Source organism: Bufo bufo, chromosome 2 (genome assembly GCF_905171765.1).
Source record: "Bufo bufo chromosome 2, aBufBuf1.1, whole genome shotgun sequence".
Lineage (NCBI taxonomy): Eukaryota > Metazoa > Chordata > Amphibia > Anura > Bufonidae > Bufo > Bufo bufo.
In genome coordinates, this window is record NC_053390.1 from 551,661,151 (window position 1) to 551,805,329 (window position 144,179).

A 144,179-nucleotide genomic window follows, 5' to 3' on the forward strand; every position below is an offset into this window, starting at 1 on the left:
AAAGGGGTTATGCCATGATTAATGTAAAAAACTATAATCTGACATCATATAGTACCTGACAAATTCTTTCTAACAGAGCTAGAACCAGCCCTGTACCTCACATGGATCCAGAGATCTCCCCATTCAATGCTCTGCTAGATTGATATGGAGGGCACTCAAATATCCGGTTGTTTGCATAGAAACTACGCCTAAAAATAGTTATATAATCTTGGGAATTTATTCATATAGTACCAATAAAAACTACTTATCCTACCTAACATACGGTATATATCATAACGTGTCAATCAAATAAAAAATTCATTACATATGCAAATATATTTAAAAAATATAAGAATCGATGAAGATAAAGATAAAAATAGTCATAAGATGGGCTTCAAATTCCAATCCCAATGAGTTCTTATTTATAATTGTGTATGCGTACACTGGAGTATATTATACCCCCTGAATGATAATATCAAATTTACATTTGCAGATATTTAGCAATGGGGAATGAGGTCAAACTTTCCAGTGTCTATATATTCGCATTCTGTATTTCACAGCAAGCTGATATTTATATCCGTATTTTTGTTACTTATGTGGTACAGAATATTTTCTTTGCTGGTATCATAAGAATGCTTAACAATTCCACATGAAGATGCCTAGTAATTCCACACCCGTCATTGTATATAAGTTGCTGGATGCTGGCATGTGATGTCGAAGTGCCAACAGTGTTGATTTAAAACGGTAACTAAGATGAGCATTTTACGTTACCAGTCCTGGAGCGCGAAGATGCTTGTGAGGCAAACTCTGCAGGCTCTATGCTCGCGGTTTGGAACGCTTATACGGCGTCCCACGTGTCACGGGACTGCCGGCACTTCCTGGATGTGTTGGATCAGCTGATCGTTATCTGTTCCGATGCTCTTCTATTTCTTTCTGGTAGAGATAGGATAAAAATTATTCCCTAATTGATGTAGAAGTCATCCCTCACTCTGTCTCTTTACACCAAACGTGTTTCGGAACAAACTCGTTCCTTCATCAGTGGTAGACAGTGCAGTATCTTGGCTTCCTTTTTATAAGTAGTCCTTTAATTGAAGGTGGGGTTCCTCCGGGAGACTGATAACATATGGGGTGGATTTTTTGATGTTCTTCTCAGATTGTAATATGTATCATATAATGGCCAATATATAACTCCATGAAGATATATGCATGCGGTATATAAGACATTCAAAAGCGCAATTGCGCAATAGTGCGGCACTAGCTCACAAAATATGCCCCCTTATTAGATGTGATCACAGAAACATTCTGTATAACAATTTATTATAAGGGATTGCCTTTGAACTAGATACGCTGTGAGGTTCTTCTGTTGTGCAACCTAGGGGTGATCACAGTACTCAACAACAATCTGGCTGTTGTGGGTGCTCGTCTGGATATGTTCCTAGCTCCACCTCAGGAACAACACTTTTAGACAGTATAATCAGCACTCCAATTGATACGGTGAAGTAATTTGTGAGTTTTATTCAGCCGGACATGATGCACAACAGATTATGGCAACGTTTCGGGCTAAGCAGTAGCCCCTCATCAGGCCTAGTTGTGCCCACGTGAAAAAAAAAACGGTTGGCGCCGGCGTTTTTCCCACGTGGGCACAACTAGACCTGATGAAGGGCCACTGTTTAGCCCGAAACGTTGCCTTAATCTGTTGTGCATCATGTCCGGCTGAATAAAACTCACAAATTACTTCACCGTATCAATTGGAGTGCTGTCTGATTATACTAAATCATGAGGTTTGTAGTTTGTAGCACATACTATAAACCTGTGATGAAAAATAGCTATATCCTCTTTACCAGCTGTCACCTCCCCCGATGGTTACTAAATATAACAACTAGTCAATTTAGGAGGATTAAGAGAAACTGCACCTCCAATGAAAAAGAGGCTATTCAATATAAACAACAATTTACGACTAAACAATACTCAGATAATGTGATAAATATAACATGGCAATGCATTTCTTAGATAGTGACCAGATATCCATCAACATGCATGAACAAAGGACCCTTTACTGGTGGCCTAACAGACAAATATTGGGAAAGGGCAAGTACATGCACCCCTACCAAACTGGTCCGTCTTAGATTTATTGATGCAGAGATTCATGCCAAAGTCCACAAACATAATGCAATGATAAGCCAGAGGGAGAACTCTGATTACTAGACACTAGCTCTGAAATACGAAGATCGACGAAAAAGGCCAATAAGAATTTAAACAAACAGGCCTCAAAGGGGGAGAAACATACCTTGGCTAGAACCGGTAACAGCTGAATGAGCAACTCAATAGTATTCGGACAACACATATCCGGGACACGGGACTTGCGCTGGAAACCTTTGAGGACCTGTTTAACTTGAAAAAAGCTATTGATAGGTCTAACATCATAAAGCTTTTGAAAGTAGGAGATACCAGCTAATATACTATAAACTGATGAATAAGAGTTACCTTCTTGAATCATCACTATATTCAATCCACAAGGTAACAACACCTTCACCTGACAGGAATACTCAATTATACTACTAAACCAACAACATATGAGTAATACTCTGTTCCTTTAAAATTCACTTTTTATTAAACATGATTAAAAAATACTAATTACCATTTCATAATTACAGTAGGGATTCAGTACATATTTAATCACAGAACCATAACGGTATGATAGTATAAAGATACAAAAAATCTTGTGATGCCCCGCATCTATCTCATTATAGTAAGGTATGGCCGACTACCTCTTTTTAGTTAGTTACTGACAGCAATGATATATGGGGTTAGCGTAAGACATCCTAGGCAGTTCAATACCGCCTCTGAACTAACCCCTAGATCATTATAAGTCTTTCCTTACTGTGCAATGGATGATAAAGATATAATATCATATAGTTAGACTTCGCCATGTCGAGGGGAAGTCGCCATTTTACACTTAATCTAAGGTACGTTACAGATAGTAAGGCCCATTTGCAGTCTAACCATATGATATTATATCTTTATCATCCATTGCACAGTAAGGAAAGACTTATAATGATCTAGGGGTTAGTTCAGAGGCGGTATTGAACTGCCTAGGATGTCTTACGCTAACCCCATATATCATTGCTGTCAGTAACTAACTAAAAAGAGGTAGTCGGCCATACCTTACTTTAATGAGATAGATGCGGGGCATCACAAGATTTTTTGTATCTTTATACTATCATACCGTTATGGTTCTGTGATTAAATATGTACTGAATCCCTACTGTAATTATGAAATGGTAATTAGTATTTTTTAATCATGTTTAAACCCTTAGTGACCACGCACATTTTTTTTTAATCGCAATACATGAGCTACAACTTTTTGTTTTTTTCATCAATGTACTCGTATGAGGTCTTATTTTTTGCAGAATAAGTTATCGTTTTTAATGCACCATTTTGGGAACATGTAATGATTGATTAAAGCCAGCTGTTTAGTACCAGACTGGACAGGAAAGACAAGGCAATAGAGACATCACTAAAAAGGCTAGCCACACCCATTTGTCAAAATAAAAAGATCCATCAAATTGAAAACCCAAAAATGAAAACCCAGCTGGGTGAACTGGAAGAAGGCGACTTAATGTCCTCCTTGGCCAAAAGGACACCAGGGGCTGAATTTGCGAAGCTAAACAACGGCATACTCAGAGGATGCATACTTCACTGTGGACAGTTCAGGGTTAATGCTGTCATTCAAGGAGGAACCTTTAGGAAAGGAAAGGTGATGGATCATATGAAAAGTGTTAGGTTCCTTTTTGAGAACTATGACTAGTGGGGAAAGTCTAAAATTCAAAAAGGGTAAGTTGGCAAAAGGGCCAGCAATACGCCCTTCTTGCAATTCAAGAAGGAGCTTATCCCTTACAATTGGAATATAAGCTTTGAGAGATGACAGCTTGTCAACCCATTGAGAACCCTTACCACAAAAATAACCACTGAGGATATCACCTTGTTTGGAAATGCTTCTAGCAATGGTAGCATTCTTTGCCATTTTACTGAGGCCAATGCTTTTGTGAATGTACTCTTTGGTACCTGGCTGAGGAGGTACGGCTTGGTTGGCTTTTTTAAAACCGCGAAAAGGAGGGTGAGAACCAACGCAAACGGCTCCTTCATGCTTGTAGCGACAGCTATGCTGCCATTTGCAAGTAGCTTTGTTATACGCAAAAAAAAGACTCTTGCGAATGGTGGAATTGGACACAGTGTTTTTGTGTTTTCGTTTAGCGCTCCCTGCCTTCCCATGTCTGTTCACATAGCCATACGAGGGCTTGTTTTTTTCCGGATAAGTTGTACTTTCCAACACCACCATTTAATATTGCATATGATGTAGTGGGAAGCGGGGGGGGGGGGAATTCCAAATGGGGGGAAATTGCAAAAAAAAAAAACTATTCTCTCTAATTATTCTCCATAATTTACATGATTATATATGACTATAGGGACGAACGAATATAAAGGTGGTGTAATATAGATGAATTGATTAAAATAGAGCCCAATTTGAATATGTTTTTTTTAGGCATGCCCAGCTATTAATAAAGTAGAGCTAAATTCCAAAATCTTGAGGATGCGCAGAAACGCTAAAGTCAGAGCAGACATCTAAGTTTCTGAGCATGCGCTGTAATGGGGAAAGCTAGAGCTGCGGATCTAAGTTCTGGAGTGTGCGCAGAGAGCGCACTGCAATGTCCATTGCTCTAAGTGCGCGGACATGTGCGGGAATTGGTGGAGCTAACACGAGAAGTAGGGACGATATTGGAAAGGAGGAGGAGAAGTAAGGTATTGGCACCAATAGAAGCGTAAATAAGAAATAATAGTTTTGTATAAACCGATTAGATAGAACAATAGCGATGACATCATAGTAGCTATAAAAGATCCGTGCCATGGCCATCAGACCCTCCCTGCCCGATCCCCTGAAGATGCCAGAGTAGCTGGCGAAACATGTCGGGGGGCAGTGTCTGAGGGACACCTGAACGTTAGGGAGAAAATGATTTAACCTATGTGGTAGAAAGAAGGTAAATTAGGATTGAGAGCCTGGAGACAGCGCGCGGCTACCAGACTCTCACCACATCTCTACAGCACTAAGGATAAGGCCTCATGCACACGGCCGTTGTGGTCCATTCACCTCAATCGGGCCGCAAAAGATGCGGACAGCACTCCGTGTGCCGTCCGCATCTGTTGCTCCGTTCCGTGGCCCCGCAAAAAAAAATAACCTGTCCTATTCTTGTCCGCGCTTTGCAGACAAGAATAGGCAGTTATATTAAAGGCTGTCCGTGCCGCTCCGCAAATTACGAAGCGCACACGGACGCCATCCGTGTTTTGCGAATCCGCGATTTGCGGACCGCAAAACACACAACAGACGTGTGCATGTAGCCTTATAGTGCTAGAATAGAAGATGAAGAATAACGAGGCGACACACTGATCATTTTAATGGGAACAGTTAAATGGTTTAGGAAGAGATTTAACAATCAGCACAATAAAAGTAGAGTTTTATAAAAGTAAATGTTGGCACACATTAAAATAAGGCAAATAGTAGTCAGAAGACTAACTGAAAGAATAGTGTAACGTGCCTTTATATGTTTCTGGGTCTAAACTATGTAGAAACGGAGCTGTGTGGAGGCTCATTCTTTGCAGGGGCGATCTGAACTTTTCATTGATACCATTCTCGGGTGTGTATGATTTTTTGATCACTTGTTATGAATTTTTTTTGTAGAAAATGAAGAGACCAAAAACAGCGAATTGGCCAATTGGACGCTTTTTTCCGTTTTGCTGTTTTCCGTATGGGGAATATATGTTTATATTTTTATACTATGGGCGTTTTCGCACATGGCGACACCCATGATGTGTATTTTTTTTTTTGTTCTTTCATATTTATTTGGGGGAAAAGGGGGGTGATTAGAATTTTTATGTTTTTTTTTAAACCTTTTTTTTCTACACGTTTTTATAGTTCCCATAGGGAACTATAACATGCAATCATTAGATTGCTATTCTCATAGACTCCAATGCACTAGCACTGGAGTCTATGAGAGAATTGCTTGTTTCCTATGGAGCCCTATTACAGTCAAGGGCTCCATAGGAAATTCTATGCAGCAGACCCCCTATCATTCATAAAGACAGGGGCTGCTGCATATAATATCCGGCTCCTCCGATCGCCGCAAGGGGGAGCCGGAGCATAACCGGAAGAGCGCTCTTCTGGTGTTTCATGAGCTCAGATGCCGTGGTCAGGATTGACCACAGCATCTGAAGGGTTAAATGTCCACGATCGGCATTCCTGTCGGTTGCGAACATTAGCCACAGGTGTCTGCTATAAGAAACAGCAGGCCACCCGCGGCTATGGCACCCGCTCCCTTCAGAAGGGGGGGCCATCTTTAAAGACCCAGCCAGGGAAAGGGTTAAAGCCCCTCTTTAATTGCTTATGGCAGGGGTGGCCAACCTGTGGCTCTTGAGCCACATGCGGCTCTTTGCTTCTTCAAGTGAGGCTCTAGCTGTGGAGCCTGGGAGCAGTCAGGCCGGCTCACTCTCCACCACATGCTCAGATCTCTTCTCCTGATCGGGCACTGTTACTACTTTGCCGCTCCAGCTCACTCTCCACTACGTCCTGATGCACACAGTGTGAGAATGTAGTAAGTGGAGACACGCACTATGACCTGACGTTGTGCTCATCAGGTCACAGTGGAGAGAGTGTCAGACCTGCAGAGTAGCAGGTGCCCAAGCAGGAGCCCAGTGCCTGATCAGGAGAGGGAAGAGATTTTTTTTTTAATTATAGAACTGAGCATGGGAGGTTCTAATCTAAGCATGGAGGGGTTCTGATCTGAGCAATGGGGGTCTGATCTAAGCATGAGTGGGAAGATCTGAGCATGAGGGTTCATATTTGAGCATGGGGGTCTTGTCTGAGCATGGGTTCGTCAGGTCTGAGCATGGGGGGTCAGATCTAATAAGGGGGGGAGATCTGAGCATGGGGGGGATCTGAGCACTGAGGGTCTGACACTGGGAGTCTGATTTGTGTTGTCTGATCCGAGCATTGGGGGTCTTATTTTGAGGGTCTGATTTGGAGGTCTAATGAGGTTTGGGGATCTTATTGTAGATCAGATTAGGATTGGGGATCTGAGTCTGATCTGAGGTCTTTTTTTTCTTTTTTTTCTCTGCTAATGAAAAACAAGAAAAATATATTTTTAGCAGACCTCAGATCGGATTAAATATTTTTTTTCTTCTTATTTTTCTTTGTTAAAACCTAGGTGCATCTTGTAGGGGTAAGGTTGGCCACCTCTGGCTTATGGACTGATAGCTTTTGGTGAAACTGTCATAAGTGAACCAGTCCATACCTCTGAAATTTTTATATGGTTCCAAAATAATATCTAAGTGCTAGAATAAACTTCTACACTTTTCAGGAAAAATCTCACCCAGCACCAAAAGGATTTTAGGATTTTATTATCTTCCCTCTCACCAGACCATCAATCAGTTCTCTAGAGGAAGGAAGCAATGATAAAGTATCGATAAATTCATTGCTCCAGAGGGGAAGGTGATAACCCAAGAGGGACAACCCACAAGAAAGAGCTCCCTTCAGACAAGTCTCACTGACACTAGAGGGTGTAAAGGAAGCATGGACATAAACCCTTTCTGCTAACACTGAACTGGTGCTGGTGTCAGGGACAGATCTAAATAAAGGGTTAAATAAAGTAGAAGGTGCGCCAGGGGACCACGTCACCATGTTCCTGGATGGGTTGTCCAAGACGGCTGGCAGCAGTGGACTCCTAAGCTCCGTGTGGGTCAGCCTGATGTTCACTGCTGACAGGGTAAGGCCTCTTTCACACGACCGAATGGCTTTTTCAGTGTTTTGCGGTCCGTTTTTCACTGATCCATTGTTCCGTTTTTTGTTTTCATTGTGTTTCCGTTTCTGTTCCGTCTTTCCGTTCCATTTTTGCATATGGCATATACAGTAATTACATAGAAAAAAATTGGGCTGGGCATAACATTTTCAATAGATGGTTCTGCAAAAATGGAACGAATACAGAAGACATACGGATGCATTTCTGTATGTGTTCCGTTTTTTTTTTTGCGGACCCATTGACTTGAGTGGAGCCACGGGACGTGATTTGCGGGCAATAATAGGACATGTTCTATCTTTCAACGGAACGGAAAAACTGAAACAGAATGCATACGGAGTACATTCAGTTTTTTTTTTTGCGGAACCATTTAAATGAATGGTTCCGTATACGGAACGCAAAAAACGGCCCGTAAACGGGGGGTGGGGGGGGGAAACGGTCGTGTGAAAGAGGCCTGAATGCAAAGCTGCACAGGAGAGGTGTAGGGTAGTTCAGGAGAAGACCTCAACTGGCAGGGTCCTCTCCGATATCTCCAGACGGAAGTCTCTTTGCCTCAGCTCTTTCTCTCGTGCCCTCGGCTTCCTGACAGGAGGACACCTGGCATCTGGATGAATGGCACACATCTGTGTAGAGGAGAAACAGGGATGGCAGTGCTGGTGACTAGTCGCTCTTTCTCGGAGGAACGCTGGTGACTTCAGGAGGAGGATTGGGCTCTTCATCTTGGCAGTACCACAACCTCTGGTGAAGTTCTTCCATGATGAAACACTAGTCGTAGGGAGGGAGACAGCTCTTGTGCAAGTGATTCTAGCTCTCAGGTATATAGCTCTGTCATCTTCAGTGTCCGGCAGCCATCAGGGAAGGGTTCAGCGCAGGGACACTCTTCCAGTCCAAACCCTTGTGGTGAGCTCCTGCCAGCCAGGCATGCACACGACCGTATGTGTTTTGCAGTCCGCAAATTGCGGATCCGGAAAAAAAAACAAAAAAACGGATGACATCCGTATGCCATCCGTTTTTTTTTTGCGGATCCATTGTAACAATGCCTAAAACGTACAGGAATAGGACATGTTCTATTTTTTTTGCAGGGCTATGGAACGGACATACTGATGCGGACAGCATGCGGTGTGCTGTCCGCATTTTTTGTGGACCCATTGAAAGGAATGGGTCCGCATCCTATCCGAAAAAAAAAAAATGGAACGGACACGGAAACAAAATACGTTCGTGTGCATGTAGCCGAACCCTTAAAACTCACAGAAGAGAGAAAGTGCTTAATAAAATACCATACGTCTGGCGCCCCTATCTATCTCAGGGGCCCAAGGCTGCAGGGGCCCCTCATCTATGGTATTGTAATTATCATAACCCTCCCTACACGGGGAACTCTAGGAAGCGTGTGCTGTCCAGTAGAGGGCGCTGTGGGCCTGTCACCCGCTGTACACAGTGACTCCTCAGGGCTGATGCTGCAGGCCCGTGTCCAGTAGAGGGCGCTGTGGGCCTGTCACCCGCTGTACACAGTGACTCCTCAGGGCTGTGGGAGAGAGAGGCGTGGGAAGGTGCGGGCGGGTCTGCTATAGACGGGGGAAGGAAGCATGGACAGCAGATGAGAGGTCGCTCCCGGATCGTCGGCACCTGCTCCTCATGTAGCGCACACACTGGCTGGCTGCTTCAGCACCACTGCTGATCCCTGAGAGCATCGCCCGATCTCCTCTCAACGATCTCTGAGCCCCTGCATATTCCTTCAGGATGGATGGGAAGCTTGTGTGCACGACACTGCTGGCATGTCTGCTGCTCCTAACAGGTAATGTGACCGCTGACCACCATCAGGCTGGGAGTGACGGGAACAGGTGGTCACTGGGGGCTTACAGTTGTAGCAGAGCTGACCGTGTTCTTTCATGGTTGTCCTAGAAGATAGTTCAGTTCTGCTACACGTGTAAAAAGTTTTCTCTCTAGAGATTGATGTTTAGAGTTTGTCATCAACCATCTGTATGGAGCCCATCAGTCTTCTGTCATAGATACAAACAGCATGCAGATCCAAAGGTGGCCCCCGAAAGAGCCCATTGACTATAATGAGTCAGTCTGGTGTCCATCAGGGGGACCATCATTCTACCGGAGGAAATATCTGCGTTTTAGAAAGAATATGCTCCACACACAGGTGTGAACATGTGTCAGATAAACTGTGAGGATGTAGCAGAGCCAAAAGGTCTTGTAAGTTTCATACCACTTCATTTTGGAAAGGGGTCACGGATGGGATCTTCTGATGCATAGCTATGGCATAGAGGGTCAATGTCACTGAGGTATTCATGGTTCATGATGAGTTTGTCATTTGATAAGATGAAAACTTTGGGGGGAATTTAGAAAGACTGATGTTTGAAATGTTCGTCTTAATCAGGAGTAGGGTGCCTTCGCATCAGGTTTTTGCCACCCGTTTCACGTACACGTTAGGACAGAAAGGGATACAAAAGTGTATCACACCACTCTTTTCCACTCTGCTGAGTCCTGTAAAATAAAGTATATGTTAACGTATAGATTTTGTTTACAATGGCGCTCTATGGTGAACGGATGGCACTGTATGGCATCAGGAGGAGCCATCCGTTTCTTATATGCTTTTTGTATTAGTTAAACGGATGGCAAAAATGTGATGTGTGAACCCAGCCTAAGATGTGGCAAATTTATTAAAGGGGTCGTCTCACTTCAGCAAATGGCATCAGATAGAGAAACTTACTAATGTATTGTGATTGTCCATATTGCCTCCTTTGCTGGCTTAATTCCGGTCTTAATAAATGACCCCCTCTATATCTATTGTAAGCTATTCACACGAGGACTACGGTATATATCTATATCTAAGGCGCTGCGCTGGTGGTGGATCCGCCGGAGTTACATGAAGAGGCACAGACCTCTTCATGGCTTACATTTAGACCGTTTTCTATGCCAGCCTTTCCCTCCGACGCCACCCCCCCCCCACACATTTTTTAGACCTAGGGGATAAGTCGCAGATTGCGTCGCAAAGGACCTTTGCGACACAATCTGCGCCAGAAATACACCTAAGTTAGGCATATTTCTGTGTAATAAATGACCCCCTATATATCTATTCTAAGCTATTGACAGGGGGACTATGGGGGTCATTTATTAAGAACGGTGTTTTAGACGTAGTTGTACCCTATGTGACACGTCGTCGTGTAGCCCTAGCCTTAGGCTCCACAGTTGTTACTTAGGCTGTATTCATTTCTGCCTCTATAATTCAAGCCACAACGCAGTGCCAGATGCTTCGTATGGCAGATGCCACCAGTGTCTTATATTGACTCACTTTTGGGTTCCTTTGGAGTTCTGTTCATCAGTGTTCATCGTTTTGATGGGAAGATAAGTGCTACATTTTGGGCCTTTCCTTTCATTGAAGCTGAAGGAATTTACAACAGAGCTTCCAGTGCAAATATGAACAGAGCCTAATTTATTGTATGCCATGGTTTTTAAGGGGATTGGGGAAAACGGTGGAATAAAAAAGTAAAGGTGGCACCCTCACTGATCCTTCGCACACTCCAATGCTTACCTGTTCCCTGCTAATATCTACTTTATGGTCCTATCTGACCAGTCTGGTCACCATCGAGGCCAGTGATTGGCTTAGAAGGCCATTATCTGGGTGTCGAGATGGGAACCAGGAAGCAGAGACCAGCAGAGATATGCTTCAGAACAGGAGTGAGGGATCGGTGAAGATTATTTCAGCTTTTTCCTCCCACTCTGAGGCTTTTCCCAATAATCTGTACCCTCCGTACAACCCCTTTAAGGTTTAATTGGAGTAACACGGCAGTAACCTGAAAATATCTGAGCCAGGAGAGATCACTGTGTGCCTCATCTTATAGTGTTGTGAGGTAGTGACGGGCCTCATAGCTGCTAGGGGAGATTCATGGCAGGAGTTTCCATGTCTTCCCCGTCAGTCATCAGGTCTGAGGCAGCACCAGGTGCCACAATCAGTCTGGGATAGGAGCCCAGCACAGACTGTCAGTGAGAGGGAGAGAGTCTTTGTGAAACAGAGTCCTGCTGTAGGCTCTGTACGAGTGGTCTCAGCCGGGCTGGCTGAGGGGCCACGGGGCTAGGTGCTAGCCAGGATGTTGGGGGATGCCGTGACGCCTGGGAACAAGGATCAAGAGGCCAGAGTCGGGAGGACTACTGGGCCACAATCCCCCAAAAGGTGTTGAAGGATCACCTGGACTGTATGGCTGGAGAAAGCCGCATTTATGTTCCACATGTGAACAGCGATCGATCTAGGTGAGTCAGGGCTTGTGTTTTTGTATTAGCAAGTGCCCGGACGGGCAGGTGTTTGTTTTGTTTAATTTATGTTTTGTTGCTGTGAAAATAAACCTCACGTTTGGAGCTGCAATTCGGCTGTTGTGAAGATAATTGGGAGGATGACCCCCCAAAAAAGAGCTAATCCCTCACAGTGTCCTCTCGCTTTTCCTGATAAAGTATTATTTGGAGACTTCTGGAAAGTAAATGTCCCTGAGAAATAGTCTGGGGTTTTCCCACCATCCTGGGAATTGCCTTTTTTTTTTAGATTATGCAGCAGTTCTCACGGTAACATTAGATGGGAACACTCATTAATCATGTACGTGTGGGATATTAAATACCAAAAGCAGCATATTGTGATAATGGTCTTCTAGAGAATAGCCCCCCCTGCCGCCTGCATGTGCCGTCCTCTGACTCTTTGTGAGGTGGTTGGTGAGGCTGTAACGTTAGATGTACTGTGGTGACAATAATGATGAGGAATTTACACTTAATTATTGAATAAAGTGTATTTCTGAGGTCTACTGAGTCTGCCCGGAGTACAGAAAGTGATAGAACTGCACATAGTCACTGGGAACCTTGGAAATGGATAGGTCATCAGTGAAAAAAAAAAATATCTTGCTGTGTACTTCTAGCCTTAAAAGGGGTTTTAACACTTTTTTATACTGATTTCTGATCATGGGGGTCCGACACCCGCTGATCATCTGTTTGAGGAGGCTATAGCCTTCTCGCAGCTTACCCTAGGCTGGTGACATAACGTTCCTCCGTCACGTGGCCTATGCACAGCCCAGTCTTCTTCAAGTGAATGGGGCTGATCTGCGATTCTAAGCACACCGCTATACAATGTACGGCGCTGTGCTTGGTGAGCACGGAGAAGGCCGTGGTGCTCACAGGAGCATCCTGGTCTACGCAAATAGATGATCGACAGGGGTCCTGGGTGTCAGACCACTACCAGACACATAATGGTATAAAAAGGTTGGTAAACCTCTCTAAGCATCTGGTTAGTCCATTCTTTTAAATGTTTTTATAGCCCTAGCTGAATGACAGCAGTTTTTCAAATGGTTTACAGCTTCAGTCTTGAACTATTGACTACCCATTCCCTTTTTTATTTTTTTATTCCAATTTAAATCTAGTAGGAGTCGGTTCATTTTTTGCCGACTCTGACTCCGACTCCAGGTACCTTAAATTGCCTCTGACTCCGATTCCTCGACTCCGACTCCACAGCCCTGGTGCATATGCATGGCCACCTCATATTCTCCTCTTTGGAGTGTGACGCAGGGGTCAGGACTAGTTCTCCATCGCGTCGATATATGGAGTTTTCAGAGATGGACACACAGTGAACCATCAATACTTGCATCATTACTACTGCTCCCATGCTGTGTGCCACAGCTCATCGCTAATATTTGAGCAGCCCCCATACATAGACAACCATGTCAGTGACCAGATGGTTGGGGGGCCTCACAGAACAGCATCGTGGGCTGCACGTGGCCCCCTGACCACAGTCCGTGCACCCCTGTTCTAAATGGACAAGAGAATAAAGATCAGCGGGAACCAAATGAGCTGCAGAATGGGAACTGATCTGATTAGTGAGTATCATTTTTTAAAACTTTGTTATTCTGACTCTTTAAAAAAAAAAAAGTATCTCATACAACCCATATCATACATACTGTATACAACCCATTGACCATACAGCACCCTAATTTACAGTTTGGAGGTTATTAACGATGAGGGCATAAAATAAATTCCCTAAGGGATACAGTATATGTAGCTACGGAGTTACTCTAAGCAGGGCTGTGGAGTCGGTAGATAAATGTTCCGACTCCGACTCCTCAGTTTTATGTACTTCCGACTCCGACTCCCCGACTCCGACTCCTCTGTATTAATATGCAAATGTATTTTATACATTCCTTGAGGGAAAGAAACGCAACCTACCACAGGACTACTGGCTGGGAAGTTGCTTTCTCCTTTGTGTGCTGATCTTCTGCTGAAGATAGGGCAGTGGGAGGATCCAGGAAGGGGCATTTATTCTAAAACATGATTTTCCTAGGAGAATCCCATAGTCATGTTTAAAGTTTAAGCTAACAATCAGAGTTTCCAAGTTTTTATAGCTTTAGCTAAATGACAGCAGTTTTTCCAATGGTTTACAGCTTCAGTCTTGAGCTATTGGCCCTCCATTCCCTTCACTTACACAAGTGTCTCACTCTCTAGTCCTGCAAAAAACATATTTTTTTAATCCCTTATCAGTGAGAGGCTAGGTTACACATGGACGCTGCGTTCCCTGTAAAAGCAGAACACAACACTATGGAAAGTATAGGTATTGGCGCTCCTAACTGTGCGTTGCGTGCCATATAGTGAAGCACATGAAAAGCATGCTTCTTCACGGTCACTTAACGTGTTCGTTTTGCGGTTACGTGAGGCATTGCATGCATTGGTCTTTATTCTTACAGTAGAGAAGTCATTAATTATAACTTTTTGTGAATTGGGACATTTAAACTTGCTTTTTTTTTTTTTATTCCAATCTAAATTTAGTAGGAGTAGGAGTCGGAGTCGGTGCATTGTTTGCCGACTACTACTCCAGGTACCCAAAATTTCCCCCGACTCCGACTCCTCGACTCCGACTCCGACTCCACAGCCCTGACTCTAAGGTAACATTTTATGCACAGATGTAGTAGATCCCAGCCCAGCATAGTTGCTACTGACAAGACATTGGGGCACATTTACTAAGCTCGCCTTCTTTCCATCATTTTCTGGCATTTTTTCCCCCCATCATGTACACGCATTTAAAGTTTGATTTATTATTTGGCACACAGTTGTTCTTAAATGAGCTGTATTTTTTCTGCAATGCAGGTTTTTTGTGCCTGATAGTCCTAAGTAAGGATGAGCGAATCGCATAAAACTTTGTTCTAATACTGTACGGAGCAGGAGCTCCGTACAGTATTAGGATGTTTTGGCTCCGATGAGCTGAAGTTATTGCTTCACGAATTCTCACGAGACTTGGTTCCAAGGTACAGGTTGTTTTTGGCGCATCCATTCCCCAGATAAAGGCAGCCTCTGTCTTTAGATCCCAGGTCGGCTTCGGTACCGAGGTACCAGTCGGTACCGAAGCCAACTTTGGATCCATGTTTTAAAGTGGTTTTAAAGTTTAAAAATCAATGGCTGAAGTTATTCCCCAAAGTCCTGCGAGACTTCGATGATAACTCTGTTCACCTCCGAAAAGGCCATACATTTTAATGCTGGACGGAGACGGATGGTGGTGCAGCCAATAGCAGGCCACGACAGAAACGAGCCTCCCTAGCGTCACCTGCGATGCAAGGGAGGCTTGTCCCTGTCGCGGCCTGCTATTGGCTGCCCATACCCCCTCCCCCCACGCGGATGTTTTTATCTGCACGACAGGTCCGCAATCCTGAAGATACAAAGTGGAGGCACGGAGCGGAAGGCCATGGAAGCACTCCGCACCAGTAAAAAAATTGAGGATGCTCTACTTTTTTTGCGGTGCGGACAGATCGCTGACCCTTTCAAAATGAATGGGTCTGCATCGGTCAGCGCAGCCGACACGGACTGTGCCCAATTTGTGGTCCCCAATGCACGGCATGGGCGGCATGTGATGTGTGCATGAGCCCTTACTGTTTTGTTCTCTGCTCTTCTGACGGATCAGAAAACAGAAAATGAAACTGAACTCTCCTCAGGCGGATATAATTGAAAGGACAAGTAACGAGATGTGATTGGTATATTCTTTCAAGGATTGCACTCTTTAAATTTACCCCACCCCCCAAACACCTGAGGCAAAAAACTCTCTACTGTGTAGCCAGTAGCCTCATCCCCGTCATGGTGACGTCGTTCACTTTCAGCGGCAGCCATTCTGAGAAATGCCATGTCACCGGTGTCAACTCAATAGCTGGATCTCCTCAGCAGGTGCTTGATAGGTTGCGTGTTGTGGACATTTGTGTGGGAGACAATGCAAAAGAGCAGGTTTTACTCTGGTTTCTGTTGACATTTAACCTCCTAATGACCACCTGCTGTCTGCTTTCCACAGAAACCATTTATTACATTGTCAATCACCCCCGAAGGAAGGTAGAAACACTAATGACCTACTTTTACCTGGTCAAACCCAGGCCCTTCCACAGCTCCAGTCTGGTTCTGTAGGGGTCTCACCAGCCTGGGCCTCAGCATTGGTTGTAGTTTGTGCCCAAAAATGTGATTTATTGTCATATTTTTTCCACTGAACTAAGCAATAATCACTATGCCGCATCTGTTTCTATAGCCATTTTGGGGGACATTTACTAAGACGACTTTTTACGCTGGTCTTAGTTGTCCCCCCTGCGCTGCCATAATATATGACTAATTTATGACAAGGTGTGTGCCTGTCTGAAAAACTATGCGAGCCCCTGGCTAGTGTCGTTTTTTGTCTACTTTTTCACCTGTTTCCAGACAAAAAAGTAGTAAATTTGCTGGGGCTGGAGTTCCAGCGCACCCCTGCTCCACCCCCACCTGTTGTACTTGGCGTAAAAATATTGTCGCACAGATGTTAAAATAGTCGCAAAAATGTCCTTTTCGATTATTTATATGCTTTAATAAATGACCCCCCATTACATATTCAAATAAAGGTGAGGAATTATTTTAGGGTCATATTGCGTATATAAAAATCATGGGCACCTTAATGGGAAAAGACAAACATTTTATTACTATTTTTGCTGTGATATCACAAGAAGAAGGGTGAGATTTATGGTGTAAAGTAGAACTGGCTTAGTTGCCCATAGCAACCAATCAGAATTCACATTTTTGACATCTCCTTTGGAAAATGAAAGGTGGAATCAGATTGGTTGCTATGGGCAACTACGGTAAGGCCTCTTGCACACAACCGTATGCGGGCCATATGTCCCGGAGCGGCATTGATCGTTCACGGACCGTATGTCTCGGAGGGCATACGGTCGTGTGCAAGAGGCCTAAGTTGATAAATCTCCCCCTGGATTGTTAAAAGTTGTTATAGATGCTGTCTAAAATTCTGTATCTGTTCATTAAAGGGCTTTCTAACCCCAAGGGTAAATTATGGTTCGGTGTGGCAGATTTGTTGCTGACATTTCTGCAACTGAAAATCAGTTCCATACGTGTGAATGGGGTTGTTTCTGCAGCATGTGAATTGACTTCTGCAAAACTGTTTAAACAGGCACAACATTTGAACATGCTGTTCTTGCTAATCTGCAGGTCCCCATCGTATCCTCTTAACATCAGCGTGCAGTCATTCACTGTCTGCTATCTCAGTTACTGCTTTCCATAGTCACGTGACGCATGTGTCACAATAGAGTTCGTGTTTCCTGGCCGTGGTGGTCCAGAATAAGGCTCCATTCACACCTCCGCAAAATGGGTCTGCATCCGTTCCGCAATTTTGCGGAACGGGTGCGGACCCATTCATTCTCTATGGGGACGGAATGGATGCGGACAGCACACAGTGTGCTGTCCGCATCCGCTTTTGCGGTGCGCGGCCCCGATCTTTGGGTCTGCAGCTCCGCAAAAAGATAGAGCATGTCCTATTCTTGTCCACAGCTTGCGGACAAGAATAGGCATTTCTATGGGGCTGCCAGGCGGGTGTGTTGCGGATCCGCAATTTGCGGGTCCGCAACACACCACGGACGTGTGAATGCAGCCTTAGAAGGGTAAAAATACTATAATGTTTTTAAAATGGCATTTTTAGGGGGTCAGAAAAGCCCTTTATGCTCCACACTGAATATGTTTTATTACTTTAAAAAAAATGTCTTTATGTCACTAAATCTTAACATATATATATATATATATATATATAAAAAAACGAGGCAGCACTCCAGAGTAAAGTGAAGATGGTGGACCCTTTATTGACCCCTCTGCAACGTTTCAACCGCTCAATGCAGTCTTTATCAAGTATATATATATATATATATATATATATATATATATATATATATAGAGAGAGAGAGAGCGAGAGAGAGACTTTATAATATAGCTTTTTAGATTCCTGTCTATGGAGCTGCGTGAGGGCTCTTTTTGAGGTACGACTTTTTATTACATTTTTGTAAAAGGTAAAGTGACCAGTACACAGTGATTCGGACATTTTGATTTTTTTCCCGTTACAGTGTTCATCGTACGGGATAAAAACTTTTATATTTTGGGAAGTGAAGATACCAATTATGATTTTTTATTTTTGAAAAATGGGAGAAAGGGGTGTCATTAAAGTTTTTATTTAATTTCTTGTTTAACTTTTTATTTTTTTTTAACATTTTTATTTTGAATCCCCCCTTGGTGACTTGACCATGCAATCGTTTGATATATGCAGACCGATTCTCCAGCAATACCCATTACACACTACTATAAAAGGGATAGTGATCCATCTGAAGCCGCCGCCTCCGTTTCCAGGTATACCCGGACGGCATCAGCACATGTCAGCGCTGCTCAGGTGGCAGCAGCACATCCTCTGTGCTTGTGCTGATACTTGGAGTAACGGCACAGGAATGAGATTGACAGGGCCTTGCAAAATGTCCTTGTCCATTAATGGGGGAGCAAGGAGTTTTTTGAGCAGTGAGTTCCAAGAGATGAATTGTAAATGAATTTGATTTGTTAGAATCGTTTTGATCATCTGTATGTGTGGTATACAGTAGTGTGCTAAAGAGAGCACCCTCAATGGAGTTAAAAATCTTAACCCAGATCAAGTGTGTTCCTTGCTGGACCTTTCCCTGACCACCACCTATTTTAAGTACAAGCATAAGTTCTAAAGTCAAAACATAATCACGCCTGGTCCTGTCAATCAAAGTGCAGAGGGAGCGGCAGTTGCAAAAAAACCGGAGCCTCTAGGTGTAATGGCACCACCCCTGTTGCTCCTAGAGGCCCTATTTGCGTATATAAAAACATCATTTTTCTCAGCGATGCGGGCACATATGTACATGGGACCAACACAGATGCCTTCAGCCTCCACCACACATCCAACAGGTCAGCCAGCTTCATAGGTACAAATCTGCTGACAGATGCCCTTTAAGTCTGCTCCAACAGCTTATGTATTAATTAACTAACCAACTTCAGCAATCAAGCAATGCCTGAGTTAATATTGTCCAGCAGTTCACGCTGAGCTAATTTGTACTGTATTCTAGTGTCCCTTTGTAATTATTTATTAGAAATTGCTTTGCAGTGGACACCTCTGCCATCTGGTTACCCATGGGCATCAGCCTAATGCAGGAAAAAGCTCCATTTGCAATTCTGGACCATGACAGCCTGGAAAGCAAGATGACCATCCCTCTGCCAGTTGGGTTATGTTGTCCTCCTGCAGTTTTAGTTATAATTCATGGTCTCCTGATTCAGGTCTTCTGACTCATTGAAAAATCATTAGCTGACTGTAACAGGTTGTGGTCTTGTTGAGTAATTTCATTCACTTTTACCTGGGATATCAGAAGCTGTGCTCGTAATGAGCGGTATTACATCTTGAAGATAAGCGTCCTTCTATTTTGACTGCTACTCCCAAGAGTATTGAGAAACGTCATATTGCAATGTGCAAACACATTTCCATAGTTATGATGAGTCATTTTATCAATTTATTTAATTTATGTTCTGCAATGATAAGTTAAAAACGCTATCACCTTGGCTTTGTGGTCTGCAATTTATGCCACACAACTTCCTTAAAGGGTTTTTACATGTTTAATATTGATGACTTATCTTCAAGATAGGTCATCAATATCTAAACGATGGGGGTCGGACTCCTGGCACCCCTGACGATCACCTGTTTGAAGGAGATGTGGTGCTCCGGTGAGCGTCACAACCTCTTCCTAGGCCTGTGACATCACATTCATCAGTCACAACTCCTCTCCTCGGCGCACCATAGTCCCATTTAAGTGAACAGGACTCATTGCAGTACCAAGCACAGCCACTATCCAATGTATGTCTCTGCACTTGGTAAGCTGCGAGGAAGCTACAGCGCTCACCAGGCCCTCTTCATGTATGTTCCTACAGTATATATTCATTTATAATATCCTTAGACCCATTTAAGTAATCATAGTACTTGCCCCTTCTTTCTCCTTTGTATGGTGTCACTACAATTGGTTGTCATTGTCAGGTGACATGCCATTAGTAATGATGGCATGTCATCACATAAAGTAGGAAGCAGGTTATGGTGGACATTGGTACTACAATTATGGTGAACATCGGCACTAACAGGACCTGAGCCTGTCATGGGAATGCAGGGGAAAATGGTCATAAAAAAACAAATTTATGGGAAAAGTTTTCTTTTATTTCCACAGTTCTTCCCGTGTGACAAAAACCTAAATCTTATATGGAAGGTAAATGAGGATGAGGTGTTGAACGGTCATGGAAAAGGTGGCCATGTGTAATGTTTGACAAAATATTTGTTCACTGCTAGAGGTTAAACATGAACATGTCATCTACATCATTCAGATAGGATTAGAGGATCACACATGTACTAAGACTCGGGACAGATGTTGACCTCTGTCACGCAATGTGATGCTATATTGTGCCATCACGTTCCATAGTAAGTATAGCAAATATTGATCATCCCATCACCACACTAGACATTTTATATTACCCCATAAAAAGTCTTAACTAGGTCACTTTAAAGGCAATCTACAGCATCCAAGTTATGGTCAACATTATAGTCCATTTTGTTTTTGCAGTAAAAAAAAAAGACCAAGTAAAAATTTTTACAAAAAGTTGTGAAAAGTAATCTATATGTCTCTTGTTATTTGCCAGTCATGTGAAAAATTAAACTTTAAGGGGTATTGCTATCAGCGCGGTCAGCACTGACTGCGGCATGTGCGAGGTGTGTGGAGGGACGGAGCTTCCTTCCCGTCCACATAGGGTCCCCGTGCTGCTGTGACGGGGACCCAATGGCTGGGACGGCAGCCCGATGCCTTCATTAGGCATCGTGGCTGCCTTCCCTGTTAGCCTGTGAGATCCAGCCCCCTGGATCTCACAGGCAGGAAGGCTGTAAGTGTATTACAGTGTGTAAAACACTTACAGCCAATGCATTACAATACAGATGTATTGTAATGCATTGTACAGGGGATCAGACCCCCAAAAATTCTTAAAAAAAAAAAAAGGTAAAATAAAGCTTTGCATAATAAAAAAAAAAAAGTTTCAAATAAAAAAAAAGCGTTCTTTTCCCATAATTAAGTAATAAAAAAATAGGGAAAATAATAAAGTATACATAATATGTATTTCTGCGTCCGTATTGACCGTCTCTATACAAATATCACATGATCCACCCTGTCAGGTGAATGCAGTAAAAAAAAATGGCAACAAACAAACAAGATTTCATTCTGTTCAAAAATGCATTTACTGTGTAAAACTTAAAAAAAAAATAATAATAGACATATTTGGTATCGCCGCGTCCGTAATAACATGCTCTATAAAAATATCACATTATATGTCCCCTCAGGTGAATACTTTAATTTTTTTGTAAAAGAACTACTCCAAAACAGCCTTTTTTTCACCTTGCCTCACAAAAACGGTAATACCAAGCGATCAAAAAGTCTTATGTACCCTAAATGGTACCAATGAAAAGGTCACCTCATCCCGCAAAAAATGAGCCCCCCACATAAGACAATGGTGCCCATAAACCAATCCATCAAAATCTGCTCTGCAAAAGCCACATAGCGCTCCTTCCATTCTGAATCCTGCCATGTGCCCTCCCCCTCAGCAGTTTACTACCACATATGGGGCGTTGCCTTATTCAGGAGAAATTGGGTAGCACATTTTTTGTTCTTTTTCTCCTGTTACGCCTTGTGAAAATGAAAAATTCGGGGCTAAAGAAACATTTTATTGGAAGAAATGAAACTTTTCATTTTCACAGCCAAATGTTTTCAAATTCCGTAAAACACTTAGTGGATCAAAGTGCTCAGTACCCCCCTTAACATATTATTTGAAGGGTGTAGTTTCCAAAATAGGATCACTTTTTGAGGGTTTCCACTTTAGGAGTACGTCAAGGTCTCTTCAAATACAAAATGGTGTCCAAAAACCATTCTAGCAAAATCTGCCTCCAAAAACAATATGGTGCTCCTTTCCTTCTGCCACGTGCCCCGACAGCAGTTTACTACCACATATAGGGTATTTCTGTACACTGCAGAATCAGAGTAATATATATTGAGGTTTAGTTTGCTGTTGACCCTTGCTGTGTTGCAAGAAAAAATTTATTAACATGAAAAATCTGCATAAAAAATTAAATGTTGACATTTCTCCTCCATTTTCCTTTAATTCTTGTGGAACAACTAAAGGGTTAACAAAGGTTGTAACCTCAGTTTTTAGGGGTGTAGTTTCTAAAATGGGGTCATTTATGGGTTGTTTCCATTATGTAAGCCCCTCAAAATCACTTTATATCTGAATTGGTGCTTAAAAAAATGGTTTGTGAAATTTTGTTGAAAATGTAAAAAATTGCTTCTAAACTTCAAAGCCTTCTAAAGTCCTAAAAAATTTAATGACATTTACAAAATGATGCCAACATAAAGCAGACATATGGGGAATGATGACTGATAACAATTTTATGAGGCATTACTATCTGTCTTAACAGCAGAGAAATTAAAATTTAGAAAATTGTGAATTTTTCCAAATTTTTGGTAAATTTTGGATTTTTTTTAATAAATATTGACTGTAATTTACCTCTGCCATTAAGTACAATGTGTCACGAGAAAACAGTCTCAGAATGGCCTGGATAAGTAAAAGTGTTCCAGAGTTATTACCACATAAAGTGACACGTTAGATTTGCAAAAAATGGCCTGAAAGGTGAAAACTGGCCTGGGTTAGAAAGGGTTAAAGAACCCAAAGCCTGAATTTGTTTACCCAAATTCCACATAAAAACAGTATCTGACATGATATGGCTTCTGGTGTGGACCGTCTATAATGTAACAATGCCAGTTGTTTCCAGGACTGCAGAACTTGACCTATAGCAGTCCCTTCAGTGGCTCTGGGTACAGACACCCAAGAACTTACGTAGAAACAGAATAATATAACAACCAGACGGTCACAAGAAGAGATATATGAAGTGTGTCAGATTGACAACAAATACAGAAACATACATTTCCCAAAAGATGACAGCAAACTGGTTGAGGATGGCAACAGATGAGGGAGATGGAGTTCCGAAATGGACTAGACAGCAGACAGCAAAGGCATACAGATGGAGAGTGATAAATGTAGGTCCTAAACCTAGCAGAAACTTATCCTGAACTTCTTAGGGCTCTTTCACACTTGCGTTGTTTTCTTCCGGCATAGAGTTCCGTCGTCGGGGCTCTATGCCGGAAGAATCCTGATCAGGATTATCCCCATGCATTCTGAATGGAGAGAAATCCGTTCAGGATGCATCAGGATGTCTTCAGTTCCGGACCGGAACGTTTTTTGGCTGGAGAAAATACCGCAGCATGCTGCGCTTTTTGCTCCGGCCAAAAATCCTGAACACTTGCCGCAAGGCCGGATCCGGAATTAATGCCCATTGAAAGGCATTAATCCGGATCCGGCCTTAAGCTAAACGTAGTTTCGGCGCATTACCGGATCCGACGTTTAGCTTTTTCTGAATGGTTACCATGGCTGCCGGGACGCTAAAGTCCTGTTTGCCATGGTAAAGTGTAGTGGGGAGCGGGGGAGCAGTATACTTACCGTCCGTGCGGCTCCCGGGGCGCTTCAGAGTGACGTCAGGGCGCCCCATGCGCATGGATGACGTGATCGCATGGATCACGTCATCCATGCGCATGGGGCACTCTGACGTCATTCTGGAGCGCCCCGGGAGCCGCACGGACTGTAAGTATACTGCTCCCCCGCTCCCCACTACTACTATCGCAACCAGGACTTTAATAGCGTCCTGGCTGCCATAGTAACACTGAACGCATTTTGAAGACGGATCCGTCTTCAAATGCTTTCAGTTCACTTGAGGTGTTACGGATCCGGCAGGCACCTCCGGCAAATGGAGTACACGCCGGATCCGGACAACGCAAGTGTGAAAGAGGCCAGTCCAACTAGACAGCAAGCCAAACAACAAATAGAAAGGTGAGCCCACAACAAACACAACTGCGGTACTGACAACAATAGGAACCACAAATCTCAGGATGCACTCAAACAAAGCCAATGGAATAGGATTCAGTACACAGGAAACAACTACACATAGCATATAAGAACCACAAAAACTAAAGAGATTTAAAGGCATAACAATCAAAAAGCCCCTCCCAGCAAACACCAGACTTAGCAGGTTGATAACAGAACCAGATTCTGGCGCAAGGCAGTTTCATAACTGATTCAGTCAAAGTTAATGAGAAGTAGGGCAAGAGGTCCCTGCTGCTCGTAACACACTGTTTATAGGGTGAGCTATTTCTTATGGTTATGAAAGGGCTAGTCATGAGAACACTTTGTTGTTCTGTTATCGGGGATGCTGGCTACGGGAGTGTGTTATTTGTGTGCGGTATAGCAGCATTTTTTATTGTACAGTGTGGCAGCTTTATTTATGTTAACTGTTACAGGGTAAATAGGGTTTTATCATAGTGATTTGTGACAAATTAATTCGTAACGAATCAAAGTTCTTGTCAAACTTTGGGGAAGTTGTGTGTACATGTCAGAATCCAGTATGTGTGCATCTATCTTTATGTGTGTGTGTTTACGGCACATTCTTAAAGGATAACTGTCACATTTAGACCCTAATTTCAATTTTCATATATGTAGTTACTAATAACATGATATTCCAGAATCAGTTACTATTAGACTGACTTACCCTATATTTAATAAGATTCAGCCCTTAGCAACCAGTCTGCATAAAACTGCAATTTCACTATTCAGTTAAGATGGCCGCCACTGCCCTCACCCTGAGGCTAATCCCGCCTGCCCTCACTAGCCAGTAACAATAACCCCCCAAAAGTGTCAGTAACCAGAGCCCTCCCCCCTAAAGGGTTAATCTCCTGCAGCACAAAGGGGTCCTCTTACCACATGTTGCTTTCATTCATACACTGAGCAGATGGCAGATCTCCTTTCCCTGATGTGTGCTGCTTCAACTCTGCATTCTCCAGCTCTGCTGAGTGAGGGAGCGTCTGCCAAGTGCAGGGACAGGGAGAAGTGCACACAGCCCAGGCACTGTTATCAGCTGCTGGGGAGGACCTGGCTTTAATCATTTACTTACAGTCCCTGGCTGTCAGTAATCTGACCTTGCACGCAGCCTGCTTCTGCTCCTCCTAAAGGACGGACCATGCCTAGCAACCCTATTTTAAGCACAGGTAAAAGTAGGCAGTACAGGGGACAAAAATGTGGAATTAAGGGGTAATTGAATACACAGTGAAAAGTTGAAATAGGGCCACCAAGGTGATATTAATCACCACAATCCAATACTCCAAAAAATAATAATATGACAGTTATCCTTTAAATATATTGTACCAGTCATGACCTCCTTGACAGAATCCTGCATACATAACAGTTTTTATACATATCACATTAATCTTTGTCATTTTGACTTATCCGAGTTGTGTAGAGCCTGGGTCAAGATAAAATTAAAGGGTAAAAGGGTCTTTTATAATTCAGACGGGAGAGAGAGAAGATTCTGCGGCCCCATTCCAGGCTGTATGAAGGTTAGCAGGTACAGGACTTTTGTTGTGGTCGATCACAACACGTTGCATGCCCCACGCACATCCTGTTAGTTGCACTGCACCGAAAGCTATCAGACAATTACATTAGCAATGTGCTGACGTGTGATATGAACAGACTGTTATGTGCTAGGTCTGACCTACATACAAGGAACGTTTTCTGTCTCCTCTTTTAGTTCAGATATGATCATTTTACATTGATATCTGTTTAAATGGCCCATGACATACTCTCCAAATACTTTCCAAAGGTAGAAAACATTGTAACATAAAACTTTCCTATATCTGACATAATTGGAAAGTTAGATGGATAAGATCAATTTTACAGTGTATCTCCATCCTTCATGGCCTTGATGATAGATGAGCAAGCCATGGGTATGCACTTTCATATGCTTCACGTGGGCTTGTCTCACTCATAGCAGTGCCTATACTGTACTTGGTATGGCACTGTACAGGCTTTTCTTACTAATAGCAAGTTAGGAATTGTTTCTTGAATATGTTATAATCGCCACCGATTTATAAAAGGAGAGAGAAAGCATCTGACTTGCGGTACCTAAACTGCGTTGGTGTGGTACTGTACAGGATGAGATCTGAAGTGGGCACCGCTCTGTAATAGCCGCAGAGACACTGTGTTCATGATCCTTGATTCAGTTAGAAGGTAACTTTAGAGCTAATAGATAATGCCTAGAATCTGATGATGTATTAAAATCATGTCTACTTTCCACTACTTTGGTTAAAGGGGTTATCCCATGAATAATGTAAAAAATTCTAATCAGACATCATATAGTACATGACAATCTCTAACAAAGCTAGAACCAGCCCTGCACCTCACATGGATCCAGAGATCTCCCCATTCATTGCTCCAATTGCTCTTCAGCCTGGCAGCACTAGGGGCATGTCCTTTCTGCTGAAGTTCTCTCCCTTTAACTACCACAGCTTCTAACAGAACACATGGCTGTGGCACATTTAAACTGAGCACGTGCGACCAGCTGCTGGTTTGATAACTATAGAATATGTTGCGACACAATGCTTTCAAGTTCGGCACCATCTTTGTCTTCACGAAGACCCCGAATGGACAAGTCATTTAGATATATGGTGAACTGCTTGGTTGAGTGCTGAACATGTATTTTGAGTATTGATTTTGATGACTATACAATGGAATAAAATATGCTTCTAGTGGTTCAAGGCATTGGCTGAGTGCAATCAACCAGAAACCATACTGTGCTGTTTCAGGAGCAGTTTGCTTTATTGTAGGTTAATATGTTCTGCCAAATCTGTCAGATGTGTAAATGTGCGTGTATACGTACCTCTTCCACCTGTCCTTATGCTTTATTCCCCTGAATGTACCATACTGGGCTTAATACATTTCCTTGCTAGGCTTCCATGTACATATGGGATTCATGTGGTTGGATACCAGGAAGGGCAGTGGCGCCTGCACCTGTTCCGTGGATGGGGACGTTAGAATGAGCTGCTACCAGCGTTTTCACGTACATAGTAAAAGCAATGTGATATGATGACATTGTGTCATTATCATACATAAGGGATCCTATTAGATCTAGTATTATATATAAATGAAGGAGAATATTAATGTGACTAAATGAGACCACAACCCCAGTTCTCGCCAAGTGTGAACATGGCCTTATTGGTGATGAAACAGAAGGCTGGTGCTGTTACATAGCTGCCTGGCTGTACAGTCGAGGCCAAAAGTTTTGGGATTCAACTTTTTTTTTTTTCCACTGATTCACCTAGTTACAGTATCACTGTTGCTTTGTGACATGGTGCACCATCATGCTGGAAAAAGCACGGTTCATCACCAAATTGCTCCTGGATCGCTGGGAGAAGTTGCTCTTGGAGAATGCTTTGATACCATTCTTTATTCTTAGGCAAAATTAGGCTCACCTTTTCTTCTCCAGAAAATATATTTTTTTAGATATCCCAAAAATAACTTTACCCAGTCCTCTGCACTCTAAAAACCCTGTTGCTGCAGAATATCAGTCTGTCCTTAATGTTTTTCTGATGCCCTTTTTGACACCAGGCCATCCTCCAAAAGCCATCGCCTAACTGTGTGTGCCAACCCCTTTAGGTACCAAACTGGGCTCTGTCCTTAAGGGGTTAACCGATTTCCAAATTCTTCTGCCTTGTATAACCTTCACATCCATGTGATATTATGGGGGACATTTATTAAGACCGGCATCTTGTACTCCCGTCTCAAGTTGCTGCCGGAGGAAGAACCAAAGTTCTGTAGAGGCACTATGCCGGCTCTCTTGCTGGTGTAGATGCAAGCCATTTTCCAGACCATAAACCAGCATGGAAAATAATAAGTGAGCCAGGCCTGCCGGTCAGCCTGACTCCGAGCCCACACCATGCTCCCTTTTCTCACCACTTTGGAAAAGTGGCATGAGCGGGGAAAAGTCGAAAATGTTGGCATACAAATGGCTTGCGACATAATTTACGGTCTATTTATGCCACAAAAGTGGCGTATATACATTGGTTGATGTCCCCTATATCTTTATCTCATGTGTTTGTCAACTAAGCATTTATAATGTGGTGTCACAATAAATCACCAGAATTCTGAGTTTAGCTTTGTCATTGGACAAAAATATGGATAGATGAATAAGTCAGTCTGCAAAATTCTGTAAAGCTGATTTGAATTGTTTTTGAGCATTTTTTAACCTACACTGAATACATGATATTTTATATTCAAAGGAAATCTGTCACCCCGATTTTGGACTATTATCTACAGTATTACATACGTAGTACTACAGATAAGGAGTCCAGATCATTATCTTTTATTTTCTTACTGCTCCTGGTTCCCCCGCAGTCAGCGCTCAAAGTTGCACTGAAATACACACTCTGGACTGCTGTTCTAATATAATGGAGAGGACTCATGGTTGCATGCATGGCTGTCCTGAAAACGTATTTCAACTCGGCTTTGAGATCTGAGTGCTGACAGCGGGGGAACCAGGGGCAGTAAGAAAATAAAAAACTGTGATCTGGACTCCTTATCTGCAGTACTACTCATGTATTACTGTAGATAATAGTCCAAAATTAGGGTGACAGATTCTCTTTAAAGGGTACTGGTTGTTTGTACTGGTCTAGCTGTCAAGATTTAGAAAATGGTTTTGTTGAAATGCCCAATAATGTTTTTGCTTGAGGCGAGTCGCTTAGACTAGTTTCCCACTAGGCCTAAAATCTTTGGCAGGCTGTTCCAGCCTGCCGGTGTTCATCATATCTGGAATAACCGGTAAAGTCCAGCTTCCGACTTTAGTGCCGGGATTTGGCTGGACAAAACCTAGTGCTTTCAGCGTGTCTGGCTAAATCCTGGCACTAATGCCAGAAACAGGCTGGATCCCCATTGGGTCCCATTATAGTCAATGGGTCCTGGTGGTGCTCCAGCCCTTTCTGGTTATGACAGGTAAGATGAACCCTGGCAGGCCGTTCTTCTGCTGGAATACTAAGTTCTACCTACCTCCCTTACTTAAAACAACAGAATAAATCTCAAAATGAGGTTCTGCCACTGGGACAAGAGACAAATAACTATTGCCAAATGTTAGGCAGTAGATTTGTTTTTGGTTTATGATTCCTCCAGTGGGTAATTTATGACTTGTTGAAGTTAATATGTAAACTCAGTTGAATACGTCAGACTTGGGTGTGTCAGAATTGACAGGATGAGGAAGGAGAATATCAAAGTACACAAACACGTCTGAAATATTTCTGTGTACCTTGGCACTTTACAGGACTTATAAAAGTTAATATTCATCAAAAAGGTCAAGGGATTGATGGACTTACTGCATGGTAGCTGCTTCTGAGAAATGTAATGTAATTATATGGTCTTGTAACAGAGAGCTAAATATCTGCTTCACAGGCATGAATCTTTTTGGCTTGGGCATCTGATACTGAATGATTCCTTCACCTCATCTGCCCAAATTTAAGAAATTTGGCAGCTGATGGCCACCACTAGGGGGAGAAATATTTGTGCAGTCCTGTAGACATCAGAACTCAGCAGAAGGACAATGATACTAGCGCATTATTCACCTATCGAAAAAGTATCGCTATTTCAATACCTGGTGAAACCCAACCCCCAACTGGAAACACCCAGTTTCAGTTTTTACATAAGTTTTCTATGAGGAATTAACTGAGAATGGGTGTTTATAGTTGGGACGTGTGTCCAAACAGTGGTGACAATGCGAGACTATGTAGGAACATGCCCCTTGAAAAGGGGAATGACAATGCCCAGTTCAAAATGTATTCATACACTCTCAGGAGGGACAGCAGAGGAACTGCACAATACAGAGTTAAGATAAAACATGCCATAAAATTGTTATTTCATGAACAATGCAAGTATTTATTAAAATAGGTATATCACCTTTAGTGTGAATGTGCTACTTTGACCATTTTACAGTTTTATATATGTAAATTAGATCTCCTCCAGAAGGAAGAAAAATACTTCATACCAGCCTAACAGAGACTCCTAAAAAGGAAGAGATGTTCATCTGTAGACAACTGTGCCTACAGAAGGGTGTCTCGTCTTTTTGGAGCACTTCATGGATTGGCAGGTATAAAGTAGTTGTCTTCCTTCTGGATGAGAACTAATTTACATACTTTTCCGTAAAGTACTGGATCTCTACAATGAGTACCAGTACCCGCCTGCCAAACTGTTTTATATAGAAATAATTCACTTAACAGTTTAGGTAACTTTGTGAGTAGATTATATTACTACATTCCATTTTATACTGCTCGTCAGGAACAGCTTGCACTATAGACCAGAGTTACATTTATAGTTAAGCTGTTTGATATTGGTAGCAGTAGATACCTCCTTTCAGCTTATCTGAGCACTAATAATAGTGGACACCTTTTAATAATGCTTATTGGACTTCTTCAGTCTAAGTGGCTTGGCTGCTATTTAGCTGTGTGCGATCAAGGCAAAACTACAGTGGTGGCTAGAGGTTTTGAGACACAAATTTTGGTTTTCAAGTTTGCTCCTTCAGATTTTATGGTGGAAATCTGCATTAACTCTAAATTGTTATGAAGAGTGATCAGATGAATTGCAAAGGAATTCCTTGCCATGGAAATTAACTTAAAGGGGTTATCCCATCTTAGACAATGGGTGCATATCGCTAGGATATGCCCCCATTGTCTGATAGGTGCGGGTCCCACCTCTGGGACCCGCACCTACAACGAGAACGGAGCCGGGGAGAGTTGTGGCTGGAGGACCCCGAGTTTCCCAGGGTCCGTCCACCACCAGGCACAGCTCCCCGCCTCTCCCATTGAAGTGAATGAGAGCGCACCGCGCATGCGCGGCCAACGCTCCTATTCATTTCTATGGGGCCGACGGAAATAGCCGAGCCAGCGCTCGGCTATTTTCAGTGGCTCCACAGAAATGAACGGAGGGCGGCTGCGCATGCGCGGTGCGCCCTCCTCCACTTTTCCTGCTCTGTTCTCCTTGTAGTTGCGGGTCCCAGAGGTGGGACTCGCACCTATCAGACAATGGGGGCATATCCTAGCGATATGCCCCCATTGTCTAAGATGGGATAACCCCTTTAATCACAAAAACCCCATTTCCACTGCATTTCAGCCCTGCCACAAAATTACCTGCAAACATAATTTCAATGATTGTCCTGTTATCCCAGGAAAAAGTGTTAACGAGGACAAGGCAGCTAATATCAATCTGTCATGCTGATTGCATTAGAAGAGCAGATTTTACCTCCAAGGAAACATGTGCAGCCATCATTGCTTTACATGTAAAGGGCACTGCTGCTTGTAAGATTAAGATTGGACCTAAATCAACCATTGATCATTAAAAAGTTCAAGGAGCGAGGTTTAATTGCTGTGAAGAAGGCTTCAGGGCACTCAAGGAAGTCCAGCAAGTGTTAAGACCGTCTCCTAAAGCTATGGGATCAGGTCGCCACCAGTGGAAAGGATGGCAGCAGTCTGGTGTGAGAGCATCTGCATGCACTGTGAAGTAAAGCCTTCTGGAGGGTGGCCTGATGTCAAGAAGGGCAGCAAAGAAGTCACTTCTCTCCAGGAAGGGCAGACTGATATTCTGCAGGATGTACAGGAATTGGACTACAGAGGATTGGGGTAAAGTTATTTTCTCTGATGAAGCTCCCTTCAGACTATTTGAGCCATCTGGAAACATGCCTGGAGAAGAAAAGATGAGCGCTACCATGAGTCCTTTGTCATAACAACAGTATAGAATCCTGAGACCATTCATGTGTGGGGTTGCTTCTCGTGCAAGGGAGTGGGGTCACTCACTATTTTGCCTAAGAACATTGCCACAAATCAAGGATGCTTTTAAAACATCCTCCAACTTATGAAATGCTTATCATTGTACTTAAAGGGTTTCTATCACTTCGTTTCACCTATTTAGCTTTCAGACACTAGCGATCCGCTAGTGTCTGCTTTATCTAACCATCCTAATATAAGAGCTTATTGTCCTGCCGTTTAGCTAAAAAAATAACTTATATAGATATGCAAATGAGCCTCTAGGTGCTATGGGGGCGTGATTAGCACCTAGAGGCTCCGTCTACCTTAACAAACTGCCGCCGCCCAGCGCGTCCCTCCAGCCCGCCCATCTCCTCCGGAATGCGATGCTCCTCGTATTCGGCGCATGCGCAGTGAATGTCTGATCGCTTCCCTGCTCAGACATCTCCACTGCGCCTGCGCCGATGACGTCATAGTGCTCCGAGGAACAGGCGCAGTGGAGATGTCTGAGCAGGGAAGCGATCAGACATTCACTGCGCATGCGCAGAACAGAGACGCGCACGGAGAGGATCGCTTCAGCTGGAGATGGGCGGGCTGGAGGGACGCGCTGGGCGGCGGCAGTTTGTTAAGGTAGACGGAGCCTCTAGGTGCTAATCACGCCCCCATAGCACCTAGAGGCTCATTTGCATATCTATATAAGTTATTTTTTTAGCTAAACGGCAGGACAATAAGCTCTTATATTAGGATGGTTAGATAAAGCAGACACTAGCGGATCGCTAGTGTCTGAAAGCTAAATAGGTGAAACAAAGTGATAGAAACCCTTTAAAGGGCTTCTACCACCAGAAATACTGTTATGTAGCTGACTGACATTAGCGATGCGCTAATCTCAGCACTACATAACTGTATGTTTCTAACATTAGTCCCTGCAGCCGTTTTTGTAAAAAAAAGCACTTTTATTATATGCTAATGAGCCTCTAGGTGCTATGTGGGCGTAAAATCAGCACCTAGAGGCTCCGTCTGCTCACCCTTTATCCCGCCCAGGTCCTCTGTTCTGCCCGCCCAGCTCCTCTTGATTGATGCCACGGTCCACCGCATCCTTGACGAAATCCCGCGCCTGCGCCGTTCACTTCTGTCTTCGGCGCACGTGCAGTGAGTGAATGATGCGCTCCTGGTGCCGGATTCCTCACTGCGCCTGCGCGGACTACGTCACAGTGAGGAAGCCAGCATCAGAAGAGCGGCCTTCACTCACTGCGCCGAAGACAGAAGTGAACAGCGCGGGATTTCGTCAAGGATGCGGTGGACCGTGGCATCAATCAAGAGGAGCGGGGCGGGCAGAACAGAGGACCTGGACGGGATAATGGGTGAGTAGACGGAGCCTCTAGGTGCTGATTTTACGCCCACATAGCACCTAGAGGCTCATTAGCATATTATAAAAGTGCATTTTTTTACAAAAACGGCTGCAGGGACTAACGTTAGAAACATACAGTTATGTAGTGCTGACATTAGCGCATCGCTATATCAGTCAGCTACATAACAGTATTTCTGGTGGTAGAAGCCCTTTAACTATACCATAGAAACATCTGACAAAAAGACCAGAAAAACTGGTCCAGCAGACTTTGTGAAAACCAAAATTTGTGTCAGTCTCAAAATATTTGGCCACAACTGCACAGTATGATCAGTGGGTGCATCCTGGTGGCATTGTCTACAAGTAGTGTGATGTCTGAAATCCATATCCTTTCTCATTGGAGCTAAGAGAACTTCCCAGAGAAGCCATTGCCTCTACCATCTCGAGGAACCCTTTAAACAATAAAAATATGAATTCCATCCATCATCAGTAAATTCTTTTCTAGCCAATCATTCCTTCGTTTTTAATGTTCCTGTAAATACAGTATGATACAAAGCAAATGTGACAAACTGAATTGCCCATTTCGGTCATACATTTCACATTCTTCAGCTATGTAATTTGATGAAGTGCTTTTTTAGAAGTTGTTTAGTCTACACAGAAACACCCCACTAAGGCACTTGTATGGCCTGGCCCCCTGTGCTGCAGTGGATCTGAGAAATAATATGATCTGCGTCTCAGTCTTAGTCTACTGGCTTAGTTTCTAAGTCTTGGTTTGAAGTCACATGGACATTCATTTCCAGCTCTTTTCTCTGCTGGTGTCTGCACTTGTAAGTGTATACGGCTAACAAATGTCAGCAATTAGTCCTGCATATCACATTTATACATCTTTGAAATCCCACATTTATTTCTTTTTAATCTTAGCAGCAGCTGTCAACTCCTCAGAGAACCTTGGAGACTATAAATCTGTGCAGTCCTCCTGCCCCTTAACAGTTATCGTACTGGATTTCATTTTGTGTGGAGAAAGAAATGTCATTGCATGTCTCTTGATATTGTCTACAGATATGTCCTCTTACAGTCCATACAGTCCAAGCATTTACAGAACTGTACACCCTAGTGACCTCTCAAGCCTGCAGGACAACCAGTCTCAACAGTCTGTCAGTAGACTCTCTGATCCCACCTGGACTCCATCTATAGTCTCCCCTGGGTTTGAACACTAGGGGGCAGTGCCTAATATAAGTACTAGATGGCAGACCTTGTTAGGCGCTCCCCCCCCCCCCAACTACCATGATGTCATCAGTGAGGTGAAAGAGCCCCCTGTCTAATCACTTACATGTAGTTGACCCCAGCATGTGAGGTGTTAGACAGCAGGATGACAGCTGTATAATACAGCTGGTATGCATAAGATCCAAGTGATAGTGCAAACATACAGTTGCTACAGTGTCTGCGCCATCACTAAGACTTACCATCTGTGAATACACAGAAACTGTATAGTTCAGTTCCCATAATCTAATAACTCCAGCAGTGGTGCGTCTGAAGTCCCTAGTTGGACCTTGTTTGATTTCCCTACTAGAATGTGACTGCAGCAGCCAATTACTGGCCTCAGTGGTCACATGACATATGTAATTGCATCTGTGATAAGGTAAGTGATTGGCTGCAGCAGTCACATGCCACAGTGGAAAGTAAACAAACACTGGTGGGGTACCACAGGGGTATTGGTACTAAAACAGAAGGGGATTTAACAGATCTGTGCTGATTTTTGTGTTTCTTTTTTTTATTTATTTATAACATTTGCTTCTGATTGTTTAACTCTGGGACAGCAGAGAATCTTAGACTATTAATTCCCCGACATGTATATTTCCAGTGGAAGGAACAGGTAGCCTGAAGTCCTACATTCTGTTTTGTGACCGGACACATTTCCACATGTCATCCGGAAAAACAGATCCAATATTTATCTTTTTCACATTTTTAAAGGTCTGCGCATGCGCAGACCGCAAAACCAGATCTGTTTTTCCGGAACACTTGGGGCCGGATCCGGCATTAATGCATTTCAATGGAAAATTAATGCCAGATCCTACATTCCGGCAAGTGTTCCGGAATTTTGGATGGAGAAAATACCGCAGCATGCTGTGGTATTTTCTCCGTCCAAAAACCGAACAGTGACTGAACTGATGCATACTGAACGGATTGCTCTCCATTCAGAATGCATTAAGATGAAACTAATCACTGGTGTAAAGGAAAACTGGCTTAGTTGCCCATAGCGGCCAATCAGATTCCAGCTTTCCTTTTTAAGAGCACCTTTAAAAAAATGAAAGGGGGACTCTGATTGGTTGCTATAAGCAACTCCAGTTTTGATAAATCCCCCCATATATGCACAAACAATTATTAGTTGTATGCGTAGAGAGTGACTGTTATAATCACGTACAACGAGAGAGACCGGAAAATGGAGACCTGCCAGTTTCAAGCATTACGTGCGGCTCCATACTGTTTTACCTGCCTTGACCTTTGCTCTGGTTTTACTGGAAAAAACGATTCTTCATCAGAAGTATTTTATGAGCATATTTTTTTTACAAACAAAGCTTAATGGGGAGAAAATACTTTTCTTCTAAATCCTTCCTACGTCATGACACAAAAGCATTTATAATAAGCATAGTGATCACGCTGTGAGGGAACATTTCGTACAAGGCTGGTGATGAGAAGATCACACTGTATGTAGTATCACATATTTGATCATGTACTTCTATTTCACTATGTATATTCATGCTTTTGGTGCATTTGGTAAATATCAAATATCAAATTCTTTTGTGTTAATCTTCATATTCACTACAGGGTTCACATGTATAGGTGCAGAATTCTTGATGGCTTAGCCTATAACGCGAAAATTTCTTAAAAGGGTTGTTTCACTTCAGAAAATGGCATTTATCATGTAGAGAAAGTTAATGCAAGGCATTTACTAATGTATTGTGATTGTCCATATTGCTTCCTTTGCTACCCGGATTCATTTTTCCATCACATTATATATTGCTCGTTTCCATGGTTACGACCACCCTACAATACAGCAGTCGTGGCCGTGCTTGCACACTATAGCTTTTTCCTCGGGACCGAGGGAGCACACATAGGCCAGCGTTTTTTCCTTTAGTGTGCAAGCACGGCCACCACTGATGGATTGCAGGGTGGTCTGTAACCATGGAAACGAGTAGTGTATAATGTGAAATGTGGAAAAATGAGTCCAGCCAAACAAAGCAATATGGATAATGACAATAAATTAGTAAGTGCCTTGTATTAACTTTCTCCACATAATAAATGCCATTTGCTGAAGTGAGACAACCCCTTTAAGACTATTTTGGATAATGCAAAAACAAATAAATGAATCAATCAAGAGGAATATGATTTTCGGCTACATTTTACTGTCTCCCGAAAGTGCATAAGGGGACGGGGTATAACCCCATAAAGGGTAGACCTATAGTTTTGGGAGTAGGTAACTTATGCCAGAATGTAGGGATTTATATAGACAAAATATCAGCACCCTTTGTGACTGCTCTGACCTCCTGTGTTCGTGACACAGGGGACCTTCTGAAACAATTGGAGGGTATCCATCTGGATACTGACTCTATTTTGGGGAGCATAGATGTTGAGGCATTATACTTATCCATCCCATACGAATTGGGCCTGCAGTCAGTTGAATATTTTTTATCTACCCGTGGACGCCAGTATTCACAGCACAATATATTTGTTCTTCAGCTTCTTGAATTCTCAATAACTAGAAACTTCCTCTTTAATAACAAATTTTACCACCAGCTCAGGGGCACCGCGATGGGGAGTTCATGTGCCCCATTGTATGCAAATCTGTTCATGGGCTGGTGGGAAAATACTTGCATCTTTGGAGATGAAGCATCAGTGGACACACACTGCATAAACATGTTGGCACGCTTCATAGATGACGTTTTTGTAATATGGAGTGGTACCACAGAGGCATTCACTACATGGGCTAGTAGCCTTAATACCAACGAGGTTGAACTTAGGTTTACATCTGAATGCCACCAGACCAGGTTACCGTTTCTCGATATATGCATAATAAAAAATGCAAATGGTGAACTGGACACTTCCATTTTTAGAAAACCCACCTCCACCAATTACCTTTTACGATAGGAGAGTAGCCACAGTTATCGCCTTAACAATAGGGAGTCCTTGTGGTCAGTACTTGCGTATTAGAAGAAATTGCTCACAACAAAGCGACTTTTTGAAACAACCAGCTGATCTAAAATATAGATTTCTTGACCGAGGGTACCCATAGAGCTGGAAACCTGCGTTTCAATCTGCACTCCATGAAGATCGCACTTCCCTGTTAACACCCAAGACTAGAAGTAGTGATGCAAGAAACAATAAAAGTGAAAAAAAAGAGAGATCCTCCTCATCAGTACATTTGATGAGGAGGCCTCAAATGTTAGAGAAGTCATTTCCAAACATTGGAACATCTTATTGATGGACCCAGATATTCGTAAAGGGATTAGAGAATGTCCCAGTATCACTTACAGAAGAGTGAGAAGTATAAGAGATAGATTAGTACAGAGTCACTATGTGGCACCTCTGGCTCCTAGAACTTGGCTCAACACACCTGTCTCTGGCTGTTACAGATGTAGCGGATGCATCGCCTGTAAATACATTCAAAGTGGGAAGACATTTAGGAGTAATGTTACCAATAAAGAGTATGAAATCAGAGATATGATCAACTGTAAATCGAGAGGTGTTATCTACAAGATGACATTCACCTGCGGAAAGGAATACATTGGCAAAACCACAAGAGAATTCAGGCGCAGAATTGGAGAACATATTGGGGATGTAATAAATCTAAGACACACATCCATTGCGCGCCATATAAGAAATGACCATGAAGGCAGAGTGGAATGTCTCAGCTTCATGGGCACTGAAATGGTAAAACAAACTGGGAGGAGGGTGAATTGGGATTTTAAAAAAAGTTCTACAATGTGAGGCCAAATAGATTTTTTATTTAAATCCATGGTCTCAATGAGCAGCAAAACTTCAGCTGCTTTATTTCAATTATCAATGGGACCTATATCCCCATAAGATTTTTATTTTATTTTTTTTAAACAATTTTTTAAATGTCCCCCCCCCCCCCGGATTACTGGGGTGGACCCTTTATGTACATATTTCCTTTCAAATATTCATTTTTTACATATACTTTTTTATTTACCAGACATATTCATTAATTTATCCTTACAGATGTATAGAAGCTATACGTCCCGTGCTGAGCCCGCCTAAATCCTGGTTGAGTATTTTACTCATGTACATGTGAACAAGTTGCTCCACATTAGTAGTGACTGCCAATAGGATGCTGCGCCGAGCGTTTGCTTGGCAGCTGATGACGTTGAGGCACCACGTCATGTTTCCTCCGGCCGCCCCACAGATCAGGTGACTTCCCTCCTCCATGTGTTCATAGGAAGTGCGCGCGCTCCACAGCACGGAGCGAGGAGGCGTGGACGCACCTGGGCGAGTTAACTGGTAGCATTTAGAAAGGAGCATGGACGCAGTACAGAGCGCCACCTCCTGAACCTGCAGTGAGATAGGGCTAGTTGGCGACACTTCCCCAATAATCTTAGGGTAAAGACCACTGTCTTCCATGTGTTCTCTTTGAGATAGGAGACCGGGGCTCTTAGGGTCATCTTTTGAGGGTGATTTAGTTTTTGTCCAGAAAAATAACTGCATATTCAAGGAGTTCTCGCTGCACTATTAAGATGATGTTACCTAGAAGGACGAAAACGTAAATGATCAGTAGATACACGCCATCTCTTACATGTCTGATCTGGTAAGAACATTTCAATTTGCTGTCTAGATGTCTATATCTTGCTGGTATATTAATATATTTTTTTTCTTGATTAGTTTGGTTTATTTATTTTTCTCACCAATTTTTTTAGCACATTAAACCACCGTTTACCTCTATTTATTTTAGTTTAAGGGTAGTAAAAGTTTAATTTTAATGCAATAATTATTCCAATTCCCCTTGTGATGTGAAATATGGCATGTGCTATAATTTGTGACTTTTTAACGCCACAATCGTGGTGTAATACCTTTGAAAATCCCCCCACCCCCCTCAAGAGTGTAAGAAGGTTAGTGGGCAAGGATGCACTAGATGTATTCCCTATGTTTCTCTGGCATACATTAAAATCTGCCTTCCTGGCCTGGCCATACTTACACGCATGCATGAACAAATACTGTACACTGGGATTTTCTATATAAGCTCAACACGTTTGCACTAGATACAATGTCCAGTATGTTGTTAGTAATCAGAGCCGTCCATGTTGACAATCCCATTGTGGATTACATGGACTATGAACAACATCTCAGAAACTGTTGCTCTATAGATAACCAGTAGTGCTTCTAGTAATATGTGCTGTATATTGTAGACCACTGTAGAGAAGTACATCCTAAAGGGATTTTCTTAACCACAATACAGACGGAGGAAGAGCAGAAGTAGACATGCCATTGAGTTATTCTATTACACAAATAAAGTATTGTGGGAATTTGCTCTGGTAGACAGGGTGTGCGGACACAGTACAGAGGCAAATTACCAGTTCTTAAATCAAACTTCTGTGTTTATTCACACATAAAGCAAAAACAAAACGTCACTTTGCAGTCTTGGTGTTGGTTCACACACAATGGCAATTCCATATAGCAAAAATCACCTTGTTGGCAGTTCTGCCTCCAGCAGTCCAGAGCAGGCTTTTAGGGGGCCCATTTCCCTTACAGACGGGTCTCAGCCCTCCAGCACGGCACAAGCCTCAGATCCCAGCACACACACCTCCTGAGCTCCACTGTCAGAATGATGTAATCCTCCTCACCTGGCAGTGCTGGCTGATTTTTAGGCCTGGCAAAACCCGGCCTGGAACATGGGGAGTAGTCACCCACCCAGCACTTTGACTACTCCTAGTAAGAGACGCCCCGGATCAGCTATACAGCCATACTAAGTATTAGGGTGTCAAACAGCAACGGCTGCTGACACATAAAATCCGGCTCTTTACTCCACCAAGGCCAGAAACCTCGGTGACCCGTACCTATCATCCACGATGATTCCTTGTACCTTCTTACAGTAAGGCCTCATGCACACGACCGTTATTCACTTCAGTGGGGCCGCAAAAGATGCGGACAGCACTCCGTGTGCTGTCCGCATCCGTTGCTCCGTTCCGAGGCCCCGCAAAAAAAAATATAGCATGTCCTATTCTTGTCCGTTTTGCGGACAAGAATAGGCATGTCTACAATGGGCCGCCTGTTCCGTTCCGCAAATTGCGGAAGGCACACAGGCGGCTTCCGTTTTTTGTGGATCCGCGGTTTGCAGACCGCAAAAAACGGCACGGTCGTGTGCATGAGGCCTATGTGTGATTAAATCTACTGAAGACTTGAAGAATGTTCTGCATTACCTTTGGCCACTTTCACACAGTCAGTGCTTGATCAGTGTTTGATCAGTAGTTTCCATCAGCAATCGACAGCCAAAACAGGAGTGAAGGTTACATAGAGCTAAAGCTAAATTGAAAGATTTGCACTTGTTCTGTGTTTGACCCACACCTGATTTTGGCTCACAACCATTGATGGAAATCACTGCTCAAATACTCAAATGTGAAAGTGGTCTTAATTGGGTTTGTAATGTTGTAATGTACCAAATTAGCTTCTCTCATATAGCCTACCATTAGATTTCATGACATTGTAGTTAGAGGAGAACAGTTCTATGTTAGGTGTCTTCTGAGCAGACATTTTATGGATACATGGTGGCCTCTGCACCTGATGTTTGATTTATCTGTCAGTTCCTGTAATACCTATACATCCATTCTGCACTGAAAATGAGTTACTTTATTACTTCACGCCAAAAAAAGCATTTTTCCCGTAAGAAGGGTCTGAAAGCACAACATAATGAAAGCGAAGTATCAAGGAGAGGGTCAGACTCACCATACTTCATTTAAGATTTCAGAACTTTGCAAGGCAAGTGTCTCTAGCATTTTGCTCCCTTTAGACCTTGCCATGTTTCATATCTTTGCTGTATTCTGAAAGAAGAACCATTTGTACTTTTGTCCGTTTCTTCTTTGTGATGGCTTTTCTGTGACCCAGACTGCTTTCTACTTTTGTGCTTCCATAATTGCCTGCAGCAATCTTCCAAGCTAGGATAATGATACATTCCTATCACAGCAATGTCTTTGGGGTTGTTGTATGGATTCAATGTGTTCTTTCAAAAAGATGAGGAGAGTTTTTTAATAGGGCCGCAGACTGTTACTTTCTCGTCACATATTTGACAATTATCAAGACAGTACACATGACTAAAAGAATATCTGTTACCGAATGTTAGGGTATAGCAATATTGCCATTCTTTGCTTAGGCTGTTAATTAGGCATTTCTAATTACTAGACACATAGAAGGGAATAATTTACTTTATTTAGGGCCAATAGTGATCAGATATAAAAAAGTACTACTTTGTATCTCAATTACATATTTTTCCTCCTTAGTTCTGTTTCAATCCCTGGTGAATGTACGGGTGTATATAATTCCGTTGTTATCTACTGACTACAAACAGTCTGCCCGGTAGTCAGGTGCAAGTAGACTCCTACAACAGCTGTCAGCTGGCCACTCATTTTGACAACTGTCTCTCATCAGTCCCTCCTATAAATACACACTAGATTTGGAGGTGTTTAAGTGAGGAAAAAGACTCTTCCAGATGTATTATCTCCAAGAAACAAAAGGATCAGATGTTGAAATTCATCATCTGTCGGGGGAGAGTCAGGAGCTCCCTACATTAGATTGCCGGCTGGTCCCACCAAATATGTTGGGTTGCGCCAACAATAGTCTAGTGTGTTTGGGGGCCTTTAGGCTGCGTACACACAGTCTGTTCTCTCTAGTGATCCTGCAGCTGTGTCCACTCTCAGATATCATGCAGCATGCTGCAGTGACTGAGAAGAACCATCTCTGAGTGTATAGTATGTACAATGCAGTTGGCTGTGATGAGACTATTACTACACAACGGGGTTGGGCAGGTATCACTAAAACAGAGCTCCACATCATCTTTAATTTACATTTTTTTGTGCAGTCATCTGAGCAGGAAAAAAAAAAAGTAGGCTCTACTTGAACACTAAAATCGAGGCCATTTTTATTATCAGTTATTATTATAAGTTGAAATTTTGAATTTGTTCTTAGTTGGAGATTTCAGTGTACAGAGTGGTCCACATTTACTAATACAGTTCAATAGTTAGACAGCATAACCGTAATATCCACATACACAATAATGTATTGTCGGGTGAACCTGCTGGGAACGTCAGGTTTGGCCAACTGTTTAATGTGTATGGTTAGCATCCAACACTCTCCTGACCAATGATATTGAGAGAGAGAGAAGCATAGGGCAAAATGAATATTTTCACTGGATCGTTGGGTTCTCCCAGGAGATAAGCCGACACCAGGCAGTGCTTACTGTCCTCTCTTCGTTTAATAGACATATATACTTGGTCAAGCCATTTTTTCTCCATGGAAATTATGTGACTAAAGTGAGTTAGCTGCAACAGCCACTGTGCTTGTATCTCTCTGCTTGTTTCTCACTCTGCAGCTCACTCCTCTTTCCCCTCCTCTTACCATAGACTTTTATCGGATGATGTAATCTGACCCTTCAGTGAGCTGACAGTCTGTCTTCATATCTCAAGACAGATATTTGACAGAAATCAGAGTGAATGTTAGTTTAGGAAAGAGGAAGAGAAGTTTTCTCTAAGATATACAGTATTACAAAGTTTCTTATATTCATCTATACTATTGATTTATGCAGTTAAGTTAAAAGTACAGTGACCATTTATTATACCCTGCTGATCATAGATAAAACATAGATAGCTACAGTAACTATGTGCTGGTCTGTTTGTGTGACAAACACATTTATTACAAGATGCTGTAAACCTGAACCCACAAAATCTCATGTGTGGTTAAAGTATACCAGTCACATTGAATGTGGTGTCTGATCTGCAGACAGCCTGTTTGAGAGCAGGAGAAGCTGAGCAGATTGATATTTAGTTTTACAGTAAATTCCTTCTCTTTTTATACTTGTAGTAGTGGAAGGTCCAGTCTAAGATGGACAGCTATTTGTAAACACACTCATGCAAATAATGCTGTAAAATCGCTGATAGGACCACCCACTGGACTCTTAAAGGGGTTCTCCAGGAATTTCGAAAATGCTTAAATATTACTTTCATTTAAATACATTCCCAAATACTTTTCATAGTTAAAATGGCTTGTTTTGTCTAGGGAGCAATCATTAAGAGAAACAAAATGGCCGCCGCCCTATTAGTAAACACAGAACCTATCCTAATCTCACAGCAGGACAAGTTACTTCAGAACACTGAGCTAAAGAGGTGCCTCATCCTCCTCTCTGCTTTGGTTGTCAGGGATTATGATCCTGAATACAGCCAATAAGACCTTCAGCTGAATCTCTGTAGGAATGGTGTTCATGAGGAGACACGAAGTACAGAGAGAATGGACAGGACAGACTGTGGTAACGTAGACTGCATCCCCACCCTCATGTCTGTACATCATGTGTCCTCATGAAACCCATTCCTACAGAGATTCAGCGGAAGATCATATTAAACTGTATTCAGGATCATAGAGGAGGATGAGAAAGCTCTTTAGCTTAGTGTCTTGAAGTAACTTGTGTGATTAGGACATGTTTTGGGTGTACTAACAGGACAGGGGCCATTTTATTTATGCTAAGGATTGCTCCCTAGACAGTACGAGCCATTATAACTAATGAAAGGTATTTGGGAATACATTTATAATAAAGTAATATTTAATTATTTTATTTTTCTTAATTCCCGGAGAACCACTTTAATTATCGAAAGAACAGGGATTTCAAGGGATTATGCAGACTTTGATGAAAATTCTCCTGTGTGCTGACATGTGGAAGAATGATAGTCTGCTCATCACTTACCTTGCCTTTGTACAATTTCTGGTGCGCTCATGTCACCACCTGGACTGGATAAAAATTCTTCCACTCCTGTTCCTGGTCTTCCCGGTCCTGACTGGATGTGTTTCGGAGTCGTCTTCTTTCAGCTGCATTTACAGTATGCTCCTGCTTTATAACATGATTTCCATAGATTCAGGGGTGGATTGGGAACAATTGGCCCTGGAAATATTTTTTTTGAAGTGGACCCATGTTGTAGACGGAGCCAAACTGGCAGAAGTAATAGGTGGGGGGGGGGAGAGAGGGTGTAATTGTGTGGATTTGCGGGGCAAATCTGTATGCCTTTTTTATCAGTTTTTTAATATGGGCATTTTTTACCTTTGATCTTTATTTTATATTGCTTATTTTTGTTTTTAATATGGGGAAAGGGGCTGATTTGAATTTTTAGGCCTTTTTTTTTAAAGTTTTTTTTTCACGTATTTTAAGTCCCCCCTGTGTAAAGCAGCAGGCATCCAGCAGCTATGGCACTCACTCGGCTTCTGAGCAGGGGCCATGATTAACATCCTGACTTCCACTGTACATGTATAGCGGAGGTCGGGAAGGGATTAAAATAAGTCATACCCCCATATAACTATGACCACTACATGTGAAAGGCAATCGGCCCGCCAGGACAATTCTCGGTAAGGTACATAGTCAATCCGCTCCTGCATAGATTGCACTACATTTCCAAAGGTGACAGGTTGCTGTTTACATACACAATGCATTTTCACTAAACTCAACTGCCAATGTCAATAAAATTTTGCATCAAGGCGTTAATTGTGTCTCAAAGTAAGCCAACCAGTAGTTGGTATAGAGTCAGAGAAAAGTGTCTAGCTATGGACCGAATCTATTATCCAGCCTGAGCATGTCTAAGCTTACGTCACCTACAGGATTAGGGTCCATTCACACGTCCGTAAGTGTTTTGCGGATCCGCAAAACACGGACACCGGCAATGTGCATTACGCAATTTGCGGACCGCACATGGCCGGCACTATAATATAGCAGTGGGCCCCTCCTGGCACACAATCAAGAGTGGAGGATGTGCAGCATTAAGCTCAGGTCAGGCAGTGCTACTTTTTAAAACTCCTTTAATAAACTTAGGCTACTTTCACATCTGCGTTGTGCTGTCCGGTTTGGAGATCCGGCACAGGCTTTCAAAACCGCAGCACAACGCTTCAGTTTTGTCCTCATTCATTGTCAATGGGTACAAAACTGAACAGACCGGAACGAGATGCACCAGAATGTATTCAGTTCCGGTTTGTTGTGTTCCCATGCCGGACACAAAATCGATGCATGTAGCGTTTTTTGTGTGTGGCAAGGGAAAAACCCATGTGGCACCAAAAACCATGTAAAACAGTCAATGGCGCCGGGTCCGTATTTTTAGGACATGAAAAAAATGGTTTCTTCATTTTCGATATAACACAACAGGATCAGTTCTGAATGGGTGCAGCCGGTTGTATTATTAGGACGGAAGCATTTTGCTTTACCCTGCTGGATCTCAAAACCATACAGCGAAAAACGCTGATGTGAAGGCAGACTTCGGCTGGTTTCACACGGGCATTGCGGGAAAAGGTGGGTTGCGGGAACATGCGCGATTTTTCCGCGCGAGTGCAAAACATTGTAATGCGTTTTGCACGCTCGTGAGAATAATCGGCATGTTTGGTACCCAAACCCGAACTTCTTCGCAGAAGTTCGGGTTCGGGATCGGGGTTGTGTAGATTGTATTATTTTCCCTTATGACATGGTTATAAGGGAAAATAATAGCATTCTTAATACAGAATGCATAGTACAATAGCGCTGGAGGGGTTAAAAAAATAATAAAAAAGTAACTCACCTTAATCCACTTGCTCGCGCAGCCCGGCTTCTCTTCTGTCTTCTTCTTTGCTGTGTACAGGAAAAGGACCTTTGGTGACGTCACTCCGGTCATCACATGGTCCAATCACATGATCTTATACCATGGCGATGGATCATGTGATGGACCATGTGATGACCGGAGTGACATTTTTTTTAACCCCTCCAGCGCTATTGTACTATGCATTCTGTATTAAGAATGCTATTATTTTCCCTTATAACCATGTTATAAGGGAAAATAATAATGATCGGGTCTCCATCCCGATCGTCTCCTAGCAACCGTGCGTGAAAATTGCACCGCATCCGCACTTGCTTGCGGATGCTTGCGATTTTCACGCAGCCCCATTCACTTCTATGGGGCCTGTGTTGCGTGATAAACGCACAAAATAGAGCATGCTGCGATTTTCACGCAACGCATAAGTGATGCGTGAAAATCACCGCTCATGTGCACAGCCCTATTGAAGTGAATGGGTCCGGATTCAGTGCGGGTGCAATGCGTTCACCTCACGCATTGCACCCGCGCAGAAAACTCGCCCGTGTGAAAGGGGCCTTAGGTGTCATGCACACAACTGTGTGTAATGTTAATGCTCAATCGAGGGGGGGTCTATTCAAAAGTTAGTTATGGGGCCCAGCCTTTCCCACCTTTGCTGATGATAATCATGACAGTGTTTTATAGGAATTGTTACCCAGCTTTCCACAGGATATGAATGGCAAATAGAGCCCTGTTTTCACTTTCTGCCCCGTAGGTGACAATAGCTTTGATTGTTCTTTAGTTCTAACCTTCTGTTTCAGAACTGGGAATCTAAGGATGATCAGTGATATACTTTCCTCTCGACAATACAGAAAATTAAACTATGCAGTTATCCAAGAAATAAAGGAAGACAAGTAATAAGCGAAGTACAACATGACTGCTGAGACCTTACAGTGTTCTTGCCAGAGAAGCCAGAAACAAGGACCCTTGACAAGGCATTGTAATATTCTAGTAATAGTGGAGTATGGAGATTGCGGTAATTGACTTGCAGCAGGCAGGGATGTGAGTCACCAGATTCCTTATTTCTGTATTAATACCGTACATGTATTCTGCTCATATCGCCACAAGCGGGATTCACAGGAGATTGTTCTACCTGTAATGGTTGTCTTTATCCTATGACTGTATCAATGTACTGTATGTCACCAATAGCATCTATCTGACCATCTATCTATAAATTATCTATCTGACCATAAATCTATCTTCTATCTATAAATTATCTATCTGACCATAAATCTATCTTCTATCTATAAATTATCTATCTGACCATAAATCTATCTTCTATCTATAAATTATCTATCTATCTATCTACCTACCTGTCTGTATCTATCTATCTAATATCTATCTATCTATCATCTATCTATCTATCTATCCATCTATCTATCTATCTATCTATCTATCTATATCTATCTCCTATCTATCTATTATCTATCTATCTATCTATTAATCTATCTATCTATCTATCTATCTATCTATCTATCTATCTAATGTCTATCTATCTATCTCATATCTATCTATCTATCTATCTCATATCTATCTATCTATCTATCTATCTACCTATCTATCTACGTTATATCTATTTATCAACTGTATCTATCTATCTATTATCTATCTATTATCTATGCATCATCTATGTCTATCCATCTAATATCTATCTATCTATCTATCATCTATCTATATATCTATATATCTATATATCTCCTATCTATCTATCTATCTATCTATCTATCTATCTATCTATCTATCTTCTATCTACCTGTCTGTATCTATCTATAAACTATCTATCTATCTATCTATCTATCTATCTATCTATCTGTATCTATCTATCTATCTATCTACCTGTCTATCTGTCTATCTCATATCTATCTAACTTTCTATCTGTCTATGTATCTATCTATCTATCTATCTATCTATCTATCTATCTATCTATCTATCTATCTATCTACCTGTCTATCTGTCTGTGTCTGTCTGTATCTATCTATAAATTACCTATCTATCTCATATCTATCTATCTATCTGTTGTACATGTACACACTCATTTTTCTGCGTCCAAGCATGTTTTAATGACATTTTTGCATGCCTTTTTAATTTTGCAAAATTTTTTAAAGGCATTCGGGGGGATTTATCAAGAATGCAATTTTTCAAGACAGTTTTGCTCGAGTGCGTGTTGATATACTTTGCGCCAAATGTATCAATATTAGGCTGGTTTCACAGCTCCATTGTGAATTCTGGCAGGATGTTCCGGCGGACAATGACAGGAAGTGGCCAGACACAGACTGCAGCGAGCAGCGGTTTGTCTCAGTCCGATTCTCCGCATTGTCTGCCGGAATATGGCCGGATCTCCACCGGACCCATTATACTTAATGAGGCTGGAGGGCTATCCGTTTGTATCCTGCAGTGTCGGATCCAGAGAACGTCCTGCTGAAATTCAGACAGCAGATGTGAAACTAGCCTAAGACTTGTGTCTAGAAATGCTACTCTAGTTTTTATATCACCCTTCCCCCTCACTGGAGTGAGTTTGTGAGTTGATAAATCTGCAAACTGGCGTAAATTACCGGTATAACTGGAATCTATTCTAGCTACAGGTTTCTAGCAAGCAGAAGATGCGACAAGATGTGTGCACCTCTTAATAAATTGGTAGGGTCTTCCTCCAGTGTGGTTTTTACTAAGATTGGTGTGTGAAGTGAAATGGTCTTGGTAAATGACCCCCTGTGTGTGTAGACTGATTTTATTGTCTTTAAATGCTTGAGTATAATGAGTTTGATTCAACCTATAGCATATCTATGGATTATTCTAATACTATCCATGAATCGTGGTCCCTGTATCCAAGAAACATTGTAGTAGTATCCAGGGATGATTCCAGTAATATCTGTGAATAATTGTAGTAGGATCCGTAAATGTTTCTAGTAATAACTGTCAATCATTGTAGTAGTATCAGTAAATGATTGCAGTAGAATCCATGAATGATTGCAGTAATCTGTGAATCTTTGATGTAGCATCTGCAGCCTTGCTGTGACTACTGGTACGTAGGTTGGGGGGGGGGGGTCTTGATGTGAGTACTTCTGGTTGTAAATCCTGCTGTGATGTCTAGGAATAGGATAAAGAAACCTTACTGTAATTATTTAGGAAATTAGAGGACTGCTATGACTACTGGGGAAGTGGGGGTTCTACTGTTACTAAGTAGAAGAGGGGATGTTGTGCCTGCCGAGGAAATGTAGAAGTGACGAGCACATGATATGATTTTTAGGATACATTCAAAAGGAGGGGTGGGTGGGTTTAAGGTTAATTCACACGTTGGGGGTAAGAGTGTGGTTTTCAACGGTGAAACAATGGTGGCGTTCTCTCCTGCACCCCCCCCCCCCCCCATGTAAATGTGCCCTTACTACTAGAGTAAAAGCGATATTAGACTGTCAGATTTTCACCAGATCCATTGGAGGAACGTTCTTTATTATTATCAAACAGGGCCGTGCGAGGGATGTCTGCAGTATATGCTCCTTAATGAGTATTCATGTATCTACGGTTAAAAATTGTGTTATTTAGGTGGTTAGACCCACCAGTTTTACTGTATGCATCAGCATGGAATAGGATAGAATACATACTGGCCTGGTGGATGCAAAAATAAAGGCACCTTTATGGCATATGCAGGGTGAACACACCCCAAGTAAAGAGAAATATACTGCACATACTGTACATGTTTTTGATTAGTATTAATTTACTTATTTATGTATGTGATTTTACATTATTCTAATAGGCTGTCCATTTTGTAGGTCTAAATGTTAAAGCGCAATCGACCACAGCGAGCTCACAACAAACTCAGGAGACATCTTTAGCACCTACACATGTGCCAACAGACGTCAGTGGAAGTACAGAGAATACAGTCACTGTGACTACAGTAACAACAAGTGTTAAGCTAGAAAAGACGACAACCAATGGCATTTTGAAAACTACTAGCATATCAACAGATGACACCAATAGTGTCAATACTATCAGCGTGGGGTCTGACTCAACTCAAACAACGGTAGCCACATCGAATAATGTTTGGACATCATCTAATCCAAGTACAAAAATACTAGACAGTAAACCTTCCACTCCACTAGAATCCACCACAGAGACAGTAACTTCTGAAACCTCCAGCCTAAAGTCAACCAAGCTTACAAGTGGGCCAACAGAATCCGGCACACAGACAGGAACTTCTGAAACCTCCACCCCAAAATCAACCAAGCATACAAGTGGGCCAACAGAATCCACCATAGAGACAGTAACTTCTGAAACCTCCACCCCAAATTCAAATAAGCCTACAAGTGGGCCAACAGAACCCAGCACAGAGACATTCACTCATTCCAGTCAGACAGTAACAGGAAGCACGGATCAATCCGGAATTACAGAATCTACAGGTAGTACTACTTCTAAGGAAGTAACTCCAAAAACGGCAAAGCCTGCTCCACCACAAACTGAGCCAACTAATGACAAAACTCAGACCACATCCACAACTGATATAACACCGGAACACAATGTTGAGCTTTCAAGGGCACTAAGTCCAGGTAAGTGTTTTGTCTTTAGATGTATTCGAGACAAGAAATTTGCACATGTGAGTTACTTTCATGATTCCCTTGTTTCTGAGTAATTGCATTGGTCAGTGTTAACAAGGTAGAAGATCAGCAACAAAACTAACATTGTTCACCAATTGTGATGCCATAAAAATAATTTTGGTGGCACAGTTGTAAAAATTGCAAATGCCACTCAGTGACATTTACATGTCATGGTGTTTAGTAGTGTGGGCTATGTTACCTAAGAACACTTAAGACCCACACTATGCTGGAATCTATACATAGATCTCCCATTCCTCCAAATAACAATACATATAAGAACTAGGTACTACCACCATACCCTGACTGAATTTATACCAGCTCACAGTGACAACATAACACCACTATAAAGTAACTGAATAACTCCACCTTACCCTAACTAAATGATGCTACCATACCATGAATAAGTAACACCACCATAAAGTAACACCACCATATCATGACTAAAGAATACCTCCATACTGAGACAAAATAATACCACCATACCGTAACTAGAGAATACTACCATCCTGTACTAGATAACATCATCATACTATTCAAGTAAAATGACAGGCACCATAACAGAATCCGACAGACCCTATTATTAGTGGGGTCCATCAGACAAAGTTGGGGAACTTCGTGCAATGGATTAGGGCTTAGGCACTGCATTATGGTTTCAGTTTAAACAGGAACCACAACACAGATACTGTATGAAGAGCCTTAAGGTGGTTTGACACATTAGACTAAAGTTTATCAAAATGGACAATTTCAATTATTCCAAAATAGTCACAACCGTGTCCATACTGTGGTCAACAAACCACAAATCCACAAAATACCTTCCGTGTGCAATCTGCATTTTTCTCACTCCCATCACAAGAAATGACTATTCTTATCCGCAATGTGGACAAGAATAGGACATGTTGTGAAATTTACAGAAGGGACATAGGCCATGAGGCCAGGTGAGGGGTGCCGTTTCAGTTTTCGCCTCAGGCAGCAGAAAAGCTAGGTGCACCCCTGCTCACAGTACACACTGGCACAATTTTACATAGACCGAGATGTACACCTTTTACACATACACAAAGCTTTTCCACGCATAGGTACACTTATACAAACCCATACACACACACTTTTACAGAAACACACTGTACATGCATACAAATTGGGAACACACTACTCGTACAAAGCCACGTATTGTGCATATAAGAAGCACACTTTTAAACATACATATACGCTTTTATATACACACAAGCACACAGAAATAAATGTATGCCTACAGTAGATACCTACATCATTGGTAAACGTGACCCAGTGATTATTCCTACCTACTATATAGAAGGGCTAATTGGGAGAGCCTGTCAGTACTTTTAACTAAGACGGACTCTAGCAATGAATACTCCAAGTTAGAATCAGAATCAAGTTGGAGGAGGCCTGCCATCTAGAAGCTGCTGAGACTAGTCCAGTACACCAACCAATGCTTTCACGCAACAAAAATGGCATGAAAAGGTCACAAATTATGACACAATCATTTTTACTTTTTCTATTTCTCGACTTTTTCCTGCCAAGTGGGAAAAACTTAGCAGGAGGGAAGGGCTTCCTACAGCTCGACAGAGTTACTATAATTTACCCCAGAAACTTGCAAAAAGTCTAACTGAAACCTACGCTATCGCCTAGCTGGTGTTTTTGGCACCAAATTTATTAGAGGCCAAATTTTAAGATGCAGGTGGAGAAGGAAATTCAACTATAGGAAAAAATCTGATTACTGCACTTCTCTCACTTCTGGACATACACACATTGACATAGAAAAATGCATCCAGATAGAAATGTTGGATTGTCCGATTGGGAAAAAAAGGACAATGCAGCAGCACTCTGCAAACACAAATAAAGTACAATAATGCCATAATTATAGAAATTATTCTGATGCTATAATGCTACGCTTATTTTGCAAATTCAAGATTCTTGGCAAATACATTTTGTACAAAATTATTTGGGCCCGTCTATAATTATGGCATTATGGTACTTTATTTGTGTTTGCAGAGTGCTGCTGCATTGTCCTTTTTTTTCTGTATGTTTCTAGCCATGGCAGCGTGCACCTGCACATTGGGATGTGCTGACTGACCCCCTTTTTTTGTAATTGTATTTTGCGCTGGAGGTGTGGCTGACTCTGTTTGGTCTTGCACTCCTGACTAGCCTGTCTGCCCCATAGGTTGATTTTAATTAGAGTAAGTATAAAGCTGTAGCCTAGTCTCATTGTATTTATTGGAAGCCATTTGGCACCAGGAGAGGTATAGAGTGGGCTCAGCATGCATGTTGGTACCTGCATATCTGGATTTAATGGAGGCCGTTATGGCACCAAAAATGGTAAAAAGCAGAGTGGACCCAGCATGCATGTGGAACCTGCACTCCCTGAATTTTGTGGTGGCCATTATGGCACATAACAGGTAGGATTTAGTGTTAGGTTCCCGTCTGATAGAGATCACCTTGACGTTTGGCAGATGGGCCCAAATAATTTTGTACTAAATGTATTTGCCAAGAATCTCAAATTTTCAAAATAAGCGTAGCATTAGCACCAGAATGTTGTCTATAATTATGGCATTATTGTACTTTATTTGTGTTTGCAGAGTGCTGCTGCATTGTCCTTTTTTTCCTGTATGTTTCTAGCCATGGCAGCGTGCACCTGCACATTGGGGTGTGCTAACTGACCCCTTTTTTTTCGATTGTCTGATTAGACACTGGGCCTTTCCGTAAGAAGGCATAAAAGTGCTTCTCCTGCTGCCCTATAGAAAGGCTCTCAGAGGCTATTTTTGGGCAGTGTACCTCTTGGTGAGAGATCGTTGATTGCTAGACATGCCTCTACAATGCATCTTGCCTAGTTGACAGACTTTGAGAGGGCTACATCATTGCACTGAGAGAAGGAGGATGGTTGTTACGAAGAATTGCCCACCATCTAGAACTAACCGAACTAGGTGTTGAGAGCAGTTATTATGTGAGTGCACGCAAACATAGTGAGGAGGCTCTTTAGGGCCCAGACAGACCACCAATATAGAGGATTGTTTTATCCGCCAACAGGCAGAGAATATTAAAATGTCGTAAAACCCCTTGAGGTCAGCAACAGCCAAACGATGAAGGGTCAGAAGATGCGTGTCTATGTGGTAACAAGCCATTCTTCAGGGCATAACAGATGTTTTCACCCGCTGGCTCAGGGAGAACTGAAAATTATAGATGTAGTTTTCAGAGAAAACTACTAAAAATATGCCTGTTATAAGTCATATATAGATACATATTGGCCAGATATAGTGTAATTCCTCATGTGCACACACATGGCAGCTTATTCTGAAAGATTACTTGAAAAGATGGGTAGACTTTAAAGGGAACCTGTCACATTGAACATGGTATCTGAGCTGCAGGTAGCATAGTATAGAGCAGGAGGAGCTGAGCAGATTGATATATAATTTTATATCTGTGCTTATTCTGGACTTTGCAATCTAAGAGGTGGCCCTATCAGTGATTGACAGCTATCTCTGTATACACAGCCATAGAGGGAAGGCTGTCAATCACTGATAGGACCGTCTCCTTGTCTTCAGTCAGTGATTGACAGCGATCTCTGTATACACAGTCATAGAGGGAAGGCTGTCAATCACTGATAGGACCTCCTCCTTGACTTCAGTCAGTGATTGAGAGCTATCTCTGTATACACAGTCATAGAGGGAAGGCTGTCAGTCACTGATAGGACCTCCTCCTTGTCTTTAGTATGTGACTGACAGCTATCTCTGTATACACAGTCATAGAGGGAAGGTTGTCAGCCACTGATAGGACCGTCTCCTTGTCTTCAGTCAGTGACTGACAGCTATCTCTGTATACACAGTCATAGAGGGAAGGCTGTCAATCACTGATAGGACCTCCTCCTTGTCTTTAGTATGTGACTGACAGCTATCTGTGTATACACAGTCATAGAGGGAAGGTTGTCAGTCACTGATAGGACTGTCTCCTTGTCTTCAGTCAGTGATTGACAGCTATCTCTGTATACACAGTCATACAGGGAAGGCTGTCAATCACTGATAGGACCTCCTCCTTGTCTTCAGTCAGTGATTGACAGCTATCTCTGTATACACAGCCATTGACCGAAGGCTGTCAATCACTGATAGGACCGCCTCCTTGTCTTCAGTCAGTGATTGACAGCTATCTCTGTATACACAGTCCTAGAGGAAAGGCTGTCAGTCACTGATAGGACCTCCTCCTTGTCTTCAGTCAGTGATTGACAGCTATCTCTGTAGACACAGCCATAGACCGAAGGCTGTCAATCACAGATAGGACCGTCTCCTTGTCTTCAGTCAGTGATTGACAGCTATCTCTGTAGACACAGCCATAGACCGAAGGCTGTCAATCACAGATAGGACCATCTCCTTGTCTTCAGTCAGTGATTGACAGCTATCTCTGTATACACAGTCATAGAGGGAAGGCTGTCATCACTGATAGGACCGTCTCCTTGTCTTCAGTCAGTGATTGACAGCTATCTCTGTATACACAGTCATAAAGGGAAGGCTGTCAATCACTGATAGGACTTCCTCCTTGTCTTCAGTCAGTGATTGACAGCTATCTCTGTAGACACAGCCATAGAGGGAAGGCTGTCATCACTGATAGGACCGTCTCCTTGTCTTCAGTCAGTGATTGACAGCTGTCTGTGTATACACAGTCATAGAGGAAAGACTGTAAATCACTGATAGGACCGTCTCCTTGTCTTCAGTCAGTGATTGACAGCTATCTCTGTATACACAGTCATAGAGGGAAGGCTGTCAATCACTGATAGGACCTCCTCCTTGTCTTCAGTCAGTGACTGACAGCTATCTCTGTATACACAGTCATAGAGGGAAGGCTGTCAATCAGTGATAGGACCTCCTCCTTGTTTTCAGTCAGTGATTGACAGCTATCTCTGTACACAGTCATAGAGGTAAGGCTGTCAATTACTGATAGGACCGTCTCCTTGTCTTCAGTCAGTGATTGACAGCTATCTCTGTATACACAGTCATAGAGGGAAGGCTGTCAGTCACTGATAGGACCGCCTCCTTGTCTTCAGTCAGTGATTGACAGCTATCTCTGTATACACAGTCATAGAGGGAAGGCTGTCATCACTGATAGGACCGTCTCCTTGTCTTCAGTCAGTGACTGACAGCTATCTCTGTATACACAGTCATAGAGGGAAGGCTGTCAGTCACTGATAGGACCGCCTCCTTGTCTTCAGTCAGTGATTGACAGCTATCTCTGTAGACAGTCATAGAGGGAAGGCTGGCAATCACTGATTTACTTCAAAGCTCAGAACGAGCAGGAATTTAAATGAATCAAATATAAGTTATACTGAATCTAATCCTACAAACCTCTATATCAATCTAATCAGCTCCTCCTGCTCTAAAAAATGCTGCCTGCAGATTATTTTGCATGTCTAAAACATATCATATTCCCCTTTCTTGCCACAATTTGTACCAGAATTCTGGCACATTTTGCTTAGTTAATCTTCCCAATGTGCAGGGCCATATTTGCCGCTAAGCACTGGAGGTCGTATTTTAGGGAGCATACGGCAGAGAGATAATGAGAGAAAGAGAGAGGTGCAGTACTCCTTTCTTTACTCTGCTGGTTATTAAAGGGGTGGTCTAGGTTCAGAGCTGAACCCGGATATACTCAGAATTTCACCCAGGCAGCCCCGCCTAATGTTAGCATCTCTCCCTTGCCCTGCACAGGTGAAAGCTGGTGCAGGTGACGTGGCCGGGTCAGACTGCCGTCTTCTTGGGCAGTGGGTATTTGAATATTTTCTGATGTTGTTTTAAAAGCTGTATCCTGCGCTCAACAATATATACTGGATATAAAATGTGCATATACAATGTTGATATTATCTTTCATGATCTGCGAAGCATAGCCACATATTTGTTTTCAGGGGGTATACATTCTTCTACAGACTGTGCCCATGTTTAGTGTAAAACAGCTGCCATATTTCATATCTAACGCTGGAGATTAGGACATCAGCCAGTGTCAATAAAGCTGTGATTGCATACTACGCATACAACCTTTCCTATATTTCATTATACAAACAGTGAGGGTTTGCATTGTTCTGCTTCTGCCTATTCACTGTAATATGCTCAAATACGGAAGCTTTTGAAAAGACAAAATTCCCAAGTCAGAACAAGCAGATTTCCAAACTTAGAAATATGCCCTTATTATGTTGCACTGCCATACGGTAGAGGAAAATATATGCTTCGCTACTATGCTGTATGAGAAAGGGTTTCTGAAACAAAAGTTCTGTTTAGGAAATGACTTGGCAGAAGCGGAGATCGTACCCTTTAAGTATCCATCTGATCAGAGCAGGTTACTGATAATGAGGCCAGGAAGAGCTGGTCACTGGGTCATGTGTAATAACTGCACATAACGGTTCTCTCCCACACTGCGTCCTACAGATAAGCATTACATGACTTGTTAATGACGTTCCCTGGGTCTGTACTTGAGTTAACAGAGGACTAGATGTGCTCTGCTTACATAGTCTGCAACAAGCGAGGAGGAATGAACATCTACTTAGAATCTGTAACGAATGAAAAGTTCTAATTCACTTTGCGGGTGATGTACAAAAAAGTTTTGTATGCGCCATTTTTGCCAAAAATTTTGACTTTTGGCACTTTAACACCACCCTTGGCGCTTTTACAAAAAGTGGGTGGTGAGTGGCTGGGATGAAGCGGGTCATGGGTGGGATCCCTGCTGCCTGACTCATTTCACATCATGTGTGTCAGAAAACTGAGGCACATTAGACCAGAAATCTAGGCCAGCTCCCTTGTGGGCATAGATTTCTTTCCCTGGCGCAAGTCCCAATGATGCACCCGAATTATTACCTCTTGATAATTCTGGCATATCATAAGCCTGCAGGGATTGATATTGAAGGGGCTGTCTGCTTTATTTATATTGATGACCTATCCTCAGGATAGGTGAAAATCAAACAGCGGTGGCAGCATCTCCCATCATTCCATCTTTATTAGGACTTCATAGCATACAAAAAATTCCTAATAAAGATGGAATGATGGAAGATGTTGCCACCGCTGTTTGATTTTCACGTATTCTCTGGCTAATTGGATCCGCGGCTGGTGCGGGGCTGTTGCAACTCTCTACAACAAGGACGGACCGTTGAGTGCTGCTCCTGCACAATTGTGTCCTCTATCCTCAGGATAGGTTATCAATATCAGATCGACGGGGGTCCGACTCCCAGCACTCCCGCAGATCAGCTGTTTTAAGAGAAAGCAGCGCTCTCTCTCATGGGGCGTATCGCTGCGACTAAAATGACGAGACTAAAATGACGATTCTACCCAAGCTTTTGTACCTTTTTGAGACCTTACCGATTAAAGTCCCTCTTAAAGACCTGAGATCCACTCAATCCCACCTCCTCAGATTCATATGGGCGGGAGGGCGGCACAGAATCCCGAGGTCGGTTCTTCTATCTAGTAGGCATCAGGGCGGTCTGGGGGTTCCGGACCTAACTAAATATTACTGGATGCAGGTAGAAAGACTCTGGCTAGCTCCTGTACACCCTAACTCCATGTTATGGGCTGGGCCTGACAGGATCTCAAGGATCTCCTAGGGCCCATGGCGTGTACCAGACGCATATGGCAGCAGTGCAGTAGTAAATTCCCTCTAGAGTCCACTCATTCCGCCATGACCTCCTTCTTATACCACCCCACGCTTCCTGCTAGTCTTAGCACGTCTACAACGAGACCGTGGTTTCAACGGGGGGTGTTTCGGTTCACTGATATTGTGGACCCCTTCACTAGGGTCCTCCTACAGTTCACTACCCTGCAGGCCAAATATGATCTCCCACCTTCCTCCAACTTCTTCTATATCCAGATTAGGCACTTTGCCCAGTCCATCTTTTCGGGGGTTACGGTTTCCCTTCCGACCTCCTTTGAGCGCATATGCATGGAAGGGGTACATGCGAAAGGTTTAATTTCTGAGATTTACTCTATATTGCTGACTCCCTTCCCTGATCGGGCCCAAAGGCATTCCTACATGGTGAGGTGGGAGGAGTACTTGGGGAGGGCCTTACCGGACTCACTCTGGCACCTTATATGGAGGAGGGCAGCGAAATCATCTATGTCGGTACTTCACCAGGAGAACCAATATAAGATCTTAATGTACTGGTATCACACTCCTGACCTCCTCCATAGAATGAATCCAGTAGTTCCAGGTGACTGTTGGAGATGTGGCTTACATAGGGGTACATTGCCTCACATTTTCTGGGATTGTCCCAAGATAGACCCTTACTGGACTGAAGTAGGCGCTCTTCTGACCGATGTTTTTGGAACCGAAATCCGACCGGAACCTGTGTCCTTCCTGCTTAATGTTGTCCCCAAACAAGTCAAAAAACATGCACTCAAGCTGCTGCTACTGATACTAACAGCAGCTCGTTGTCTAGTCTCCCGACCACCACGGGTCAGGTCTCTGATTTGTATGCCAGGGTGATGGAGGTCCGAACGGATTCGGCATATAACTGAGCCAAACGGAGCCTACAGATCCCTAGACTATAATGGGGTCCATTAGGTTTCCGCTCAGATGAAGATTTTGGAGTGGAGACAAAAGTTGTGCATTTCAGCGCAGCTTAACATGCTGTCGGAAAACCACTTTAACGTTTAAATGTTCCTCTGCTCCGGCATTACTACTCCAGACCATGCAGCTCCAGTCTTTGCTGCAGTTACAGTACAAGTCATTCATTATTCACACGACACTGGCTACAGCAGTCACATGTGCATGAATGACACGTGACTGTAGAGACCACCAGCAGTTATGTGAAAGATGGACGTGACATTAGGACCTGCAGATAATCGGAGCGGCAGCACTAGAGCAGCAAAAGATTGTTTATTTTATTTGGCCCTTGCTCCCTGCTCATTTTTTAAAAATCTTTGGAAAAACATTTAAATCTAGATTCAGACCTATTTCTGCTTATACAAGTGGGAGTTGGTAACAATGTATCAGTGTAGGTAAGAGCGCAATATGCAACGTAGAGAAGGAGAGATACAGTATTTGTTTCTGCTGTGTCTAGCTCACTGATGGTTGGCTTACCGCCAACAAATTTCAGTCAGTATGTATGCTGGCGGACTACTATAGCACTTTAAGTCATGTCATTCTAAGCTTATGAGGTAGGCGGTAAGAGCACAAATTGCCTTACATACTGTTAATGACCAAAGACTCACAGGTGACTTGCAGGGTAACTTGTGACCATTTCAAAACTCAAACCTTTGTTGGAATTATGTAGGTTTTTACACGGTTTTTCACAATGACCAGACCTCATGGTCTACAGTCCCTAAGGATTGTTTTCATTCTTGTAGAACCTAGGCCCCAAAAGTTTCAGCCCACAGTACTGTAAGGGTGAAACGCCTTTTTTTTTTTACTTGTTTTAGACTTAAACCTTGTTATGTTGAACTCGTTTTTCTGGTTGCTGCATGGCAGAACAATCTTAAAGTATACTAATCTTAAATATTTTGAGAGTTGTGTGATGGTTGCCAAAGATTACAACTATTGAAAAGTACTAAATATTAGCCATAAATCAACCTAGAATAATGTGTCCTAACGGTGATCGAATATGTCCAAACCAAGTCTAGTTGCAGCAGCCAATGATCGCACGATTTCACAGTAAAATCATGCGGCCATTGGTGGCTGTGGCTTAGTTGCACTCGGCCAGCCATGTTGTTGGGCCATACATTTATACTATGTATCTTTAACTTCAAAAATCACTTCTATGTGATGTGAATTGGTGTAGGGTTGTCACCTGTCCCTGATCTGCATCAATGTAAGCTTATGGTCAACATATGCCGCATTCACGTTTTTAAAGAGAAAATGGATGTTAATACTGCTATAATAATAGTATACCATGACTAAATAATGCCAGCATAACTGCTGTATAACAGTGCCATACACTACCCTAACAACTGGTCTACATTAAGTCATGCCATTAAGTGATTGTGCAGATGTAACATCCAGGAGTTTATCTGATCTTGGAGATCATTTTTGGGCTCCATGTAGGGCCGGTAACCACTAACTAGGGTTGTCCCGATACCGATACTAGTATCGGTATCGGGACCGATTCCGAGTTTTCTCGGCGGTACTCAGCCGCCGATACCCCGCCCCGATACATAAATAGAATACTATGGGCGTAACTATGGGCGGGGCCCGGTGCAGTCACTGTACTCTTACACCGGGCCCCGCCGCTCACCGAAGTATTTATAAACGTGAATCCTTATCCTGTTGTTAAGTTGAACTAACGCTGCCCTCTCCCATGTCCCCCCTGTATCCCCACAGCACTTACTTAAGCTTCCATAGCAGGCAGAGCAGACGGCAGCAGTAACGTCACTCACTGACGTAGAGCGCCTGCTCCGCCCACTTTATGAGTGAAGCAGGCGGAGCAGACGCGCAACGTCAGTGAGTGACGTTACTGGTGCCGTCCGCTCTGCCTGCTATGGAAGCTTAAGTAAGTGCTGTGGAGATACAGGGGGATACAGGGGAACATGGGAGAGGGCAGCGTTAGTTCAACTTAACAACAGGATAAGGATTCACGTTTATAAATACTTCGGTGAGCGGCGGGGCCCGGTGTATTGGGGGACACTGTTATGAGGGGGATCTGTGGATGACATATAGCAGTGTCATCCACAGATCCTCCCCATAACAGTTCCATCCACAGATCCCCTATAACAGCACCATCCACAGATCCCCCACCAAATAACAATGCCATCCTCAGATCCCCCCACCCCATAACAATGCCATCCACAGATATCCCACCCCATAGCAGTACCATCCACAGATCCCCATAACAGTGCCATCCACAGATCCCCCATAACAGTGCCATCCACAGATCCCCCATAACAGTGCCATCCACAGATCCCCATAACAGTGCCATCCACAGATCCCCCATAACAGTGCCATCCACAGATCCCCCATAAAAGTGCCATCCACAGATCCCCCATAACAGTGCCATCCACAGATCCCCCATAACAGTGCCATCCACAGATCCCCCATAACAGTGCCATCCACAGATCCCCATAACAGTGCCATCCACAGATCCCCCATAACAGTGCCATCCACAGGTCCCCCATAACAGTGCCATCCACAGATCCCCCACATGACAGTGCGTCATCCACAGATCCCCCAAAACGGTCACATGACATTTAAAAAAAGTATCGGTATTCGGTATCGGTGACTACTTGAAAAAAAGTATCGGTACTTGTACTCGGTCCTAAAAAAGTGGTATCGGGACAACCCTACCACTAACCATCAACCACAAGTCTTCCCTCTTCCTGTTCCTCTTAGTAAGGTCTGCTACTAGTTCTTGGGTAGGATTGGTTTGGATTCTAAATTCTAAAGTTACCTTTATTTTATGTGTTGTGGAAGGCATACTCTACCTAATTAAAGTTTCATTGACCTACTCCTGGAGAACCCCTTCAGTATATCTCAACATCACTATCTTACAATCCACTGATCGATATCTTCTTGTTTCCTCACCAGATCTTCCTAGGCTCACTTTCAGGTACCATGAGAGATACGTTACAAAAAGACATGTACATTTTGCAACCGATCAGTAATTCAGTTTCTAAACCTGTAACAGTAAATCAGTCTGTTCTTGAAGTTATCATCACTTTAGCAGAAAAAAGCACTTTGATCAATTTATACAACTTCTACTTCATATTAGGAAATTGCACGTATTCTTTTACTTACATAGAAAGCAATTCAGATAAAGAAGTATGTGGGGTGCAGTCATAAGAGCAGGTTTCTGGATGCAGTTTTGGATCAAAAGAGGAGAGAAGGTATAAAGGACCTATGTGACCTCCTCTTTTTTTAATGGTTTTGGCCTCCAAAACTGCATCAGAAAACCTGACCGTGTGGTTGTACCCTTTTAGTCAACTACTGTGCTATAACCAAAGGCGAACCTGCACACATATCAGAGCTGTATCAAAGCTGTATGCCCATTTTCTGAGGCAACTGTTGCAACATGTTGGCTATTCCACAGCTTATGTCCCTTTTTAAAAAAAAAAGTGGGTGGAACTTAGTTCAAGGGTTCGAAGCATCATCAGCTAGACACATTTACCATAATTTATGCCATAAAATGGTTTAGTTTGTTGTGAATCAGGGTGAATAAAAATCTATGATTTAAAAAAATCTAATCTGTTTTTTTTTATTTAAATCAGATTTTTTTTATATAAAATGCTTTTTGAGGAAAATATATTACCATACAAAGGTTATTCCATTATGAAATAAAGATTAGTTTTTTAATTATGTAGAATAAGGCTGTATATGTTTAATTTTTTTGGTAAATAAATTCCATGAATCCATTCACAATGTCATGCTCTTCCAGAGGTTTTTGTAAGATTATTGGGCAGTTTCTCTGCCTACAGGATATTATCACAGATGCTTGGTTTACTTTTGCAGTTCTCAAAACTGAATTTGACTCAGCAGAGATCACATGCCTCTTCTTCACAGCAGAAATGTTATAACATGAACAGAGTTGAGAAAAAGACCTTAATCCTAACTTCTACAAACCTATGAATGCAGAATCAACCTAATCAAACTAATATGAAAAGTTGTCATTCTAAAAATCTTCATCTACTTGCATATTATAAGTTATACCAGCAAGAATTAGTCTTTATGTAGAAAACTATGATTTAAATCAAGCCTTACTGACTAGTGATTTAAATCGTGATTTAAATCAGTTTGATTTAAATCAAATCCACCCTGTGGTGAATGGACAGCAACTTACCTCAATGGGATATTGAGTAAGCCTCTATACATCTCCGGCAGTTGCCACTGATAACAAGAGTGACTGTTTCCGCAACCTTGTACTCACAGCAAGAGTAACAGACAGTCTTCAGTAGCCAAAGGGCTACATATTAGTGGTACCACTATTCAGATTCCTTAGTAAACCTACTGTAGATGATTGCAAATCCAAGTGGGCTTGTTTAGGTCAACGTGTCTGGTCACCACTAACTCCAGAACTTCAGTTTCTGGGCTATTCAATTACAAACTGCAGGCTGAAAATTTTATGGAACCACTTGAGTTATCCAGGGCTATCTACCCTCACCGCTTTCACACCAACAGGCCCAATAAGCGACAGTAGTCCAGTACAGGTCTATGGCATAAGCTTTGGACATTAAGTGCCCTGTCGGATCTCAGGCTGAGACCAAAGGGAGTAAAACTGACATGGTTCCCAAGATGGGTAGTCCTATTCAGTTTTGCTGAATCTTTTTCCATAACTCTATATAAATCTGCTCAGCTCCTCCTGCTATATAACTAGTTGCCATCATTTTCATAGTGACAGTTGCATCTACCAAGAGACCATACTGTATGTCTATATATATATATATATATATATATATATGTATGTGTGTGTGCGTGTGTATATATATATTTATATATACAGTTGAAACCAGAAGTTTACATACAAGTTAACAATGTGCAGCATTTGATTACAAGATTGCAACATATTTGAAACGTGTCTCATGAAAGTGAATTCGATCTTCACAGTCAATAAAAAATATGTGCATCAACAACTCATAAAAACAAAAAAGAAACAAACCACAACAATTCAGTACACACATACTGTATATACAGTTGAAACCAGAAGTTTACATACACTATATAAGAGACACATATGCATGTTTTTCTCAATATCTGACATGAAATAAGAATAAACCTTTTTCTGTTTTTGGTCAATTAGGATTACCATAATTATTATTATTTGCCAAATGCCAGAATAATGAGAGAGAGAATGTTTTAAGGCATTTTTATTACTTTCTGCAATGTCAAAAGTTTACATACGCTAAGATTACTATGCATTTGACCCTTTCTACCCTGGGCCAGTTTTCACCTTTCTGCCCAGGGTATGTGGTAATAACATTGGAACACTTATATTTATCCAAGTCATTCTGAGATTGTTTTCCCGTGACACATTGTACTTCAGGATAGTCATAAATTTGAGTCAATATATCACCTTTATTTATTAAAAAATGCCAAATTTACCAAATATTTTGAAATTCACAATTTTCTAAATCTCAATTTCTCTGCTTTTAAAACAGAGTGATACATCATAAAATATTTATTACTTAACATTTTCCATATGTCTATTTTATGTTGGCATCATTTTGTAAATGTCATTTTATTAGGACGTTAGACGGCTTAGAAGTTTAGAAGCAATTCTTAAAATTTTTAAGAAAATTTCCAAAACCCACTTTTTAAAGGACCAGTTCAGGTCTGAAGTCACTTTGTGGGGCTTACATAGTGGAAACCCCCCATAAATGACCCCATTGTAGAAACTACACCCCTCAAGTTACTCAAAACTGATTTTACAAACTTTGTTAATTCCACAGGAATTAAAAGAAAATAAAGATGAAATTTCAAAATTTCTCTTTTTTGACATATTTTCCATTTTAATCCATTTTCTTCTTTAACACATCGAGGGTAAACAGCCAAACAAAACTCCATATTTATTACCCAGATTCTGCGGTTTACAGAAACACCCCACATGTGGTCTTAAACTGATGTAAGGGCACACGGCAGGGCGCAGAAGGAAAGGTACACCATATGGTTTTTGGAAGGCAGATTTTGCTGGACTGGTTTTTAGATGCCATATCCCATTTTAAGCCCCCCTGATGCCCCCTTACAGTAGAAACTCCCAAAAAGGGACCCCATTTTTGAAACTAGGGGATAAGGTGCCAGTTTTATTGGTACTATTTTGGGGTACATATGATTTTTAATTGCTCTATATTAAGTTTTTTGTGAGGCAAGGTAACCAAAAAAAACCACAGTTTTTATTTTTTACAACATTCATCTGACAGGGTAGATCATGTGCTATTTTTATAGAGCAGGTTGTTACGGACGCAATGATATCAAATATGTCTACTTTTTTTTGTTTGTTAAATAATAATAATAATAAAGCATTTAAAAAAAAAATGTTTTTGTGTCTCCTTTTTCTGAACGCCTTATTTTTTATTTTATTTATTTGCCGATCGTCTTGTGCAGGGGCTCGTTTTTTGCAGGAAGAGTTGATGATTTTATTGGAACCATTTTTAGGTACATATGATTTTTTGATCATTCGTTATTATACTTTATGGGGCAAGGTGACCAAAAAATTGGTAATTTTGGCACAGTTTTTATTTATTTTTACAATGTTCACCTGAGGGGTTAGGTCATGTGGTATTTTTATAGAGCAGGTTGTTACAGACACAGCAATACCTAATATGGCTATTTTTTTTATTTTTTATTTCACTTAAGCACAATAATAGCAGTTTTGAAGCAAAAAAAATCATATGTTAGTGTCTCCATTGTCTGAGAGTGATAGCTTTTTTATTTTTTGACCGATTGTCTTAGGTAGGATCTCATTTTTTGCAGGATGAGGTGACAGTTTGATTGGTACTTTTTGGGGGGGCATAAGCCTTTTTGATCGCTTGGTGTTGCAATTTTTGTGATGTAAGGTGACAAAAATTGCTTTTTTTATATAGTTTTTATTTTTTACGGTGTTCTCCTGAGGGGTTAGGTCATGTGATATTTTTATAGAGCTGGTTGTTACGAACGCAGCGATACCTAATATGTATACTTTTTTTTATTTATTTCACTTTAACACAATAATAGCATATTTGAAACAAAAAAAATTATGTTTTTAGTGTCTCATGTTCTGAGAGCCATAGGTTTTTTTTTTATGATTTTCTCATGTATAGGCTCATTTTTTGCGGGATGAGGTGACTTTTTGTTGGTATCCTTTTGTGGGACATACGCATTTTTGATCGCTTGGTGTTGCACTTTTGTGATGTAATGTGAAAAAAATTGCTTTTTTTTGACACATTTTTTATTTATTTTTTATGGTGTTAATCGGACGGGGTGGATCATGTGATATATTTATAGAGCCGGTCGTTACGTACGCGGCGATACCTAATATGTGTGTTTTTTCTTTTTTTTAAATTTTTTTAATTATAAAATCAGGGGAAAAAAGGCGTTTTTTCTTTTTTTACTTGAAACTTAATTTTCTTTTAATTAAAAACACTGTTTTTTTACTTGTTTTGTTTTTTTACTTTATTTCTGACTTTAACTTTTGGGGGTCTGATCCCCTCTGCAATGCATTACAATACATCTTTATTGTAATGCATTGCCTGTTAGTGTATTACACTAAGGCTGGATCTCCTGGGCATCTGTAGAAGGCAGGTCCTGATGCTGTGCAAGGCATTGGACAGCCTCTGCATGGCATCAGGCTGCCTTCTCACCCATTGGGTCCCCGCCACAGCAGCAAACACCTTCTATGTCGCGGTCACAGGGCTCCAGATGGCAACCAAAATGGTTGCGACCTAGAATTGCTAAATGGCGACAAGACTTTGTAGTCTTGTCGCAATTTGCGCCTAGACCTCTGCCGCTTTCACATTACTGACATGGCACACGCTGCTGTCAGCGCGTGCCATGTTCTTCTCAACAGCATAGGGGAGAAGGAGGCAGTCCCTCCCCCTGTACTGCTGCTGCCGCTGCCACCAATGGGCTGATAGCAGGGAGTAGGAGGGGAGGGGCTATGGCCACTGCGCCACCAATGAATATCGTTTATGCTTACAATACAAACGCAGGCTGCCATGCGGGTGCCGGACATATCCCATACCCGGCACCCAGCCTCTAAGACTGCGCCCTGTGATCCGCCGATATTAACCCCCCAGGTGTGGCACCTGAGGGGTTAATAGCGGCGGATCGCATCGCGCAGTCATAGAGGCTGGGTGCCGGGTATGGGATATATCCGGCACCCGCAGCCTGCGTTTGTATTAGGCATAAACGATATTCATTTGTGGCGCAGTGCACCGAACACCCCCCCCCCCCCAACCCCAGTATTATAAAGTAAAATCATTGGTGGCGCAGTGCGCCCCCCCCCCCCCAAAGTATTATAATCATTGGTGGTGCAGACTAGTGCACCCCCAACCCCCCCTCTAAGTATTATCATTGGTGGTGCAGTGCGCCCCCATCCCCCAAGTATTATCATTGGTGGCAGTGGCAGTTCTGATCGGAGCCCCAGCAGTGTACGCCTGGGGCTCCGATCGGTTACCATGGCAGCCAGGACGCTATTGAAGCCCTGGCTGCCATAGTCAGCTCCATGCTGCTGTGTGCACAGAGCAGCAGGGAGAGTGTGATGTCCTATTCACCCTGATAGAGCTCTATCAGGGTGAATAGGACAAGGGATGAAAGATCCCAGGTTCTAGCCCCTAAGGGGGTAAACCGGTATTAAATAAAAAAATAAAAAGGGTTAAAAAACAAACACCAAAATATTAAGTTTAAATCACCCCCTTGCCCAATTTTACATATAAAATATATAAACAATAAAAAAAATTACATATCGCCACGTCCAAAAAAGTGCGAACTATTAAAATATTTTAAAATATGGTGAACGCCGTAATAGAAAAAAAAAAAACTTGCAATTTTGCAATTTTTTTGTCACCTTGTCCCAACAAAAATCAGGTTAGGACTGTTCTATTATGGTCCAGATGTTCCATAAAATCTGGAATGCACGCGGCTTTTTTGGTGTTTTATTTTTTTCACGTGGTATCGAGTATCGCAATACTTTTTTATGGTATCGAAATCGAGTCCAAATTTTGGTATCGTGACAACCCTTTATTATACTGTAATTATATGTATTTTATGTTTGGCGACTAAAAATTTTAGTTTGGCTCCTAAATTTTTCAGGTTAGGAGCCAATGGCTCCTTGATATTTTTTTTTTTCTGGAGCCCTGGGTTAGCGCTGACCGAGGCATAGAAGGGGTTAATGCGCTGGCATCGGTGTTTTCACCGATGCTGGCGCATACAGCACGGGTCCGGCTAACGGGAACAGCCAGTCCCCTGCAGCTGATCGTGCGGGTGCAGCTCTGCACCCACCCGATCAGCGGGCCATAATAGTACGGCGCTGGGCGGCAAGTCACGTTAATTAAAGACACAACTGTGGATGTATTTAAATGCACACCTGAAACATACTGCTTCTTTGTGTAGCATCATGGGAAAGATATCAGCCAAGATATCAGAAAGAGAATTGTGGACTTGCAGAAGTCTGGCTCAACCTTGGTTGCAATTTCAAGATACCTGAAGGTGCCTCGTTCATCTGTACAAACAATTATACGCAAGTACAAACAAGATGGGAATGTCCAGCCATCATACCACTCAGGAATGAGACAGGTTTTGTGACCCAGAGATCAACATGCCTTGGTCCAACATGTGCATATCAACCCAAGAACAAAAGCAAAAGACCTTGGGAAGATGATGGCGGAAGCTGGTAAGATTGTGTCAATATCCACAGTGAAACGAGTACTGTATCAACATGGGCCGAAAGGCCACTCTGCCAGGAAGACGCCATTACTCCAAAAGAAACATAAAAAGCCAGATTAATGGTTGCACACGGGAACAAAAATCTATATTTTTGGAGACATGTCCTGTGTCCATTTTTCGGCCATAATGACCATCGTTACGTTTGGAGGAAAAAGGCAGAAGCTTGGAATCCTAAGAACACCATCCCAACTGTGAAACACGGGGATGGAAGCATCATGTTGTGGGGTTGTTTTTCTGCAGGAGGGACTGGTGCACTTCACAAAATAGTGAAGGAATCATGAGGAAAGAAGACTATGTGGAAATACTGAAGCAACATCTCAAGACATCAGCCAGGAAGTTAAAGCTTGGGCGGAAATGGGTCTTCCAAATGAACAATGACGCAAAGCATACTGCCAAACTGGTTACAAAGTGGCTTAAGGATAACAAAGTCAATGTTTTGGAGTGGCCATCACAAAGCCCTGATCTCAATCCTATTGAAAATTTATGGGCGAAGCTGAAAAGGCAGGTGTGAGCAATGCGACCAACAAACATGGCTCAGTTATACCAGTTTTGTCAGGAGGAATGAGCCCAAATTCCGACCAACTATTGTGAGAAGCTTGTGGAAGGATATCCAAAACGTTTGACCCAAATCATACAGTTTAAGGGCAATGGTACCAAGTATTAATGAAATGTATGTAAACTTTTGACTTTGCAGAAAGAAATAAAAATGTCTTAAAACATTCTCTCTCTGTCTCATTATTCTGGCATTTGGCAAATAATAATAATTATGGTAATCCTAATTGACCAAAAACCGGAAAGGTTTATTCAGATTTCATGTCAGATATTGAGAAAAACATGCATATGTGTCTCTTATATAGTGTATGTAAACTTCTGGTTTCAACTGTATATACAGTATGTGTGTACTGAATTGCCTGGTTTGTTTCTTTTATGTTTTTATGAGTTGTTGATGCACATATTTTTTATTGATTGTGAAGATCGAATTCACTTTCATGAGACACGTTTCAAATATGTTGCAATCTTGTAATATAACTAATCTTGGAAAATGGACTTTGAGTCTGTGTTGGCATATATTGTGCCAGATTTATCAAATGTTGCACGTTGTTCAATTTGGCACATCTTTAAATTTAACACTTTTATTATGCCGCTGGAATGAGTTTGTGACTTTTTTGTGGTGCCAGTTTGTGAATTATAAAAATACAGCGCTTGCAAAAACAGTATACATTAGGCTACTTTCACACTCGCGTCTGGTGTGGATCCGTCATGGATCTGCACAGACGGATTCGTTCAGATAATACAAGCGTCTGCATCCGTTCAGAACAGATCCATTTGTATTATCTTTACACGGATCCGTCTTGAACACCATTGAAAGTCAATGGGGGACGGATCCGTTTTATATTGCGCCATATTGTGTCAGTGAAAACGGATCTGTCCCCATTTTGGCTCAGTTTCGTCAGACGGACTGATGCATTCTGAACGGATCCTTATCCATTCAGAATGCATTAAGGGCAAAACTGATCCGTTTTGGACCGCTTGTGAGAGCCCTGAACGGATCTCACAAACGGAAACCAAAACGCCAGTGTCAAAGCCTTAGCCTTAGGCCCCTTTCACACGAGCGAGTTTTCCGCGCGGGTGCAATGCGTGACGTAAACGCATAGCACCCGCACTGAATCCTGACCCATTAATTTCAATGGGTCTGTGTACATGAGCGTTGTTTTTCACGCATCAGTTCTGCGTTGCGTGAAAATCGCAGCATGTTCTATATTCTGAGTTTTTTCACGCAGCCCTGGCCCCATAGAAGTGAATGGGGCTGCGTGAAAAACGCATTGCATCCGGAAGCAAGTGCGGGTGCGATGCGTTTTTCACTGATGGTTGCTAAGAGATGTTGTTTGTAAACCTTCAGTTTTTTATCACGCACGTGAAAAACGCATCAAAACGCATTGCACTCGCGCGGAAAAAACTGAACGCAATCGCAGACAAAACTGACTGAACTTGCTTGCGAAATGGTGCGAGTTTCCCTGAACGCATCCGGACCTAATCCGTCATGCTTGTGTGAAAGAGGCCTAAGGCCTCTTTCACACGGGCGTTGCGAGAAAATGTGCGGGTGCGTTGTGGGAACACCCACGATTTTTCCACGTGAGTGCAAAACATTGTAATGCGTTTTGCACTCGCGTGAGAAAAATCGCGCATGTTTGGTACACAGAAGTTCGGGCTTGGGATCGGTGTTCTGTAGATTGTATTATTTTCCCTTATAACATGGTTATAAGGGAAAATAATGGCATTCTGAATACAGAATGCATAGTAAAATAGGGCTCACCTTAGAATGCATAGTAAAATAGGGCTCACCATAGTAAAATTTAACTCACCTTAGTCCACTTGATCGCGGCCCGGCATCTCCTTCTGTCTCCTTTGTTGAATAGGACCTGTGGTGAGCATTAATTACAGGTCAAGGACCTGTGGTGACGTCACTCCGGTAATCACATGGTACGTCACATGATCTTTTACCATGGTGATTCACCATGGTAAAAGATCATGTGACGTACCATGTGATGATCGGAGTGACGTCACCACAGGTCCTTTACCCAGGTCCTGAAGAAAGGAGACAGAAGGAGATGCCGGCAGCACGAACAAGTGGACTAAGGTGAGTTAATTTCTTTTTTATTTATTTTTAACCCCTCCAGCGCCATTTTACAATGCATTCTGTATTCAGAATGCTATTATTTTCCCTTATAACCATGTTATAAGGGGAAATAATAATGATCGGGTCTCCATCCCGATCGTCTCCTAGCAACCGTGCGTGAAAATCGCACCGCATCCGCACTTGCTTGCGGATGCTTGCGATTTTCACGCAACCCCATTCACTTCTATAGAGCCTGCGTTGCGTTAAAAACGCAGAATATAGAGCATGCTGCGATTTTCACGCAACGCACAAGTGTGAACAGCCCCATAGAAAGGAATGGGTCGGTATTCAGTGCGGGTGCAATGCGTTCACCTCACGCATCGCATCCGCGCGGAATACTCGCCCGTGTGAAAGGGGCCTTAGTCTTCTGTCCAGCGTGCTTAGTTTAACATGGCATATCGCAGCGTACATGGCATAACATGGCAAAACATAACGGTAATCACCATTTACTTAGATGGCGTTACACAGTTCAAGGATATTGTTTCTGGAAAAGAGACAGTCCTCATCGGGGTACCCCCTTACAAGCTTTTCATAGATAAGGTGATTAGTCCCATGGCTAATTTCTGCCTGGTCTCTCTATTATCAGAGCTGCCCTCCCGAAACAGTTACAAAGCATTGTCCAAACCAGCAGTTCCAGTGGAACATCTAGATGATCCTCATATCATTTTGCAGGCCGTGTAATGCAATACATCATGAAAACGGAGCTTTCATCTAGTCAGGCGAGAAGCCTTAACTGCTCATCTCTGAAACATGGGGGAAATTAATTTACTAGCAGCGCAAGCAAATGAGCTGTTGTCCCAGACATGAGAAAAAGAGCAGTGTGGATAGAAAGAAAGTAATGACGGGTTCATTAGAATTACTGCAAAAAGCTTTCAGAAATGATAAACCCTGACAAGCATCAGATAGCAACTGCTGACTAGCAGATACTCCAGATATTTACAATAATGGATGACAAGTTCCCTCATTGTGAAAATGCTGATACGGTTAAATATCTACTTATACAGTATGATGTCTCGATTAACAGTTTAGAATAATAAGGCGCAATGCTAAATGATGTTGATCCACTGTGCAGCTGAGTTGACTTGGGACTAGTCTCTAAATTGCCTTTCTGATCTTCACCCTTTAACCCCTATACAGAGATCTGGACTCCACTGCACCAGGCCTCTACCTCTTGATGAAGTCTTTGTTCAGTGGCTGCTGACCCATGGGGGTCAAGAGATACCAGTGCAGAGGACCAAATGTTCAGGCGAAACCGTAGTCAAGCCGAGTTGATGACAGGCAACGTTTGACCAGTCCTGTGAACAGTCCAAAGGTCAGGACAGGTAGTACAGGGTTAAAACAAGGAACAGGTGGAAGTCAAATCAGCCAATGAAGGATCAAATTCAGGGCAAGGGCAGGCAAACAAGACAATGACGCTACTTTGTAGGAAACTTGCTAACTAGAACCTACTGCTCAGGCAACCTCCCGCAGGGCAAGGTGCCTTAAAGGTATTCTCTAGGAATTATTTAAAATGGTCTACAGCAACCTGTCCGACAATGTGAATAGGGCTGGATGTTTCCACTTGCAGAGCAGCCTATGTGGGTGAGGGGGCAGGGCCTCGCTACATACAACACTCTGGCACTTGCATATGCTACATATTGGTGAGTTTTCATGTCAGGTTGCTCAGCCATCATGGGCAGAATCACATCATTACAATCTATTGTAGAGTAGTGTATTGAGGATCTTCCCCTTCATAGGCAGTTCTGCAAGTGGTGACAACTAGTCCTGCTCACATACTAGAGCAGGTTACTGGAGACCATTTTAAATCTTTCCCAGAGAACCCTTAGGTGGCCAACTATAGGATTAAAGAAGATTAAAGGGGTCTTTTAGGCTTCTTACAGAAGTGTAGTGGATGTGCTGGGTTACTGTAACTTAGCTCCCACTGAAGTGAATAGAAGCTGAGCTTCCTGTTTCATTCACAGTGCCAGTTCCAGCACAATAGGCTGTAGGGAACAGCTCATCAAGGGGTTATGGTATGTCAGGCCCTCGCTGAACTGATATTAGTGACAGCTGTACAGTTGAATACTGCAGCAGGCCACTAGGCCTGAAGCCTATGAGGTAGTGTTTGAATTGAGACAGGTGGTTCTGAAGTAATTACATCATTGTGACCACCTGCGCCAGGTTGCACGCAGCACATTGAGTTAATTGCAACTGCCTGAGCAGGGAAGCAGGCGTCTCAGGCCAATGGCTGGAAGAGGCCTATGAACTGCACCACCGACGGTGGCATGGAACAGGACTCAGGTGAGTATTTTATTTATTTATTTTTACTTTCCGTGGCCATTTGGGAGGCATAATACTGTGGGCACTATAGGGGGTATTTTTGTACTGGGGCACAATAGGGGGCACTATGGGGGCGTTATTATTACTAAAGACACTATAGGGGGCATTATTATTGTTGGAGGCCCTGTAGGGGTCCATTATTAGTACTTAAGGCATGATAGGGAGTATTATCACTACTATACTACTTGTGGGGCTTTATTACTACTCATGGCACTATGGGGGAATTTATTTCTACTGGAGGCACTATGGAGGAGCATATTACCAGAGGGGCAGCTATAGGACCATAATTACTACTGAGAGCACAATTTTTTCTTCATTATAGTATTGGGGAGCACCACAAGCACAGTATTAGGGATGGCAGCAGGATTACATTGTCGGGGCACCAGGATGGGGTGTTTTTGTTGAGAAGGTGGGGAGAATGATGGAGAAGTAAGAAATCTAAGATGTTTGGGCGGCAAACTCTGCAGAGACAAGACCTGACTGCAAGAAGTCACCAGGGTATCCTGGGCCAATTGGTGAAGATAAGAAAGGAGACATGACTGAATGTAAGGCCTCATGCACACAACCGTATTTTGTTTCTGTGTCCGATCCGTTTTTTTTGCGGATAGGATGCGGACCCATTCATTTCAATGGGTCCGCAAAAAACACGGACAGCACACCGTGTGCTGTTCGCATCAGTATGTCCGTTCCGTTGCTCCGCCAAAAAAATTGTGCATGTCCTATTTTTTTCTAGTTTGCAGACAAGGATAGGCATTATTACAATGGATCCGCAAAAAACACGGATCCGCAAAATAAACGGATGCCATACGGAACTTCATCCGCTTTCTTTGCGGATCCGCAATTTGCGAACCGCAAAACACATGCGGTCGTGTGCATGTAGCCTAATAGGTATATAGTGATGTATTCTACTGGATGTTTGGCAATGCTGAAACACCAGTAGCATGCTGAAGGTAGGGCTGGCTCTGTGGTGTGCATCTCACCTCCCCAGCACTCTTCTCCATATCATAATTAGAGACAACAGGAGACGGAGGACGAGGGCAGAATGTGCCTCTGTGCCACAGAGGGGCAGCTTCTGGGGAAGTATTTTTGTGCTGCCGGGTCAGTAATTTGTGGTATTGTTAACCCTTACTACTTATGTTAGTTCCACTTTCTGTCAATTTGGACCCATCTACAATATGTGGCTACTTTAAGTTCCCAGTCCACCCCTGGGTGTAAGAGATGTTACAGGACACATACATGATGGTAGCAGACCACTGTTTCTTCCTTGATCCTTTGTTTTGCTACCACTCGAGCACTGCTCAACGTATTTACTGAATACCACTGTTAACACCAATATAAACATCAGTACATCAATATGCGTGGAGACATAGCATTAACCCCTATAAAAAATCTTACACCACACAAAATAATAAACAACATCTTTATTGACACTTCAATATTAGACATACATCTATAAAATCACATATATAATGAGAGAGCAGGAATATGGAGAAAGAATCCCTCCAGTACTGGGGATAAAAAGTGCAATAGTACAGCTAAGCAGTCACTGTGCAAAATAGCATGAACCACGCACAGACATTATATGGTGCCAAACGGCATCCTAAGTTGGATGATGAAGACCAACAAACAGTCTAGTGGAACAATCAAACGCCTAAATTCTGGACTGAAAGCAATGATAACAAAATAAAGATACCAACCAAACTGGAGGGAACAGCCCAACGTCCGTTTCGCAGTCGCTTCTTCACAGGTGCCCTAAGCATTTCTAAGGCTACGTTCACATCACAATCCAGATCCGGCAATAAAATCATTGTAAGTCAACGGGTAACGGATCTGTTTTTTTGTTTTTTGGTTTTTTTTTACGAAAAAAAACTGATCCGGCACCATTGACTTAAATTGATCTTCATGCCGGATCTGGATTGTTCCGTTTCGCAGACTAGACACAAAACCGCAGCTTGCTGCAGTTTTGTGTCCGGTCACAAAACACAACAAAATGGAACTGATGCATCCTGATTAGTTTTGTCCCCATTGACAATGAATGGGGAGAAAACTGAAACGGATCTCAAAACCGGAAAGCCAAAACGCTGATGTGAAAGTAGACTGTGATGTGCTATCTATTTGGGATATTTTACGCACGCCGAAAAAGCTTACAACAACTCATCTGTGGTTTAAGTTTTTTCAAAGCATCTAAAATAAAAAATCAAGCCACTTTCAAAATATTCATTATTAGAGGGGTTTTCCAAGACTAATATGAACATCTTGGAAAACCCCTTTAAATTTCCTTACCATTTCATGCTTACAGCTGCAGAGCTCCAGTGTAGCCACAAAACAGTAGGACATACTGGGGGAGATTTATCAAACTGGTGTAAAGTAGAACTGGCTTAGTTGCCTATAGCAACCCGGTTTGAAAAATTAAAGGTGGAATTGGATTGGTTACTATGGCAACTAAACCAGTTCTACTTTACACCAGTTTGATAAATCTCCCCCACTGTATTTGAAGCAAACTAGCAGCTTCATTCATTTCAGATGCATTTGTGCGATAAGAAAATGTTTTTCAAAGTTCTGCATAACCTTTAAAAGCCCATGGTCATAAATGGTTGGTGAGAACTGAATTTAGCATACTGAAAATAAGAAATATTTTTTGTGCAGTAAATGAAATACTTTAATTGCACATAATATGGATTGAGCAAGCTGCTTAACCGTCCTGTGACAAGGAAGTCCTAGGTGAATATTTCCACCTCTTGTCCCACGTGAATCAGTAGTGAAACATTCCAGAGAGTGGCTGACAGTTCCCCTTAATCTTGAAAGGAAACTTGGCATGAAGCAATCATGACAGTTGTTAATATCATAAGTTCTGCTATTGATAAGTGGACAGTCCCATAACAGATACGAGCTGGACTGCTGCCTAGATGAAGTACCGGTACTTGGAAATCAAGAAAAATAGAGAAACATATTGCATCTAAGAGTGGATAAGAGTATATCTTGGACTGGACTCCTGCAAGTCTTTTCACTATATGGTACTTTAACGTGAACCTCTGCTTTACAGTCTCTGCTCAGGACATAGGACCTAATTGCTTAAATAGTGATTCTATTCTAGAACATCATCAATAATTACACGTCCACATTAGCTACATCAGTGGGACACAATGAATAGTTTTAGTTGTTTCATATAAAGTGTAATATAAGAAAATACAAATACACGTTTCATCTCTTGTAATAAAAAGTAATAATAATAACCCCTCTAAAAGGAGTCAAGACTCAGTTTTCAACTGGACACAACAACAGCATGAATTGCCCATTGGTCTTGCTAAAGCATCTCAATGGGTTCATATCAGGACTTTTGAGTAGTTGAGAGGTGGACTTGGAGTTGAGAGGTGGACTTGGAGTTGAGAGGTGGACTTGGAGTTGAGAGGTGGACTTGGAGTTGAGAGGTGGACTTGGAGTTGAGAGGTGGACTTGGAGTTGAGAGGTGGACTTGGAGTTGAGAGGTGGACTTGGAGTTGAGAGGTGGACTTGGAGTTGAGAGGTGGACTTGGAGTTGAGAGGTGGACTTGGAGTTGAGAGGTGGACTTGGAGTTGAGAGGTGGACTTGGAGTTGAGAGGTGAACTTGGAGTTGAGAGGTGGACTTGGAGTTGAGAGGTGGACTTGGAGTTGAGAGGTGGACTTGGAGTTGAGAGGTGGACTTGGAGTTGAGAGGTGAGAGGTGGAGTTGAGAGGTGAGAGGTGGAGTTGAGAGGTGAGAGGTGGAGTTGAGAGGTGAGAGGTGGACTTGGAGTTGAGAGGTGGACTTGGAGTTGAGAGGTGAGAGGTGGACTTGGAGTTGAGAGGTGGACTTGCACTCTGTTTTGGATCAGTAACACACCGATTGCGCTTGTGCTTCAGATTAACCATTTCCAGACTGCTATATTTCAATATTGTAGTTTCTCATCGCCGTAGGAATTTATTTGATTGCCATTTTTAGCCCTATGCAAATGATGAGAAAGGTCCTGTTTAATTTACTTTTAGAAAAAAAAAAATGTGACATTAAAATGTGCTTGGTAGGGGTCTGTCCCATCCCAAGAACTGGGTTGTCCCACATCTGAGGTCACTTCCTGTTGAGCGGTATTCTGGTTCAAGCAAATAAAATATCATTGCATAATGAAACGTTATACCGTCTTTCTTTACCCATCCTTCACATTTCTCAAGATCTCTGCCAGCAGTCAGTGAATGGAATTTTTTGTTATATAACTCTAGTTAAATATCATTACACATGTGCTCATGCACATATCTTGATAGTACACTTATCATAGATCTCTGTCATGTACAGTATTAAAGAATGATGGTTTCCATTTAGGGTCCATTCACACGTCCTCAATTGCGGACGCATTAATTTCTATGGGGCAGCACTGGATATGTGCTTCCCGGATACGGAATTGCGGACAAGAATAGGCATATTCTATTAGTGCCGGCGATGTGCGGTCCCCAAAATGCGGAATGCACATTGCCGTGTTTTGCGGATCCATGGATCTGCAAAACACGTTACGGACGTGTGAATGGATCTGCAAATTGCGGATCCGCAAAACACGGACACTGGCAATGTGCATTCCGTAATTTGCGGACCGCACATCGCCGACACTATAATAGAAAATGCATAATCTTGTCCGCAATTGTGGACAAGAATAGGACATGTTCTATTTTTTTGCGGAAACGGAAGCACGGATGCGGAAGTGCGGATCCGCAAATGCGGATGCGGACAGCACATTCCGGCCCCATTGAAAATTAATGGGTCTGCACCCGCTCCACAAAATTGCGGAACGGATGCGGACCCATTTTGCGGACGTGTGAATGGACCCTAGTGGGCATTGTGCCTGGTACATCAGCTTGACCCATTTACTTAAATAGGACTAACTGAAACAAATGACTCCGTGAACACCATGCCCCCTTCAGTGCGTTGATCCACAGATGTGCCAGTACGATAGGCTATCCGTGTTAAAGGAGGTGTCTAGTATTTTGATATTGAGACTCTATCCTTAGGATAGGTGATCAATATCTGATTGGTGGCAGTCCAAATCCCTGCACCTCAACAGTCAGCTGTTGGAAGAGGCCACTGCAGCTTCTACGTAGGCTAGTGACGTCACATTGATTGTCACGTTGCCTAGGCAGAACTCACTCCCATTCAAGTGAATGGGTCTGAGCTGTTATACCAAGCACAGCCTCTATAAAGTTGACAACACTGTGCTTGGTAAGCGGTGAGGAGGCAGCTGCGCTCACTGGAATGCAGAGACCTCTTTAAACAGCTGATCGGTGGGGCGCCTGCCGATCTGATATTGATGATCTATCCTCAGGATAGGCCAACAATTCCAAAATCTTGGACAACCCCTTTAAAATCCAGGAAACCTCCTTTAAAGTCAATTGGAGATAAGTAAGCAGCCAACCATACCCAGTGTTGCTATGGCTGACAATACAATAACCTTTCAATATCCACTAGGTCAACGGTTACTCTTTATGTGAGTGCTGTGGATTATATCATGCTGATTTATAAGATCAGAGTCATGAATTGTACTTGTTAAGACCAGTATGGTTTGTGTAAATAACCTTCATTCATTCTTAGGGTTGACGGGGATGTTTTTTTTAAATTGGCAGGGATAGTGTTATAATGAAAAAACAATTATGCTTACCATCCCCAACCCCCTCCCTTCCAGCGCTGACGCTTATCTTTGGTCAGGCCTTCATTTTCTGACTGAGGCAGTGACATGCCGGTATACTGCACGTGACCACTGCAGCCAATTATTGGTTTTAGCAGTCTCATGATGTATACCATTGAGGCCAGTGATTGGCTGCAGTGGTCATGTATGGCATACAGGCACGTTATCATTGCATCTGTGACCTGACATCACATTTGCAGCAGAGGAGGAGCTGTGGCGCTGAAATGAATGTTTTTTTATTTTTATATTATTATTGCATTTAGGCTACTTTCACACTTGCGTGTGGTGCAGATCCGTCATGGATCTGCACAGACGGATCCGTTCAGATAAAACAAGCTCATGCATCCGTTCAAAACGGATCCGTTTGTATTATCTTTAACATAGCCAATTTTCTATTGTTTGGCTCAGTTTCATCAGACGGACACCAAAACGCTGCAAGCAGCGTTTTGGTGTCCGTCTCCAAAGCGGAATGGAGACTGAACTGATGCATCCTGTTCCATTCAGAATGCATTAGGGCCAAACTGATCCGTTTTGGAACGCTTGTGAGAGCCCTGAACGGATCTCATAAACGGAAAGCCAAAACGCCAGTGTGAAAGTAGCCTAAATTATTATTATCAATCTAAAAAAATAGAAATTGAAAAAAAAATCTAGGACAACCCTTTTAAGTTTGCAAAGTTTCTCCTGCACTGCTTTTGTAAGTAAAGCCATAACTTGTGTATATGTATTAGATATTAACCTGTGACCTTCTGTTTACCATTTATATACAGGAAGTGTTGCTGCTATTACTGTCGTAGTAATTCTCCTTGTCCTGTTAATATTTGGTGGAGCAGCATTCTGGAAGATTAGGTAAGTGTCTTTATATTGTTTTAGTTAACTCTTTTTTAGTTTTCTCTCGGTGATATAGTCATATAAAAAGTAATCCCAAAAACAGTAATATCCTATTTTTAGAATTACTTCCTTTTTTAGTTCTTTTGGGTGCTTTTCGAAAAATACAGACATCTGCTAGGCTACAATTTTTTTTTTATTTTTTTTAACCTGGCTATAGGGTTGCCACCTTTCCCAACAAAAAATACCAGCCAAGTTTACACTGATAAACAGGGGGATTGGTTACATGGACGTGTTGTGTCACTTCAGCAAGTAGCATTTATTATGTAGAGGAACTTAATACAAGCCACTTACTAATGTATTATTATTCATATTGCTTCCTTTGCTGGATGGATTCATTTTTTCATCACATTAAAAATGCTTGTTTCCATCGCTACGACTGCCCTGCAATCCATCAGCGGTGGTCATGCTTGCACACTTTAGGAAAAAGCGCCTTCCTGTCAGGAGGCCGGGACAGTGGGAGCGCACATAAGCTGGTGCTTTTTTCTATAGCGCGCAAGCACGGCCACTGCTGCTGGACTGCCGTGCCACTGTGTCACATTTCAAAACAAATCCTAATCCTAGAATTGCTTTCACACAGGCCACTAGGTTTAATAACATGTCTAGACTTCATGTTTAGAGATAGTCCACAGGGACAATAGACAAACTGACTTTTACTAGGCAGGCAGAAGTCATGAAGAAATAGATAACTTGTTAACATTACCTATTGCGAATGGTGGATCCTGTTATTGAAGGCGTTACCTGATGTTGTAAACCTGCCTATGATGATAATGATATATAATATTACGCCTAGTGGCCAGTGCAAAATTTGCAGGATTTTTTAATGTAGATAATGGAAAATTGAAAAAACACCAATATTATATTTTTTAACATAAATATGTGATTTAAACGATAGGCCATTCTGTGTTGCTCAAGTTGGACTTACATGAGTCACTTTCCTTCTAAACAGTCCAAAAAGGCAGTTTTACAGTTTACATACAGAAGGTTTGGTAACTTTGTAGATAATTGCATTACTTCCCTTGTACTAATACCGAGTTACATTACATTGAGTTACATTACATAGAGCTGACTTCACAATTCTTACAGCTTAACAGTTTCCTTTGGATAGATTATCAGCATCTGATCAGTGGGGTCCAACACCCAGGACCTCCACTGATCAGCTGTTTGAGAAGGCATTAGCGCTGCGACCTTCTTGCTGTTTCCCGCAGGCAAGTGACGCCACGACTATTTCACTGGCGTGGGTGCTGGCTCAGCCCCACTGATGTGAATGGGGCTAAGCTAAGCATAGGGCAGTGAAATAGTCCTAGAAACTTTTTGACTCCTTCCACTATATAGTAGTCCCATGTAGGGAAAGACTGCCATTCTACCACATTATAGAAGCAAAGTTAAGTGTTACTTGTGAATACAGCTCTGGACTATAATACCAACTGTACTATGGGATCAATGCAATACTTATAGAGTTACCCAATTTTTATACAGATGTTTATATTTTTATCAAATCGCATACCGTATGAAGCAAATTTCCCACCCCAACAAATACATTTTAAATACCATACATATAATGATAATTTAAAGATAGTCTTTTCCAGTCATAGTGCTTAAAGTTTTTAATTACTTTATGTAAGGGATGGAAATATAATTAATGAAATTTGCAAGAAGATCCAAAAGGATTCCATACACATACATTTCCACCCCTTACATGAAGAGGGAAGTAGAGCTCTCATGTTTCAATCCAATAGGTAGTAAACACAGAGTTAAACTGAGAAATGAAAGTACTAGATTTATCCTTCTCCAGAGTCTATTTTAGTTACTACAAGGGACTGGGATATGTACTATTATTAGTTGTCTTCTCAACCTTGGCAGGGAGTTTAAAGCTTATCTGAAAAGCATGCTCTCATGGCCAGCCAAGCAAAATTAAAACCGTTAAAAACTAATATCACTAAGATATAAACTTGTCCCAAACATTGTATTACAAAGGGCTAATAAAGCTAGCAAGTCATTGTTACAAAGAACAATGTGTTAATAAAATTATTAACAAAAGCTTACAAAATGGTACACTATTGAAGACCATAAAGTGGAAGTCAAAAGCATAAAGAAGCTTGAGAATATAATAGCTTTGTAAACCACTGATGTCATGTTGATGGACTGTTTTACCCTTTGTTTGTGCTAGTGTTTCCAGGGCTTAGTTTTTTCAGTAGGTCTTGTAAATGTAAAATAGTCATGATTGTTACGGATCAGCAAGTGTGGACTTACTATCTGGTTGAGCCTAGGGCTAACCCTAAGGGTGTTATTCCAGCTCTTCTCTCGTATTCAATCCCTGTACAGGGATCTGGATTTCACTGCAGCAAAGCAACTGGCACACTACCTCCTGGGACAGTCCTGGTGTAGTTGGCAGCTGACCTACTGGGATCAGGGACTCTGGTGCAGGCACTGGGAGCTCAGGATACAGAAAATGCACCAAAACCACAGTAAAAATGCAGGAGCAGTCTGAACAGTCACTATGGCTTAAATACGGGTTACTAGATCCTAGCAGGCTGGGTGGTAGTGAAAACAGGCAGGGCAGGCAAGCTGGCTACTTTACAGGAACATGAACAGGGCAGACGGACAGGGTTAACCTAAACACAAACAAAGCTGAAACTAGAAGTGTAGGAGCAAAGTGGGTACAGGGCTAGAACACAAACGGGAACAAACGCAGGATAAATGCAGGTAATAAGCACTAGACTCCAACAACTTTGCTGGTCACCAGAAACCTTGATGCTCAGGCACCCTCTGCCTGTAGTGGGTTCCTTAAATACCCAGGGGTCCCTAGCCATTGTAGCGCTTCCAAATCTTTCCCTAATGAGACAGTGGCTGGAATACTAGGCAGAAGCATGAAGGCAGCAGCATGGTGTATAGCGCGGCTAGGGCGAGCAGGGCAGTGGCAGCCATGGAAAGCTGTCCTAACAATGATGATGTATAAAGTAACTCTCTGGGTTTTTAAGGGAATCTGGCCTTTCTTCTGTCCTTTGAAATCTGGCTTTTCTCCTATCTGATAGTTTAGTTTGTACTTTCCCCCCATCACACCACCAATGCTGCTGTCTCTGCTGCACGCTCTTCTGCTCAGGTCCTGACTGATGTGCGCCCTTCTCTTCCTGCTCATCTGGAAGGGTAAACTGAGCTAAACAGGAAGAGAATGATTATAATAGATATTAGACATTAATGTTTTCTGTGTAATAGGTAAAGTAAAATTAGTCAATGCAAATTTTGTAGAATAATACCCGCTACAATTTAGTCCCTGATTTTGGGACCTTGAGATGGTAGGTAATATTTATTTACAGGCATACTTAGTAAGGATCCATGTAAATATTCTGTTTGCCTCTATCATTTAACACTGGTCCTCATATCGGTATTCAGGGAGTGAATTGTAACAGGTATTGCAGTGTATTACAAAGATCAAGGGGACAGTCATCAAAACTGGTGGAAAGGAAAATTAGCTTAGTAGCCCCCAGAGCTCCTGAAAAATGAAAAGATCAATCTGATCGGTTGCTATGGGCCACTAAGCCAGTTTTCCTTTGCACCAGTTTTGATAAATCCTCCCCATTGTGTTAAATAGCTTCTAATTGTTGGACTGAAGAACAATGTTACAAGCTGAAATAAAGCAAATGTGCATCCTTTTGATGTGACAACCTGTTTAACTAGGCTGTAACTTTAATAACCAGCAAAATATTAGCCAAAATTATAAGTATCCTTTTGGATAAAACCCACCTTTCCATTAATCCTCATCCCCTTTCAGGCAAGTTGCAAAAAATGTGTAGAACCAAATCGTGCCAACACTGTGCCAATTTGCTCCACTTTTAAGATGGATTTTAGCCGCAGACACATTAGTAAGACATAATACAACTGTGTCTACACCGTTGCTCTTATTTCTATTTTTACCAATATTCTCAGTTAAAGTCCAATGAAAATGAATATAAGATGCATCAAAAGATTTTTTTAAAAAAATTTTTATGAAAAGGACAAAAATGACAGTGTGAACAGGACATTTGCTGAGCTTTTAGGTCCTGTAGAAACTGAAACTGATCCTAATGGAACCAGATTATTAAATGGGATCCATCAGCACGTTCATAAGAGTCTGTATTTTAAGGTTTTTTTTTAACTATAATCTTGATATCCTATCCTTAAGATCTGATCAGTTGGGTTCCAGCTGTCAGCACCCCTGACGATTATTTTATTGAAGGAACCACGGCACTAAAAATGGAACTAAGCTGTAGTACCAGGTGCAGCCTCTACCAAATGGTAGTCAGCTGAGGGTGGTGGGATTTAGGTCTCAGCAATCTGATACGGATGGCTTTTGAATTGCCCATCAATATTATAACCCAATGAACCAAACTCTTTAAAATCAGTATGGTAGGATTTTGTCTTCCTTTTGCATAGTATTTCAAATCCAGCAACATTTTCTCTTATATTTTTTAGGCATTCGTCATATGGAAGACTACTAGAAGACCAAGATTATGGGTCGCTAGGAAACTACAACAATCCTCTGTATGATGACTCATGAGGGAATTATTCCAAGCTCAAGAAGAACAAACCGATTCTCTGGTCTTATTGTTGTGCAGGGTCAGAGCACGAAATACACATTACCATTAAATCCTCAGGCCTGCTGAAATGACCTATCACATGTTATATGTCATGCTCAAACTCATGAACTGAAAACCAAAGTCAAATTTGTGTACTATTTTGTGTAATCAGTCATCACCTAGCTCTGTCTCCTGGATTATATAAATCACATAGATTATGATTCCACGTATTGTTCCATAACCCAATAATGAATAGCCTTATTTAAGAAATGAATAAATATATATTTTTAATGAAAGAGCAGTTTTGCACACGTGAGATGATCCTGGCATGTAATGAATTTGTATCGGAGTAATGACATTTTTTAGCACTTTGTAAGAAACTCAAAGAAACGCGTCATGTCACCCTTGGGGTATGTCTGTTATATAAACTGTAATTAAGGGTAATACAGATCAGTTTGTATTCATAACTTATTGTGTAGAAAGTTTGCTGACAGTAAATTTTCAAGCATCACGGCACATTACAATGAGTGATCGAGAGACGCCAGGGTATGATGTACAGATATTGCACTAGGTAGGGCAGTTTGGGTCAATGGTGTCTTGCCTGACCACTCCACTACTGTACGTATTTCATTTCTTTATCAGAGTTTCTTTAATTTCCATGATACAAGCTTAATCTTCAGGGCTGTGGGGTTGGTCAGTTTTGGGTGGAGTTGGGTGTTGGTAGAAATGTACCGGCAGTTGGAGACGGAGCCAGTGTGTAGAAAAATGAGTTGGAGTCTTGACTCCACAGCCCTGCTAATCTTCCTTGCCCAGTACAAGGTGTAGGAAGTTGCAACACAAACAGATGTAGTCATAATTGCTATTTGGTATTAGACACCCCGAATACACAGACGATTGAAAGGAGGGAAGCGTTCCCTCCCCGCAATCGCCTCCTCGCTTGTTGAGGAGACCTCTGCTATTATATGCAGCAATCTCTTCAGCAACATGGGGAGGAGCGATCACTATACCATCGTACGTACCCATGCTCTACAGTGGTTTGTGCAATCGGCGGCAGTATTAGAGTGCCAGATGATCGCTAACGATCGTAAACTGCCCGTCTAATATACCCTTAAGTTCTATCATTTATCTTCTACATTTATTTGACACAATGAAATCTAATTTTCCCATGATAACTTCATACACAGTATGATTAGTATTACAGACCTTCAGGTTACCTAGCAAACCACCAAACCATGACTTCCTGTCTGGGTGACTACCCTCTGCATGGACGTAGCCTCCGCCAGATCTGTCTGCACTATATTGTCTTCTCATTCTACACGGGTTAACTTTATATGCAGTCTACCCAAGAAAAGAGGGAAATTGGTGCTGTCTTTGCAGCGGGGGCTAACTACTATTCATAGGGCCCCATAACAAAATAAGTGTAGCGTAAGAAAATTAAAAGAGCAGCATAAGTAACAAAAATTAAAGGTATGTATAATCGCACCATGTTTTAGAAAAAACACATTATAGCCAGAAGCCACCAAATTGTTATTCTCCACAAAAAGGTACAATGTTCTTGCACCTGATTGGGACCCTCAACCTCTGGGCCCCACTGCAAGTGCTATGGCTATAGTTGTGTCCCTGCTTTACAGAAAGACATATTTTAACCAACAATGATATAGGCTTTAAAGGGGGTATTCTAGGATTTTTGTATTGATGACCTATCCTCAGGATAGGCCATCAAACAGGCAGGTATCTGACACTCTGAGTACCTCCGGCACTCGTACTACCCAGCTCCGTCCATTGTGTAGCTGGTAACAGCGGTGCTCTCATTGAAGTGAATGGAAGCAGCACTACATTTACCAGCTCCATGCATCGCACAATGGACAGAGCTGTGTATTTCCAGCACCAGAGATGATCTGAAAAGCTGTACATTGTCAGACCCCTGCCCTTCAGATATTGATGGCCTATCATGAGGATTAGGCAAGGGCTACACGGTGACACCTGTCGCGGCCAGGATCGCTGAGCGGTGATCACATTGAAATGAATGGGATCGTCGCGGCAGTCGCAAGAAATTCAACACGGCTGGATCCTGGAATACCCCTTAAGGGTCCATTTACACGACAGCAAAATGGGTCCGCATCTGTTCCGAGAACCCCTTCATCTTCATTTTCCCCGCAAAAAAATAGAACATGTCCTATTCTTGTCCGCAGACACGGACAAGAAAAGCCATTTCTATTATAGTGCCGGCCATATGCGGTCCGCAAAATGCGGAACGCACATGGCTGGTGTCTGTGTTTTGCGGATCCGCAATTTGTGGAATGCAAAACAGTTGTGCACGTGTGAATGGACCCTTAAGGAAAGTGTGCAGCAGGAAATGGTTGCACTAAATATTCCTACCACTAGGAGATCTTTAAAGCGTGGCTTCTTGTAAACTTGTATTCTACAGTAAGTAATTTTACCCTTTTTCTCATTTAGTGGACCATATCAGTCATTTCAAGAAAACACTTGGTACCGGTTTTACATTAAATCACTTGATGTACATTTACTAAACACTGGAAGTATAGTATGACAAAGTATTATACGCTGTGCTGTGCCTATATTCAGAATGTGAACGGATCTCAGGGCTCTACAGCTGGAAGCAGTAAAACAGTTGTTAGAAATATAGACCCTGTGGTGGTTGCTTAAAGGGGTTATCCGGCTATCCTGCAAAATTAAAAAAAATATATTAAAAAATACACCGCACCTTTGGCGTTCATCGCGCTCCACCAATAGGGGCGCTACCAGAAAGAAAAAAAAAAACTGAAAAATCTTTAAAAAAGATGTTTAAAAAACTTTATCTTTATTGAATGCATACTGCAATAATACTTAGTATTTGTAATACTTTAGTATGATACTTTTTGTGGGATAACCCCTTTAATATATATTTACTGTGCCTTTGATTTGTGTTGTGTCTTGGTTTTGTATTGCTTTTTTGGAATAGCCAGATGTATGCATTGGAGAAATACCATATAAAAGTTGCTTCCCATTGATTCCAGTGGGCAGCATGTAATACTTCATTTCCCTTGTTCTCGTACTGTAAGGGACTTAAACACTTGCCACTAGATTTCTACGCAGACTGCAGTTGGTCACAGTGGGTCCCATGTTATTCTTGATGTGAGGTTCTAATAAGGAGAGATTACCCAAAGCCAACAACCCATTTAATAATGAATACATCTGAAATGTGTTGTCTACCTTGGACAGTCCCATATAAAATGCACTATTAGTGCATAAAGAGGTGATAAAGGGGATTCTCTGATCCTCTCTAATAGTCAGCTCTAGGAGGCATGCATCCATTGCAATCAAAAAGGTGCCCGTCAACCTCAATGGGCTCTATGTTATGTGCATGTCATCCTCTTATGAAAATAACTGATGAGCTTTGCCAATGGTGAATTCCAGTCCCAACTGGACGGGCCCTTTTAAAGGGAGTCTAAAATGCCTATTCAAGAAAGCACACCGCTTAGTAGGTTCACTCACCTGATTAAGTCTCCATTGTTGGCCGATTCCCTCTGGGCACCCAAGCTACCTTCCTGTATTACACTAACATTAGCGATCATCTTGTAGTCTAATACTGCCGCTGATTGCCTGATGAACATTGGGCAATCCAAATCTTTTGTCATGTTAAAAAATTAGTCAATGGGAAGAGAAGAGGAGCTTGGGTGCCTCAAGAGATCAGGCCCACCCATGGTGCACATAAAGCTGTTAACATTGCTACCACCTCTGGGACTCTATCCCCATAACGGGAACCCCAAAGTGACCGGAGAGCAGCCACACATTTCATTTCTATGGTAGTTCCAAAAATAGCCGAGCAGTGGCTCAGCTCTTTGACAGTCCCGTAGAAGTGAATGGAGAGCTGGCCGTGTTTGCGAGGTGTGCTCTCTACTCATTACAACGGGACGTACAAAAATAGCCAAGCACGCTTGCTTGGCTTTTTTCGAAACTCCCATAGAAATTCATGAAGAGCACACCACGCATGTGCGTTGCTTAGTCCTTCACTTTCGGTTGCCCGTTTTAGAGACCCCACTGTCCAAGATGACACAACCCCTTTAAGAGCTCATCTACCTAAAGATTAAAAGATGTTTTTTTTTTCAGCAAGTGAGAAAAGAATTTGCAAAAGTAAAACATTTTAATCAGACAAATGAACCCTACTAGGCAGTGTGCTTGGTTCAACAGGCATTTTGCTGCTGACAGACTCACTTTGAGATATTTTATAGAAATGTATTTTCTTTATACGCCACCATTACAATACGCTGTTCATTGTGATAGCTTAGAGTTTCAGTGGTGAAACTGTGATATAAGGAACGCTTGCCCTTGCTAGCCACATGCACTCCACTTTAATATGATCCTTCAGTTGATTTAGCATTCAAGGCATATGATAGAGTTTGCTATTTATTTTACCTACTGTGCTGTTTTAAATGATACCTCACTGTAGCTAAGGCTGGGTTCACATCACATCGTCAGAAAAATTAACGAAAAAACTGATCCTGTATTTTAAGCATCCATTATGCTCAGTTATGCACATTTTGCATCCACTTTAGCCATTTCCGTCTGAGATCCGTTATTTTGGACAGAAAAAAATACTTTGTGTACTTTTTTTCTGTCTAAAATAACGGATTTCAGACGGAAATGTGCACGGTTGAGCATAATGGATGCTTAAAATACTGGATCCGTTTTTTTGTTTATTTTTCTGTTCTTCTGATGGATCAGATGAACTGAGCATAATGGATGCTTGAAATACCAGATCCGCTTTTATGTTTATTTTTCTGTTCTTCTGATGGATCAGAAGAACAGAAAACTAAAAGGTGATGTGAGCCCGGCCTAAGAAATGTCAGTTTACAACCCTAGTGACAGACATCCCGCTTAGGCACTGGATTAATGAGATTGCCTTACGCATATGTATTACACAGACTGTATATAATTTGTTTGCTTATTTCACTCAATAAACTTTTAAAGAATAAAACTCAGTTAATTTTGCTGTTTTATTGGAATTAATTTATTAATGCAGAGAGCGAGGGATTTCATATTTTCCCTGGCTGCGCGTTGCTTTGCATTGTTCTAATGACTATTTCCTTAGCTCTTCAGGTTTTCTTTAATAATGTTACAGATTTTTTAGAGAAGGGAAGCGGTCACATTGACAATGCAGTCTTATCTGCAGGCATCATGTTAAAGAAATAGATATAGGCCCAGATTCGCTGTTGACTCTGCGTCTCGATTTTCTCGCACCAAGTGTCCCACATTGTATTGTTTTCGACACAATCAACATGGTAGCATGACTTAGGCTACTTTCACATCTGTGTTGTGCTGTCTGATTTTGAGATCGGGCACAGGGTATGAAAACCGCAGCACAAAGCTTCAGTGTTGTCCCCATTCATTGTCAATGGGGAGAAAACTCAACAAACTGGAATGGGGTGCACCAGAATGCATTTCATGCCAGTTTATGTTCCTATGCTGGACACCAAATCGCTGTAAGCATCGTTTTTGTGTCCGGCTTAGGGAACCGAAGAAGCTGGAACCGGCACCAAAAACCATGTAAATCAATGGTGCCCGATCCTTTTCAGACACAAAAAAAAAAAATGATTCAGTGCCTATTGACTTACAATGGTTTTAGTGCCGGATCTGGTTTCTACATTTTCGATATAATACAACTGGATCCATTCTGAATGGATTCAGCCGCTTGTATCATTATAACGGAAGCGTTTTGCTGTGGTTTAGAGATTCCCTGCTGGATCTCAAAACCGTAAAGCAAAAACACTGATGTGAAAGTTAGGCCTCATGCACACGACCATTGTGTGCATCCATGTCCGTTGTTCAGTTTTCCGTGATTTTCTGCGGACCCATTGACTTTCAATGGGTCCGTTGAAAACTCGGAAAATGCACCGTTTATCATCCGCGTCCGTGATCCGTGTTTACTGTCCGTCAAAAAAATACGACCTGTCCTATTTTTTTGACGGACAACGGTTTGCGGACTCATTCAAGTCAATAGGTCCGTGAAAAAACACGGAGGCACACAAGATTGTCATCCGCATCCGTGTCCGTAGGCTACTTTCGCACAGACGGATCCGCAGATCCGTCTGCATAAAAGCTTTTTCAGATCTGAGTTTTCACATCGTGAAAACTCAGATCCAACAGTATATTCTAACACAGAGGCGTTCCCATAGTGATGGGGACGCTTCAAGTTAGAATATACTAAGAACTGTGGACATAACTGCTGCCTGGCAGCACCCGATCTCTTACAGGGGGCTGGGATCCGCACAATTAACCCCTCAGGTTCCTGCACAGGTATTCCCTTTCAACTAAGGTGATTAACCTGAGAGGTTAATTGTGCGTATCATAGCCCCCTTTAAGAGATCAGGTGCTGCCAGGCAGCAGGGGCCAGACCCCCCTCCCTCCCCAGTTTTAAATTCATTGGTGGCCAGTGCGGGCCCCCTCCCTCTCTCCCCAGTATTATATTCATTGGTGGCCAGTGCGGCCCCCCTCCCTCCCCAGTATTATATTCATTGGTGGCCAGTATTATATTCATTGGTGGCCAGTGCGGCCTCCCCTCTCTCCCTCCCCAGTATTATATTCATTGGTGGCCAGTGCGGCCTCCCCCCCCCCCCCCCCCATCATTGGTGGCAGCGGAGAGTTCCGATCGGAGTCCCAGTTTAATCGCTGGGGCTCCGATTGGTTACCATGGCAGCCAAGACACTACTGCAGTCCTGGCTGCCATGGTTACTTAGCAACTTTAGAAGCATTATACTTACCTGCGATGTCTGTGACCGGCCGGGCGCTCCTTCTACTGGTAAATGACAGGTCTGTGCTATAAGCAATGCGCCGCACAGACCTTTCACTTACCAGTAGGAGGAGCGCCTGGCCGGACACAGACAGCGCAGGTAAGTATAATGCTTCTAAAATTCCTAAGTAACCATGGCAGCCAGGACTGCAGTAGCGTCTTGGCTGCCATGGTAACCGATCGGAGCCCCAGCGATTAAACTGGGACTCCGATCGGAACTCTCCGCTGCCACCAATGATGGGGGGGGGGGTTTAATTGGGGGGGGGAGGGGAGGCTGCACTGGCCACCAATGAATATAATACTGGGGAGGGAGGGGGGCCGCACTGGCCACCAATGAATATAATACTGGGGAGGGAGGGAGGGGGGCCGTACTGGCCACCAATGAATATAATACTGGGGAGGGGGGGGCCACACTGGCCACCAATGAATTTAAAACTGGGGAGGGGGGTCTGGCCCCTGCTGCCTGGCAGCACCTGATCTCTTACAGGGGGCTATGATACGCACAATTAAACCCTTAGGTGCGGCACCTGAGGGGTTAATTGTGCGGATCACAGCCCCCTGTAAGAGATCGGGTGCTGCCAGGCAGCAGGGGGCAGTTATGTCCACAGTTCTTAGTATATTCTAACTTGAAGCGTCCCCATCACTATGGGAAAGCCTCTGTGTTAGAATATACTGTCGGATCTGAGTTTCACGATCTAACTCAAATCCGATGGTATATTCTAACATAGAGGCGTTCCCATGGTGATGGGGACGCTTCAAGTTAAAATATACCATCGGATTGGAGAAAACTCCGATCCGATGGTACATTAATAGGGACTCCTGACTTAACATTGAAAGTCAATGGGGGACGGATCCGTTTGCAATTGCACCATATTGTGTCAACGTCAAACGGATCCGTCCCCATTGACTTGCATTGTAAGTCAGGACGGATCCGTTTGGTTCCGCACGGCCAGGCGGACACCTAAACAACTTTTTTTTTACTTTCCTTCATGTCCGTGGATCCTCCAAAAATCAAGGAAGACTCACAGAAGAAAAAACGGACACGGATGACGGAACCCGTTTTTGCGGACCGCAAAAAAAAAACGGTCGTGTGCATGAGGCCCTAGTCTGAGTTTCATAGATGTGCTAGATTCATGATACAACCTGAGACACTAAAGTCTCCCTGTCTGCCATGTGCAACTAGTAGATCTGGGCCATAGTTTTGTGGGAAAAGATTCTATATAGCTTGTAACTTATGGATTGACATCTCTTCAGAGCCAATGCTTAGGAGTCCAGTGGGCAGTCCTAGAAGGCTGCAAATCACTGAGTAGGACCACCTACCGGACTACTAAGCGCAGAATGAGCAGAGGTTTAAAAAACTTACAAGTTAGGATTCAGCTACAGAGCGACTATGGGCGCAGTGTAGCAGGGCAGCCATAGGAATGAATTGTTTTATTTGGGAGAAATATTAATATTTTTTGGCATTGTTAGGGGGTGCATATGAATTACTGTGTTTTTGCTGCTGAAGGATAGAAAAAGGCGATTTTTGGCATTTTTGAAATTTCTTTTTCACCCTGTTTGTTTCACTTGAAATTTCATGTAGATACCTAATATGTATATATTTTTTTTTTGTATTTAATGTGTGCACAGCAAAATGTATTTTACACTAATTAATGGTAATAAGTTTTTGGGTGTGATTCTTTTTTTTTAACATTATTTTTAATTACATTATTTACAGCATTATTTTTAATCCCTGCCTGTGGCAGGGCTCCATAGGAATAAATTGTGGTTCTTATGCACTCTAATGCTAATGCATTGGAGTGTATGAGAGAAGCAATTTGATGATTGCTTGTTATAGTTCCTTATGGAAACTATAAAATTGTGTGAAAAAAAAGCTTTTAAAAAAAAATTATAGAAAAATTCTAATGACGCCATTTCCCAAAAAGTAATTAAAAAATGTAAACAATAGAAAAAATACACATCATGAGTATCGCTGCATGCGAAAAGTATATTTTTCCCATACGGCAAACAGAAAAAATGTCAAAATAGCCAGTTTTCCATTTTTTGGTTGCTTCACCTCACACAATTCTTTTTTATAAAAAGTGATCAAAAAGTCTTACACAACCCAGAATTGTATCAATGAAACGTACAGATTGCTCCGTAAAAAATGATCCCTCAGACAGCTCTGTACACATAAGTACAAAAAAGTTATAGGGGTCAGAATATGGCAATGAAAAGAAAAAACATTTTATCCAAAGTTCCCCCCCCCCTCCCCATAATAAAATGCAAGAAAAACTATACATATGTGGTATCGCCATAATCGTACTGACCTGGAGAATTAAAGTAATAGGTCAGTTTTACCATACAGAACGCTGTAAAACTGTTGCAGAATAACTTTTTTTCCCAATTGTACCCCATTTGTAATTTTTTTCCAACTCCCCACTACACCGTATGCAGTATTAAATGGTGGATTTAGAAAGTGCAACTCATCCGCAAAAAAAAACAAGCCCTCATATGGCTATGTAAACAGAAAAATGAAAAAGTTATCACCCCAAAAACGCAGGGAGTGAAAAATGAAAATGCAAAAAACTAAAACCCTCAACAGACTGAGCACCTGCACCACTCCCTCCGTCAAAAGATAGTGGCTAGTCGTCAACCACCTATAGTATTAGCGAGGCACCAAATGATACATATAATTATTGTTATGATTGTTTTTGGAAACAAACTCACTACCAATGCATTAGTTATTGTCACATTCTTAAAGGGATTGTCCTAATCAGATGAACGCTGTGGGTCATAAACCCCTGGTAACCAGTTGTTATTACTGAGGCATTCTCCAGCTATTCATAAATTGCGACCATGGCAAGGAAACTGAGGCACTACATTGAGCAGCAGTGCTTGCTCTTGCATGTAGTACATGGACGGGCTGAGACCACAAGAGCTGCTGTTTGCACTGGTTCTCTGCTTGGGCTAACGGAGTGTTTGAGCAATGGACACCATCTATGAAAGCCATCCTGTATGTCCTAATAGAGTATATGGACTGGCAAATAGCCCCTCCTTTACTTATGCTTATAACTCAAGGATAGATAAATGTTCTATTAGTCAGATCTGTAGTTTTACAAGACGTTGGGTTTTGTGATGTTGGTTCCTGTCACCTTGTTTCCAAGCACATGACGAGTGCATGTGTCTAAGTTGTGCACATTGCCGCAATATTATTTGCTAATTTTGCATATTTGCTCTCTTTATTAAAAAAAAAATAATGGTACGTTTTATATCTGGTGAGAGCTTGACGTATAAATGAGAGGAACCTCTGAAAGGTAAGCTGTAAAAATACTTGATAGGACGCCAGAGAACAATGTCTCCGAATGACTCACGTCAGTCACTGACTATTCATTTATAACGGATTTCTCCCCACACTTTTTAATATGTCATTGTATTTTTATGGGATCAAGCAGACTTCTCTCTGTTGTGTGCTATAATAAATGTATGTCTACAGAGGCTAGAGATGACAAGTCTCCATTATGAAGTCATGGATGGATAACTAAGCAATGCAAAAAAATTTACCTCCATTCTTAGACGTTATTTTTTATCAAATCAGTTTTTATTGAAGACAATTTGACAAGGAGAATACATAGTGTAAGGGATCGCTCACTCTCAGGGGGTCTCAATCACAGATTTCTCACAGACAACGAGACTGAAGTCGAAACAATGCTTTATTTTCTAGCACTTTAGCACAATACAGCAACCAAAATAACTCCTGCCCGTCTAGGCACTATCTAATACATAATTCAGTCCCTGATTCACCTCTAAAGAACACAGTTGACACATGTGATCAGATGCGGCTTTCTCAGCCCAAACAGTCCAGCAGCCTCCAGGCCCAGTAGTCCACCTGACTCTGGCCGTGTGACCCTCTCGCCGCAGGCGTCGCTAGGTCCCCCAAACTCAGGCTTCCTCAGCCTTTCCTTCTCACTTTCATGCCTCCTCAACCTTTCCTTCCCCCTAACTAACACACCGAGGGTTGGTTTTATGCCTCCTTGATTAGAGCAGGCCTCACCTGCGATCACCTTAGTTGAAAGGGAATACCTGTGCAGGAAGGATGTGGACTGGGAGATCCCACTACCAAACCAATCCAAGTAAAATCCAGCCCAGAAGAAAATGTATACAAAACTGTCTCAACTGTCCACATTACCACAATAGCAACATTGAAGGGGAATGAACCCAGAAGAGACCTATGAGATATAGCATTCCAAAGATGTCACCCCCATATGGAGCAAGAAGACATTGAGACTAGGAATCCACCGAACTGTGTAAGAGGAGAAGGGAAGGCAGACAAGAAAGATTCAAACCCGCTATAGAATATGATTAATCATGTAAGGAATTAGTGTTCAGAAAAGTGAGATTATCCTCCAAATGTACTGTGTTTTACTCAAAAGACTATGACATAATGTCAGGAATTTACCCAGTCAAGATACTGTACATGGCTGTACTCGGTTGCTTACCATTCCAACGAGCCAAGCCCCAGGTGGTTAATCAGGTTCCTGGCTCAGCGTACAATCCCAGAGATAGGCGGGTAAGACTGCAACTTTGTGATTGCCATTGCCTCTGAACTGGTTTATCCTGGCTCCTGTGTCTTATGCTACTTACTTATACTGCATTTAATTCTCCTGGTATTCTTACTGTGGCTAGTTTTTGAATTAACCCATCATCCGCTGTTTCTCTTGGTTTTGACCCTACTCTGTCCACCCCTGGTCATTCTGTTAGGTTTGCCTCCTTCAAGCTTACACCAGTTTGCTACTGACTTACTCTGCAGACGTAATCTGGGTCTCTAGCAGCAAAGTCCATCCAGTAATGACAGTTACACTCAGAGCCGGCTCTATAATAAGGCAGACTAAGTGGCTGCTTGAGGGCGCAGAGAAGGAAGGACGGGGGGGGGGGGGGGTCAGTGCCAGGTCAGACATTTTTTTTTATATATCTTTTTTTTAAATACATAACTTACGGACTTGCCATGCCGGGTCCCGCCGCCCTCCGCAGCCTGCAGGTGTGCCGTGCAGGCTCAGCAGCAGCGCGGCATCGGCAACACAGACAGTCACGGGGTCAGGGGGGTGTGACTGCCGAGGTGGTGGTGAGTAACTGTGTGGACAAATGTCTCTGAGTAGTCTGTCTGTGCGGCCCGCAGGGAGAAATGTATGTGGCATGGGGGGGGGGAATGGACATAATGGAGGGGGAGAAATATGAAAACATGGATGGAGGGGGAGAGAAATGTGACAACATGGATGGAGGGGGAGAAATGTGACAACATGGATGGAGGGGGGGGGGAATATGGAAACATGGATGGAGGGGGAGAAATGTGACATGGAGGGCTGATGTGACATAGGTAATTTGACATGGAGGGAGAGAAATGTGACAACATGGAGGGGGAGAATGGGACAATATGGAAGGAGGGGGAGAAATGTGACAACATGGATGGAGGGGGAGAAATGTGGCAACATGGACGGAGGGGGAGAGATGTGGCAACATGGATGGAGGGGGAGAAATGTGGCAACATGGATGGAGGGGGAGAAATGTGGCAACATGGATGGAGGGGGAGAAATGTGACATTGAGGGGGTGAAATGTGACATGGAGGCCTTGAGGGGGAGAAATGTGACATGGGGGCTGATGGCTGACATGGGGGGCTGATATGAGGCATTGGGGCTCTGATCTGAGGTCTGATTAACATTGGGGGTCTGATTGCTGGTCTGACCTGTGTAATGGAAAATATTTTATTCTTATTTTCCTCCTCTAAAACCTAGGTGCATCTTATGGGCCGGTGCGTCTTATAGGGTGAAAAATCCGGTCCTCAAACCAACGATTGTCTGAAGCAGAGCAAAGATACCAGGACCACACAGAGGAGAAGCCAGATGATGCAGACGGGACCAGGGCCAGGTGAGCTGTAGAGGGGGGGGGGGGGAAACAAAATTTAGCTTTGCTTGTGTTGGCAAAAATCCTTGCGCCGGCCCTGGTTACATTTTAAATTTGATAACATGAGACATGCTGATTTACTGCATACCTTGCTGGTAGAAGATTTGTTACTAATTACAATAATAATAATATGGGAACATACTGTAGATGGATGCTGGTTTTGGGTAATTGGGTAAATACAGAATTGCTGTTTGCAGCCATGATTGGGCAATCAGGAAATGACATGTTTGCAGAACTTTTAATTAACAGCCATTCTTTTCATTAGTTCCATAACAAGGTTGAAAATATGATTTCGGACAAGGATTGTCAGTGATATTTCCACAGCTCAATAATGAGCCGTGAAATAGGAACCTGTCATATTTAGAAATTGAATGTTCCCGCAAGCTGACAGCCGCCTGTGCGGTTTCATCACTAAACAGACAGTTTACGGTATTAAAACTGATTGGTTGCTATGATGTAAACTGCAGTGAAGGTACTTTTCTTACCAATTACTGTATGTGTTATCCCCTCCCTTCTGATCCTCAGTTGTGTCATGTGACCAGCACTCTGACTCTACAAATAACACAGCATCTTATGTGTGGACAGGAAGCCAGTTTCTCTATGTATTCCTATGGAAGCCTCAATGTCAGCCTCATAGGAATGAATAGAGAAGTAACTGCCTTCCTGTCCTGTGTCAGTTGGAGATGAGAGTGTTGGTCACATTAGATCAAGTATATCAATACCACGGCACTCAAATCATTGATGTAAGTAACAGTGATTTATTTGTTCCATCCAAAGTAATGTGAAGACACTGGCCAATGTTTCGGTCTAACCTAGACCTTGTTCATAGCCTATTATTCAAAACATATGATGAGCAAAATTGAGGAACATAATATTCATAGTCCAGACATGATTACCATTAATTTTCTCGATACAATGGTCATAAAAACATCTCAAGGTACACTGACTACTGATTTATTCAGAAAACCTACTGATCGCAATATTCTCCTCTTATATAAGTTGTCACCCACGCAACACAAAGGATTCCCTACCCCGTTCGCAATTCCTAAACTTCGCCAACAACGTCTCCACGAGTTGTCACAAAAATTTCAGGAGAGAGGCTACCCCACATCTCTCCTAACTAGAGAACAGTAATCTCCTCCACGCATTTCCACTACTAAGAATGATACTACCATTCCCTGTCTACCACTAGTCATCACTTATCATCCTTTCATTCCAAAAATACACTCTTTTATACATACACATTAGCCACTTTGAGCAACAATCGTATCCAGAAATCTTAGAATTTCTAAATCCGGTTAGAATGTGTTACAAAAGACTGACGAATCTAAAGTACAGACTGGTGAAAGCCGACATTGGCCCACTTAAACCTTCTTTAAAACAAACACTCGCACCCATAAAAACAGATACCTATCCATGTTTGAGTTGTACACAATGTACGAATGTTATTAGGGGCAATAGAATTATTCATCCCCACTCGGGTAAAGCTTATCATGCCAAAGCTTTCTACACATGTGCCACTATTTATGTGGTATATTTAATCCGGTGCCCATGCGGTCTCACATATGTGGGAGAAACCTCCCAGAGTGTGTGAGACCGCATTTCCAAACATAAATCTGATATGAAGTGTCAAAAAACGCAATGACCTATTCCACATCACTTCACTGCGGCTAAGCACCAGATAAACCAGCTCAAAATTCAAGTTCTGGAACACGTTCCACCGGCAAGGCGTGGGGGTAACAGAATCTCACGACTACAACAACGTAAAGCATATTGGATCTTCGAACTTAATACCCTCTCACCCCGCGGCCTCAACAGAGAGTTTGACTTTTGTATCACATAGAGTATATTGACATCCTGTGTGTAATAAGTTATTCATTCTTCTTGCTTCATTTCCTTTCGCAGACAAAATGAATTTTTCACAGACAGGTATTATTCTATGTTGTGTCCATGTTTTGTCTTTGTCCCATATTTTACTAGCATTTAGAATGCCCTCTGGATATTTCGGGGATGTCTGCTATTCTGCTCTTTTATGATTCTATTACCTGATGTCCATCAGTGTCTAGACGGCATTTGTTTTGTAGTATTGCTTGTACTTTTTCATTTATTTTCATGTATTGCTTTAGTATCTATTTCTATTCTTATTATTTTTTGATCCTTTTTATAATTACATAGCCCATTTGGCTCCAATTTAGCCCCTATTGGGTTATATGATTGTGTTATAAACCGCGTCTTCTATTTAGCCAAAATGTCTTATACTCTTATACTACATCTTATGTTATCCTAATTAATAACGGCCCCCATCTATACATTGAGTATCAAAGTTTTGCCTACTGAATACACACACAATACACTGATACCACAGCTACAGCTACCAGTTCCCCTACGTCTCCTCCATCTCTACTGCACACGCGCTGCCAGCACTTTGACATTTCATATTAATCTGTGTGAACGTGCCCGTCTGACGTGACGCCAGACACCGCGTGGCACACACTAATAAACTAGACCCGTGCACCTCGGTGGCATCACTCCATCCTCCATTTAACTACTTTATCTACAGAAAAAGTAGAGGAACAGAAGTATTTGAACACCCTGCGATTTTGCAAGTTCTTCCACTTAGAAATCATGGAGGGGTCTGAAATTCTCACTCTGAGAGACAGAATAAAATAAAAAAAATCAGGAAATCACACTGTATGATTTTTTAAGAATTTATTTGTCTTGCACTGCTGAACATAAGTATTTGAACACCTGAGAAACAGCTAGAGTTCTGGCTCTCAAAGACATGTTACTTTGCCTTTAAAAAGTCCATCTCTACTCCAGTCATTAATCAAACTTAGTAGCACCTGTCTGAGCTCTTTAAAGACACCTGTCCACCCCACAGTCAGTCAGACGCCAACTACTACCATGGGCAAGACCAAAAAGCTGTCAAAAGACACCAGAGACAAAATTGTGGACCTCCACAAGGCTGGAAAGGGCTACGGGCAATTGCCGAGCAGCTTGGTGAAAATAGATCAACTGTTGGAGCAATTGTTAGAAAATGGAACAGGCTAAAGATGACTGTCAGTCTCCCTCGGACTGGGGCTCTATGCAAGATCTCACCTCATGGGGTATCACTGATGATAAGAAAGGTGAGGAATCAGCGTAGAACTACAAGCGAGGAGCTGGTCAATGACATGAAGAGAGCTGGGACCACAGTTTTAAAGGTAACTGCCGGTGGAACACTACGCCGTCATGGTTTCAAATCATGCATTGCACGCAAGGTTCCCCTGCTCACGTCATCACATGTCCGTCTGAAGTTTGTCAGTGACCATCTGGATGATCCAGAGGAGGCATGGGAGAAAGTCATGTGGTCAGATGAGACCAAAGTTGAACTTTTTGATCTAAACTTCACTCGTTGTGTTTGGAGGCAAAAGAAGGATGAGTTGCATCACAAGAACACCATCCCTACTGTGAAGCATGGGGGTGGTAACATCATGCTTTGGGGGTGCTTTTCTGCAAAGGGGACAGGACAACTGCACTGTATTAAGGAGAGGATGAATGGGCCCATTTATTGTGAGATTTTGAGCAACAACCTCGTTCCCTCAGTCAGAGCATTGAAGATGGGTTGCGGCTGGGTCTTCCAACATGACAATGACCCAAAGCACACAGCCAGGATAACCAAGGAGTGGCCCGGAAAAAGCATATCAAGGTTCTGGAGTGGCCTAGCCAGTCTTCAGACCTAAATCCAATAGAACATCTTTGGAGGGAGCTGAAACTCTGTGTTGATCAGCAACAGCCCGAAACCTGACAGATCTAGAGGAGATCTGTGTGGAGAAGTGGGCCAAAATCCTTGTTGAAGTGTGTGCAAACCTGGTCAAGAACTACAGGATAGGTTTGACCTCTGTAATTGCAAACAAAGGCTTCTGTACCAAATATTAACGCTGATTAACGCAAGATGTTCAGCAGTGCAAGACAAATTAATTCTTTAAAAATCATACAATGTGATTTCCTGAATTTTTATTTATTTTATTCTGTCTCTCAGAGTGGGAATGCACCTACAATGTGGATTTCAGACCCCTCCATGATTTCTAAGTGGGAGAACTTGCAAAATCGCAGGGTGTTCAAATACTTCTGTTCCTCACTGTATGACATTAAGTTAGGTACTCACTGACCACAAATATTAATATTGGATCTGAAAGCTATATGTCTTGTCTATATGTCTTACCTACTGTAGGAAGGCGCAGGGGACCGTCATTGATGGAAGGTACGTGTAACCGAGGTTCCTGGCCTCGGTGAGATAAGAACCGGTAATTTTGTGTGTCAGCGGCAGCTAGTGCTCGCTAACACTGTTGTACTTAGTATGGCTATAAAGCCAATCCGGGCCGGTTCTTTTTGGGAGCAGCCAAAGAGCAGGGTGGGTGGCTGTTCCCCACATCCAGGCAAGGTTTTGGGCTGGGGTTTAACCCCTTAGGGACACAGCCTTATTTCACCTTAAAGGGTTTCTGTCACCCCACAAAACTCATATTTTTTTTGGATAGTTAGATTCCTTATAGGGCGATATAGGAGAATATAATAGTCCTACTTACTTTCATGCAGCCGATTCTTTATAAAACGAAGTTTTATAATATGTAAATGAGGGCACTACCAGCAAGTAGGGCGTCTACTTGCTGGTAGCTGCTGCAGAAATCCGCCCCCTCGCCGTGTTGATTGACAGGGCCAGCCGTGATCTCCTCCTCCGGCCGGCCCTGTCAGTATTTCAAAAATCGCGCGCCTCTGGTCATTCGGCGCAGGCGCTCTGAGATGAGGAGGCTCGTCTCCTCAGCACTCCCTCAGTGCGCCTGCGCCGATGACGTCTTCTCTTTCGGTGATGTCATCGGCGCAGGCGCACTGAGGGAGTGCTGAGGAGACAAGCCTCCTCATCTCAGAGCGCCTGCGCCGAATGACCAGAGGCGCGGGATTTTTGAAATACTGACAGGGCCGGCCGGAGGAGGAGATCACGGCTGGCCCTGTCAATCAACATGGCGAGGGGGCGGATTTCTGCAGCAGCTACCAGCAAGTAGACGCCCTACTTGCTAGTAGAGCCCCCATTTACATATTCTAAAACTTCGTTTTATAAAGAATCAGCCGCATGAAAGTAAGTAAGACTATTATATTCTCCTATATCGCCCTATAAGGAATCTAACTATCCAAAAAAAAAAAAAAAAAAAGAGTTTTGTGGGGTGACAGAAACCCTTTAAGGACCAGGCCATTTTTTGCAAATCTGACCAGTGTCACTTTAAGTGCTGATAACTTTAAAACGCTTTGACTTATCCAGGCCATTCTGAGATAGTTTTTTCGTCACATATTGTACTTCATGACAAATGAAGTGAAAAAAAATACCTAATTTACCCAAAAAATTTTTAAATTAGAAAATTTCAAAGTTTCAGTTTCTCTACTTCTGTAATACATAGTAATACCCCTAAAAATTGTGATGACTTTACATTCCCCATATGTCTACTTCATGTTGGAATTATTTTGGGAATTATATTTTATTTTTTGGGGATGTTACAAGACTTAGAAGTTTAGAAGAAAATCTTGAAATTTTTCAGAAATTTACAAAAACACAATTTTTAGGGACCACTACAGCTCTGAAGTCACTTTGCGAGGCTTACATAATAGAAACCACCCATTCTATAAACTACACCCCTCAAGGTATTCAAAACTTATTTTACAAACTTCGTTAACCCTTTAGGTGTTGCACAAGAGTTATTGGCAAATGGGGATGAAATTTGAGAATTTCATTTTGTTGCCTAATTTTCCATTTTAACCCATTTTTTACACTAACAAAACAAGGGTTAACAGCCAAACAAGACTGTATCTTTATTGCCCTGACTCTGCCGTTTACAGAAACACCCCATATGTGGCCGTAAACTACTGTACGGCCACACAGCGGGGCGTAGAGTGAAAGGTGCGCCGTTTGGTTTTTGGAAGGCAGGTTTTGCTGGACTGATTTTTTTGACACCATGTTCCATTTGAAGCCCCCCGTTCCACCCCTAGAGTAGAAACTCCATAAAAGTGACCCCATCTAAGAAATTACACCCCTCAAAGTATTCAAAACTGATTTTACAAACTTTGTTAACCCTTTAGGTTTTGCACAAGATTTAATGGAAAATAGAGATACAATTTCAAAATTTCACTTTTTTGGCAGATTTTCCATTTAAATATTTTTTTTCCAGTTACAAAGCAAGGGTTAACAGCCAAACAAAACTCATTATTTATGGCCCTGATTCTGTAGTTTACAGAAACACCCCATATGTGGTCGTAAACTGCTGTACGGGCACACGGCAGGGCGCAGAAGGAAAGGAATGCCATACGGTTTTTGGAAGGCAGATTTTGCTGGACTGGTTTTTTTGACACCATGTCCCATTTGAAGCCCCCCTGATGCACCCCTAGAGTAGAAACTCCAAAAAAGTGACCCCATTTTAGAAACTACGGGATAGGGTGGCAGTTTTGTTGGTACTAGTTTAGGGTACATAGGATTTTTGGTTGCTCTATATTACACTTTTTGTGTGGCAAGGTAACAAGAAATAGCTTTTTTGGCACCGTTTATTTTTTTTTGTTATTTACAACATTCATCTGACAGGTTAGATCATGTGGTAATTTTATAGAGCAGGTTGTCACGGACGCGGCGATACCTAATATGTATACAATTTTTTTTATTTATGTAAGTTTTACACAATGATTTCATTTTTAAAACAAAAAAAGTTTTAGTGTCTCCATAGTCTTAAGGCTGGGTTCACACTTGAGCGTTTTACAGCACGTTCAAACGCGCTGTAAAACGCTCAACACATGAAAACCAATGCTTCTCTATAGCCCTGGTTCTCACTTGAGTGTTTTACAGCGCGTTTGAACGCGCTGAAAAACGCCCTACGCTCAAACAAGTTCTTGAGCTTCTTTGGGGCGTTTTGACGCGCGTTTGTGGCCATAGGACACTGCAGTCAATCACACAAACGCGCGTCAAACGCGCGTTTACTATTGCAAAAAACGCGCATAAAAACGCGCGACAAAAACGCGCGTTAAACGCGCATATCAAATACGCTCAGGTCTGAACCCAGCAGAGCCATAGTTTTTTCAGTTTTTGGCCGATTATCTTAAGTAGGGTATCATTTTTTGCGGGATGAGATTACGGTTTGATTGGCACTATTATGGGGTGCATATGAATTTTTGATCGCTTGCTCGGAAAGCGCAGTGAGGCTGGCGTGAACGCCAAAGTATTTTTGGTTTGCATTTTTTGGCATGGTTGTATGTCATTTAAATCAGCTAAATTCAAACCTGTGGCTCACAACAAAATGGAGGCTGTTGTGAAGGCCCTCATGGAGGCTAATTTGCAGCAGCAAGAGACCAACCTGCAGCAGCGATAGGCTAACAAGCAGCAGCAAGAGACCAACCAGTTGCTGCTACAACACGTTATGGCTTTGCAAACAGCAGGAGCAACCCCAAGCGTCCATGATGCCCGGAAAGCAGTCCGTGCAGCGATCCCTAAGATGACACCCACAGATGACATTGAGACCTACTTGGCGATGTATGAGAAAGTGGCCACCAGGGAAAGGCTGCCCCAGGACCAGTGGGATGAGGTCGTTGCTTCTTTTCCTGGCATCAGAATCTCAGCGGGTATATTTTGACGATCAAGCGGCCGACTACCCAAAGGTAAAGGGGGACATTTTGGCAAGACTGGGGCTGAACGTGCTGGTCCGGGCCCAGCGGGTGCATCAGTGGAAGTTCAACCCAGTTGAGACCGTGAGACCCCAGTATTATAACCTGCTCAACCTGTTGCAAAAGTGGCTACAACCTGACGTGCTGAGCTCCACTGCTATGCTGGACCGGTTGTTAGCAGACAGATTGGCCAGGTCTCTCCAGGTAATGCGCTGGAGATGGTCGACCTGGTGGAGCGCTATGAGGCTACCCGGAACTTACAGGGAGATTCTTTTGGGAGGGGGGCACTCAAGTCCCATATCCCTCCACCCCGGACCCGGCGACTGCTGCCCACCAAACCTGCCTGGGATGTAACCCCTGTGGACCCCGCTCCAATAATCTGCTGGCGGTGTCGGGAGCCTAGCCATGTTCGAGCAGACTGTCCACAGCAGGGGGAACCCATGGACACGAACTATGGCTTCCGTCAATCATTGTATGCCAGGAAACTGTGTGCCGTAGGTGTTCCGGAGTCTCTGAACCACCTGTGCCAGGTGGAGGTGGGGGACACTCCAGCGGAGGCTCTGTTGGACTCAGGGAGTCTGGTGACCTTGGTAAGGGCTTCCCTGGTCCGCTCCGCTGAGAACACTGGCTGTAAGGTCGGAGTCATGTGTATACATGGAGACTTAAGACTACCCCACTGCTTTGATGTCTCTGTCCATGGTTTCCAGTAGGTGGACCCACGAGGTAGCTGTCGCAACCAACCTTCACTATGAACTTATAATAGGGAGAGACCTCCCAGGCTTCCCGACACTGTGGCTGGCTACGGGAGTGACTGATACCCATGTGACAGGGGTAACTCTAGAAGAGTGGCCCGGCTTAGGGGGGAGACCCGAACCCTGGGAACCTGAGTCCGTGGATAATTTTGTACTGCACAACACCAGGATCCAACCTTATCCCGAGCCTGGGAAAATTTACTAATAATAGATGGTGAACCAGGGGCAGAGTCGAATCGCTATGGACCTAGTAGGCCCAGTACCGAAGTCCGCTAGGGGACACCAACACATCTTGGTTGTCCTTGATTACGCCACTCAGTACCTAGAGGCAGTGCCACTGCGACATACATCGGCGAGACTTATAGCTAAAGAGATAATGGAAATGTTCTCCCGAGTGGAGCTACCTAAAGAGGTCCTGACTGACCAGGGGACCCCTTTTATGTCCAAGGTCATGAGGGAACTCTGTAAGTTACTGCGTATTAAACAGTTACGGACGTCAGTGTACCATCCACAAACGGACGGACTGGTTGAAAGGTTTAACAAAACTCTAAAAACCATGTTAAAAAGGGTGGTGTCCAAAGATGGAAAGGATTGGGACCTTCTTCTGCCCTCATGTTCCCTCAGGTGCCCCAGGCCTCTACTGGGTTCTCGCACTTCGAATTGCTATATGGCAGACATCCTCGTGGTTTGTTGGACGTAGCCAAAGAGGCTTGGGAACAACAACCCACTCCGCATAAAAGTGTCCTTGAATATGTTACCAAGATGCAACAGCCTCTTGCTTGTCAGGGAGCATATGGAGGCCGGTAAGCGAGCCCAGAGTCAGATCTATAATCGGCAGGCCCGAGTCCGGATCTTTAACCAGGGTGATCGGGTTTTGGTTCTGGTACCGACCGTGGACAGTAAGTTCCTAGCCAGGTGGCAGGGGCCCTACGAGGTACGTGAAAAAATTGGAGACGTAAATTACAAGGTACACCAGCAGGGGAGGTGAAAGCCGGAACAGGTTTACCATGTTAATTTACTAAAACCTTGGAAGGATAGGGAAACCTGTACGGAAGACAGCTCGCGATCGGGTTTTCTAGGGGAAGCAGTTCTGGCTACTCTGTCTGATGCAAGGGCAGCGGTTGCCACAATAAAAATTGCTGACAGCCTCTCCTCTAAACAGGCTCAGGAGACCAGGGAGTTCGTTAGTCGGAACACGGATGTGTTCTCGGACCTCCCTGGACACACTTCCGTAATCCAACATGACATTGTCACTGAGCCTCAGGCAAAAGTCTGCTTAAAGCCATACCAGGGGCCCGAGGCTCGGCGAAAAGCCATCTCGGAGGAAGTGCAGCTCATGGTGCGGCTAGACGTCATTGAGGAATCTAAAAGTGAGTGGGCCAGTCCTATAGTTTTAATTCCTAAGCCAGATGGGACGTTACGATTTTGTAATGATTTTAGGAAGTTGAACAAAATATCCCATGCCTCGGGTGGATGAACTAATTGAAAAGTTTTGGAACTCACCAAAGGGTACTGGCAGGTACCCTTGACAGAGGCTGCCAAAGAGAAAACTGCCTTCGTCACACCAGAAGGGCTGTACCAATATAAGGTGTTACCCTTTGGCCTGCATGGCGCCCCTGCCACTTTTCAACGTCTAATGGATATTGTACTTCGTCCACATCGGCGGTACGCCTCGGCTTACCTGGACGATATTATCATTCACAGTACCGACTGGGAAAGTCACCTGCCCAAAGTACAGGCTGTAGTGGACTCCCTTCGAAAGGCGGGACTAACAGCTAATCCAAAGAAATGTGCGATAGGGTTAGAGGAGACTAAATACCTTGGGTATGTCATTGGGCGCGGAGTCATCAAACCCCAAGTAGACAAAATAGAGGGGATACGGAATTGGCCACGACCTGCCACCTCTAGACAAGTAAAGTCGTTCCTGGGAATGGTGGGCTATTATATGAGGTTTGTCACCCATTTTGACACTTTAGCGGGCTCCGTTGACAGGGCTATAAAAGGGACGGAAGTCTGTGATAGTCCGCTGGAATGACCAGGCAGAAGAGGCTTTCTCCGCTTTGAAGTCGGCCCTGTGTGGGTCCCCAGTTTTGGTGATGCCCGACTTCAAGAGGGAATTTGTGGTACAGACCGATGCCTCTGAAGTAGGTCTCGGTGCGCTACTGTCTCAGGAAGTCAATGGGGAGGAGCATCTCGTTGTCTTCCTCAGCCGTAAGCTCACTCCAGCAGAGACCCGGTAGAGTATAGTGGAGAGAGAGTGCCTGGCCATCAAGTGGGCACTTGAGTCTCTCTGCTATTATCTGTTGGGGAGGAAGTTCCGTCTGTTGACCGACCACTCCCCTCTCAAGTGGATGAGCCACAGTAGAACACAGGGCAGGCCGGTTACAGGGAAACACGGATGCCCTGTCCCGAGTACACTGTCTGGCGTGTGTTCACCCCCTCAGGGTTGAACAAAGGGGGGAGGTATGTAGGAAGGCGCAGGGGTCCGTCATTGACGAAAGGTACAGTATGTGTCACCGAGGTTCCTGGCCTCGGTGAGATAAGAACCAGTAATTTTGTGTGTCAGCGGCAGCTAGTGCTCATTGACACTGTTGTACTTAGTATGGCTGTAAAGCCAATCCGGGCCGGTTCTTATTGGGAGCAGCTAAAGAGCAGGGTGGGTGGCTGTTCCCCACGTCCAGGCCAGGTTTTGGGCTGGGGTTTAAAAACCCAGCCAGCAGCTCAGCTGGGGGTGGTGTGATTCTCCAAGTGATACCGGAGCTGTGGAAGCTCTGTGTTTTGGGAGCTGAGGAGACCCGCCATGCTGCCAGGCTGAGAGCCGCATGAGAGCAGCCCCTTGTGGACTGCCAGGTGATTTGTGGAATCGTGCTGAGTGAATTAACACCAAGACCCTGTAAAGTGTTGTTTTACCTTTTCTGCTTGTTTTGGTGTGAATAAACACTGAACTTTTGTTTTTCAACCGTGGTCTTGCCTCTGTGTTGCGTCCGTTTACCCTGCCTACCAGAGCAAATCCCTACACTACATTTTGTCTACATTATATAAATTAAGACTAGCGGCCAGTCTCCTATTACATTTCACATTGTGATATACTTAAAAGAAACCTGTCACCTGGATTTTGGGTATAGAGCTGAGGACATGGGTTGCTAGATTGCCGCTAGCACATCCGCAATACCCAGTCCCCATAGCTCTGTGTGCTTTTATTGTGTAAAAAAAACGATTTGATACATATGCAAATTAACCTGAGATGAGTCAGAGCTTGAAAATATGACTCTTCTCTGGTCACACAAGTAAGATATGACTCTTTTATGTTAATTTGTATAAAAGGCGGGAAGTACAAAAATGCATAATATTTATTGAATTTGTCTGCAAATGAAATTAAAAGTGTAATTTATATGTTTAGGGTAACACAATGAACATTTAGAAACGCTCAGTGAGGGTAGCATAGTAGAGGTGACAGGTTCCCTTTAAATGTATAGATTAAAGCCTCTATGTTGCTCTATATGCTCTTACACATGTTCTGATAATTCTAGTCTTAATTTTGTTTACCTACTACGTTCCCAGTGATATTCTGCGATCCGGTCTTATTACTCCCTATTATGGACTTCTTTGTACTACTTGGATGAATATCCATTTGGCTTTATTTTATTTCTATGACATCATGTATGTAATCATTAGAGATGAGCGAATCGAAGCTGACGAAGTCGAATTCATTCCGAATTTCATGAAAAATTTGATTCTGAGCGAATGCGAATTTCCTCTCGCTTCGTGGTAACGAATCGCTATTTTTCCTAACATGGCGTATACAATGGCGGCTACACTTGTGAGGACATGGGGCAAGGAACTCTGGGAAGGCGGGATGACCCATAATGTCATGAATGCAGCCAATCAGCAGCCAGACAGCCCAGTGATGTCACAGCCTTATAAATATGGCGGCCATCTTATATTCTGCCATTCACCATCGTACTTTGTTCAGGGACAGACGTTTATGCAGGCGCTAGGGAGAGTGAAAGAAAACCTCATTGTGAAAAAAAAAGCGTTTTATAAGTGCATGATAAGGATAGGGATGAATAAGTGCAGGGACAGACGTTTCAGGCGCTAGGGAGAGTGATAAAGAAAACATTGTAAAAAACAAAGCGGTTTATAAGTGCACGATAAGGATAGGGAGGAATCATTTCACAGCATCTTAGTGCAGGGACAGACGTTGCAGGGGCTAGGCAGAGTCATTCGGAAAACATATTTGGGAAACAAATACGATTTACAAGTGCAGGGAAAAATTATTTGGGGATCCAAATAGCCATTATACAGCAATTTGTTGTAGGGGTGCAAGTGTTATGTTGAAAAGCCTTTAGTGGCTTATATCTGTGGAAAAAGAGAAATATATACTCTGTTAACTTTTGCAGCTATATATGGTGAAAGCGTTTAGTGCCCTATTATAGTACAGTACAAGAAAAATAGACGCTGTTTACATTTGGTGTTATTTGCTCTAAAAACATCTATTGTCAGTTCAGTAAAATACGAGAAAAATAGACATTGTTCACATTTGGTGTTATTTGCACTAAAAGCGTTTCTTTTCATACTTCTAGAGAAAAAGAGAAAAATACATGCCGTTCATATTTGGTGTTATTTGCGGTAAAACCATTTCTTGTCATATTTCTAGAGAAAAATACACGCTGTTCACATTTCGTGTTATTTGCGGTAAAACCATTTATTGTCAGTTCAGTACAATATGAGAAAAATAGACGTTGTTCACATTTGGTGTTATTTGGTCTAAAAACATTTATTGTCAGTTCAGTAAAATACGAGAAATATAGACGATGTTCACATTTTGTGTTATTTGAGATAAAAGCTTTTCTTGTCATATTTCCATAGAAAAAGAGAAATATACACGCCGTTCACATTTGGTGTTATTTGCGTTAAAACCATTTATTGTCATATTTCTAGAGAAAAAGAGAAAAATACACGCTGTTCACATTTGGTGTTATTAGCGGTAAAACCATTTATGTCAGTTCAGTACAATACGAGAAAAATAGGTGCTGTTCACATTTGGTATTATTTGCGCTATAAGCCTTTCGTGTCATATTTCTAGAGAAAAAGAAAAATACACGCTGTTCACATTTGGTTTTATTTGCGGTATTTGTCAGTTCAGTACAATACGAGAAAAATAGACGCTGTTCACATTTGGTGTTATTTGCTCAACATATGCAGCGTCGCCATACAGTGGCCTGGGAGAACCGTGGCTCCGATGTGGTGGTCCAGCTTGCCGCAGCAACCGCTATATCACCCAGTGGCACGCACCCAGTTTCAGCCAGTCAAGGCTCCACCACCTCAGCCGAAGGGAGCTGTCTGTCAATCCCATTTTCTGCTGGTCCTGCTCCTACTCCTCGTCAGTCATTCCTTCAGCAATCGATCACTGAAGCGATTGCCAAGAGACAACAGTATGCGTGCATGCATCCAACTGTGCAGAAGCTGAATGTGCTCCTTGACAAGTTTCTGGTGCTTCAGTCCCTCCCTTTCCAAGTGGTGGACTCTGCACCTTTCAGAGAACTGATGGCTTTTACCGAGCCGAGGTGGAGAGTCCCAAGCTGTAATTTCTTTGCAAAAAAGGCAGTACCAGCCCTGCACACACATGTAGAACAGAAGGTGGGCCAGTCCTTGAGCCTGTCGGTGTCTGCCAAAGAGAACGGCAGCGCGGACGTGTGGAGCTGTAACTACAGTCAGGGACAATACATATCCTTTACAGCCCATTGGATGAATGCGGTTCCTGCACAGCCACACCAGCAACTTGGACAGATCACGCCGCTTCCTCCTCCACGTTGTCACTCCGTTGGTCCTCATCCTCCGACGTGTCCTCAGCCTCCACTGCAGGGTCAAGTCACAGTGCCCCTCCAGCATATAACATGTGCAGGGATCGGCGGTGTCACGCTGTTCTGCACCTGGTTTGCCTTGGCGAACGTAGTCACACAGGGGAGGAACTGCTCCGTGTGATGCATCAAGAAATCGAATAATGGCTTTCTCCCCGACAACTGAAAATCTGAACTATGGTGACCGACAACAGAAAGAACATTGTGTCGGCGCTGCGTCAAGGAAAGCTGAGCCATGCGCCCTGCATGGCACACGTGTTGTTCAATCTGGTTGTCCAGCGGTTCCTGAAGTCTTTTGCCCATCTGCAAGACATCCTAAAAATGGCCAGCAAACTTTGCAAGCACATCAGGCACTTGTATACCGCAAAACACACCCTCCTTGAGTTGCAGCGGCAGAACTGCTTTCCCCAACATAGGCTGATCTGCGACGTTTCCACCCGTTGGAATTCCACCCTCCATATGTTGGACCGAATATACGAACAGAGAAAGGCCATCAATGATTTCTTGATGATGCAAGCGGATAGGAGTGCTCCACTGTGTAACTTCGATGTCAGCCACTGGCAGCTCATGCGTGACACCTGCTGTTTGCTCAGGCCCTTTGAGGACGCCACGTTATGTCCTGGAACAGATAGTGGTAACAATGACTGGTCAGGGGACAGGAGACATGGCGCCTCGATCTCACGGCCACATGAGCCCTGTGGGGGCTGAACTGGAGGGGGGGGGGGAGGACATTGGAGCACAGGCATTGTTTAGCCAAATGGGTGGTTTTTCTACTCAGCTGACAGGACAGGAGGAGCAGGAGCAGCCAGAGGAGCTACAGGACGATGAGGAAGATGAGACAGAGGACCCGGACACACCGTGGCAGTATGCAGTGGAGATGGAGACAGGGAGTCCCTCCGAGTCACTTGCACAAATGGCCCGCTGCATGCTCACTTGCTTGCGTAGTGACAGCCGAATTGTCACCATTCAGCAGAGGGATGACTTCTGGCTCTCCACCTTGTTGGACCCTTGCTACCGGTCCAAAATGGGGGGCCTTTTTTACACCCACCGAGAGGGAGGATAATCTAAACTACTACAGAGACATGCTATGTAGTCAGTTGGCCGCTGCCTATTGGCCTCATCGTCCATCCTTCACTTTCTGGTCTCCTGATGCAGATGCTGCTGCCATCTCCAAACTATGTCACCTTGACACTCTGTGGTCTCCTCCTGCTGCTGCCATCTCCACACTATGTCACCTTGCCACTCTGTGGTCTCCTCCTGCTGCTGCGGCCATCTCCACACTATGTCACCATGCCACTCTGTGGTGTCCTCCTGCTGCTTCCACCATCTCCACACTATGTCACCTTGCCACTCTGTGGTCTCCTCCTGCTGCTGCGGCCATCTCCACACTATGTCACCATGCCACTCTGTGGTCTCCTCCTGCTGCTGCCGCCATCTCCACACTATGTCACCTTGCCACTCTGTGGTCTCGTCATGCTGCTGTGATATCCACACTATGTCACCTTGCCACTCGGTGGCCTCATCATACTGTTGCCATCTACAGACTCTGTCATTGTGCCACTCGGTGGCCTTCTCACGATGCTGCTGCTGCATCCGCCACCTACAGACTCGGTCATTGTGCTACTCGGTGGCCTCCTCATACTGCTTCCACCTCCAGACCCTGTCATTGGGCCACTCTGTGGTCTCCTCATGCTTCTTACACCTCACCACTATGTCATAGGTCCACTCTGTGTACTTCTCATGCTGTTCCCACCCTCCCCACTTCATGACTGGTTCACTATTTTGGCTTTAGGCCTGGCTGACATCATCATTTATTTGACCTTTCTTCTGATCTGTCAGAAGGAAGGAAAAATGAGACACACAACGGATCCTGTCTGTGTAGCAGCTGTAAGGCCTGTATGGTCCCATCAGAATTGACTTATGATTTGGTAGCCAAAAGCAGGAGTGGTACAAAACACAGAAGGCATGAAAAAATTCCATTCATGTGTCATCTCTGTTTTAGATCCACTCCTGTTTTTTGTTTTTTTTTACATTAGCAATACTGAGGGATTACTGACCAAATGCTGACCGAGTGAAGGCGTATGCTCCACAGACAGGATCCGTTTTTTGTGGGTTATTGTTCTGATGGATCAAAGGAAGGGCAAATTAATCAGTGACGTCAACACAAACTTACTGCTGACACCCTCTCCACTCTGTCAGGGGGCTCTACTTGTATAAGCGTTTAATAGAACATGTTCTGTAGACATCTATGTGGAATCAGCTGACGAGGGTGTAAAAGGAGTGCGCTTCTTCTTGACACTAACATGGACCTGTAAGGCTGAGTTCATACTTGAGTTACTTGGTCGGTTTAGGCCCAAATAAGTGAAGTGTGCAGTGTGATTCTAATAGCAACACCTGTCATCTGCATTCATACTGACTGACAGTATTATTTCACTACCCCCTATGTGTGTTACTGCAAGGCACAGTGTTCTACACCCATATAAAGGCTCTATGCAGCCCAGAAATAGCCGTTTTTTTTTTATGCGATTCGGCCTAAATTAATTCGGATCGAAGCAAATTTTTCCGGAAAATTCAGCGATCTCTAGAAATCATGTCTGGACTATGGATATTATGTTACTCAATTTTGCTCATCATATGTTTTGAATAACAGACTGTGAACAAGGTCTAGGTTAGACTGAAACGTTGTCTTCACATTACTTTGGATGGAACAAATAAATCACTGTTACTTACATCAATGATTTGAGTGCCGTGGTAATAATATACTTGATCTACTGAACTATTTACCACTCGACGAGGAGTGCCGACCAACTCTCCTTTTTTCTGTTGGTGACATTACACAGCTGAGGATCAGAAAGGAGGTTATAACTCACAAATATAGTCACTGATAGAAAGATTACCTTCACTACAAGTTACTTCATGTACCTTTCTAACAGATCAGAAAATAAAAAATGTCGTGGGAGTTTTTTTTTAAGAAAATGAAAGCTAAATTACCATTAGATTCTCTTAGTGGAAAGGTCTGTTTTTTTCTCCAACACCTCTGATTCATAAGACCCTATATTTTCACTAGACATGGTAAATTATGAAACAGATCCTTCAGCAGACCAAAAAGGGAAAGAGAAACATAAAAATATTGTTATACAGTAGATCAGGGGTACTCAACTGGCGGACCGCGGTCCAAATACGGACCGCGGCCGCCAGTTGTCCGGACCCCGGCCATCCTTCAGAGCGCTCCTCCTCTCCTGCACACTGTACCGTGCAGGAGGAGGAGCTTACCGGCGCACTTCTGCCTGTCCTACAGCGCAGTGAGACAGGGCTTCCTCCACATGTAGCGCTCCTTCTCTCCTGCACACTCTGGTACGTGCAGGAGGAGGAGCTTACCGGCGCACTTCTTCCTGCCCCAGGGGCGCAGTGAGAGACGGCTCCCTCCACATGCAGGCACCAGCGCTTTCTCCCTCAGTGCGCTCACAGGTCCCTCCTCCCCTGCAGCAGCGGCAGCACGTAAGGGAGCTTCAAGCTCCAAAGGACACTTACCTGCTGCTGGAGAGGGGAGGGACATCACCGCTGCCACCAATGATAAAAAATGTCACATTTGGGAAGGAAGGGGGGCGTGGAGAGGGCTACAGAGAGGTGGGAACACGTCACTGACTGCAGGAAAGGACTCCAGTCAGTGTGGTGTTCCCATCTCTCCTGGGCCATCTTCTTTAAAATTAAAGGTAACCTGATTAAATAAAGTGATAAAGCCCCATCAAACCATGATAGTTTTGTTCCGCATCCAATTCCCATTATTGGGGCATTGGATGCGGACCCCTTAGTTTCAATGGAGCGCAAAAAGATGCAGACAGCACACAGTGTGCTGTCTGCATCTCTTGTGGCCCCATTGTAATTAAGGGGCCGCATCCAATCCCCCAATAATGGGAATTGGATGCGGAACAAAACTATCATGTCTGTTCTGTGGCTTGGGTTGCCACCCGGCCAGTAGTTCACCAGCAAGGCTGGTATTTTAGTTCCCTTGCCGGTGCCAGAATTTTCCTGTAAGGACTGTTAGGGTACTTTCACACTTGCGGCAGGACGGATCCGACAGGCTGTTCACCCTGTCAGATCCGTCCTGCCGCTATTTCGCCGGACTGCCACTCCCCATTGACTATAGCGGGAGTGGAGCTACGGCGCAGCATGGCAGTGCACGGCATGAGGCCGCCAGATGAAAAAGTCGGACATGTAGTACTTTTAGTCTGGCGGCCTCTCACCGTGCTGCGCCGTAGCTCTGCCCCCATCCCCATTATAGTCGATGGGCACAGAGCAGCGGCACGGCGAAGTAGTGGCAAGATGGATCTGACAGGGTGAGCAGCCTGTGGGATCCGTCCTGCTGCAAGTGTAAAAGAACCCTTACTAATGAGCGCTTCCATCATGGAACGCCCATTAGTACAGCATTTACCTCCACCGCTACTTGTGCTAGTAAAAAAATAAATAAAATTACGGTACCTCCACTTCCATTTGCTGACGCTGTGGAGAACACTCCCTGCTGACTAGAAGCTCAGGACAGGACCTACAAGACGTCATCACGTTGGAGCACCGGTCCTGAGCTTGCAGTCAGCAGCGAATGTTCATCGCAGCCAGGTGAATGCAAGTTTTTATTTTTGCAAAAGCAGAGAAGGGGGGCACTAATGGGGGCATTACTCTTACTGGGGGCACTAATGGGGACATTATTCTTACTGGGGGCATTATTCTCACTGGGGGACTAATGTGGCCATTACTAATTCTGGGACTTACCCGGGGCGCTCCACTATAACGTCCGAGCGCCCCACGCGCATGGATCACATGATCACATGGCATCTTTACTGTTGGCGTTCAGCTCGGACCTTCACCTGACTGCAGACCCAGGTATGTGGACCTTTAATAAAACTAGTTGAGTACCCCTGCAGTAGATTATATTCTTGTGTTATATTTTTCCAATCATAGTAGTGCTCTGACATATATAAATGAGCATAATTGTGATTTTGGAACACCACTGATTTTCACAGTCAAAAGTTTCTATAGAGTAAACTAAGCAAGATTGGTACTGTTCAGAGATTCTGTAATGCTACAACAATGCTTGATCTTTTCTGTAACCTGACAAAAATACATTTCTTGGCTTTGTGTGCATTTCAGAAAAACATGGTAGCAAATCAAATTACTGATTCCTCCATAACTGACATGCAAGGCTGACCACTTACCTCAAGGCTACAGCCTTATCATATTGAGAAGAATGATTTTCTATATTTAGAAATAAAAGGATTGCTATTTTTCGGACGGCAGACACACCAGAATATTTTCAGGTTAGTTTTGGACGAATCCACTAAAACAGCGCGTAGCACCATTTTAGTGCACGTGTCGGCGGGAAAAAAGCACTAGGGAGGAAAATAAGGGCTCTCACATGACCCCAAGAGGAAGTGGGGGATCGGGGTTGGGGGGGGCTTGCCCTGATTGGTTCCCAGGCTGACAGACAGCCTGGATGAGCCAGTTAATGCTGCAGCAGGCAAGGAGGTGCCCTAGCTGAATGAGCGGAACGCCATTCTGTGCTGGGCTGTGAATATGGGTAGCTTGTATTCTATTGCCAGGAAAAGTGAAGGGAAAGGCTAGGATTACAAAGAAGAAGAAGAATTGTGTGTGTAGAATAGGGACAAGCAGGGAAGCTGTCAGCCAGGGAGTGAGAAGTGAGGAGCTGAGGCTGGCTGTGCCTCCTAGCAGAACTGCAGCTGCTGCAAACCTCAAAAGCAGCTACCTGCAAGGAAATATTTTAATTTGTTTTCCCATTTTCACAGAAGGGGGTTGGGGGAATTGGAATAAGTGAAAACTGTACAACACGTTTTCTACCACTAATCTAGCATAGCATATAGAGGGAGGCTGGTCACCGTTACGGCCTGCTATTGGCTGCATACCCCATCACCGGATGTTTTGATCCGTGCAATGGGCAGATGCAGCGGTGGCCGTGCAGGGATTCAGAGGGACGCGGGTTCCAGAGGGCAGGTAAGTATGCTCTAAAGGAGGGGCCTGGCCATTATAGGGGTCATTATAGGGATTGGATAACCCGTTTAATGAAATTAATTAAACCAGCAAATAGGTGATCAGTGCACCAATACACACTAGGGTAACAATTTACCTGTGAGTGTTAACACGATAGTAAGGGTCAGGCCTCAATCGTCCGTTTCCATATATTCAGTTTCCACACGACTGAAATTATATATTTTTTTGGGACCTGTTCAATTTAATGAAACCAGAATATATAAGTGATTACTACTCAGTGGCGTAGCTACAGGGGTCGCAGCGGTCGCAATTGCGACCGGGCCCCTGAGCCAGGGGGGCCCACGGCCCCCCCACCGCCTCCCGTCCTGTTCAAAATGTGATCTAATAGTGCCGGGGCCCGGGGGCAATGCGCACGGCGCAGTGCAGTAGGCAGCTCACGTGACTGTGTCAGAGGGGGCGGCCTCGGAGGCAGACATTGAGTGAGGTGAGATCTGAGTGAGGAGGAGCCACCCGGAGGCATGGTTTCCGCGCATCTCCGGCTCCCTCCCAGTCAGACACTCGGAAGCAGCAGGCAGGCGGCAGTGACTGTGCGGTGGCTGGCGGCGCGAGGTGAGTTTTGAATAGCCTCTGGCCGGCCGCCGGGCCCTCTAGCCCCTCTACAGTACTTTATAATACAGATGTGCCGCCGTAAAGCCCCCTCTCATCTCCCCTCTTGCTGCAGACTCAGGAATGTGCTTGCCTGTCCTTCCATTCTTTGGACAGAGACCCTAGCAACCAGTTGCTCTCCCGCTGTTCGAAGTACTACTTGTTGCAGCATGCCCTGCAAGTTTTACAAGTGAAGCTCTGGTAACTGAACGATACATGACAGCGAGCAGTAAGGTGTTATGCATCTCCCAGTAGCTGGTTAATCACTGACAAATAGCAGAGAGATAAATATATATTTAGGGTATAGAAATTAAAGGAAAGCTGTCTGCTAAGAAACACACTATAAGCCACCAGCATTACCTTACAGATGTTCTCAGCATGTTTCTAAATTTGGTTTTCTCTTTGCTCTCAGAAAAAACAGCTTGATTCCCATGCAGGCCACATGCAAATGAAGTTTTTGAAGTCAAGGGTGCTGTGGCTTTCTGGCTTAAAGGGAACCTGTCACCTGGATTTTGGGTAGCACATCCGCAATACCCAGTCCCTATAGCTCTGTGGGCTTTTATGGTGTAAAAAAAACCAATTTGATACATATGCAAATTAACCTGAGATGAGTCCTGTCCCTGACTCATCTCACGTACAGGACTCATCTCAGGGTAATTTGCATATGTATCAAATCGTTTTTTTTACACAATAAAAGCACACAGAGCTATGGGGACTGGGTATTGCAGATGTGCTAGCGGCCATCTAGCAGCCCATGTTCTCAGCTCTATACCCAAAATCCAGGTGACAGGTTCCCTTTAAAGTCCAGCTCACCGCCCCCCCCTTCATGCCCCTTCCCATTTGATTGATGGAATCCATTCTAATTTCATGTACAAATCCAGCTTGAAATTTCACGCATGCGCTGTATTGTCGGGATACCGGCGCCTCTGAAATGTTCCCCACTGCTGTGTACTTGTCTTAAGTGGCTCAATGTGCAGGCTCACCTTTGCACGAGCACACCACAAAACAATGCAGCGCGTATACGTCACTAACAGGACCAGAAGCACGCATAGTTTTGTGGCGCCCTCGTATCAGAGAGCAAAGAGAAAACTAAATTTAGAAACGTAATGAGAACATCTGCCAGGTAATACTGGTGGTTTATGGTGCGTTTTTTAGCTGACAGCAGGGGCGTAGCTATAGGGGGTGCAGAGGTAGCAGTTTCTATCGGGCCCAGGAGCCTGAGGAGGCCCAAAGACCCTTGTGGTGCATAAGAAGAAACCAGTATTATAGAAAGTGCATGCTGGTCAAGTTACACCTCTGGCTCAAGGGGGTGCCGTTTCAATTTTTGCCTCGGGCAGCACCAAGGCCTTGTGCTTCCTGCCCCTGGCCACAAAGCACTGAGGGAAGGGGGGCCCCAAGCTGAACTCTTGCACCAGGGCCCATGAACCATTAGCTACGCCCCTGTTACTACGGCAATACACATGCTAGAGTAGCAATCTACAGTACCTGTGAGTGTTAACGTAAAACTGAGCGTGAGGCTTGGCCCTTAATCATTTATTTCTCCACACGGTTGGACTTGTTCAATTTAATGAAACCACCCATGGTAGGTTTTGTTTGTCTTTATTGATATATGTGCTGTGGTTTTTCTCACAGATTTCTTTGATCGTTTATCACTATGGATTACAAGGCCAGGGAACAGTCCTGGCTTTCGCAATTGGACACTGTTTTCAAGGTTGAAGGGGCAGCTGGTGGTCCTGGTGATGGGGAGGGGATTAGGGAGACCAAGAACTCATTGCAACGGCTCTTACATAAAATAACGCGGATATGGTGGAATAAGGCCTTCCTGGAAAAGTATCTCCAGGGGGGTCTGATACCACGTGGCTTGAGGATACAAGTATTTCCCTCTTTTCCTGTGGAAGATGAATCTTTCACTTCCAAATGGGAGGAGACGTGTACCAACAGTTCTCTTAAGTTCATGGAGCTCTTGATTGATCTTAATGAGAAAAGCCTTGAACAAATGGACGTTGAAATTTACCTTTTACAGACAAGGCTATCTAGGGAATGCAGCCCAGATAGTTCGAAAAGTTTTCAAGAACAAATAGACCACAAATACTGCATCTGGGAGAAAGAAATTCAAGAGGTCAAGATTAAGAAATTTGCTCGGGACAACAATGACGTGCAACAGAAGAGGGTGTACAGATGGAGAGGCAAGGAGATGGGCAGGCCTCTCAGCAGATCATCCTCAGTATCTTCATTGGCCTCCACGGGTGAGGCGCAGACATATGTAGCCCAGTCCACCAGATTCCTTCGTAACAAAAGGAAAATGGATCATGGACAAGGCCCGGGAAGTAAAAGATCACAGGATCGTATTAATGCCAACAAACAACCGGCTTAAGATCTAAAGGTAATTAATTTGTCCAATTACCGTATTTTTCGCCCCATAAGACGCAGGGGCACTTTTCCCCCACTTTTGGGGGGGGGGGTGCGTCTTATGGGGCGAAAAATACGGTGGCAATTTACATCGCAGTCTGCGATGCTGCAGCATCACAGACTACAATGTATTAGTGAGGAGGGAGGAGGGTCTGTAGTAGGCGGGGAGAGCCGATCAGTATGTACTGTATACATAGTGTTAATCATCATATCTAAACTGCGCTCCCCCTGCTCCCAATGTGTACCGTACTTACCGGTACACATGTCACGCTCCTGTAGTAAGCACTAGCAGCTAGCAGGCAGGCTGGGATGCAGACGGCCGTAACTCACTGAGGTCACGTGCCTGCTCCGCCTACTTTATGAATGAAGCAGGAGGAGCAGGCATGTGACCTCAGTGAGCTACAGCCGCCTGGCCTGCCTGCTAGCTGCTAGTGCTTACTACAGGTAAGTACGATACACATGGGGAGCAGGGGGAGCGCAGTTTAGATATGATGATTAACACTATGTATACAGTACATACTGAGCGGCGGGGCCAGAGTACAGTGCCTGCACGGCCCTGCAGGACGGTTTATGGTGATAATCTCACCAAAGCACAACGACAGAGCCTAGGGAAACTGAAGAACCTACCTGATGTAATATACAAACCTGCCGATAAAGGCAGAAATTTAGTCGTGTGGCCTCGTAAGATGTACCTGACTGAGGAGTACAAGCAATTAAACAACAAATATGTTATCAAAAATTAACATATAACCCTTTACTGTCCTTTAGAGGTGAATTTATTAAAGATTTTGGAGATGGCCCTGTAGAAAAACATTGTCTCCAAGGAGCTATATGATGTCCTCATTGTCCGGGAACCCACCATTCCGACCCTGTACCTACTTCTCAAAGTCCATAAGAATGCCCTTATACCACCAGGTAGGCCAATAATTTTGGGACAGGGAAGTTTGGTAGAGGGTATCTGTAAACTTATAGATTATCATTTGAAACCCATGGTGGGATTGTTGCCATCTTATATATGGGACACCTCCGACTTGTTACAGAAGTTACAAGGGATATGCTTGGAAGAAAACACCTTACTTGTGACATGTGATGTGGAGTCCTTATATACCAGCATTAGGCATTCCGATGGACTCCAGGCAGTTGATTTCTTCCTTAGTGCTAATAATGTCAAAAAGGAACTAGCTTCCTTTTTATTACAGTTGCTTCAGTTTGTGCTGACCAGGAATTTCTTTACCTTCTTCCTGCAGCTCCAGGGGACAGCAATGGGGGCGGCATGTGCGCCCTCATATGCTAATTTGTTCCTGGGGCTGTGGGAGAGGGACCTATTTATGTCAGATGGACACGTCATCATGGCCCGTGCAATTTTTTGGGCGCGGTACATAGATGACGTCTTCCTAATCTGGCAGGGTACTCCTGAACATCTACAGGAATTCTTTGAGACCCTCAATGTAAATACACTGCTGTAAATGCTTATTTACATGCGTCCTCTTTGCACCCCAGGAGCACCATAAATTCCTATACGTCAGGACAATTTTTATGGATACAGAGAATCTGTTCGACGGATGCAACTTTTGAAGCACAAGCCAGAGATTTAAAAGACCGTTTTCTGAGAAGAGGCTACAGCCATCGTTCAATAAAGAGAGCCTATGAGAGGGCCAAGACACATCAACAAATGGATCTACTACAACCTAGAAAAGACAAACTCGGAGACAAGCCATGGAAGGAAATGAAGAAATCTGTGGATAGGCATTGGTCTGTCCTTTTAACAGATCCAATCTTGGAGAAGTTTGTTTCTCCAAGATCCTCCATCACAGCCCGTAGAGCTAATACCTTACGAGATATCTTGGTCAAAAGCTATTTTGAACCAATAATTATACCACTTTTTCCGGGCATTGGTAGACCAGTAAATGGTTTTAAACCCTGTGGCAGATGTGTTGCATGCCCGAACATGGAACGGGCATGTGACTTTGTATATTCAGCTGGAGAACGGACATTCCAAATTAGACACAATCTTACCTGCTCTAGCTCTCGGGTCATTTATTATGCCTCGTGCCCATGTAGAAAAATATATGTAGGTTTGACGACTCATGAGCTGAAGGTCCGGGTACGTGAGCATGTGAAGGACATCATTGCAGCAGTCAATACACAAAGAAACGAGGATTTGAAACCCATAGCAAGCCATTTCAAAGATTTTCATGCATGTAACCCTAGAGCACTAAAGGTGAAAGGGATTAATTTTATTCAATTGAACTTAAGAGCAGGAAATATTTCCAAAAAATTGGCCGAAAAAGAAAGCCGTTGGATATGGACACTTGGAACTTTACGTCCAAGAGGTCAAAATGAGAATCTGTGTTTCTCGTTGTTTCTCTGATTGCCAGGACCACTACTGTGGGCTTCCCCTATACCAGTGATGGCGAACATATGGCACGGGTGCCAGAGGCGGCACTCAGAGCCCTCTCTGTGGGCACCCACACCCTGGAAAAAGTCTATGGTGTACCAATATGCCTTAGACTTTTCCTGCAATTCATTCAGCGCAGGACGCACTATGAACAGCACAGGCAGCGCATTGAATGTGGGCAGGCTATTATAGCTAAATAATAAAGTACATGCAAGATAGACTATACTGGACTGTAATATTCAGGGTAAATTGCTGTGTTGGCACTTTGTGATAAATAATTAGGTTTTGGGTTGCAGTTTGGGCACTCTGTCTCTAAAAGGTTTGCCATCACTGCCCTATACCCTTTCCTATATGTTTTAATTATTTAAGGATTGTTTTTTAATTAGATTTTCCTGCTTTTTTTTTTTCCTTGTGAAGATATGCCATTGATGTTAGTTTATGTGATCTGTAATTCCTCTTCGTGGGATGTGACAAGCACATAATTGGTTGTGCCTTACACTACTTTGGATCCTTCTGGGCCCTGTTGCCTTAATATGGATATATTTCATGTATTTGTTTTTTTTATCATTCTAATTAATTCTTTTTGCTTCTTACCCAACCTCACTTGAACCTTTTTATATTTTTATATTCATCAGTACTCACCTTTAGTTTATTTCAGTGTTTGCGCGATATGTACGCGATTTCTCACTTTTTCACTCCTCTTATGTGATTACATCTAGTCTTCTCTCTTGTTTTAGATATCTTTTTTTAGATATCTCTTAATATGTCTGTCATTCAGACAATCGTGTATTGTTTTTATGATATACCCCCTTATTTTTTTCATTCAACAGTGTTTTGATTCACATATACATTTTTGGTGTTGGTCACCATTTTTTCAATAATAGTCTCACATTTTTTCCCATATCTTTATATAATATTTTTATTGATGTTTTGAATATTTGGGATATTTATGAATTGCTATTCATTTTATATATACACTCACCTAAAGAATTATTAGGAACACCTGTTCTATTTCTCATTAATGCAATTATCTAGTCAACCAATCACATGGCAGTTGCTTCAATGCATTTAGGGGTGTGGTCCTGGTCAAGACAATCTCCTGAACTCCAAACTGAATGTCAGAATGGGAAAGAAAGGTGATTTAAGCAATTTTGAGCGTGGCATGGTTGTTGGTGCCAGACGGGCCGGTCTGAGTATTTCACAATCTGCTCAGTTACTGGGATTTTCACGCACAACCATTTCTAGGGTTTACAAAGAATGGTGTGAAAAGGGAAAAACATCCAGTATGCGGCAGTCCTGTGGGCAAAATTGCCTTGTGGATGCTAGAGGTCAGAGGAGAATGGGTCGACTGATTCAAGCTGATAGAAGAGCAAAGTTGACTGAAATAACCACTCGTTACAACCGAGGTATGCAGCAAAGCATTTGAAAAAGCCACAACACGCACAACCTTGAGGCGGATGGGCTACAACAGCAGAAGACCCCACCGGGTACCACTCATCTCCACTACAAATAGGAAAAAGAGGCTACAATTTGCACGAGCTCACCAAAATTGGACTGTTGAAGACTGGAAAAATGTTGCCTGGTCTGATGAGTCTCGATTTCTGTTGAGACATTCAAATGGTAGAGTCCCAATTTGGCGGAAACAGAATGAGAACATGTATCCATCCTCTGATGGCTACTTCCAGCAGGATAATGCACCATGTCACAAAGCTCGAATCATTTCAAATTGGTTTCTTGAACATGACAATGAGTTCACTGTACTAAAATGGCCCCCACAGTCACCAGATCTCAACCCAATAGAGCATCTTTGGGATGTGGTGGAACGGGAGCTTCGTGCCCTGGATGTGCATCCCTCAAATCTCCATCAACTGCAAGATGCTATCCTATCAATATGGGCCAACATTTCTAAATAATGCTATCAGCACCTTGTTGAATCAATGCCACGTAGAATTAAGGCAGTTCTGAAGGCAAAAGGGGGTCCAACACCGTATTAGTATGGTGTTCCTAATAATTCTTTAGGTGAGTGTATATGTTTATGGAATTTTGCACATTAATTGGCTTATCAATTCACTTACACTTATAAATATATGTATCATTCATCTGCATTTTTATTATTATTATTCATTTTATTGTATTTATGTGCTACATCTAAATATGTGATAGTGTTATATCTCATGATATTGAAAATGCATTGTATTTGATTCATGTACAATGCGTCATTACGATCATTTATGTATCTGTGTTGTCATGCATTGCATTATGGAATATGATGTACCTGTTTACAACCAGGTTATGCACTCTCGACCTAGATTTCCTTGCCTAACATGGCACGCGCTCTGTGTCCCTCCTCCAGACGTCTCTATGCCAACTGGATGCGTCACATGACCACTGTCATGTGATTCACCGCATCATGGCATGACGCCTCGGGGCGGGACGACGGAGCTTCGGCCGCCGCGCTCGGCGCGGCCAAACATGTCCAGGTGAGGTAAATCACAAATTATTAGAGCTCTCATTGGCTAGAGGCAGGTTAAATAATAGTTCCCACAGTGATGGCTTTACCCCCGGACGAAGGCACGACAAAATGCGCGTCGGGGTAATGCCATCCCAGGCACTCAGGTCTATAACATTCACCGGTGAGTCTTTGGCACTTACATAGTGCACAGTGTCTTTCACATAGAGTAAGGACACTAGGTTATCGTTCTTTGCATGATCCAGATGTTATATACTGTAGCTTTAAGATGCGTTATACTATACAGTGCTCCAATTGAGTACTGTTTGCATCATGGGCAGTATTACCATCTGGTGTTTCTTTTCTTTATGCTATTTACTAGGACTCACCTTTTATAAATGATTATTATGTATACTAATGATGTAGTCTTTATCTTATACCTATGTACTTGGAGTCAGTGATCTGTGTTGCCGGGATGGTGTTTTTTGCTCCTTATCTTCCTTTTTAACTGTAATATATTAACAATTTATTATGTAACAATAAAGTATATTTTTCTCATAATTGGATGTCTATGAGCTTTAGTTCTCTTAGTTTTCTTTCAATTTAATGAAACCAGTATATAGGTGATCACCAGTATATAGGTACACCAAAATACTTTCCTGTGAATGACAAATTGAGCATCAGACCACAATCGTCCATTTCCATACGTTTGTAATTTAATTATTGTTTATTTATTTAATTAATTAAACCAGCATATAAATGTGATTATTGTAGCAATACACGGTAGGGAAACAATCTACCTATGAGTGTTAACGTGAAATTGAGAGTCAAGCCTCAATCATCCATTTCCGTTTATCCTATATCTCCTCTCCACCCCCTGCAGAGTCACCCCCTCCCGCCACCATGAGCAGCAGAAGCTGCAGCAGCAGCCATTTCAGTCTCCTCAACGTGATGGAGTAGTTTGTCCATGTGTTGCACCAGGCTTAGGCCAGTTAACAAGCTGACAGCTCCTGCCTCAACACCCAAGTTCAGGCCTACCAAAACTCTGGCCAGTCTCTGGCGCATATCCTGTTCCCTCCTTTTTACATAGTTTGGACCCGGACACATATAAAGGCACTATACATTATTTTTCAATTTGTCTTTTGACGACTGTTTGCCTTATTTTAACGTGCCTATTTTTTCTGTTGCAAAACTTAGCTTTTATTAACTGATGAATAAGGGCTCTTTCACACCTGCGTTCTTTTCTTCCGGCATAGAGTTCCGTCGTCGGGGCTCTATGCCGGAAGAATCCTGATCAGGATTATCCTAATGCATTCTGAATGGAGAGAAATCCGTTCAGGATGCATCAGGATGTCTTCAGTTCCGGTACGGAACGTTTTTTGGCCGGAGAAAATACCGCAGCATGCTGCGCTTTTTGCTCCGGCCAAAAATCCTGAAGACTTGCCGCAAGGCCGGGTCCGGGATTAATGCCCATTGAAAGGCATTGATCCGGATCCGCCCTTAAGCTAAACTTCGTTTCGGCGCATTGCCGGAGCCGACATTTAGCTTTTTCAGAGTGGTTACCATGGCTGCCGGGACGCTAAAGTCCTGGCAGCCATGGTAAAGTGTAGCGGGGAGCGGGGGAGCAGTGTACTTACCTTCCGTGCGGCTCCCCGGGCGCTCCAGAGTGACGTCAGGGCGCCCCAAGCGCATGGATCACGTGATCACATGGATCACGTCATCCATGCGCATGGGGCGCTCTGACGTCATTCTGGAGCGCCCCGGGAGCCGCACGGACTGTAAGTATACCGCTCCCCCGCTCCCCGCTCCTACTATGGCAACCAGGACTTTAATAGCGTCCTGGGTGCCATAGTAACACTGAAAGCATTTTGAAGACGGCTCCGTCTTCAAATGCTTTCAGTACACTTGCGTTGTTACGGATCCGGCAGGCACCTCCGGCAACAGAAGTGCATGCCGGATCCCAACAACGCAAGTGTGAAAGAGGCCTTAAATGCCTTCCTAGACCATTTAAATCTAATGGTTTACATTTATTTAGAACATTATTACTTCGGTCCACAATTAATATTTATTGCCGCAATTTTAAAGAAAAGAAGCGAAGAAGCGAAGGTGAATCCTTTATTTAGTCCTTGAAGGGCTAGGCTTTCCATTTGGCTTCTTCCTGCTGTGATTTTAAAATCTAAATAGATTTTACTGATACCCCAGAATTTTAAACTATTGGCATCTCCGTTATGTACGTTACGTATATATCTAGCTAACGACATGTCAGCCTCAATATTAATATCACTCAGATGTTTGGAGATGCCCCTCCTCAATTCTTGTGTGGTTTTGCAAATGTACAATTTCGGACACCCACATCTTATCGTGTACACCACTCCTGTAGTTTTACAATTTATGTACTGTTTAATTTGGTATTTTTTGCCATCAACTGGATTTTCAAACTCCTTTTGACATATCATTTTATTGCAAAAATTACAGTTTCAACATGAATAGGAACCTGTTGTAGTCAGCCATGTTGTTTTCTTTTCTTTCTTATGATCCCACTGAAAGTGACTATGGAAAAGGTTTTCTCTTAGATTTGTCCCTCTCCTATATGTAATGGTTGGATATTGAGAAATAATATCCTTCAGATCCTCATCTGCTCTCAGAATGTGCCAGTACCGTTTCAATATTTGTCTCACCCTCTGATGTTGTTTGTCAAATGTTCCAATACACCGTACAGTTGTCTCCTTATTCATTTGTTGTTTGTTCTGTAGGAGCATAATTCTTTCTGTACTCTTGGCCCTTCTATATGCCTTATATAACACTTTTTTTGGATAACCTTGAGCTGAAAATCTTTGATATAATAGTTTAGTTTCACGTTCAAAGGCCTCATCACTTGAACAATTCCTCTTCCCTCTTAGATATTGTCCTACCGGAATTCCTCTCTTTAAGGTTTGTGGATGGTAACTATGCCAGTGCAAAATGCAAGTAAAGGGGGGGCGGAGCCAGCAAGCCATGGTGTAGGTTGTCTCCACCAGAGCTCCTCACCGCTAGCCCAGCTTTATCAGCCTTATTCAGTAGACAAAGAACCCACGATGGGGAAAACTCTCAGAAACAGAGATGGGGCGACAGGGAATGCCCTGAAGACGAAAAAAACTCAGGGGGACCTGAATAAATTTCTTAACAGAAGATCCTCCTCGCACCCTGAGAGCGGCAAGATGGCGCACGAGGCGCGAACCAACTCTGAGCGGGAAGGAGCTGATTCAGATGCCGACAGTTCAGATGCTGAAGCATATAATAGAGGTGAGACAGACTCTCTTCCTCTCACCCGAAGCTTCCTGCAGCAATCGCTAGCCCAGGCCCTTACCCCGGTTATGAAAGAACTTTCTGACATTAAAGCCGAGTTCCAGCAGCTTGGTCACCGGGTTGAACACCTAGAAGAAAGCCATGACCTCCTAGTCCAGCATGAAGCCAGAGTACAAAATCACCTGGCGACTATGTCTAAAATGATTAACGCAGCCTACACGCACCTGGAAGACCAGGAAAACAGGACGGAGGAAAAATGTTCGCCTGAGAGGAATACCTGAGATGGTGCCAGCTGAAGATCTGACAGACACAGTGCGCCGCCTGTTTGCCTTCCTGGTGGGAGAAGACCAGGCCGCCGCCATTGTCATTGAGAGGGCTCATAGAGCTCTTAGGCCTAAACCTGCTGCGGGAGACCCACCCAGAGATGTCGTATGTGCCTTGATGAACTTTCTAGACACTGACGCCGCCCTGAGAGCGGCTAGAGAGAAGGGCGATGTCATCCTGGGTGGGCACAAGGTGCTCCTGTTTCAAGACCTGGCGGCGAGTACGCTGGCCAAACGCAGGAACTTACGTCCATTAACCTCGATGCTGAGGGACAAGAAACTGCCAGTCCGATGGCTGTTCCCTTTCGGCTTAAGCACCGCAATCGGAGGGAAGCCGTTTACTGTGAGACTCCCGGAAGACTTACCGCCTGTATGGGAGGCCTTGGGAATAGATGCCCTGGACATTCAGTCTTGGCTCCCCTGTAGCCCGATACCGGATCTCCCAAGCCTGCCGCAGCCGGAGAGTTGGCGCTTGGCGCAGAAAAAAAGATCACCGAAGAAGAGAATCCCTTGACTCGCTTTCCACAGAAGATTGGGAGGCGCACTCTGAAGTGGGACTCTGATGATCGCCGCCATTGAGACCGTTGCCGCATCTTCCTCTTGCAGGACTCAGGTTCTACATGGCCTTTGCCTGTTTTCTTCACCCAGGAGCTATTCCCTCTCCATTATCCCCCACTGTTATCCTGCCACTGCTCCTGCTCCTACCCACCCCTCCCTTACCCCACTCCCCCCCCTTACCCCACCCCACTCTCCTCTCCGTTCCCCCCCTTTCCCACTCGCATGTTATTTGTCGCCCGACTGTTTTAGACGGTCGCCCATGGGGATTGACCAACCTGAGCTAAGTCGGGGCCTAGGGCGGTAGTTCTGTGTTGGAATTATGGGGCGCCTACTTCATGATCTGTGCTTCCACTCTGTATTGTTCTTTCATATGTCTACTACCTGATTTCTTTGTATTGGGCTTAGTGTGTGAGACCTGGTAATCGGGCACTTCCACACTAATTCCCCCCTACCGAGATCTGAGACCTCCTAGGTAGATATTACCGTTTTAGTATTTATCTTAAGAACCCTACATATTGCAATGTTTATATTCTGTTTTATATTGGATGCCCTGTGTCACCCTCTAGATACTCTCCTAGCTCATCCACGCAGTCCCATGTATTGTCATCATGAAAGGAGAGTGCCGATTTAGTACTACTACAGGAGACCCACTTTAGACACTTGCACATACCTAAAGTAGTAAGCAAACATTTCCCTGTGTGGCATCATGCCTCGTACTCCTCAGCAGCCAGAGGGGTTTCCATAGGTCTGGGGCAGAATTTGCCCTTCACTATGACGTCTAAATTGGCTGACCCTAATGGACGTTACCTATTTCTGAAAGGCAGGGTGGCAAACTCTATGTTCACACTGGTGAACCTGTATGCACCGAATAGTAGGCAGATCCCCTGGTTGCTCCGCACGTTGGGGACTCTTAAAACCTTTATTCAATCCATCAAATCGAGTTCAGGCTCCCGACTTATCAACACCCCAGCGATAGCTCAAGAGTTTTGCTCCTTCTATTCGACTTTGGATAACCTCCCGGCACCCTCCACTAGCCAGCAGCTTGACGAGCGCATCTCGGAGTTCCTAGGCTCCATTAACATCCCGAGGCTAACCACGTAGGATGTACGCGGACTGCTTCTGTCATTTACGATAGAAGTAGACCAAGTCCTCTCCTCTATTCCTTCCGGTAAGAGCCCAGGGCCTGATGGGCTTCCAATCTCCTATTACAAAAAATTCAGAGACATCCTAATCCCTCACTTTGTTGATGTGTGCAATCTCCTCCTCAAGGGTGGTTCTTTGACCCCACAAGCCCAGGAAGCACACATAACCATTATCCACAAGGACGGAAAGGATAAAGAGGCCTGTGGAAATTACAGACCGATATCGCTGCTAAACACTGACCTGAAATGGTGGGCTAAACTGCTTAACAACAGAATTTCGAAGTTGCTTCCTGGGCTGGTGGGTGAAGAGCAAGTGGGCTTTGTTACAGGCAGAGAGGGCAGACATAACATTAATAGAGTGATACATGTGACCACGCACGCTATTAAGATTAAGTGCCCCCTTGTGCTCCTAGGCACAGATGCTGAGAAGGCGTTCGATAGGGTCAGTTGGAACTACATGAGAAGGGCTTTGAATGCCTTTGGCCTCCCAGAGGACTATATAAGAGCCATCTTTACACTGTATTCAGCACCATCTGCGAGAGTGATGGTCAACGGGACCCTATCGGACGCCTTCCAAATCAAAAATGGTACCCGCCAAGGATGCCCGCTGTCCCCCACCCTGTTCATCCTCACCCTGGAGACGCTACTGCTAAAGTTTCGCTAATCCCCCATGATTAAAGGAGTGAAATTGGGAAATCACACCCATAAGATGGCCACCTTTGGGGATGACTTACTGCTATTGATGACAAACCCTGAGGAGGCCCTGCCGGAGGTTATGCGGATATTCGAATCTTTTGGGCTAATCTCAAATTTCAAGATAAACTTTGATAAGTCGGAAGCCTTAGGTATATCTCTGTCACCTGCCCTGCGAACTAGGGTCAAAGCCCTCACACCGTTTAAATGGCCTTCACAGGAAATTAAATATCTGGGAGTCATGATCCCGATAGATCCCAAACTCTTATTTAGTCTCAATTTCCCCTCACTACTCTCCAAAGTCACCTCTATTCTCTCAAAAAGCTCCTCGCCTTTCCTCACCTGGCTAGGCAGGAAGAATGTCTTACCCACCTACATTCTGCCATTACTTATGTATACTCTAAGAGCCCTCCCTATTTCAATACCCTGTAATTTCATAAACAAACTGCAAACCCTTATGAGCAAATATCTCTGGGCTAGTGGCCGACCCAGAATGTCCCTCCGCCTGCTCTCTCGTAGGAAAAAACATGGAGGCATTTCTCTCCCAGACATCCCGACCTATATTCAGGCCATTAATCTAGAAAGGTGGCTTAGGCTGGCCAGACAGGAGATTCACTGTATGCACATAGATTTAGAATTAGCCCTGCTAGGCAAAGAATCATTCCACAGGTTGTGGATACCTGGAAAGGCAGGAGAGGGGACCAAAATAGACAGCAAGCTTACCAGGGGGATGCTACACGTCTGCCACAAATCAAAGGAACTTAACTCCGGTCAGACTAAGATCTCTCCTCTGGCTCCTATATCAGTTCTGCCCACCCTTATGTGCCCACAAATTAAGTTTCCATCTGAAATTTGGCTCTCAATGACCCGCCACAGATTAGGAGACTTGACAAGGCTACAGGCCCCTGCTGACTTTTATACTGCCCTCTCAGGAGAACCGGACCCCGGGAAAAACTTCATTCAAAGGAATGACTTTGAAAACATCTGCAGGCAGTTTAAGTCCTCTAAGTTTATTCCATTATCAGACCCGACGTGGTTAGAAAACTACATTTTACTGCCAAATCTGCCCCACAAGTGCACCACCCACATATATAGGCAAATCCTCTGTGCAAGGGACTCAAATTTGCCACCATGGGTCGCTGATTGGGAGAGAGAACTACACCTCACACTAGATGATGTTAGCAGAAAGTGGATCCAAAAGTGTTCACACGGTTTTTCCAAGTGTATAAAAATACAAGAAAACTCTGTAAAGGTGGCGTTTAGATGGTATAGAACCCCCGAGTACCTTTATAAAATAAAGCTGCTTCCCACAGACCTTTGTTGGAGATGTAATGCCGCCACTGGGTCCATCTCTCACATCTGGTGGTCCTGTTCGGCCATTCGCCAATTCTGGGAAGGTGTAGAGCACGCCATAAACAAGATCTGTGCCACGACCCTGAGACTCACAGCCCAGTTCGTTCTACTTTGGCTGCCCACTCAAATTTTCGCCCAGGGAAAAACAACCTAATCACACACTTACTTATGGCTGCAAAACTCCTAATTCCCTTAAAGTGGAGATCAGTTGATCCACCGACCATAGACATGTGGCGCGACAGGGTCCACCAGATGTGCCAAATGGAGGAACTGATAGGATGGACATACCACAGTAGAGACCGCTATCTGCTTCTCTGGCAACCCTGGTTGAATTACAGAGCAAGCATAATCGACCCTCTGTAACCAGGAGCTAACTAGAATCATGAGCTGGAAAATGCTCTGTCTTGAGATTTCCTAGGTCTCCTTCCCCCTCAACCCCCCGTCCCCCCCCCCCCCGTCCACTTTTAGGGGTATATTGGCTAAGGCTCGTTCATTCCACGATCTAGAAGACGTGAATAGTTATAGTCTTACTGCTAATACTGAACGGATTGTAGAGTACAATTTAGGATGACACAACGTTAGGGCTGTTAGTTCTGGTTGATTGTTCACCTTTTTTTCTTTATCTGTATGTCATTTATGTACTTTATGTCTGTGCTGTAAGGTCATTCACCTACTGGGCCCCTTGGTCCTAGATGAGTGATTATCTCATCCTAGCCTGTATTGTTAGGCTGTGCCTTCGAAGATATATGCTTTGATTTAACTACGATGTGATGCACTCAACATTGTAATTACCGTATGCATTTAACTATGATCACTGTTTGTCTAATAAAAAGAGATTTCAAACAAAATGCAAGTAAAGGCTTCTGACTTAGGTCAGATTATTCTATGCAATCATTTTCTTTATTCTGAGGAAAGAAATTTGTTTTCTCCCGTAGGTTCGTGGGTATTATAGAACCAACAGGCTGAGGTACCTCCACACTAGTCTTTTGATTAAGAAATATACCAAATTTGTTTTTGTTTTTTTGTGGGGGCAAATTTTAATCCTTTTCCTAATATTCTTTCCTCTGATTCTGTTAATTGATAGGAGCTCAGGTTGTAAATGCCTTTTATCCCTCCCTGCTTTTCTTTTAGTTTTGGACTGGTTCTTCCTTTTTCCTCTACTAGATTTCGTTTCAATGGGGTGGTTACTTTGCTTCCGGCGTCCCTATTACTTTTTTCTCTATTACAGTGTCCTGTTGTATTCCTTTATAGCTTGGAGAGGAAAATTTTGGGAGTATTAGCCACGGGTCTCGTTTCATCCTGATTACATATTTGTGTATTCACTATCTTGTGTTGATCATAATTGTTATATGGGTAATTGGAATCTCTCTTTTACCAGTGAAATTAGCTCAGAGTGTATTAATTTTCTTGACCTTACTATTTTTGTTGAAGAAAATAAAATTAAAACAAAAACCTTCAAAAAAGCAGATGTGAATAGGTATATTGATGTAAAAAGTTGCCACCATGCCCCCTGGATAAAAAATATCCCTAAGGGTCAATTTGTAAGAATACATAGGAATTGTACTGATACAAAAGACTACAGTGAAGAGAGCCTGATTATTCAAGACCGTTTTGAGGAAAAATGGTATAATAGGGAGGATTTAAATAGAGATAGAAAGGAGGTAGAGTTTTGGGATAAAAATGCTGCCAAAAAAATAAATAGGGAAAAAAGACTTTTTTCACTAATGCCACCATAGGACCCTTGAAAAACACCCTAAGAAAAATTGGACGGTATTAGCCACGGGTCTCGTTTCATCCTGATTACATATTTGTGTATTCACTATCTTGTGTTGATCATAATTGTTATTTTTATAATAGCGCTGTTGCTTGTATGGATGCCTAGGATAATGATTACCAGGTCTATATGGATCCCTTCGATATTCATTATTGTAGTACGGTCTTTGTGAATAATTTCTTTGATACTGATGTTGGTTGGTTATATCAATTTTTTCTCATTTGTGGATCCAAAGGTTGCACCATATCTCTATTCTCAATGAAATTTTCCTGATTGGGTAAGGCTGCATCCCTGCATTCATTCATAAGTGCTTCCCACTCTTCAAGATCCCCCTTTTCCTCTAAATTCAGGGGCAACTGCCATCTGAGACCCTCAGGGAATTTTTCTTCACTAAGGTATTTTTCCAAAGCTATGATGTCCCAGGTGGTTTTGACCTCTTTAATGAGATCCCTTTCTAGCTCTGAAAAAATCCCTTCAAGATCATCAGGGCTTTTTTCTCCACATACCGAGGGGAACACAGCTTCAATATCACATCTATAGTTGGCTCTAAAGTCAAAAATATCCACCATATTACAACGTAGGATATAAACCCACACACAAGAAATGAAACCAATAAAAAAAAAGATAAGAAATAAATAAACAAATAAAGGAAGTTCTCTTTTACGTTGAGATGGTGTCTTTTCAGCGCTACACATTATAAGGTCTGACAATTTCCCAGAGCGCTAGGTCTTCATTCGTAAAATGGTCACATGTCCACTCCTAATCAATAATCTAGTACTGCAACCTAACCCCGCCTCTACTACCGTTCAATTTCTTTTCATTCTTAGTTTGGTCACGTGATGTCTTTCACCCAATGAAATTATTCTCACAAAAAATACACAATATAGACAGGGCTACTGTAATACAGGTACAATATACCTATTCATCTACTCCACTAAGCAGGGTTTTAGGTCAAAATCAATATTCAACCCACGTGGCTGTAGGGTATCCATTCTACAAATCCAGACCGTCAGGGTCTAGAGGACTTTATAACCAACATAAATAGGAATAATTGGAATCTGTCTTTTACCAGTGAAATTAGCTCAGAGTGTATTAATTTTCTTGACCTTACTATTTTTGTTGAAGAAAATAAAATTAAAACAAAAACGTTCAAAAAAGCAGATGTGAATGGGTATATTGACGTAAAAAGTTGCCACCATGCCCCCTGGATAAAAAATATCCCTAAGGGTCAATTTGTAAGAATACGTAGGAATTGTACTGATACAAAAGACTACAGTGAACAGAGCCTGATTATTCAAGAACGTTTTGAGGAAAAAGGGTATAATAGGGAAGATTTAAATAGAGATAGAAAGGAGGTAGAGTTTTGGGATAAAAATGCTGCCAAAATAAATAGGGAAAAAAGACTTTTTTCACTCAATTTAATGCCACCATAGGACCCTTGAAAAACACCCTTAGAAAAAATTGGACAGTCCTGAAAAATGACCCACTTTTGGGACCTTTAATTCCATTAAGACCTGAGGTATTATACAGAAAAGCTTCAATATACAAGACTTTCTAGTACACAGTCACATCTCCATGAGAATAGAAAAGAAAGAAAAAAAAAACAGTTCACATGGTGCGGTTTTTGCATTCCATGCAGGAACCACACCACAGAAGAAAAAAGAGGAAAAATACACAAGTAGTACAGTCGAAGAAAGGGTCAAATTTAAAATTCAAGGAGAAATTACTTGTGAACAGATGGGGGTTGTATACCTGTTAGAATGCCCTTGCGGGCTTCAATATATAGGTGGAACTATGTGTAAATTAAAAAACAGGGTACAAGAGCATATTAGAAATATAAAGAAAGGTTTTGAAAATCACAGTAATGTCGTTGCATTCTAAAAAATTTCATGGGAAAGACCCAAAAGGACTGATGTTTACAGGTATTGAAAAGGTGACGGTGAATTGGCGTGGTGGGAATTCGGTGGCTAACATCAACTGCCGCAAAGTGGATTTATAGAATGGATACCCTACAGCCACGTGGGTTGAATATTGATTTAAAACCCTGCTTAGTGGAGTAGATGAATAGGGATAGCGTACCTGTATTACAGTAGCCCTGTCTATATTGAGTATTTTTAGTGAGAATAATTTTATTGGGTGAAAGACAGCACGTGACCAAACTAAGAATGAAAAGAAATTGAATGGTAGTAGAGGGTTAGGCTGCAGTACTAGATTATTGGTTAGGAGTGGACATGTGACCATTTTATGAATGAAGACCTAGCACTCTGGGAAAATGTCAGACCTTATAATGTGTATGTTTGTATTGTAGTGTGGATGAAGTGTTTTTAAAATAGTTAACTTTTGATATATTATATTCTACAATACCCATTATATGTTTTATAATATTTATTATGTATTTAAAGTGATTAAGTGATGTAGAAAAACAAAAAAAACGAGAGGAGGGGTTTCCTGTGTTTAACCCTTTCCCATATAAATAGCACGCCCCTATGTGTGCGTAACTATCGCCCCTGACTAAGCGAATTAGGCGAAGCCTGGGTTGGGCGGATCCATGAGTGTGGATGTTTGTTCAATGCGTTTTTATTCATCTCCTTTGTGAGTATAATAAAACCTTTTAAAGATTTAATCTTTGGTGGATGTTCACTATGTGCACAAAACTTTAACCTCCGCAGAAGGATCATTTGTAATGAGACTATCCCTGCTGGAACTCGGATGTTCAGTTGCATAAGAAGAGCCTTATATAATCTGACCTACACTAACTCAGAAGCCTTTACTTGCACCAGGCAGCGCAATCACCTTTATGGAATAAGTACTGTCGAATGTGAATTGAGCCCACGTCACACGGAGATCAGCAGCGCCAAAAAGACACCATCTCATAGTAAAACAGAACTTCCTTTATTATTTGTTTATTTATTTCTTATTTTTACTTTTTATTGGCTCCATGCCAGTGCAAAAGGCTATTCGTTGAGGTCACTTTCCTATATACCTCTGTCAAAATATTCCCATTAGGCTGCAGCGTGATACTCAAATCAAGAAAATTTTGCTATTTAGCCTATTGTGTTAGTGTTCAGAATTGTAACAAATTTATAAAATTCATCCTTAGTGCCTTCCCAAAAAATTAAAATATCATCAATATAACAACCCCAAAAAGTGATGTGCTTAGTGAAATTACTATTGCTCTTCTGTAAAAACATATTGTCACGTTCGGTAGGGATTAGTGCAGCCCTTAACTCCACACGCACCTCTATCCCTACCTACTTGCATGGTCCTTCCTAACCGACGGTGTACAACTGGGCGGCAGTCCCTAGCTTAAATACGGGGACCTAAGAAAGAGGAAAACTACCGTAACCAGAATCAAGAGAGCCAAGGTCCAAGCTCGGAGGAACGCAGGGACACAGGAAAATACTAAATCCAAGTCAACACAAGCCGAGGTCAGGAACCAAGAGGTAACAGTACTAAGTCAAAAGCACAGTAGTCACGATAATCAATACGCTAGTGTGGTAAGACCAATCACAGGCAACCTGTGGCCAGCAGGCTGCCTGTTAAATAGCCCCAACTGATGAGTCACGTGATTCGCATCACGCACCTCAATGCAGCTGAGTGCCGATTTATCACTATCGGCGCTCAGCTCCCCTGCTGCTCGTTGTCTGGGGTATGGAGGATGCTGGCCATGCTGAAGAGTCGTGCATGGCCGGGTCCTCTCCGCCCCGCATCACCATGGAGATTAAGAAGCCGGCCACATCCTTGCTTCACACAAGCGGGATTCCGGCGGCGCTGCAAGGAGAGCGCACATTGCCGGCTCCCCTTTACAGTACCCCACCTTCCACGAGGGACCACCGGACCCATAATCACTGGAGTCAGTTTATCTGGGTGAGCAAGATGGAAACTTCTCACCAACCTAGTAGCATGCATTTTACTTGCTGGTACCCAGGATCTCTTCTCAGGGCCAAAACCCTTCCAGTGAACTAAATACTGCAATGAATTGCAAATCCTTCTCACATCCAAGATTCTAGAGATCTCAAATTCTAGTTCACCGGAAACCTCCACTGGCGACGGAGATTCCTGTGTAGGGAATACAGGCAACACACGTTTTGAGTAAAGCCTTGTGGAAAACATTATGAATACGAAAGAAGTCAGGTAACCGTAACTTAAAAGACACAGGGTTAATGATTTCAATAATTTCATAAGGACTAATAAACCGCAGTGAAAATTTACTTGAAGGTACTATCAGAGACAAATTCTTGGTAGATAACCACACTTTATCTCATAACCCAAACTCTACTCCTCGAGAGCATCTTTTGTCCGCATTACCCTTTTGAACCTCCTGGGCTTTTTTCATGTTCGAATCAACCTGAGCCCAGACTGTGCACAGTTTTTTAACCACTAAATCAGCTTCAGGAATCTGAGAGGAAGATGATAAAAATGAACTAAATCGCAGATGAAATCCAAAATTACAAAAGAACAGAGATATACTAGTAGACGAGTTCACCCGAATATTAATGGCGAATTCAGCCAAGGACAGATGTTTGACCCAAAGATGCTTGATGTCAGAAACATAACACCTCAAATACTGTTCCAAAGATTGGTTTAAATGTTCAGTTTGACCGTTGGTTTCAGGATGAAAGGCCGAAGAAAAAGACAGAGAGATATTAAATTTATGACAAAAAGCCCTCCAAAACCTTGAGACGAATTGAGTGCCTCTATCCGAAACCACATTCTCCGGAATCCTGTGCAATCGTATTACATGATCTACAAACAGAGAAGCAAAAGTCTTAGCATTGGGCAATTTTGACAGAGGAATGAAATGCACCATTTTCCTAAACCTGTCAACGATTACCCACACAACCGACTTACCCTCCGAAAACGGTAGATCGGTGATAAAATCCATGGAAATATGGGACAAAGGTCTACTAGGTATGGTTAATAGTCGTAATTCACCCACTCAATGGGACCTAGGAGTCTTAGACCTGGCACAAACCTCACATGAGGATACATATGAGTGGACATCTCTAGACAGGGTGGGCCACCAGTAATATCTGGAGATTAGCTCCTTGGTGGCATTAATAGCCGGATGTCCACTAAAAACAGAATTATGGCACTCGCCCAACAGTCGGAGATGCAAATGACCAGGGACAAACAATTTATCTTTAGGGAATTGTACCGGAGCCAAATGTTGCCCCGTAGTAATTTTGGTCGTCAAATCGGAGGACACCTGCCGGCAAAATCGGTTCTGGTGAAGTATCAGGAGACTGAAAGGCTATACAAAAGTTAAAGCGTGTGAAGAACAATGCCCACCTAGCCTGTCTGGGATTCAAACGTTTAGCAGATTCCAAAAACATCAAATTCTTATGATCAGTAAGTACAGTAACCTTATGTTAAGCACCCTCAAAAAAATGACGCCATTCCTCAAAGGCCCATTTAATAGCAAGTAATTCACGATTACCAATATCGTAATTTCTCTCAGTAGAGGAGAATTTATGAGAGAAGAAAGCGCAAGGCCTCAGTTTAGTGAGCGTTAATGACCCCTGGGAGAGTACAGCTCCAACTCCATCCTCGGAGGCATCAACCTCAACCACAAAAGGCCTTTCTTGGTCTGTTTGGACTAACACTGGAGCGTTAATAAAACACCTCTTGAGTGTTTCAAAAGCCTCTATGGCTTAACAATAATAGAAACATTTTAGATAAATTTTCGATAAGAATTAGAAAACCCCAGAAAACGTTGTAATGCTTTAAAGAGAGGAGGGCCTCACCCATTCCAGAATAGCCTGCACTTTCCCCGGATCCATCTTAAAGGATTGGGGTGTGAGAATATATCCCAAAAATAAAATTTCCTGTACTCCAAAGGTACACTTTTCACTCTTAGCGAATAGTTGGTTCTCTCGAAGAACCTCCAGTACCTGTCTAGTGTGGCTAATGTGAGAGTCCCAGTGAGGTGAAAAAAATCAAAATATCATCCAAATAAACAATCATGAATTTTCCATTAAATTGTCTAAATATATTGTTGACTAAATTTTGGAAAACGGCCGGAGCATTACTTAGACCAAATGGCATCAATAAATATTCAAAATTTTCCACTCATCCCTCCTTTATTTGAAAAGGATTATAGGCCCCCCTGAGATCGAGTTTAGTGAACCAGTGAGCTCCAAGAATTTGGTTAAGCAGGTCTAGAATCGAGGGCAAAGAGTACTGATTCTTAATGGTAATTTTATTTAATTCTCTATAAGGCTACTTTCACACTGGTGTTTTGGTTTCCGTTTGTGAGATCTGTTTCAGGGCTCTCACAAGCGGTCCAAAATGGATCAGTTTTCCCCTTAATGCATTCTGAATGGATAAGGATTCGCTCAGAATGCATTAGTTTTCCTCAGTTTGATTCCGTTCCGTCTCCATTCTGCTTGCAGCGTTTTGGTGTCCGTCTGACGAAAATGAGCCAAACAGATCCGTTCTGACACACAATGTAAGTCAATGGGGACGGATATGTTTTCACTGACACAATCTGGCACAATAGAAAACGGATCCGTCCTCTATTGACTTTCAATGGTGTTCAAGACGGATCCGTTTTGGCTATGTTAAAGATAACACAAACGGATCCGTTCTGAACGGATGCAGACGGTTGTATTATCTGAACGGATGTGTTTGTGCAGATCCATGACGGATCCGCACCAAACGCGAGTGTGAAAGTAGCCTAACATTTAAATGAAACGATTATCATGCATTTCATTAGTGACAACTGATGATTGTACTTCTTCACACTAACAATTTCACAGACGTTGAGCGAGCATTTTTGGTCAGATCACTCAATCATTAGAAACATTTATATGAAACGATAACTGTTCATCTTCTATCACTAGCGTTGGAATCGTAACGATTATCTGCTCGTCAAAATCCACCTTAGGCTACATGCTCACGACCGTATGTGTTTTGCGGTCCGCAAAAAAAAACTGATGACGTTCCGTATGGCATCCGTTTTTTTTGCGGATCCATTGTAATAATGCATATCCTTGTCCGCAAACTAGAAAACAATAGGACATGCACAATTTTTTTGGCGGGGCAACGGAACGGACATACTAATGCAGACAGCACACGGTGTACTGTCCACGTTTTTTTTAGGACCCATTGAAATGAATGGGTCCGCATCGTATTTTCAAAAAAAAACTAACGGACACAGAAACAAACAGCGTTTGTGTGCACGTAGCCTTAAGGTATTAAGAGGAGGCAGGATGATCTGACAGTAGTAGTTAACTGATCTTTAGCAGATCAATCAACATCGGTACCATAGTCACACAGACTCTGAACTATTAAGCTGGTGTCGGATGTGCATGTTGGCATTTTATATTTTGGCAGTACCCCAACCACAAGACGCAGATGGTTTACACTTTGTGTTTTGGAAACCATCTGTATAATTTGTTTATATGCTGATAGTAATTCCGGGAAGCTCAAGGATCTTTTTATATTTTTATGACTTAAGTGACAAGCTCAACAAACACCATAAAAATCTCAGTCTCACTCTCCCGCTGTAAAAAGAGGGAAAACAACAAAACCTTGATGTGACTCAACAACCATAATACCCTGACCCATGTTTTGCGTTAAATGGCACTGGGGGTGAACACACAGAAAGAACAGTGTATGGATCCACTGCTCACCAGAAGCTCATATTAGAGCTATGAAATTCAGTCACTTACAAGTAATCTAATATACAGTGGGAAACTTCCCATGTGACCTAATGGGAGCCTTGTGCATATGGTATGTGCATCCCTGAACAGGACTGCACAAGCTGGCCTGCTGGATGTCAGCATATTCCATTTCTGTGTTCTCTCTCCAGATAAAGGTAAGACATTGTGATCATTTTATCTCTTCTCTATTTCTAGTTGAGGTCAAAGGTTGTCAGGCCGTTTCCAATTCACAGCCCCCTGCTGGTCTCACTTCCTGTCCCGCTTCTCATGCAGGACGTACATGTGCAGCCAATCACTGATCGAAGAGGGTCACCGCTGCGGTCACTAATTAGCTGAGTGGTTAATTCCTACATGTCCAGAGGGACCAGGAAGAAGAGATCGTTAGCAGACCAAGAAGTGTTTAAACTGGGCCACGGGGGATCAGTAAGGTAAGTATTGACTTATGTTTATCATTCTACACCATCAGGTGCGTACATAGAAATCACTGGGCCCCATAGCAAGAATCTAAATTGGGCCCCCATTCCCCTTTTATAGCCCCTCCCACTACCCATTCCAGGCCTCTCCCTTTGTTCCATGAACTATGCTTGCTGCTGCGTTTTATAATTTATGCCATCAGGGCCGGATTGGGATTACAAAACAGCCCTGGCACACAAAAGAGGTATAAAGATGCAGTGTGTACAGATGTATAGTATATACAACAGTGTACTGTTATGTGAGGTACGAGGTATAATAGATGAAGTGTGTACAGGTATATAGTATATACAGCAGTGTACTGTTATGTGAGGTACGAGGTATAATAGATGCAGTGTGTACAGATGTATAGTATATACAGCAGTGTACTGTTATGTGAGGTACGAGGTATAATAGATGAAGTGTGTACAGGTATATAGTATATACAGCAGTGTACTGTTATGTGAGGTACGAGGTATAATAGATGAAGTGTGTACAGGTATATAGTATATACAGCAGTGTACTGAAATGTGAGCTACGAGGTATAATAGAGGAAGTGTGTACAGATGTATAGTATATACAGCAGTGTACTGTTATGTGAGGTACGAGGTATAATAGATGCAGTGTGTACAGATGTATACACTGCGTGCAGAATTATTACGCAAATGAGTATTTTGACCAGATCATCCTCTTTATGCATGTTGTCTTACTCCAAGCTGTATAGGCTCGAAAGCCTACTACCAATTAAGCATATTAGGTGATGTGCATCTCTGTAATGAGAAGGGGTGTGGTCTAATGACATCAACACCCTATATTAGGTGTGCATAATTATTAGGCAACTTCCTTTCCTTTGGCAAAATGGGTCAAAAGAAGGACTTGACAGGCTCAGAAAAGTCAAACATAGTGAGATATCTTGCAGAGGGATGCAGCACTCTTAAA

The 144,179-nt window shown here is 43.0% G+C and overlaps 1 protein-coding gene across 2 annotated transcripts; it reads left to right on the plus strand.

Moving 5' to 3' along the window:
• Nucleotides 1-9,393: 9,393 nt before the first annotated feature.
• PARM1 (prostate androgen-regulated mucin-like protein 1) lies at nucleotides 9,394-85,378 on the plus strand. 2 transcript variants are annotated; one of them, XM_040418114.1, is made up of 5 exons: nucleotides 9,394-9,614; nucleotides 49,824-50,168; nucleotides 50,244-50,597; nucleotides 80,409-80,487; nucleotides 84,979-85,378. In XM_040418114.1, the coding sequence occupies exons 1-5, from the start codon at nucleotides 9,560-9,562 to the stop codon at nucleotides 85,061-85,063; spliced, it is 918 nt and encodes a 305-aa protein (XP_040274048.1). In that variant the 5' UTR covers nucleotides 9,394-9,559; the 3' UTR covers nucleotides 85,064-85,378. The 2 variants fall into 2 exon arrangements, with proteins under 2 accessions (XP_040274048.1, XP_040274047.1); XM_040418113.1 differs by having other exon boundaries at nucleotides 49,824-50,597.
• The last annotated feature ends 58,801 nt before the right edge of the window (nucleotides 85,379-144,179 follow it).

Bases quoted from the DNA above. Each gene is read 5' to 3' on its own strand.
- PARM1 (XM_040418113.1), top strand. From the start codon at position 9,560: ATGGATGGGAAGCTTGTGTGCACGACACTGCTGGCATGTCTGCTGCTC. The intron at 9,615-49,823 runs GTAATGTGACCG...TCCATTTTGTAG, and splicing joins ATGTCTGCTGCTCCTAACAG to GTCTAAATGTTAAAGCGCAA. The intron at 80,488-84,978 runs GTAAGTGTCTTT...TATATTTTTTAG, and splicing joins GCAGCATTCTGGAAGATTAG to GCATTCGTCATATGGAAGAC.